At 45.6% G+C, this 144,179-nt stretch overlaps 5 protein-coding genes across 11 annotated transcripts in view; 4 read left to right on the top strand and 1 right to left on the bottom strand.

Annotated features, from left to right (window-relative positions):
* The first annotated feature begins 30,963 nt into the window (after positions 1-30,963).
* prrg4 (proline rich Gla (G-carboxyglutamic acid) 4 (transmembrane)) lies at positions 30,964-36,494 on the top strand. 2 transcript variants are annotated; one of them, XM_061222408.1, is made up of 6 exons: positions 30,964-31,297; positions 32,251-32,414; positions 32,600-32,627; positions 33,977-34,118; positions 35,155-35,334; positions 35,517-36,494. In XM_061222408.1, the coding sequence occupies exons 1-6, from the start codon at positions 31,150-31,152 to the stop codon at positions 35,542-35,544; spliced, it is 690 nt and encodes a 229-aa protein (XP_061078392.1). In that variant the 5' UTR covers positions 30,964-31,149; the 3' UTR covers positions 35,545-36,494. The 2 variants fall into 2 exon arrangements, with proteins under 2 accessions (XP_061078392.1, XP_061078393.1); XM_061222409.1 differs by having other exon boundaries at positions 32,251-32,363.
* Positions 36,495-54,855: 18,361 nt separating this feature from the next.
* depdc7a (DEP domain containing 7, paralog a) lies at positions 54,856-64,627 on the top strand. The gene is made up of 9 exons (XM_061222500.1): positions 54,856-55,026; positions 57,416-57,839; positions 58,416-58,546; positions 59,617-59,809; positions 61,421-61,638; positions 62,660-62,802; positions 63,515-63,640; positions 63,999-64,074; positions 64,299-64,627. Exons 1-9 carry the CDS (start codon positions 54,951-54,953, stop codon positions 64,511-64,513), a joined length of 1,602 nt encoding a protein of 533 aa, XP_061078484.1. The 5' UTR covers positions 54,856-54,950; the 3' UTR covers positions 64,514-64,627.
* A 683-nt stretch (positions 64,628-65,310) lies between these two features.
* tcp11l1 (t-complex 11, testis-specific-like 1) lies at positions 65,311-83,840 on the top strand. Of its 4 annotated transcripts, none has more exons than XM_061222811.1 (10): positions 65,311-65,535; positions 67,140-67,365; positions 67,493-67,625; positions 68,046-68,166; positions 69,115-69,335; positions 72,293-72,429; positions 73,323-73,513; positions 75,073-75,254; positions 78,792-78,964; positions 79,593-83,840. In XM_061222811.1, exons 2-10 carry the CDS (start codon positions 67,203-67,205, stop codon positions 79,823-79,825), a joined length of 1,554 nt encoding a protein of 517 aa, XP_061078795.1. In that variant the 5' UTR covers positions 65,311-65,535; positions 67,140-67,202; the 3' UTR covers positions 79,826-83,840. The 4 variants fall into 4 exon arrangements, with proteins under 4 accessions (XP_061078795.1, XP_061078796.1, XP_061078797.1 ...); XM_061222812.1 differs by having other exon boundaries at positions 67,158-67,365; XM_061222813.1 differs by having other exon boundaries at positions 67,189-67,365.
* Positions 83,841-83,842: 2 nt separating this feature from the next.
* On the bottom strand, positions 83,843-115,588 carry LOC133112110 (cleavage stimulation factor subunit 3). Of its 2 annotated transcripts, XM_061222810.1 has the most exons (22): positions 115,395-115,588; positions 113,783-113,884; positions 113,555-113,650; positions 99,334-99,366; positions 95,887-95,984; positions 95,214-95,280; positions 95,076-95,110; positions 94,855-94,981; positions 93,682-93,759; positions 92,502-92,664; positions 92,058-92,167; positions 91,590-91,706; positions 90,447-90,521; positions 89,860-90,003; positions 88,538-88,640; positions 87,913-87,982; positions 87,438-87,633; positions 86,337-86,487; positions 86,161-86,255; positions 85,302-85,362; positions 84,745-84,994; positions 83,843-84,687 (listed from the first exon to the last, which is right to left on the bottom strand). In XM_061222810.1, the coding sequence occupies exons 1-21, from the start codon at positions 115,419-115,421 to the stop codon at positions 84,792-84,794; spliced, it is 2,151 nt and encodes a 716-aa protein (XP_061078794.1). In that variant the 5' UTR covers positions 115,422-115,588; the 3' UTR covers positions 83,843-84,687; positions 84,745-84,791. The 2 variants fall into 2 exon arrangements, with proteins under 2 accessions (XP_061078794.1, XP_061078793.1); XM_061222809.1 differs by having other exon boundaries at positions 83,843-84,994.
* Positions 115,589-127,992: 12,404 nt separating this feature from the next.
* Positions 127,993-144,179, top strand: part of LOC133111188 (homeodomain-interacting protein kinase 3-like) — a 55,274-nt gene continuing 39,087 nt past the window's right edge. Inside the window, exons 1-3 of one of the 2 annotated variants that reach the window (XM_061221353.1) lie at positions 127,993-128,183; positions 128,267-128,374; positions 139,355-140,495. In XM_061221353.1, coding sequence (XP_061077337.1) covers positions 128,299-128,374; positions 139,355-140,495 — 1,217 coding nt within the window. In that variant the 5' untranslated portion in view covers positions 127,993-128,183; positions 128,267-128,298. Of the gene's footprint in view, positions 128,375-139,354; positions 140,496-144,179 lie in introns of both variants that reach the window. The other variant, XM_061221354.1, reaches the window with a different exon arrangement.

Raw genomic sequence — 144,179 nt, forward strand, 5'->3', positions numbered from 1 at the left:
TTTTATTGCAAATGTCAAATTGCGGAGTACACAGGAAAATAAATAAACGACGGGCCTTTGTCCCAAACATTATGGAGGGCTCTGTATATACAGGAGTATAGTCCTATGTGCCCTTTTCGGATTGAAAAGTCACCTGCTTTACTCCTTTGTCTCTCGCACTGTCTAAAGCGGAGGGGAAAAGCATGATCTATCCATCACTGTAATGTGACGGCTCTCTCCCTGCTCCTGTAACCTCTCGCCGAAGCCTGCGGAGCTCCTGCCCTTCTCCCGCCGACGGGAGCATCTGGCCCCAATGAAGCCGGGCGGCAGGGCGTGATGGGGGGGTGATGAGGCCTGCTGGGGGGGTGTAATGGGCTGCTGGGGGGGTGTAATGGGCTGCTGGGGGGGGGTGTAATGGGCTGCTGGGCAGCCGTTTCCACAGGTGATCCATCGTCATGGCGCCTCGGCTTAGACCCCGACCCCAACGGGACGGCCGTGTGGCCCGCGCTGTCAGACTGACCACTTTATTAGGAACACCTGTACCCCTACTCAGTCATGCCATTGCCTAATCGGCCAATTGTGTGGCAGCAGTGCAATGCATACAATCATGCATATACGGGTCAGGAGCTTCAGTTAATGCTCACATCAACCACCAGAATGGGGAAAAAAATGAGATCTCAGGGATTTCAACCATGGAGTGGTTATTGCTTCCAGACAGGGTGGTTTGAGTATTTCTGCAACTGCTGATCTCCTGGGATTTTCACACAGAACAGTCTCCAGAGTTTGCAGAGAATGGTGCGAAAAACATCCAGTGAGCAGCAGTTCTGTGGACGGAAATGCCTGGTTGATGAGAGAAGTCAACAGAGAAGGGCCAGACTGGTCGAAGCTGACAGGAAGGTGACAGTAAAGCAAAAAACCACACATTACAACAGTGGCATGCAGAAGAGCATCTCTGAATACACAATGTGTCAAACCTGTAAGTGGATAGGCTACAGCAGTAGTCTAAAAGTTTAAAAAATAAGTCTGCTTACACTGCACCTTAAATGGAAATGTGGCCGAATTTTGGGGAATGCGTGATGACCTCATGGCCATCCAAGAGATCTCCGATGCTCCCACTGCAAAATAAGTGTCTTAAGCATTTGTGTCTTGTAATGAGATTTAAGATTAAATTTATTTCTATCAAGTAGAAAATATGAGTGAGTTGTAAATTGCTTTTTGCTTAAAAAGTTCAATTATCTTACCCCATTGAAAGGAATAAAACTGTCTCACCTCATCTTTTTCTTATTTAGCAAAAAGAAACAGGACTAAGATTTGAAGTCTAAATATAAGGGGTTTTTTTTGTTGTTGTTTACAGTGCTGTGAATGACATGATCACCATGATGCGCGTTGTCACTCAATTCCTCCGTATTTCGGAGCTGTGCCTGGCGGGTGCCGCGGAGAGGAAGAGTTTAATCTGCGAATTCCGAGGTCTGCAGCGGAAAACAGGAATGCCCGTCCCTTCCACTCCCCGGCCGCTCGGTCGCGTCTCCCTGATTTATACGACGCAGCTTTCTCCCTCTGTTCTTTATCAACCTTTTAATTGTGAAAAATGCTGCCCTTTTCACCTCCCTGAGGGAAATATTTTTTGGAAAAGCGAAGGGGTCTTAATGCAGCCAGATGTATTCGGAGTGACGCGTATCTCTGAAATTAGCTCTGCGGGCCTCAGCCGTGATACTCTTTGAGTCAACTTACAAGCACCGCTGAGGTTTGGCCAAACGTCCGTGCGATCGCATTCCACTCCTCTCCAGGGTCTCTCCTGTGGCGAGGATGGATACTGGAAGCGTTCAACATGTCAGCAGCCATTTTAATTGCGGGGGAATCTGAATGACAAAGGGAAATGGTCGTGAAACGCACTTAAGGCCAGCCAGCACGTAATTCCACAGTTGCCTGTTCTTCAGCTACAGAAAGCCTCCGCTGGCTTTGATCTCCAATATTTATACTGAAGGACAGAAAGGAAAAGTTGCCGTTGCACTCACATAAACCCTATCTGAAGCATCAGTGTTCAGTGCATTAAGCAATAAAACGTAGAGATAAAGCGTTCATTTCGTGGCTTTAGCACACAAGTATTAAAGGTGCCTTTAAAGGGACCTTCCGCAGCAAATAAATACAAAAAAAACGTGAACTCCAAAGTGGGTAATGAGTGGTAAATGTCTCCCACTTGGTTCCTAGTTCAAGGTCATTACTTAAAATGAATGTATTTGCAATTAACTTAATTAATTGGTTTCCAAAATAAAATGTGTGACTGAATGTCACACAGTTAGATATGAGGAAAAGTTCAACTGCCCAACAAAGAGGGAGACTTATGAGCCAGTGCAGCAGCAATCCCACAGTGCATTGCTCAATTGTGTTTAGAAACAAAGGCCTCCGCCCTTTCAAAAGCCTAAAAACGAAGCAATTTTGGAGCAGGGATGAAACAACACATACAGTGCCCCCCAAAATTATTCACTCCCTTCCTAAAGGTTCCATAAGATTCCATTCAGTCTTATTTGAATGATGCTTTTTACAAAGAGAGACTTCACAGGGAAAACAAGAAATTCCCCCCGGGAAGAACACTCAAAATGAGCTTACTCACTCAGTGAGCACTTTATCAGGTATTATCAGTATTATCAGACTTATAAGTACTATCTGCTGCTGTAGCCTATCCGCTCAGAGGTCTGACACACGTGTCAGAGATGCTCTTCTGCATACGATATCGTGTTGTAGTATGATATTTGTGTTGCTGTCAGCTTCCACCTGTCTGGCCCTTCTCCTCTGACCTCTCATTAAAAACACGTTTTTGCCCGCAGAACTGCTGCTCACTGGATGTTGTTTGTTTTTGCACCATTTTCTGCACACTCTAGAGACTGTTGTGCGTGGAAATCCCAGCTGAACAGTTTCTGAGATATTCAGAGCCAACAATCATTCCACGGTCAAAGGCACACAGCTGAAACACAACTGAACCTCTTGATCACATCTACATGTTGTAATGCATTTAGTTGCTGCCACGGATTACATATTTGCATTAACAAGTTGGTGTACAGGTCTACCTAATAAAGAGCTCACTGAGTGTGTATCTCATCATTATCTACCAACACACAGAAAAAGAGCTGCTGGAATAGCCTGGAATGGCCCACCTATATTGTTTATTTTACACTGCATTCTTTGCTCATCTTTATCAAGGTTTTGAATAGTTTTGGAGGGCACTGTAACATTTAATCTAACATGCTCTGCATTCTAGTCCATTGCTTCCACTCAGTACACAGAAGCCTGTGAGAAACACCACACACAGGAATACGGCTTCAGCCTTACATGCAGCTCCTGTTAGAGGTACAATAGGGTAATGGTGAACTTCTAAGGGTCAAGAAGGGAATAAACACCCTCAAACCACAACGCTGTTTATTCCTCCCCCCTCTCTGTGAACGCGCTGAGGTCGAAACTCCCCCACACCATTGGCTGTGGCAATTAGAGCCAATTTTCAACCAATGAGCTTGAATTACTATGTTTTGATACAGAGTGACGGCTGTATCGTCAACTGTATATTTTGAAACCCGAATTTAAAGACTATAAACACAGGCAGAAGGTGAGTCGACGTGAGTCTTTTTCAATGATAGGAAGGGATTTACACTGGTCTTGTAACAATGTTTTAACACAAAAATCTCACGTATTGTACCTTTAAATGGCGTTGATTCCCGAGTCCTTACCTCCGCTGGCCGGTGTGTCTTTCTGCAGCGAGAGGAAGGCCTGGACCCCCGGCCACAGCTGGGGCTTTGTTTTTAAAAAAGAGGGTCTGGCGGGGGTCAAAGATCTGCTGACGTGCCCGATGGTTTGATTCCCGTTCCGCGGGCTGAGGAGGCCCAGGAAGCCACGCGGTGCCACAGCGCCTCTGCCTCTCATCAGCAGCTCCAGATCGAAGGAGGATCTGAATCGCTTGTTTCCCGGGGCGCCCCCCTCACGCCCGCACGGTGTCAGGCCCCCTCTCTCTGGCACCAGGCCCCCGCTCCCCAGGCCCCCACTCCCCAGGCCCCCACTCCCCGTCCCCAGGCCCCCGCTCCCCGTCCCCAGGCCCCCGCTCCCCGGCAGGGCTTCTTCAGCGCCGAGCGGTTCTGCTCCGGCTGTTCTAGGGCTCGCCCCGAGGGACTGCCCCGCGACCACCACGTTCCCTTCACGCCGCTGGAAGCCGCAGCGACCTTCGACCCTTTCCCCCGGCCCGTCTGCGCTCTGAGGGTCTGGCGCGGCCGTGCTGTCTGAACGGGGCGATGAGGCTGGTTCAGCCGCTGAGCCGGCGCTGGGCTGAGCGCTGAGGTGCACGTCGCAGGCCGGGGAACGGGCGAGACCGGGCGCTTCATTATTAACGCACACATCGTCCTCCGCTATGTGCCAACGCTCACGTTCCTCAGGTTCCTTCGCCTCCTTCTGCTCCCTGTCTGAGTCAAAGGTAGACGGAGGATCATCTCGACAGGAATTAGCGAGCCGCAGCTGGGTTAGCTGGGACTCGTCTGTCTCCACAGCGGTCTGCTGGTCCACTGAAGGGACGGGGTTAATGTCGGATTTGTTGGCTCCTGACGTCGGGCCAGTGGGTCTTTGAGGACTGCCGGAGTGAGAAGTCTCCGGAAACCCGCGACGGCCTTGGCTGAAACCCGGCTGGAAGGCCGCTGCGCGCTGGCAGTCTGCGCTGGCCGGGCTCCCGCCACGTTCATCAGCAGCCTGGGCCGCTGTCTCTCGCTGCTTCCTGCCCTCCCGCCCTCCTCCAACGGGGTCACAGCCAGGGCTGTCTGCAGGCGTGCCCTCAGCCTCAGCTGCCTCATTAAAGCCGCCATCTTGCTCTACGTTAGCGCTGGGAGGGGAGACGTTATCAGGCTGGCGGTTAAAGCCGCCATCTTGCTCTACGAGAGAGCTGGGAGGGGAGACGTTATCAGGCTGGCGGTTAAAGCCGCCATCTTGCTCTACGTTAGCGCTGGGAGAGGAGACGTTATCAGGCTGGCGGTTAAAGACGCCATCTTGCTCTACGTTAGCGCTGGGAGGGGAGACGTTATCAGGCTGGCGGTTAAAGCCCCCATCTTGCTCTATGTTAGGGCTGGGAGGGGAGACGTTATCAGGCTGGCGGTTAAAGCCGCCATCTTGCTCTATGTTAGGGCTGGGAGGGGAGACGTTATCAGGCTGGCGGTTAAAGCCGCCATCTTGCTCTACGTTAGCGCTGGGAGGGGAGACGTTATCAGGCTGGCGGTTAAAGCCGCCATCTTGTTCTACGTTAGCGCTGGGAGAGGAGACGTTATCAGGCTGGCGGTTAAAGCCGCCATCTTGCTCTACGTTAGCGCTGGGAGGGGAGACGTTATCAGGCTGGTGGTTAAAGCCGCCATCTTGCTCTACGTTAGCGCTGGGAGGGGAGACGTTAGCAGGCTGGCGGTTAAAGACGCCATCTTGCTCTACGTTAGCGCTGGGAGGGGAGACGTTATCAGGCTGGCGGTTAAAGACGCCATCTTGCTCTATGTGAGCGCTGGGAGGGGAGACGTTATCAGGCTGGTGGTTAAAGCCCCCATCTTGCTCTATGTTAGGGCTGGGAGGGGAGACGTTATCAGGCTGGCGGTTAAAGCCGCCATCTTGCTCTACGTGAGCGCTGGGAGGGGAGCTATTAGCAGGCTCGCTGTCAGCTGGACTCCCGAAGCCGTGGCGGGGCTGAAGCTGGCTCGGGGCACTCTCCTGACACGCGGTCTCACGTCTTCGCAGCTGGAGCACGGCGGTGGGCCGGCGGTCTGCCTGGGGACCCTCGCTGCTCGGCGTCTCCCGACCGCCACCGCCGTCATCTGTGAGGACAAATGTTTAGTTCCATCAGACTCTATTAATGCAACAAATAAAATACCACTCAGTGTCATTTCGAATTCCAGTGCCGGATTACGGTATCACAGGGGCTCACCAACCCACTCCAGTCCTAATGTGCCCCTCCTGATTCCACCAATCAGATCACCAATTAGCAGCTTCATGAGTTCTCTTGCTGTTGAGTGAGGTGCACTGTGTTACAGTTGGAGTGAAAACCTACAGGACAGTAGATCTCCAGGAACAGGGTTGGGCAGCCCTGCTCTAGCTGTTGAATGAGATGTGCTTTGTTAGGGTCGGAGTGAAAACCTACAGGATGGAGCAGGGCTGGTGTCAGGGCTGGTGTCCCCCGTGGTATCATACATGGAGTCCTTGTTGTTCGCGGTTAACCAGTTGTCATTTTCTTACCTTGCGCCGGTCCGTTGACCTCCATCTCCTCACAGGCAGACGGCTCCTGCTTCTGCAGCTCAGCCGGATCGGCGTGGCCGCATCGCGCGTGATCCGCACACGTTTCCGGATTCCCGCTACTCTTCTCCGGCTCCGTTAAGTCTCTCTGCGGAGAGAGAAAATTCCCGACGCAAAACCTACCTTACGACCGCTGGCTTCACTGCTTTGCCGGTAAAACGGTCATGGAAATGTTTATCGCTACCTGACGGCACACATTACCTCTGCAGTTTGTTCTAATCGCGTGTTTACGTAAGTGCATAAATCAGCACTGTCTACACCCCTGACTGCAGGAGAGCAGTTTATCCAGAGAGGCAAGGCCCATGCTACAGGCCCCTTCAAAACCACAGCAACTGTAAGTGTAACTAACCGCTTCATGAACATTGCATGACCTACAGCAGGGATCTCAAAGTACAGTCCTGCAGGGCTGCAGTCTCTTTCAGCCAATTTTCCTCAACGCCAAGTTAGACGTTGGAAACAAGGTGTGAAGGCTCTTCAGCCAATCAACAATCAACAAATGGCTCTTCAGCCAATCAAGTGCTGGAACAGTTAAAAAACCAGCAGACACAGATCGTACACATCGTAAAATCTCACATTTTGTTAAGATTGTAACACCTACCTCTCCTTCCTGTGTGTGTTCCGTTCTGAATGAAAACTGCTTGTGTTTCTGCTGTAGGAAACCATAGGCCTCTTTCATGGATTTCAGTTCTTCCTGGTCTACGTTCAGCTTCTCTTGTAATATTTTCTCCTTATCGATGCAAAAACATGCAATGCTCAAAAAAATTTGTTCAAAACATGCGCTCCAGTTCCATTCCTTCATTAATTACACATCTGATATAGTGTGCTATTTTAATATACCATTCAAACATTACTTTCACTAAAACATATTTATACCTCATGCCTTGTAAATGAATCACAAGTTAATAAACTTTTTTACTTCCTCGGAACAACACAATACCTCATTTTTCCACTCTGCTACGGTTCTGTTGTGGTCCTCCATCAGACTATCAATTCGGCCTTCCTTTTCCCGGATCTTTTCTTGGAACAGTTTGTGTTCTCTTTTAAGGGCCTGCAATAAAATTAATCACCCAAGAAATTTCTAATACAATAATGAATTTTTATGTGTTTATTTCACCTGGACTGAGAATTCTAAAAATGCAGATAAGGTCGTACAAATCAGCGAGGATGTCTCATCTTCACGGTAATTTTAATAAATGAACAAAAGAGCAAATTCCGCCGGGCTGGAGAGAGTGGCTGTAAAGAAGCTGTGAAGGGAGGGATAAGAACAGCTGCTATTGTTGGGTTGCAGTTTGAGGTTTTTTAACGTGTGTGGTGACGTAAAATACGGCACCTCCTGACTGTGTTTATGCACAGGAGTTTCGTCGTTATTTGGGCCTGTGAATAAGTCATGCTTTAATCACTACCTTGCCGTCAGAAATCGGGAGAACAACCAAATTATAGCATGATGGCTACTGAATTAAAACTGGAGTCCTGTACTGGCTGCTCACATGGCATGAATGTTGCTGGGTGCTAGTAATTCTATGTTGTCCTTATCTTAAATTATTGCACCGGTTTCCTTGAGCTCATGATCATAACTCACATGCAGTGAAATAGCAGATTAGTTTTGAGTGTATGCAGAAGGGAAGTGTTTGATTGAGACGTGCGCCTGGACCAGAGGTGGATTCAGAAATGCGTTCCGTATGCAGTTTCCTCCCCTGAGTAACGCTTGTGCAGATAGTTCAAAATGACTCATTTTTTTGGTTTGTTAAAATTTTTTCCCCCAAAAAAAGGACTAAATGAAGATGTCCTGAACTCTCCAAATGTTACTGGCTCAAGACCCTGAAGCGTTGCCCAGGTCATCTGAACGGAAGGAGGTTTGGAAGGACTAAAGAAAGATATCAAAAGTCCCTTACACAGGGTAGGTTGTTCTGCCAATGAGGTCCTAATTTCTTTGCTATCTGGGACAGACACACAGACACACAGACACACAGACAGGCGGATGGGCGGGTGCACAGACAGACAGAAAGCCGGACAGACATATGGACAGACATACAAACAGGCAGACAGACAGACAGATGGGTGCACAGACAGACAGGCAAATGGGTACACAGACAGAAAGACAGACAGGCAGGCAGACAGACAGATGGGTACACAGACAGACAACCGGACAGGCATATGGACAGACAAACAAGCAGGCAGACATGCAGACAGTCAGACGGGTACACAGACAGACAGACGGGTACACAGACAGGCAGACAGACAGACAGATGGGTACACAGACAGACAACCCGACAGACATATGGACAGACAGACAAACAGGCAGGCAGACAGACAGACGGGTACACAGACAGACAGGCAGGCAGACGGGTAGGCAGACAGACAGATGGGCGAGTGGTTAGGGTGCTGACCTGGTTCTCCTCTCGCTGAGTGCTCAGCTCCTGCTCAGCCCGGGCCAGCGCCCCCGTCTGGCCCTGCAGCAGCTGCTGCACCTGCAGGAGGGAGCTCATCGCCTCCTGAGTGCCCAGCGCAGCAGGGTTAATGGTGCCCCCACTATCCACATTTTATCACCCCAACCGCTAACCTCAATCACGGGCGCACTATTACACTCAGGTGCTAACTACTGACTTATCCTATTTAACGCTAAAGACTTGGCGAAGCATTTTTGTCCCCTGTAGGGGACGTGAGTCTCTGGTATTAATCTCAAGAACTATATGCTCTCCTATGCTGAAACCTACACTACAAGGGGTAGTTTGTAAATTTTGTAAAAAATGTTTGTAAATATTTTCACTTGTCATGCAAGAACTTTTAGGATTGTGATTATGTAAAATTTTTATGCCAGGTTGCCTGAGATAGGTTCAAGTGTAGAATGTTTTTATGGCTGTCTAGGTTTACCAGAAGCAAGAGAGACAGCCAAAGGCTGCCGAAGAACTGTGGCAAGTTCTCCAATAAAATACCAGTCGATTTTCTTATAAAGATGTGGGCCAATGTACCTAAGAGAACTGATGCAGTTTTAGAGATGAAGGGTGGTCACAACAAATATTGATTTGACAAATATTATTAATGATTTACTGTGCTTTATGGTAAATCTTTCGATGTTTAGAAAGTTTTAATTGTATTATTTTTGAAAGCATCTTCACTTTACAGGTTTTTTTTACATGTGCCAAAGACTTTGCACGACTTTTGAAATGTTCACCTGTCTGTCAGTCATAATGGCGGTGTTTCTGAAATGCTCACCTGTCAGTCATAATGGCGGTGTTTCTGAAATGTTCACCTGTCTGTCAGTCATAATGGCGGTGTTTCTGAAATGTTCACCTGTCTGTCAGTCATAATGGCGGTGTTTCTGAAACGCTCACCTGTCTGTCAGTCATAAGTGCTCCATTCTCCTTCGTCAGCTGCTTATTCATTTCTGTCTCCTTAAAACAGGGAACACAGGAGTGACGTGACACAAACTATTAATCGGTGAGGGTCTCACATTCACTGCTTTGTTGCCTTCCTAAATAAATAAAGCATAATTAATTCATGATGTAAAGGTTATTAATTAATTAATTAATGCTCTAGATTAACAATTAGAGCATTTCTGAAAGCTTTTTTCTGTGACAGATTCAAAAAAGCAATGTCATTGTGATAAAATTCAGGACACTTACTGACTTCAAAACAACAAGGAAATATACACTCTGACCACTTTATTAGATATTTATTACACTTTTTAAAACTTCTGCTGCTGTCACCTATCCACTTCAAGGTTTGACCCCCATTCTGATGTTTGGTCTAAACAACAACTAAAACTCTTCACCACACCTGCACACTTTTAAGCACTGAGTTGCTGCCACATGATTGGCTGATTAAAAATTAGCTAGTGTTCTACCTAATACAGTGATCACTGAGTGTATTTCACTTCAGAAACTACTGCTTTGTTTTCACAGGAATTGGTTGCCAATATCTACTGGAAATGCACATTGATCCCTTTTACAGAGAGAATGTTTATTCATTCATGATCATTATTTAGCACGTTACCATGTTTAGTCTGTGCTGAAGCTGCTGCATCTGCTGTTCTTTTACAGTGAGATGGGAAATATCCCCTTCAGGTTTACATGCTGAAGAAACTTTGGACTTAATCATTTCATTGTTGGCTTTTTCCACATCCTGAAAGAAAAAAATAATAATTCACCCAAAAATAACATGAGCACAGCATACTGTGTTCTGTTAAGGCATTTAAAAAAGAATACTTAAAAATGAGTAAGTGAGCACAATTTTCACACTAAGGTGATTTAAGAAGAAGAGAAAATAATGTGTTATATAGATATTCCCCGCGCTCAAATATGCTGTAATGAATTGCTACCCTTCCAAATACCTGTGTGAACAGAAAGTTGCAAGGTGTAAATTAAACAAGGCTTTCTTTGATCTCTTAAACAGTTAATTTATGAGGAACCACAGATATAAGCCTCCCCCATTCGAATCCCCCCTCCGTCAGGACACCGACTGCTACTGCTGCTGCTGCTGCAGGCTCACAGGGTGGGAATGCTTCATATGACTAACATCGCTGCATGCATGCTCACAGGCTGGGAATGCTTCATACCGCTAACATCGCTGCTGCATGCTCACAGGGTGGGAATGCTTCATACCACTAACATCGCTGCTGCAGGCTCACAGGGTGGGAATGCTTCATACCGCTAACATCGCTGCTGCATGCTCACAGGGTGGGAATGCTTCATACCACTAACATCGCTGCTGCAGGCTCACAGGGTGGGAATGCTTCATACCGCTAACGTCGCTACATGCTCACAGGGTGGGAATGCTTCATACCACTAACATCGCTGCTGCAGGCTCACAGGGTGGGAATGCTTCATACCGCTAACGTCGCTACATGCTCACAGGGTGGGAATGCTTTATACCGCTAACATCGCTGCATGCTCACAGGGTGGGAATGCTTCATACCGCTAACATCGCTGCAGGCTCACAGGCTGGGAATGCTTCATACCGCTAACATCGCTGCTGCAGGCTCACAGGGTGGGAATGCTTCATACCGCTAACATCACTGCATGCTCACAGGCTGGGAATGCTTCATATCGCTAATGTCACTGCATGCATGCTCACAGGATGGGAATGCTTCATACCGCTAACGTTGCTGCATGCTTACAGGGTGGGAATGCTTCATACCACTAACATCGGTGCAGGCTCACAGGGTGGGAATGCTTCATACCACTAACATCGCTGCAGGCTCACAGGGTGGGAATGCTTCATACCGCTAACATCGCTGCTCCATGCTCACAGGATGGAAATGCTTCATGCCACTAACATCGCTGCTGCAGGCTCACAGGGTGGGAATGCTTCATACCGCTAACATCGCTGCTGCATGCTCACAGGGTGGGAATGCTTCATACCACTAACATCGCTGCTGCAGGCTCACAGGGTGGGAATGCTTCATACCGCTAACATCGCTGCTGCAGGCTCACACGGTGGGAATGCTTCATACCACTAACATCGCTGCTGCAGGCTCACAGGGTGGGAATGCTTCATACCGCTAACGTCGCTACATGCTCACAGGGTGGGAATGCTTCATACCACTAACATCGCTGCTGCAGGCTCACAGGGTGGGAATGCTTCATACCGCTAACGTCGCTACATGCTCACAGGGTGGGAATGCTTCATACCACTAACATCGCTGCTGCAGGCTCACAGGGTGGGAATGCTTCATACCGCTAACGTCGCTACATGCTCACAGGGTGGGAATGCTTTATACCGCTAACATCGCTGCATGCTCACAGGGTGGGAATGCTTCATACCGCTAACATCGCTGCAGGCTCACAGGCTGGGAATGCTTCATACCGCTAACATCGCTGCTGCAGGCTCACAGGGTGGGAATGCTTCATACCGCTAACATCACTGCATGCTCACAGGCTGGGAATGCTTCATATCGCTAATGTCACTGCATGCATGCTCACAGGATGGGAATGCTTCATACCGCTAACGTTGCTGCATGCTTACAGGGTGGGAATGCTTCATACCACTAACATCGGTGCAGGCTCACAGGGTGGGAATGCTTCATACCACTAACATCGCTGCAGGCTCACAGGGTGGGAATGCTTCATACCGCTAACATCGCTGCTCCATGCTCACAGGATGGAAATGCTTCATGCCACTAACATCGCTGCTGCAGGCTCACAGGGTGGGAATGCTTCATACCGCTAACATCGCTGCTGCATGCTCACAGGGTGGGAATGCTTCATACCACTAACATCGCTGCTGCAGGCTCACAGGGTGGGAATGCTTCATACCGCTAACATCGCTGCTGCAGGCTCACACGGTGGGAATGCTTCATACCACTAACATCGCTGCTGCAGGCTCACAGGGTGGGAATGCTTCATACCGCTAACGTCGCTACATGCTCACAGGGTGGGAATGCTTCATACCACTAACATCGCTGCTGCAGGCTCACAGGGTGGGAATGCTTCATACCGCTAACGTCGCTACATGCTCACAGGGTGGGAATGCTTCATACCGCTAACATCGCTGCATGCTCACAGGGTGGGAATGCTTCATACCGCTAACATCGCTGCAGGCTCACGGGCTGGGGATGCTTCATACCGCTAACATCGCTGCTGCAGGCTCACAGGGTGGGAATGCTTCATACCGCTAACATCACTGCATGCTCACAGGCTGGGAATGCTTCATATCGCTAACGTCACTGCATGCATGCTCACAGGATGGGAATGCTTCATACCGCTAACGTTGCTGCATGCTCACAGGGTGGGAATGCTTCATACCACTAACATCGCTGCAGGCTCACAGGGTGGGAATGCTTCATACCACTAACATCGCTGCAGGCTCACAGGGTGGGAATGCTTCATACCGCTAACATCGCTGCTGCATGCTCACAGGGTGGGAATGCTTCATACCACTAACATCGCTGCTGCAGGCTCACAGGGTGGGAATGCTTCATACCGCTAACATCGCTGCTGCATGCTCACAGGGTGGGAATGCTTCATACCGCTAACGTCGCTACATGCTCACAGGGTGGGAATGCTTCATACCGCTAACATCGCTGCATGCTCACAGGGTGGGAATGCTTCATACCGCTAACATCGCTGCAGGCTCACAGGCTGGGAATGCTTCATACCGCTAACATCGCTGCTGCAGGCTCACAGGGTGGGAATGCTTCATACCGCTAACATCGCTGCATGCTCACAGGCTGGGAATGCTTCATATCGCTAACGTCACTGCATGCATGCTCACAGGATGGGAATGCTTCATACCGCTAACGTTGCTGCATGCTTACAGGGTGGGAATGCTTCATACCACTAACATCGCTGCAGGCTCACAGGGTGGGAATGCTTCATACCACTAACATCGCTGCAGGCTCACAGGGTGGGAATGCTTCATACCGCTAACATCGCTGCTCCATGCTCACAGGATGGGAATGCTTCATGCCACTAACATCGCTGCTGCAGGCTCACAGGGTGGGAATGCTTCATACCGCTAACATCGCTGCTGCATGCTCACAGGGTGGGAATGCTTCATGCCACTAACATCGCTGCTGCAGGCTCACAGGGTGGGAATGCTTCATACCGCTAACATCGCTGCTGCATGCTCACAGGGTGGGAATGCTTCATACCACTAACATCGCTGCTGCAGGCTCACAGGGTGGGAATGCTTCATACCGCTAACATTGCTGCTGCATGCTCACAGGGTGGGAATGCTTCATACCACTAACATCGCTGCTGCAGGCTCACAGGGTGGGAATGCTTCATACCACTAACATCGCTGCTGCATGCTCACAGGGTGGGAATGCTTCATACCACTAACATCGCTGCTGCAGGCTCACAGGGTGGGAATGCTTCATACCGCTAACGTCGCTACATGCTCACAGGGTGGGAATGCTTCATACCGCTAACATCGCTGCATGCTCACAGGGTGGGAATGCTTCATACCGCTAACATCGCTGCTGCAGGCTCACAGGGTGGGAATGCTTCATACCGCTAACATCGCTGCTGCAGGCTCACACGGTGGGAATGCTTCATACCACTAACATCGCTGCTGCAGGCTCACAGGGTGGGAATGCTTCATACCGCTAACGTCGCTACATGCTCACAGGGTGGGAATGCTTCATACCACTAACATCGCTGCTGCAGGCTCACAGGGTGGGAATGCTTCATACCGCTAACGTCGCTACATGCTCACAGGGTGGGAATGCTTCATACCGCTAACATCGCTGCATGCTCACAGGGTGGGAATGCTTCATACCGCTAACATCGCTGCAGGCTCACGGGCTGGGAATGCTTCATACCGCTAACATCGCTGCTGCAGGCTCACAGGGTGGGAATGCTTCATACCGCTAACATCACTGCATGCTCACAGGCTGGGAATGCTTCATATCGCTAACGTCACTGCATGCATGCTCACAGGATGGGAATGCTTCATACCGCTAACGTTGCTGCATGCTTACAGGGTGGGAATGCTTCATACCACTAACATCGCTGCAGGCTCACAGGGTGGGAATGCTTCATACCACTAACATCGCTGCAGGCTCACAGGGTGGGAATGCTTCATACCGCTAACATCGCTGCTGCATGCTCACAGGGTGGGAATGCTTCATGCCACTAACATCGCTGCTGCAGGCTCACAGGGTGGGATTGCTTCATACCGCTAACATCGCTGCTGCATGCTCACAGGGTGGGAATGCTTCATACCACTAACATCGCTGCTGCAGGCTCACAGGGTGGGAATGCTTCATACCGCTAACATTGCTGCTGCATGCTCACAGGGTGGGAATGCTTCATACCACTAACATCGCTGCTGCAGGCTCACAGGGTGGGAATGCTTCATACCGCTAATGTCGCTACATGCTCACAGGGTGGGAATGCTTCATACCGCTAACATCGCTGCATGCTCACAGGGTGGGAATGCTTCATACCGCTAACATCGCTGCAGGCTCACAGGCTGGGAATGCTTCATACCGCTAACATCGCTGCTGCAGGCTCACAGGGTGGGAATGCTTCATACCACTAACATCGCTGCATGCTCACAGGCTGGGAATGCTTCATACCGCTAACATCACTGCATGCATGCTCACAGGATGGGAATGCTTCATATTGCTTCATTGCCAGACCAGCTCTTTATTCGCTATATTCATGAAATTATTATTTCCACCATCAACTCAGCCTCACATTCACTAAATTTTTAAGTGGAGGCCGACTGTTTAATTGGGTATGGTTTGCCATTAAACACCATCCAAACCTCATTGAGTAAATTTAAACCACCTCTGCTACAAGTTTAAAAGTAATCCTTAGCTGAAATTTAAATCTAAGTTTAAAGTAGTAGCCAAGTTAAGATAAAAGCAGAATTATAGCATCCTTATGTAAGCAAACTAGCTAGCTAACGTTAGCTAGCTAGCTAAATAACTACAACCAGAAATAGTCTTATAGTCCTTAAAAGGCAGTCTAATTTAAGTGTACTTAAATTGTCAATTGCATTGTCTTGCCTGTAGGCCAGCGGCACAAACAACGTGAATAGGGGGGGCTTATCCTTGCAGCGTACATTAGATGGATTGAGGTACAAAGCTCCTTGATGGAAAATAAGGGATCCTCTCAACCCCGTTCTGTCCTTAATTGTGAATCCATATTGTTATATTAACTGATATCATGAATTTCATCACTTGTAAAATCTGAGTTTCTGACTTGCTGATGTGACATTTAACGTTATCTGTTTTCTAAACATAGCTAGGTCTGTAATCATTGCATTCCTTGTAAAATAAATTAAAATGTAGACTAATGCTAATGGTAAGTCTGAAATGTGCAACATTGCTGTGGTCTGTTTACATTACTCTATCATGGTGGATAATGAACATTAATCACAGGTTAAGATCGCAGATTTGTTAAACAATATTTTAAATTAAGTGGTGCAACAGAATTAAATTACATAATTATCCTTCATAAATTCTAAACTGTGCTTAATTTAATCCTGGTGCCACCCAGCCTAATTTAATTAAATTACATGAAAGAAATCCATTCATTTTCATACTGGTATTTATTTGATCATTCTCATGAACAATCGGCAAACAAAAATATTTTACCTGTTTCAAGCTGTTGATTGTCGTTTCTTGTTGTTTATTCACGGTCATGAGCTTTTTATTGAGTCTCAAGGCCTCTTCAACTGTAGGAAGGCACACACACACACACACGAAAACTTCAACACATAAATATTAACAAACTGTTAAAAGCACAATCTGAGATCTTCTCCACAGTGGCAGCAAGGCTATAGGATTTCAAGGCAAGCTACTGCCTTAATTAACATAGTTAATTAAAAATGGCTAAATGACTAACCTTTACTGTACTTTAAACTTGTTTTTTTACATGTGTAAATAACCGTGCCAGATTTGTCCATGTCTACAGTTCACCAATCAACCTGGATGATGTCAATCACGCTGTTAATATTGAGGAGCAATAATCAAAGTGTTAGCACACCCCTTTCCTCAGCTGCGATAATTTAAACAGGCGGCTTTATATAACACAGAATGTATGGCTAACAACCCAAACCAGTTTAGTCTAAAATGTAGGTTTGAAGCCTTTGGCTATTATGATGAATGGTGTATCAACTACCTTCCTAGATAAAGTTGAGAATTCTGCTTTTGCAGCAAGCGACCTTGCTCTTTGGCATGACGGAGAGAGACTGCTTTAATACATCTGCATTCTTCACAGCACATGGAGCAGTGCAACAGTTTCCAGACCAACCCCACAGGACAGGAAAAATGCCTCCTATCTAGTTTAAATTAGCACCAGTTACCAATGGGGCCAAAACTGTATCTGCTCTTTACATAAATAGTGATACTACAGTTTAGAAGCAACTGATAAATATGTTTATAAAGCCCCACTTTACATAAACACGACATTAACACAACACGTTTTTGGACAGACGCCAGGCAAGAACAGCTACCTGATAATGTAGCGTCTGTAAACGTTATCAAAATTCTTTGCAGCGATTTGTCATGTCTTTTTCTCGGGCTTTTCCCTGGCTTTGTCTTCCCACTGGCATGTTGGTTGAACAAAAAGGCTGATTTGTCGGAGGTGGACAGTCTAGGGGTCAGAAAGTAAAAGTCCCACTATGTGCTTCCTCCACCCAAGAACTCACCTCCAGGCTGAAGAATTGTGCTTATTAGCAAATCCCAGGTGATTAGAACAAAATATCGTGGAGGACTTTAACTTCCTTACCAGCTCTGATCAGGGTACCCCTGCTGGGGGTGTGAGGTGGCCGGGGAGGGTAACATTGTTGGGGAGGACTAGCTGTGGAGGGGGAGGTTGGGGGCGGGGGGCGTACCGTTCTGCACCAGCGTCTCGTGGGCCTGCTTGACGGTGGCGGACTGGCGGGATAGGGCCGCAAAGCGCCTCTCCACCTCTCCCAGCTGGCTCAGATGGCTGTCTTTGGCCTGCGACTGCAGCTGCAGCTTCTGCTCCTGCAGAGCACCAAGCATCCGCTCAGCCCTCCGAATGACCCCTCAGCCCGCTGAACAACCCCTCAGCCCTCTGAACAACCCCTCAGCCCGCTGAACAACCCCTCAGCCCTCTGAACAACCGCTCAGCCCTCTGAACAACCCCTCAGCCCGCTGAACAACCCCTCAGCCCGCTGAACGACCGCTCTGAACGACCCCTCAGCCCGCTGAACAACCGCTCAGCCCGCTGAACGACCCCTCAGCCCGCTGAACAACCGCTCAGCCCGCTGAACAACCCCTCAGCCCGCTGAACGACCGCTCTGAACGACCCCTCAGCCCACTGAAAGACCCCTCAGCCCGCTGAACGACCCCTCAGCCCGCTGAACAACCCCTCAGCCCGCTGAACGACCGCTCTGAACGACCCCTCAGCCCACTGAAAGACCCCTCAGCCCGCTGAACGACCCCTCAGCCCGCTGAACAACCCCTCAGCCCTCTGAACGACCCCTCAGCCCGCTGAACAACCCCTCAGCCCGCTGAACAACCCCTCAGCCCGCTGAACGACCCCTCAGCCCGCTGAACAACCCCTCAGCCCTCTGAACGACCGCTCTGAACGACCCCTCAGCCCGCTGAACGACCCCTCAGCCCTCTGAACGACCGCTCTGAAAGACCCCTCAGCCCGCTGAACGACCCCTCAGCCCGCTGAACAACCCCTCAGCCCTCTGAACGACCCCTCAGCCCGCTGAACAACCCCTCAGCCCGCTGAACAACCCCTCAGCCCGCTGAACGACCCCTCAGCCCGCTGAACAACCCCTCAGCCCTCTGAACGACCGCTCTGAACGACCCCTCAGCCCGCTGAACGACCCCTCAGCCCTCTGAACGACCGCTCAACACACCGCGGCCGGGACTCTCAGCCCTGCGTCTGGGGGATCTGCCCGCTCACAGCTCGCCCCTGCTCTCGGCTAATCAACCTTTGTTTAACATTTCGGCCGACCGATTCTCCTCGATAGATAAGGAGTCGGCGGGGCTTGCTTTCTGTCCCGGGCTTTTATTATTCCTTTCTGTCGTTACTGTTTGATCGTCTGTATCAACTTGCCTTTTCTTTATCGCCGAAAGGTTAAACAGAGCGGGCCCCTAGTTATAAAATATTTTAATAGCGATATTTTCTGGGCTGTGATGGAGGCCCATGTGTCGCACACTCCCTATCCGTTACAGCTGATGAGGCGTTCGCCCTCCTGGCCCTCCTGCTTAATTCCACACACTCCCACACTCCTCTGTCAACAACACACATAATTGGAATCCTTACCAGCTCACTTAATTTCTTCTGCAAACTGTACTTGAACAGCTGTAAAAGAGCAGTAAAAGAGAGGTCCAGTCGCCGCTTAATTCAACCTGCATCCAACTTAACTTTTGCCATTATATTTAGTCTGTGGGGCCTGATGGCATGAGATCCTTTTATTGAAAAGTAAAAATATACAATTATGTACAACAGTATTACATAGCACCAGAAAACTGAAAGGAAATCTGCATATTAATGTAATGTAATTTAATAAAGTATTAAAAATATATTATACACAGCAGAAGTAAAATGAACTAGTACTCTTAACTCTAAATAGAGTACATTTTGTCCCTATCATATACAATCTGATGGGAGTTGATTTATCATTGAACATGCTGTGTATACCCATTATGATTTCTTTACACTACAGTGATACCCTCCCAAACCCAAACATAAGAATGAGTCCCATCGGTCAGAGCGCAGGGCTGGGGAACAGCTGCGCGTAAGCTGGATGCCAGCACTTATTTCCGTCTCGTACCTTTTGAATCACAATCAATCAAACGGCAACTGCAGCTTTCCACCGGCGGCTGGATCGGGGCTAAAAAACACATAAAAGCTGGCAGCGGGTATCGCTCTGCTGATGAGTGTGCCTGAGTGTATCGGATGGATAATAACGGAGAGGCTGCTAAAGCGCTCTCGGGGTGCGTGGAGTTCCCGTCTCGCCCCTGGTGAAGTGCCCCCGCATCTATGGCTGTCTCACCTCTGCGAGCCTCAAAAATGGCTTCCTGCAGGAACTCCATTAGTTAGCTGGGGGGAAGTGCAGGGAGGGGGAGGCTTTATTGCCGGGGTGCCGGGGAGGGGGTCTTGTGTGCGGCGGACCGTGCCGTCCGTCAGGCGCGTCTGAGCGCGCTCAGAAGACCCGCCGAGGCCCGGCGAGAAGCGCCTGTGGCCAACAGAACCTTCCGGATTCACTCTACCTGCAGCAGAACCTTCCAGATGTACTCTACCTGCAGCAGAACCTTCCAGATTTACTCTACCTACAGCAGAACCTTCCAGATTTACTCTACCTGCAGCAGAACCTTCCAGATGTACTCTACCTGCAGCAGAACCTTCCAGATTTACTCTACCTGCAGCAGAACCTTCCGGATTTACTCTACCTGCAGCAGAACCTTTCAGATTTACTCTACCTGCAGCAGAACCTTCCAGATTTACTCTACCTGCAGCAGAACCTTCCAGATTTACTCTACCTGCAGCAGAACCTTCCAGATTTACTCTACCTGCAGCAGAACCTTCCAGATGTACTCTACCTGCAGCAGAACCTTCCAGATTTACTCTACCTGCAGCAGAACCTTCCGGATTTACTCTACCTGCAGCAGAACCTTTCAGATTTACTCTACCTGCAGCAGAACCTTCCAGATTTACTCTACCTGCAGCAGAACCTTCCAGATTTACTCTACCTGCAGCAGAACCTTCCAGATTTACTCTACCTGCAGCAGAACCTTCCAGATTTACTCTACCTGCAGCAGAACCTTCCAGATTTACTCTACCTGCAGCAGAACCCTCCAGATTTACTCTACCTGCAGCAGAACCTTCCAGATTTACTCTACCTGCAGCAGAACCTTCCAGATTTACTCTACCTGCAGCAGAACCTTCCAGATTCACTCTACCTGCAGCAGAACCTTCCAGATTTACTCTACCTGCAGCAGAACCTTCCGGATTCACTCTACCTGCAGCAGAACCTTCCAGATTCACTCTACCTGCAGCAGAACCTTCCAGATTTACTCTACCTGCAGCAGAACCTTCCGGATTCACTCTACCTGCAGCAGAACCTTCCAGATTTACTCTACCTGCAGCAGAACCTTCCAGATTTACTCTACCTGCAGCAGAACCTTCCGGATTCACTCTACCTGCAGCAGAACCTTTCAGATTTACTCTACCTGCAGCAGAACCTTCCAGATTTACTCTACCTGCAGTAGCTTCACCTCTTCCTTCAGCCTGCTGATCTCACTGTCCTTCAGTTCTGCAGAGAGCTGGTGCTTCCCCTGTAAATTACACCGAATCCACATTAACTCAAGGGGGACCCCACTGTCCGATAGCGCAGCGGGGACAGCTTATGATAAATTCAATTCAAATCAATTTTGTATGTCAAGACGCAGTCACATTGAGGCTTAAGAGGACAATAGAACCTTCGGACAAGACAGAGCCTGAACCCCCCCCCCAAAAAAACAGCAACTGCAGTAAAAAAAAAACCTGGTGAGGAAAACTCCTGGTGTTAAGGAATCTCAGGAGGAACCCGGCTACAGAGGCAGAGCGGAGCGCCTGTCAGCAGCTAACATCAGCCTCAATGGCAGCTAAAGTCAGCCTCAATGGCAGCTAAAGTCAGCCTCAATGGCAGCTAAAGTCAGCCTCAATGGCAGCTAAAGTCAGCCTCAATGGCAGCTAAAGATAGCCTCAATGGCAGCTAAAGTCAGCCTCAATAGCAGCTAAAGTCAGCCTCAATGGCAGCTAAAGTCAGCCTCAATAGCAGCTAAAGTCAGCCTCAATGGCAGCTAAAGATAGCCTCAATGGCAGCTAAAGTCAGCCTCAATAGCAGCTAAAGTCAGCCTCAATGGCAGCTAAAGTCAGCCTCAATGGCAGCTAAAGTCAGCCTCAATGGCAGCTAAAGTCAGCCTCAATGGCAGCTAAAGTCAGCCTCAATGGCAGCTAAAGTCAGCCTCAATGGCAGTTAAAGTCAGCCTCAATGGCAGCTAAAGTCAGCCTCAATGGGAGCTAATGTTAGTCTCAATAGCAGCTAAAGTCAGCCTCGATGGCAGCTAAAGTCAGCCTCAATGGCAGCTAAAGTCAGCCTCAATGGCAGCTAAAATCAGCCTTAATGGCAGTTAAAGTCAGCCTCAATGGCAGCTAAAGTCAGACTCAATGGCAGCTAAAGTCAGCCTCAATGGCAGCTAAAGTTAGTCTCAATGGCAGTTAAAGTCAGCCTCAATGGCAGTTAAAGTCAGCCTCAATGGCAGCTAAAGTCAGCCTCAATGGCAGCTAAAGTCAGCCTCAATGGCAGCTAAAGTCAGCCTCAATGGAAGCTAAAGTCAGCCTCAATGGCAGCTAATGTCAGCCTCAATGGCAGCTAAAGTCAGCCTCAATGGCAGCTAACGTCAGCCTCAATGGCAGCTAAAGTCAGCCTCAATGGCAGCTAACGTCAGCCTCACTGGTAATAAGGAGGTGATGGGGAATCTGCCTGACAAATAATCATAGTGTTTGGGAAAATTATTTCCTGTTTTTCAAATTATTATTTTTAACGGATAAGCTGGTAAAAAAACAACAAAAAAACCCCAGCACCTTTAAGATGACAGGATTTAATTTATTTAAAGCAAAGGAAAATTTAACATGCATAAATATGCTACTGTGTATTTCTCGGGAAATATCAGCTTGGTACTTATTGTACACACTAATTTAGTAAATGGGTGTAACAAACGGTCAACGGTACCTTTTCTCCCTCTATCTCTGCGATCCTAGCCTGGAACTGTAATAATGGTGACGCAACATGAAGAATGGTCAGTGCTTTCATTGGAGCTCAGTCCCGTTCATATAGCTGTATGTCATTAACATGCACCGTGTACATATCATTGCATCACCTGTTTCTTTTGAGCAGAAAGAGAATGGTTATGCTGGTGCACTAATGTATCGTTCTGACGCTGAAGAGCCTCCTGTAAAGTAAAAAGGTGGAGCATCAATCATAATAAATAACGATCAAAATCCCTGTGGATACATGTGATATACACTCATCAAGCACTTTATTAGGAACTTTTTTTACTTCATGCGATTATCTAATCAGCCAATTGTGTGGCAGCAGTGCATTGCATAGAATCATGTAGATACAGGTCAGGAGCTTCGGTTAATGTTCACATCAACCATCAGAATGGGGAAAAAATGAGATCTAAGTGACTTTGACCATGGAATGATTGTTGGTGGCAGACAGGGTGGTTTGAGCATCTCAGAAACTGCATAAATGTAACATGCATAAATATGCTAGCGTGTATTTCAGCTTGGTATTTATTGTACACACTCATTTTTAACACACTAATTATTGTAACAATAATTTTGCTCCTTGGATTTTCATGCAAAACAGTCTCTAGAGTTTGCAGAGAATGGTGCGAAAAGCAAAAAACATCCAGTGAGCAGCAGTTCTGCAGGCAGAAACACGTTGTCAATAAGAGAGGTCAGGGGAGAAAGGCCAGACTGTTCGAAGCTGACAGGAAGGTGACAGTAACACAAAAAAACACACAGTACAACAGTGGTATGCAGAAGAGCATATATGAACACACAGCATGTCAAATATCTTAAGTGGATAGGCTACAGCAGCAGAAGACTTAATTTGTCTAAAAAATCAGTCTCAGAAATACCTAATAAAGTGATAATTGAGTGTATACCAGCCTGCCATTGGAAAACCTGGGAAAACTAACTGACATAGCAAAGTTCTGTCTTTCTTCATCATGTTTTCATTTACAAGTAACCATTTGTGAAAAAAAATCTGGAAGAGATTCCCAGAATTCCCTTAAAAAGGCAGTTTTGTCCATGAAACTGTCCGGAGGTCAACTGGCTGAGTTCAGGAGGCTGCTGGGCTCAGGCCTTCAGCCCAATGAGCAGTGGAGAGAGAGACTCCCATCACCACGGCAACTACAACTCGGAGGAGTCGGTGTCATGGCCAGGTCACCGTCTGCTGGAACTGGGTGTGCGTCATCTGAACAGCAACATGGTGGCTACTAACACCATGGTCCTGATTTATTAAGACCTACTAAGACTTTTAGCACATGTAAAACCAAAAACATGATTTGTTTGCACCAACTGTTGCTTGTGTTATTAGTTTGACCTGTGCTAAAAGGTTAGTGAACCTACTACTAGGTTTACTAACCTACTGCCTACTGCTGTTTATATCCAGAAGAAAATTGTTCTGTGAAGTATTTTCAATTTTTGACATAACCCAAGTGTCTTGGAGGACACACATTTTCTCAATTAAAAACAAAAAAAAATATTCTCAACAGGCCGTTGTAGTGTAGATTTCAGCATGGTAGAAATGTTCATGTTCACAGAAGGGGACAAAATTGAATTGGTTCTTAGGTGGATATACCATTTATGTATGAAAATGTATTTAAGTCCATTTTATGTAACAGTATATACGTATATGAGCACATGTATGTTTCCTGATATTTCTTCATGATGTAGAAGCAAAATCCAAAATGTTTGTGTTATTGTGACACATACCTTCTCCCATTCTAATTCCTGCTTTTCCACCACAAACTTGTTTATCTGGTCTTCAAATCGCATCGCGGCATCCTAGGTGCAAAGCATCACAAGAATTGTCACTCAAAATACACCACACAGTCTTCCCGGGCAGGTGCTTATCCTCTGTACAGTGTGAATGACCTCTGTCACTGACTGCCAAAGAGTTAGATATTTCTTGACTGTTATAAACTTTTTCGACGCGTGGCGTAACCTCAAACAGTTAAACGAAAGTGGTAAAGTGGTAAAGTGGTAAGGGAAGAGCACTTTTTATCACAAACAAAAAAGAAGACTGTAATGTGTTTTTGCAGCCCTTTGTTAATCCAGCATCTGTGGGAAGATGTGTGCATTGGTACATTAGAGCTGTAATATTTGCACAAAGCCAGCCATGTCCTCCTTCGCCCTGCCAAGGTAGGTAAAAGTCAATCGCTCCCTTACAATCTATGACTTTTTATATGTATGTGGGAGTGAGCTTGGCCAGTTTATTTATAAGTTCCCATTAAAGTGTGCTACTAGCATGGAGAATTCCGAGAGAGGTGCACACTAGATAAAGCAGTTAACAGTTTGGCGTGAAATAATGAATAGATGGGTTTTTTGCCCTGTAAAGAGGTCATTAAACTTGGTTATCCTTATAAATCTGAGGGGACAGAGGCTGATCTACTGAGCCATAAGCCGACAGCTGCTGACACTTTGAAGATGAGGAAATATGCGTCACCATAATGATGTCTTATTATACACGGGAAGTTATGACACTTAAGAAATGCAGAAAAAAGCGCTGCGGTGTCCTGCTTAAAACATGCAAATGTGAGAATCATCTTATTAAACGGGAATCGGGCAATTTTTAACTGTCTGACGCTTGTTCTTCGTGCTGCTGTGTGAAATTGCTTTCACTTTTAAAATGATTTGTTTGCTCGTTTAAGTGTCCCTGGCGAATACAGAAACGCTAATAGAAAATATGATTCTTCAGGCACGTACATGGAGGCCCACCCGATATACGCACTCGCATCCTCTAACAAGGAAAATGCAAGAGAATGGACCCAGTCAGAAAACAAATGTTAGACAAGAAAACCCCCTTTCAATCCCACACCAATAAAACAAAGAACTACAAAGTGTTACTTTAATTGCATGCCTGAGGAACACATTGATTTAATGTTTTTTCCTTTACAATAACATGATCATAACAATAAAAGCCGAGTGATTCAATATGTTATTTACTTCTTATAACCTTTAAAACATGTCCGGGGCCCTGTTCTAAAGTGCTTGCTTCAGGGGGCAGTTTTACAAGCAAATAGTGAGAATTGGCCAGGTCTTTGCCTCTTGACCCTGTGCTGATGTGCAGTCTGACTGGAGCTGGCTTGTGTCCAGATGGCCAGAAATTGAGACTGGCTTCTAGTAAAAACTCATAACGCTCCTCCTACGAAATTACATTGCCCAGCTCCTCGTGACTTTTCCAAAAAGGGCCTGTAAGGGCTCGAGCGTCTTCTTGGTTAAAGTAGAAAATAGAGATAGCCGGTAATGGCTTTAGCATCTCCTTTCAATGCAATTAGCCTAGTCTCCAATGTGAGGATTTGATTAAAAATAAACTGCCGCTATATTTTTGCTAGCGTGTGCTTCTAATCACCTGCACACCTGATATCGTTACCCCCACCTACATGTGTAGCTTTCTCTGAACAAAAGACGTGCTGAAATTCTCACCCTGCGGATATGCAGCTCCTCAGCTGCTTCAAGGAGGCTCGTTTTGAATTCCAAAACTTGGATGGACAGAATCCCGTCATCTGACGCCTGAGGGGCGTACAGCGACGAAAACTCATAGTCAAAGTTCGGCCCGCCATTCTACAACAAATACAGGAATACATTCCCAATAAATTATACACATAAAGGGCATTATGTTATTACATTATGAAGTTTTGTCATATATATATATATATATTTATATATATATATATATATATATATATATAAAATACGTACTTACTAGGGAATCAGGAAAGTGCTTTCCAAGGTCAGTGCCCACAGCCATCTCAGGGTTCAGGAGAAAATTATGAAAAATCTCTTTGTGTGCCCCAGACATCCTTCACATTTGGATAAAATCACTTTAAAACAGAAATACAAGCAAACTGTACCAAACGCTACCGGACACTGAATAACATGTATCGAGAACATTTGCAAACCCTATTTTTTGCAGATGAGACAATTTAACATTCCATTTTAGAAAATAAATTAATAAATGCATAGCTTCACACTGTTTCAAAATATAAATATATTTCCTAATAAAAAAAATATATTCCTGAAACTAAGTAAAAGCACAACCATTGGTAAACACTGCTGATTATGCTTAAATTATTATCACAATCGTGCGTGTTGTTTTCGGAGCACCCCTTATTACTTGGTAAGTTGCACCTTCAAGCCGCCAAGGTGGGAAGCAGACGGCCCGTGGAATCTAATGGGGTCAGGGTAATAACACTGAATGGACAAATTGCACTGTCATTCGACTTAAATTATATAAGTTATTTAATTTGACCTGTAGATGGTCCCCTGTCTCCTCATCACGGGTGACTTTTAAGTGGGAGGTCTGCGCTGAAAATGATGCTTTAATAGAAGAGAACCTTTCCCCCATTTAACCCGTGCAGTTATCAATCATGTGCAGGAATAAATGATCCCGTTAGAATTTGCTACTATCACAAATGACATTGTGACCCCAGGCCAATGTCTGTATTTGCTTCTCCACTGATTCAGTTCAGTAGATATTAAACAATTTTATAAGCCATGAAAGGCTAAATTAAAAGGACCCCAGCCATAAAACGGAATAATTCCTTTTTAGCAACACGATGTCTGTATATTACCTTGCTTTCATGAGTTATACGACTATATAGTGTTGAGATGTAATGGGAAGGCCCCGGGGTTTATAATAATGTTTATTTAATCACATTTTAACCTACATTCATCATGACAGTTGATTGTAATTGTAGTAGAATGTCGTGTGAACGAATAACGGGGATTGAACGAATACGTAACGCCGCTACAACAAGCTGCCGTGAGAAATGAAAAGGTTTCTAAATAACGTACTAGGCCTACCTTGGTTGTTTAAAATGTATACTATACTCTAGCTGTCTATATAGCCTACTACTAGAATAACTAGCAAACTAATGTAGAGTAGCTAAGCAAGAAGCGATGCTAGCGCTACACTCGCTAGCTTTACACTGACATCGCTTACTGAAGTGACAGCACTGGCATAATTCGTCTAGAATTAGGCTATAGTCAAGCTACGTCAAGATGAATATTTAGCAACTCAGTCTACGTGGTTTCAAAGTCTACCTTTACCTTAAACGATTCTGCTACCGTGTGGTGTTCAGGTGGATTTTTTCACAGCAGGTAAGTCGCTAGTTTTTGGCCATCCTGACAGTACAGTAAAGGCTATACTTCTACTGCTAAATGTTGCCTCCGCGCGAGGATGGAGTTCATTTCGCGGGTTTAACACAGAGCCAAGAACCAGTTCCCGGCGAAGCTCGGGCCTACTTGTTATACAGTACATGAGCATACAGTAAAAAAAAACTATTAGGCCACCTGTGATTTTTTACAGAACATTTAGATAGAGAAGAATTCAGCTAATTTAGGCACATTTATTGAATAATAAGCCATAAGTAGGCTAGAAACGTTTACCCCAATTTCTACCAACAGTGACACAAAAGGATTAGTTTTGAGGACACAAGTTCCCTGCCTGTCTAGAAACCGATGTAAAACAAGGAAGAATTCAGTGCAACTAAGTTATATCTGTTGGTCTAAAAAGATGTGCGTTCTCTAGTTGCATTGAGTTGTTCCTGTAGTGGTGGTGCATTGTGCTTCCTGGTCTTCTGTTAATGTTAGGCTACTGCCCATCAGCTAAACACTGCACCTGGAAATCAAGCTTATGTACAATTTCTCCCCGGGGATGAACCTTGTGTGCCACAATATGTTTACGTGGCCCTAATAAGGCTTACTTACTTCTTCTTTTGCTTTTCCTGCAACCTTAATGCCGATTGTACTTATGCTACCCGTGGTCGGAAAAATACTTTTTCAGTCAATTGGTAAATTGTTGGCATTTATATAGCGCCTTTATCCAAAGTGCTGTACAATTGATGCTTCTCATTCACCCATTCATACACACACACACCAACAGCGATTGGCTGCCATGCAGGGCGCTGACCAGCTCGTCAGGAGCATTTGGGGGTTAGGTCTTGCTCAGGGACACTTCAACACAGCCCGGGCAGGGGATCAAACCGGCAACCCTCCAACTGCCAGACAACTGCTCTTACTGCCTGAGCCATGTCACCCCTTGAGTTGCCAATTCCACCTCCCACCTCTCTACCTCCCTCCCTCCCCTCTACCTCTCCACCCATCCCTCCCACCTCTCCACCTCCCTCCCTCCCCTCTACCTCTCCACCCATCCCTTCCACCTCTACCTCTCCACCTCCCACTTTGCTCAATGATAGGATAGGCTTTAAATAATTTGTTTATTTGTAATTAAAGCCAAATTGGGCTATTTTGAGGAAAGTCCTACCTAAAATTCATATTTTTGTGTGCTTGTAGGTAGAAATGGAAAAAATGAGACTTTTTTTATTCAATAAATATGCATATATTAACAGAATTTTTCTCTACCTAAAGTAAAAAAAAACAAAAAAAACACGGGTGGCCAAATAAATTTGGCCTGTGCTCTATGGATGGATGACACATTCAATGATCAACGTAAAGATTGCAGATGCTCCCATACAGGTGTACTGGATGATGCAGTTAAGTATGTCGTTATCCTATCGTGCTCTGTGGTGAACAGGCCCGGGTGAAAGAGGGCTCATTATTGTGGCACAGACGGCAGGAGATTCAGTCACAAACACTGCTCAACTGGCTAGTGTTTCAACAGGAACACCGACTGCAGTGACATCTGCATTTAGATCTATGAGAAAGGCATCAGCTTCGGAAACTGGTGGAAAGCGCACATTTGATGACTTTGATGCTCTGGGTTGCAGTGCATAAACCCCTCATTACAAAGACAAATGCACGAGTTCACTGCTGCAAAAACCATAGGCACTGGTCTGCATAGATGTGGAAAAAAGTGATAATCAATTACATTTTATTTGTATAGCGCTTTTCACAGCAGACTGTCCTAAAGACACATTGCAGAGTAACAGAAGGGAAGAATTCTTTTTTTTAAATACCAGCCCCCAAATAACACATGAGGTAAACAACTCCCTTTAGTGGGAGGAAGGGTCAAATCATACAGTTATGCTGAGAGGTCACTTTTATCCTGTGATGAAACATTTCTGTCCTGATGAATCATGCTATGGCCTTCCCAGTCACCAAATCTCAACCCGATTCAACACTATGGGAGTATTACTGTTACTATAACTCTCCATCTTCAAAACACCAAATGAGGGAATATACACTCACCAAGCACTTTATTAGGAATGTTTTTACTTTATTACACCTACTAATTATTAATGTGATTATCTAATCAGCCAATTGTGTGGCAGCAGTGCAAAGCATAGAATCATGTAGATACGGGTCAGAAGCTTCAGTTAATGTTCACATCAACCATCAGAATGGGGAAATAATGTGATCTAAGTGATTTTGACCGTGGAATGATTGTTGGTGGCAGACAGGGTGGTTTGAGTATCTCAGAAACTGCTGATCTCCTGGGATGTTCACACATGGTCTGCGTCTAGAGTTTGCAAAGAATGGTGCAAAAAATAAAATCCAGTGACCAGCAGTTCTGCAGACAGAAACGCCTTGTTAAAGAGAGACAATGGTCAGACTGGTGAAAGCTGACAGGAAGGTGACAGTAACGGAAATAACCACACAACTGAACACACAACACATCATAACATAAGTAGACAACAATAGAAGTATAATAAATACCTAATAAAGAGCTCACTGAGTGTGTTTTGCACATTGCCAGTCAGTGAATATATATACAGTATATTTACAGTATTTAAGCTTCCTATCGAGTCCAAACAGGACAGCTGACAACATCGATTTCGTTGCGCAGGGCCAATACCCTCGCTTATACAAGGAAGTGCTGCCATCTGTTGTTGAAAATAAGAATGGGATGTCCATCAGCTCAGCCGTAGCCACGCATAATGAGAATAAATCTAATCGCGCATTAGGCTATAACATCAATACAATATTCGTTTTAATTTTAATAAATAGCCTCACTTTATGGTAATTCATTCATTATTTATTGTGACAGAAATGTATTTATGTAAAATAGAAAAAAAACTTGTAACAATGCTAACTCTGAAAAAGGTTTGTTCAGGAATGGCATGGCCTGTAGGCCCAGAGTGTAAAATTAAACAATTTTGACTTTCGAAAGCGAATTATTTGCACGCTGAGGTGAGAATTATCATTTGAAATATTAAGCGACTTGATTACGTGTCGATCCTTTATCCAGGTGAGCACTTCCATTAGTCAGGTCTGATTTTGTAGCTACGCCCAAACTCGACCGGAGATGAGGTCACACAGATGCTTGGGGCAACCTGAAAGTAGAGTTGTTTCCTTGTTTTACCTTTCCACGGGAATCAAACTATTATTTTATACGTTTGAGATTTTAAATGAATACGTGATTTTTATTTGTGAAGAAGAAAACTCATTACGCAATTAATGAAACTGATTGTGTCGTGGTCAGGGTTCTATTCGAGTTTTTAATTTAGATTCAGTCTGAACAGGTCGGCGTTCACCTGTTTTGGGTGGGAGAGGCTAGCCTACTTTTTTTGTATTATCGTTACTTTTCTCAAAATAAACAAGTTAAAAAAACTTGAATTCGTTGAATAAGGAGGCGCGTGGCGACGACAATTTTGTTATTTTAAGTTTGAGAGAAGTTGTTGGGCGTTTTATTCAGATAGCCTATTTGAAAGCAATCATTGTTTTCCAAATCATTACCTACCAAATGTAGCGAATGTCTATCCAAATTATTTCAGTCAGTCGCTGTTGGAGAGCAATGATTTTATTTTTATTTTTATCTTGCCAAATAATTCAATATGGGATGACTGCGTGTACGAGGAGGATTTTGCGGGTCATGAACGCAGAGGACTCGTCCAATGAAGGTAAATCATTAGACTCACAACGAGCATTTCCAGTTCCAGTCAATCTAGTTATACTCTGAGTAACAAATGAAATTGTTCAGCTATTTGTATCAGATATTTTAGTGACTAATAGACCAGCGGTTCCCAAACTCAGGCCTGGAGTACCCCTGTGTATGCTGGTTTTCTTTCCAGCTTCCAACCACAATCCAATAATTTTTACAAGATCTTAATTTTTATTCATTAGGTGCTTTTCACACTTAGAGGGATTACTTACCCTCTCAAACCGCATTTTGTCGAATAGATGTGCATCCCAGGAAGAATAAAATTCCCATGTTCATATTGTGCTTATTGAGCTATAATGCAACCAACGCATACATTCTGTAGAAGAAACGCATGAAAAGTGGTCAATTATTTTAACTGATAAAAAGACTGGAGTGAATCAATAGGCTCCTAATTTGTGAAAGTGTTGACCCCTGGCCACCAAAACACCATAACGAGCCTATTCGTTAACCTCAGTCTTATTTGTTAACCTCAGTCTTATTCGTTAGGCCTATGTCTTATGTAATTGTTTGCAATATGGTGCAATAGGCATAACATGCACATTTTTTTATTCATGCCATTGCAAAGCTATTTCTGGCATAATGTGGTTTAAGATAAATAATCAATTTTAAGATGAAAAGCACCTAATTAAAAAAAGATTAACTACTTGTTAAAATTATTTGATGGCAATCGGGGTTGGTACTCCAGGACTGAGTTTGGGAACCATTGTAATAGACATTGATTCAGTTTGGTATAATCTGCAGAATGCTATCCATTTGATTTAGTTTGGGCTAAGTTGATTTTGTTTCCAACGATTGGGTCTTTTAAATGGGTGTATGAGAACACGCTATTGTTTAAGGGTATATTAAAAAGCGTGTTTCATAATTTATTGAAACCAACCATGTCTAACTAGATCAAATTTATTTTGTCCTTAGTATTTGTGGAAGAGGAGGGGGCGCACGCATTTTTAGGACGCCATCTGTTGTTTAACAGATTCGACTTCGAGCTATTCACTCCTGGGGATCTTGAAAGGGAGTGTATTGAAGAAGTATGTAACTACGAAGAAGCTCGAGAAATTTTTGAAAGCATTTCAGCAACAGTTGAGTATGCATTTCTTCTGTATTAACATCTGTGTTCATTTTCTGCAACACTATAAAGAAACGCCGAGACGCACCAGAAGTGTGGAAAGTTACATCTATGCACAACACCCCTGACAGTTACACCTGTACCTGAATGTATCTAACAGTGAAAAGCAATAGTCTTTAATTGTGTTTTGTTTTGCAGGACAATTTCTGGAAAACATACCATCATGGTAAGAACTTATTTTATACTAATAATGGTTATGTATTTTTTAAATAAACTAATGGTTAGGGACAATGATTAAACTTATTTAAAGATGACACAACTAGTGTTTTCTATCTCACTTTTAAACTAATTATTATTATAATTATTATTAATGCCATTAATAATAATACATTATTTTTCACATTTATTATGTGTGAAAACGAACATATTGTAGAGCATTTCATGCAGCATATGGCTCGAGTTAGTTTGTCCACACCTTACTTTGCTTGCACTGGAGGTGGAGTTCTTTCAGAGGGGGATTAATTTACTTATCATTTGCCTGCCTGTAGTTTTGAAAATGATATTTAGCTTCAGTATGCAGTTAATGTGATTTGCCACTTCAAAGTAAAGAATAGTAATATAGACTGTGTATTGGCACACTTCACAATCAAAATCTAATTTGAATTCTGATAAAGAATGAAAGAAATCACTTACCAGATTCTTGTCTTGTCGGGGTGACATGGCTCAGGCAGTAAGAGCAGTCGTCTGGCAGTTGGAGGGTTGCCGGTTCGATCCCCCGCCCGGGCTGTGTCGAGGTGTCCCTGAGCAAGACACCTAACCCTCAAATGCTCCTGACGAGCTGGTCGGGGCCTTGCATGGCACCCAATCGCCGTCGGTGTGTGAGTGTGTGTACGAATGGGTGAATGGAGAAGCATCAATTGTACAGCGCTTTGGATAAAGGCGCTATATAAATGCCTGCCATTTACCATTTGTGGTCAATGTGACTAACAAGCCATTTCGCATAAGCAAATTTAATATGAACTTGAGCGAGGGACAGTAGCAGTCATGAGTGGTTCTACCTCCAGACTGAGAGAAGGGAGGGAACTGTTGGGTTTTTTTCCTCATGAACAGAAACACATTTGATTATAAACATTGAGGTGTAGTGTGAAAAAGTAAGTTGTTGCACCACCATTCAGAAACCCAAGCCTTGTCAGAAGCCCAGCTCTGGTGTGGAAGAATGCCGCACTCTACACCAAAGGGATATTTTATTGTACAGGGCTGCTGGGCGGCCCATCCTGTTAAGGCTCAGCCATGCTCCCCATGGTCTGGTGTCAAACTTGGACTGTGCCAATGCCTACTGGCCGTCGGCCCCACAGGCTGACTGGTGATCGCTTCTTGTGTTAACCAGGGAAGAGCGCAGGCTTGTCCGTGTTCCAGCAGATCGGTTGTGATGAGAGCGGCGTGTGTGATTGGGCACTGTGGGGGGGGGGGGGGGGGTGGAGCGGAGCGGAGCGTGAAAAATAGTGTTGGGCTTGCACTGTTAGGAATGACAGTGATCCTGATTGACCAGTGGGCTGTTTGTGATCATGTCACCAGATGATCAGGTCAAGCCTCCCTCCAGGCTGGATGTGACTGCCCTACTGATCGGCCTGATAGCAGCGGGCGTCACCATCATCATCATCGGTCTGCTGCTGTGGTACTGCTGTCACAGGGCCTACATGCTGGGCAGGTCCCCTGGGTAAGGCCCCCAGCATTACCATTTGAAAGTGGCGTGTTGAATTTTAGTAGTCTACACTTCAGCCCACCCTCTGTAGTCCCAATGTACTCCCCCTTTTGTCATCTATTAGCAATAGACAGCATTGTGTGCCGTGCATTTAATCCTTTAAAGAGTGGTTTTTTTGTTGTGATTTTTTCAAAATTCCATGTCGTTGTTGTAGGACTCCATTGCCATGATTGATACATCAGTATTAGATTGTTCTTGTAAAAATCTAAATGTGGGAAATAATGCGTTGAATCTACACAGAGCCTGTGGTGTAGCCTGACGTGCACCTCTCCAGAAATGTAACTACATGTCGTGGCGACGCAGACGGCAACAACTGTTATTGGTCCGCTTGGTAGCATCGCATTACGCATTTCCGGCTGCTCCGCCATTGACTAGTTTCAGTCGCCTGCGGTTGAAACTGAAGTCTGTTGCCTGATTACTAATGTCTTTCAAGGATGACTTCGGAGGTGCCTTCGCAGCACGCGATTGAGACGCACTTTGAAGGCAGAAAGCTGTCAGAGAAAGTAAAGTGATTACGTGAAGCGTAATTACAAGCAATTTAGCTGTCTAGCTCACGGAGGTTTAAAACATTACATTATTTCAGTTATTCCAGTATGTTAAGCAATTAAAATTTTCACGAAAATGTAAAACTAAAACGAAATATCGAGCTCGTTGTGTACTTGCACTTGTGGTCAAGTTATTTTTTCTTTTCGAAGTAAGAATCATACAGTTGAAGGATAATATAGGATTACGGGATATCATGCCCGGCGAAAACTAGAGTTTTGGCGGTGTATATGCAGAGCGACGCGTACAAGTATAAATGATCACAACGGCGTAATTTACGCCGTAGACTGCGTGGTTTCATTGCAGAAGTATAAATCGGGCTTTACGCATGTTATGGTACATTATGGTAAATTATATTATGGTGAGGGTTCTTGTTATGTTATGGAAAGTTTTATGTTAGATTATGGTAAGAGGCAAGGTGTGATCGCTGGGGTTTGTGGGACTGCAGGTCATCCCGGGTCCGTACGGGGCGGAGCAATGCCTCCCTGATCCTGCGGAGGCTGGAAGAGGTGTCCCTGCAGCCCGTGCTCCCGCCCCCAGACGAGCTGTGCCCTCCCGGCCTCCCCTCCTACGAGCAGGCAATCGCCAAATCCGGCCCGCACGACGCCCCACCCCCGCCATACCCAGGGTACGGAACCGTTCCCCACTCTCACGCCGCTCTGCGGTCATACCGTCTTCCATCCTCCCAACCTAATATAGAGCACAGGACATTATGCTTTACGATGTTTATACCACCGAAAGCATACACCCTCCCTCCCTAATATAGAGCAATATGGTTGTTGCATTTACAGTTTTGCATTTTTATTCTAGGTCCCGACCCGGAAGCATTCGACGGTAGCATACCGTGACTGAGGGAAGGATACGCTGTTTCAGATGGTTCATTTTAATCGGTCTACACACTGTCTTCTGGAAGTATTTATAGTTTTTGTCATTTGACTTGTATGCTAATATTACATGAAGCATAAATGCCACATGTACTGTGTATAAACATGCAGGTTGGATTGTACTGGATCATATCATCGGTGCTTTTGCTAAGATATGACACCGATATGGAGAAAGATATAAAAGTAATTTTTATCTTAAGAATTGTATTTCTGTGAAGAAATGTGCAGGAGCAGTGCAGCAATATTTGTCTAACAATTTTCAGAGAAATATTTTTAAATGTAGGTTTTAATGTGGATTAAATGTTTGTATTCCATTTACCATTTTTAATATTGTAAAAAGAAAAAAAAGTCAACTGTTTTGCATGCCTAAAGCAATGGGTTTTCTTTGTACCATAATGACCTAGAATGTAAACTCTTAGTATAGCCTACTCACATGCACAATAGATTGTATCATTTTCATGCAGTATTTGAGCAACATGTATGTACACTGCATATGTGACGTTTCTGTGTCGTTTCAGTAATTATTTTGATGGTGCCAGTGAGGGCTGTGTTCAGTCATTTCCTCACACGAGTGCAACACGACCTGTATCACGTGTTAAGAATGGTCTGTTATGTGGTCTGAATAAGAGATTAATCATAAATTTGAGAAGCCTATGCAGTAGCAAATCACAATTTGCGCTGCTGGCTAATTAAAGTGAGGATAAAGATGAACTTTGAAGATTTAGTTGGGCATTGACCATTTAATCTCAAGTAATTTGTGCGTTTTCACTGTTGGGGTACTCGTCAGTCTTAATGGTTCATGTTGTAGAACTGTATCAATGGGCCAAATACACTCTGAAGGTTTGCTCTGTTGCGGACTGCAGACATGGTTTTATTTTATTTATACAGTTTGAACCATGCAAAGAAAGGAAAAAAAGATTAATAAATTTTATCTGAAAAACATAATGGTTTTATTTTTAGAATTGCATTACATTCATGCTTGTTCAGGTCTGATGTGCTTATTTCTATTTTAAATACATTTATTGGTCACAGGGTCTTGGTCAAAAGGCAAAATGTAAATTAGGAAGCAATGTGTGCTGCCATATTTGTGTTCATACAAATACAATGTTCAGTGGGGTCAAGAAATCTCAGACCACTAGTGAAAATGCTTCTATTTTGCATTATTTTCTAATTTAATACAAACTTTTTAATTACTAATTACATTATCAGCATAACAATTTGAGTGAAAAGTTGAATCGGTGAAAAAACTGATTCCTGTTATCCCAGCATGTGACAATGTTTCAAAGAGCATCTTGTGATGTTACTGAACGCTTGGCTTGGCGTGCCCCCATAAATATTCAGTGGGGGGGGTCAGGTGATTGTCAGTGGGGTTGAGGTCAGGAGATTGTCAGTGGGGTTGAGGTCAGGTGATTGTCAGTGGGGTTGAGGTCAGGTGATTGCCAGTGGGGTTGAGGTCAGGTGATTGCCAGTGGGGTTGAGGTCAGGTGATTGCCAGTGGGGTTGAGGTCTGTTTCACATCAAACTGATGCTAGACAAGCCATTTGTAGAGATTTTCCTAAAACCACCAAATTAGCAAGATGGGAATGGTCTTTTTTCTATGTGACTATTATTTTATCTCAAGAAGACATTAACTGTGGTTTACATTTGGGCTTGTGGAGATTTTGGCTTATGCAAAGTCATAGTATCCTTTGCAGATTGAGTAATTAACCTTGGCTTGGCCGCACAGGCCTCACTTCATCTGACAATCACAATGATGCAAAATTAGTGCTTAGTTCCAAATCACCTTATACTGCATTCAAAACACTTCAGTCTAATACGTCCGGCAAACATCAAAATTTTAAATTTTCCGTTCAGTTTTAGTCATCATCACTAAGTAAATTCCTTGCGAATCTGTTGCTCCCACAATAGCCGTGGAGGAGTGGACAAATCATACATGCATGTGATTGTCCTGTCGTAATGGTACAAATGTGTTTGGGTTGATCTGTGCTTTTATTACATTACTTACAGTCATTTAGCAGACAACATACCTTATCCAGAGCGATGTACAATAAAGTGCAAATCAGAACCAGGGATAAGTACGTTCAGGACCTGAGAGGAAAGCACAGTTCCCAGTCCTAGAGTGATCACATAGATAAAACTTAACTGCCTTGTACGCGTGCATCAATGTTTTAGATTTAATGCGACCCATAACAGGCAGCCAGTGGAGGTCGGTGAGCACGGGGGCGATGTGAATGTCTGGGAACGTTGAATACCAGATGAGCTGTGGCATTCTGGAGCTGGAATTGACGCAGTCCAGGCGGGGCAGGACCATTACTTGAGTGGAGTGGAGTAGGTGGTGAGGAAGGGTCGGATTCTCTGGATGTTGTACAGGAAGAACCTGCATGCCCAGGTCACCATAGCAATGTTCTCGGAGAAGGACAGCCTGTTGTCCATCACCACTCCAAGGTTTCTTGCACTGGGGGATGAGGTCACTGTGATATCCCCTTGTGAGATGGAAAAATCAGAGAAGGGAGAGGTTTGAGCAGGGATGAAGATTACCTCCGTTTTACCTGGGTTGAGCTTTAGAAGGTGGTTGTCCATCCGGCTCTGGATGTCTCTAAGGTAGGCGGTGATACAGGTAGAGACCTGTGTTTCAGATGGGGTGAGAAAGAGTTGGGTGTCATCAGCATAACAGTAGTATGTTATGTAAAAAAACAAAAAAATTCTGATGATCAAATAGGCCCTGGTCCTTATCTTTGTTGTGCTGGTAGCAGATGAAATTGTACTTCCCTCTAGGGTCTTTCCGCACACTTATCCCTGGTTATCGGTATGCACTTTGCACTTTGTTGTACGTTGCTCTGGATAAGAGCGTCTGTCAAATTCCATTAATGTAATGTAGTATGACATGCCATGAGCAGAGATAACGGAGAAGGTTGCACTCGACCTTCCTGTGACCTTCCTGTTCCCCAATAGGCTTGGTTGAACTTTTACGCCCTGACGGGACATTCCTACTTTACCAGGCCTAGGATAGTGCATCCTAAGTGGGCCATCATTGTGATGGGCCAGTTTTGGTATTAGATAGACTAGGGTTGACGCATGGATGTTGCTTAATGCCTGATTGTGTCCATAAAACACTATCTTTATCAAAAATAATTTTAGAAAACATGCAAAACCCCTGTCCATTTCCAAAATATTCCATTCATTTTCATGTATGGCTATGGGACACCATTGAACTTACAATTTCGTGTGGTGGAGTAGTTTTTGTCTAAATGGCTTTAAGTCATCAAGCGTCCAAGGTATCAGATGAGCCTCAAACCATCCTGCTGCTGCCAGATATGCTGTAGATACTACAAAGGACATTTCTCCAGACTAATTTTCCTGTTGAACTCAATGGAAGAATTGTTCAAAAGAAACATCAATTGAAGTATCTACTGTATATCTAGTATCCACTCCACCGGAAGTATGTTGACCAAAGGAATGGAGTTAACAAGTAGAGCAGAGGAGTGAACGGGGGGAAGTGAAGAAAAAGCTCTCCGGCTTCGCCATCATCAAAGTCGACGTCCTGTGTTGAAGAAATAACCTTGTGATAAGTGTTATTTTTTACCGAGCCCACACACATTCCCATAGCCAATTAGAGATCTACACGCGGTCAGCCCATTTAAAGCTCATCTCTTGTTCCAAGGACAGGTTGCATAGTAGGTCACAGTAGCCTGTAAAAACACAAACCCTGCAGTTCACTTCAAGACAGAACTTAATATGTAACCAGCAACATTGGATCAAAGTAAAATCTAACATAACTATTTGCTAAATGCTAACATAACTATTTTATATAATCCCAGAATCCCAATATGTCCGATGTGAATACCGTGTACTGTAACAGTTCATGCTCTTGGCTTTTGTCAGTTGCATATTACATACACTAATTCAGAAACATTTCTGTAGATTATTGAAACATAGCCTAGCCTATATGGTACTCCATATGTGCGTTGTTGTTTTCCAATTTAGAGTGAAAAACAATTACTATAACTATAACAATTATTGGTAATACATTTGTAATTTGGAAACAGTTGGTTGAATAAATTACTATACATGTCATACTGAAATAATGGTAGCTGCCGTGCTTATTTAGAGTAAATTGTATTATTCCTGCATGGACCTGTGTTCAGTGGAATGGGTTTTATTATTCCTGCATGGACCTGTGTTCAGTGGAATGGGTTTTATTATCCCAGTTAAGTAGTTAAGTGGGAGGAGCTGCAACCAAAACCTCTGAGACCCTCCAAAGCGGACAGCCAGTTACCCTTGGTAGGTAAGCAAAATACTATCAAACACAAATTCAGAACTCTGCTTCTAACCCCCTCCTCTCTCCTCAACGCACCGCCTCCTCCTCCTCAGTCCTCCTTCGCTGCTGATGACTTTGCTGATTTCTTCGATGAGAAGGTCACAGTCATCCGCAGATCCTTTACAACCACCGCCCCCCTCACTGTGCCCTTCCCCCCCTCTAGGCCCATCCCTTTCTTTTCCACTTTCTCCCCCCTTACGGACTCTGATGTTTCTCAACTCCTGCTCTGCCACCGCCCTACAACCTGTGCCCTTGACCCTATCCCCTCTTCTCTTCTCCAAACTATCACACCTGACATTCTCCCATTTGTCACCTCCCTTGTCAACTCCTCCCTGTCTTCCGGCTGTTTTCCGGCATCCTCCAAGAGGGCCCACATCACTCCGCTGCTAAAAAAGCCTACCCTGGATCCCTCCATCATCCAGAACTACCGCCCGGTATCTCTTCTTCCTTTCCTTTCTAAAACTATAGAACGAGCCGCTTCTACTCAACTTTCTTCCTTCTTTTCTAACAACAACCTGCTAGACCCCCATCAGTCTGGCTTCAGATCGGGCCACTCGACAGAGACTGCGCTCCTCTCCGTCAGTGAGTCACTTCATGCCGCACGAGCAGCCTCCCTCTCCTCTATCCTCATTCTTCTAGATCTCTCTGCTGCCTTCGACACTGTGGATCACTCCATCCTCCTGTCTGCCCTGTCAGCAACGGGCATCTGTGGCACAGCCCTGGACTGGATTGAGTCCTACCTCTCTGGTCTCTCCTTCCAGGTTGCCTGGGCTGGTTCGGTATCGACACCTCGGCCCCTCGCCACAGGAGTTCCCCAGGGCTCAGTCCTTTTTTCTCTCTACACTCGCTCCCTTGGCCCTGTGATCACTGCACATGGGCTATCCTACCACTGCTATGCGGACGATACCCAACTCTTCGTCTCGTTCCCGCCGTCTGATACGCAGGTTTCAGCCCGTATCTCTGCTTGCCTGAGGGACATCCAGAGCTGGATGGACAACCACCATCTAAAGCTCAACCCAGGTAAAACTGAAATGATATTCATCCCTGCTAATACCTCTCCCCATCTGGATCTCTCCATTTCTCTCGGGGATACCACACTCACGCCGTCACCCAGTGCAAGGAACCTCGGCGTGGTGATGGACAGCAGACTGTCCCTTTCCGAGAACATTGCGGCGGTGACCCGGTCTTGCAGGTTCTTCCTATACAACATACGGAGAATCCGCCCCTTTCTCACCCCCTACTCGACCCAGCTCCTGGTCCAAGCGATGGTTCTGTCCCGCCTGGACTACTGCAATTCCCTCTTGGCTGGCCTCCCAGCGTCCGCCATCAGACCCCTCCAACTCATCCAGAATGCAGCAGCTCGTCTGGTCTTCAACCTTCCCAAATACTCACACGTCACCCCCCTGCTTACTTCCCTCCACTGGCTGCCTGTCATGGCTCGCATCAAATTCAAAACATTGGTGCTAGCCTTCCAAGCAGTTAAAGGGTCTTCCCCAGCTTATCTGCAAAAAATCATCAGACCCTACACCCCTGCCAGACCTCTTCGTTCAGCCTCCACAGGCCGCTTGGCACCTCCCCCTCTCAGAACCTCCACCTCACGCTCACGACTACTGTCTGTTCTGGCTCCACGGTGGTGGAACGAACTCCCCGTTGAGGTCAGAACTATAGAATCTCTCCCCACCTTCAAGCGCAAGCTGAAGACGCACCTCTTCAAGCAGCACCTCTCCCCATCCCTCCCTACCTCCCTGTGAACCTTAATTGTTGTCTCTGTGACTTGCTTTGTGTATCGGTATTTTTAGTTGGCTAGGTAAGCAGTGTTTGGATAGTTAACTTTGGTGACTTTTGCTCTGTTTGTTTGTTTGTTCAAAAAAAAAAAAAGCCCCTTGTCCTTATCTTTGTTGTACAGGTAGCAGTTGAAATTGTACTTACCTCTAGGGTCTTTCAGCGAACCTATCCCTGGTTATGGGTATGCACTTTGTTGTACGTCGCTCTGGATAAGAGCGTCTGCCAAATGCCAATAATGTAATGTAATGTAATGTGTTTTTCAAGTCATTCACTGCAGTATTTGATGTTAAACATGAGGAAATGTGTGACATTAAATGTGTTTGTCTCCTAGATTAATTATTATATTAATTAATTAATTAATTAATACTGTAGAAAAGTAAGAAATCATTCAATTTTGCTGAGTGATTTCTTTCGGCCAATTGGAATTTTTCAACAGGCAAATTCTAATGCCTTCAAAGATTCCCGCTTCTCATTGGCCTCCACTGGCTTCCTATTGCCGCACGCATCCGTTTCAAGGCCCTAGTGTTGGCATTTCAGGCTGCTAAGGGGACTGCCCCACCTTACATACAATCCCTGATCACTCCCTACTCCCCAGCTAGACCACTCCGGTCTGCCGGCTCTGGTCGCCTTACGGTTCCCTCTCTACTTGCACCTGGCGTTCGAGCTGCACGTTCACGCCTGTTTTCCGTTCTGGTTCCTCAGTGGTGGAATGACTTGCCTACCACTGTCAGAACAGCAGAATCCCTCCCCCTATTTCGACGCAGACTCAAAACCCACCTTTTCAAACTCTACCTTAGTCCTCCCTCCTGATTTCCCCTGCCCCTCCTTTCTGATATCCCTATCCTTGTCTAACCCCCCCCCCCAGAAAAAAAAGAAAAAAAAGAAAATGCACTTATGATGACAACTGTTTAGAACAGCATTTTATGTGTATTTTGCTAGTTTCTGGATGTGATGCTTTAACTTATGGTAGAACCTATGCACTTGTAAATCGCTTTGGATTAAAAGCGTCTGCCAAATGACTAAAATGTAAAATGTAAATGTAAATGTTATTGGAGGAAGCTGTATTTGATATTCAATGGCTGGGGACCAAGCCTGAAATTCGTATTTAGTTAGTTTGGCCTCTAGATGGCGCCCCTGACTTAGGAAACATGACTTTGAATCTGTGTCCACTTTCACTGAGACCACAGAACAGGCCTTCCACACGTGATTCAGTGGACATGGCGTATCACAACGAACATCCCACTCCTTCCAATACAGGCCATTTCACTCAGCATGGTTTTTGCATTCAAATTCCCCATCCTGAAGGCAATCTACTTTATAATGAATCCACAGCAGGAAAAGCTAGTTCTCTGAAGTTTTAAATACTAGGCAAATGCCCCTTGGGAAAATGTATTGTTTCTGTTCTGTGTGTGACATGGTGGATTACGACACAGTGGTCCATATTGCATTAAGCATCCAGTACCACACGGTGGGCGACATTGGCTCAGGCAGTAAGAGCAGTCATCTGGCAGTCGGAGGGTCGCCAGTTTGATTCCATCCTGGTTGTGTCGAAGTGTCCCTGAGCAAGACACCTAACCCCCAAATGCTCCTGCCAAGCTGGTTGGCATGGCAGCCAGTCGCCGTTGGTGTGAGTGTGTGCATGAATCGGTGAATGAGCAGCATCAATTGTACAGTGCTTCGGGTGAAGGTGCTGTATAAAGTGTTTACCACACAGTCCTGATCTGCAGAGATGAGGTGAGCCCTTAGTTTTGCTCTCTTAGTCCCATCTGTCTGTTCCATGGCCGCCTCCACCCAACAGTGCAGAACAGCAGTCTGGGGATAACCTCTCCCAGAGGAAGAAATTATCACCTGCCACCAGCCAAATGCCGGCAAAATTGTATTGTGGCTGGTAAGATGTTCACTAGCTAGCTGCCACTTTAGCAGGTAACCAACCACACCTGGGTTCAAATAGTTTTTTTTTTTGGAGTCAAATTCATTTCTGCATTCGACTATGCTTACCTGGTGTATTGGAACAAATTAAATTATCCCAAAAGTGTAAACCCCACCCACCTTCTCCTACATGCAGGCTCAAATGCACCACCCCAACCTCCGGGATATGCATGGATTTGCATTACTGTTCAATATTATTAATCTCCTTTTTGTAGCTAGCCAATAATGCCAAATAGGGTTGTTGTTTTTTTGTTGTGGTAAAAAACACAATGATCACAAGATAAAAATCTTAACTAGATTTTTAGGAATCACTTTCAGTCGGAAAAAAAGAAAGTACCTTGATAAGTATTGTCTTTTACCAGAGACTATGGAAATGGGACTGGCGACCTGTCCAGGGTGTATCCCTGCCTTTCGCCCAATGTATGCTGGGATAGGCTCCAGCCCCCCTGCGACCCTGTTCAGGATAAGCGGGTTAGGATAATGAATGAATGGATGGATGGATTAATGAAAGAATCGATGAATGATTGAATGAATGGATTAAGTAAGTAATGAGTCAATCATTTAACCATCGAGCAACCAACATATTTCATGCACACTAATGACCAACTGGGGCCAGATATGACCCCAATTTCAAACTCATGAAAAAGAAGCCCCAAACAATGTTTTTATTAAAATGTCATTAAACAAATTTCATTTTCATAAGAAACAAGCATATATCTATATTATTACAATTACAGCACATTTAGTAATCATTAATATCATCCACATTGGCTTTAGATAGGAGAATAGGGTGAATAGTAACCGTGTGAGGTCAATACATAATGTTATATAAGTACAGTGCGAGCAATAATTATTTGATCCCTTGCTGATTTTGTAGGTTTGCCCACTTGCAAAGAATGGAACTGTGTAGAATTTTAATCATAGGTACATTTTAACATTGAGAGACAGAATATCACAAAATAATCCACAAGAACAACATCATATAAATTTTATATCATATTTTCACATGAAATAAGTATTTGATCCATAGAACAATAGGACTTAATACTTGGTGGAGAAACCTTTGTTGGCAAGCACAGAGGTCAGACGTTTGTTGTAGTTTTTCACCAGGTTTGCACAGATCTTGGGAGGGATTTTGGTCCACTCCTCTTTGCAGATCCTCTCCAAATCCTTAAGGTTCCGAGGCTGTCGCTTGGCAACTCGAAGCTTCAGCTTCCTCCACAGATTTTCGATGGGATTTAGGTCTGGAGACTGGCTAGCCTTCACAGTGTAGTGTGTTACTGATGGTTCTCTTCGTGACTGTGGTCCCAACTGCCTTCAGGTCATTAACAAGCTCCTCCTGTGTAGTACTGGGCTGATCCCAGACCTTTCTCATGATCATTGATATCCCATGAGGCGAGATCTTGCGTGGAGCCCCAGACCGAGGGAGATTGGCGGTGACTTTGTGTTTCTTCCATTTTCTAATAATTGCTCCAACAGTTGTTAACTTCTCACCAAGCTGCTTGCTTATTTTCTTGTAGCCCACCCCAGCCTTGTGCAGGTCTACAATTTTGTCCCTGATATCCTTAGACAGCTCCTTTGTCTTGGCCATGGTGGAAACGGGAGCCAGAATTATTGCTGATTGGTAGGGGATCAAATACTTATTTCATGCAAAAATAAGATAATAAATTTATAAAATGTATATGATGTTGTTATTGTGGATTATTTTGTGATATCTCAATGTTAAAATGTACCTATGATTAAAATTCTACAGTTCCATTCTTTGCAAGTGGGCAAACCTACAAAATCATCAAATAATTATTGCTCCCACTGTATATATAAGTAATGTTGTGCTACATTGCGTATATCCTTGTTTTGATTCTGATATGACACTGTTATCTGATATTTATTTGTGAACTCATTCAGGGGAGTCAGTGATAATATTAAAAGCTCTGTATTTGCTGCTGCTAGGCTGTCCTACAGCTACTGAGCCACAGACGTCTTCATGCTAGAGCCCAGACTTATACAATTTAAACCTTTTCCCAACACTCTATTGTGCAATGTGCTGTAATACCACATTTCTAAATTTATAGTCAATGTTTATAACTTAAACATGTGAAATATACCATCTGATGTATTAATTATGCACATGTATATTATATTTCTAATTTGGAACAAGCTCGGCCACCCCCATGTGTAAGTGAAAGGGCACTGTGTGTGTGTGTGTGTGTGTGTGTGTGTGTGTGTGTATGACACCCATGTCAACAACGGAGCGCCACATTTATATAGAATATTGTAAATTTTGTACAGTTTTGTACTGTTTTGTCAGTACATTCTTTAAAGAATGAAATTGACATAATATAGATAGTATCAACATTTTCAGCTTCAAGGGATCCTTATATTATTATAACAATGGTTATGAATCTGAATCTGGACTTGTTGCAATTCTAATACTGCTTTTTGAGTATATTTAATTGTTATGAAATGCAATGACTTCAAATAAGTTCTTTCTTTGAGGGGAAAAAAAGGAAACTGCCTTTATTTTTTTATGTACAGTTTATCTCACTAATGGGTGTATTTCTCACAGAAGAAAATATTGCAGTCATAATTGTTCCATGTGTCTTTATAATAGTTTTCATCATTTGAGAAAAATAATCTTTATACATTTATATGTAAATGAAATATTGCATACACTATACACTCAGTGAGCATTTTATTCGGTAGACCTGTACACCAGCTTGTTAATGCAAATATTTAATCAACCAATCATGTGGCAGCAACTAAATGCATGAAATCATAAAATCATGCAGACGTGGTCAAGATGTTCAGCTGTTTTTCAGACCAAATGTCAGAATAGGGCAGAAATGTGATCTAAGTGACTTTGACTGTGGAATGATTGTTGGTGCCAGACAGGGTGGTTTGAGTATTGCTGATCTCCTGGGATTTTCACACACAACAGTCTCTAGGTTTTGCAGAGAAAGGTGTGAAAAACAAAAAACATCCAGTGAGCATCAGTTCTGTGGACAGAAATGCCTTTTTAATGAGAGAGGTCAGAGGAGAAAGGCCAGACTGGTTGAATCTGACAGGAAGGTGACAGTAATGCAAATAACCACACATTACGACAGTGGTATGCAGAAGAGCATCTCTAAACCTTGTGGGTAGGCTACAGGAGCAGAAGATTTATTAAGTCTAGAACATACGTCTAATAGTTCTCACTGAGTGTATATCTTGTTTGAAGTTGATATATCTTTGAAGTTCTTCCGGCTGTTTTCCAGCATCCTCCAAGAGGGCCCACATCACTCCGCTGCTAAAAAAGCCTACTCTGGATCCCTCCATCATCCAGAACTACCGCCCGGTATCTCTTCTTCCTTTCCTTTCTAAAACGATAGAACAAGCCGCTTCTACTCAACTTTCTTGTTTCTTTTCTAACAACAACCTGCTAGACCCCCATCAGTCTGGCTTCAGATCGGGCCACTCAACAGAGACTGCGCTCCTCTCCGTCAGTGAGTCACTCCATGCCGCACGAGCAGCCTCCCTCTCCTCTGTCCTCATTCTTCTAGATCTCTCTGCTGCCTTTGACACTGTGGATCACTCCATCCTCCTGTCTGCCCTGTCAGCAACGGGCATCTGTGGCACAGCCCTGGACTGGATTGAGTCCTACCTCTCTGGTCTCTCCTTCCAGGTTGCCTGGGCTGGTTCGGTATCGACACCTCGCCCCCTCACCACAGGAGTTACCCAGGGCTCAGTCTTAGGCCCGCTTCTTTTTTCTCTTTACACTCGCTCCCTTGGCCCTGTGATCACTGCACATGGGCTATCCTATCACTGCTACGCGGACGATACCCAACTCTTCGTCTCGTTCCCGTTGTCTGATACGCAGGTTTCAACCCATATCTCTGCTTGCCAGAGGGACATCGAGAGCTGGATGGACAACCACCATCTAAAGCTCAACCCAGGCAAGACTGAAATGATATTCATCCCTGCTAATACCTCTCCTCATCTGGATCTCTCCATTTCCCTTGGGGATACCACACTCACGCCGTCACCCAGTGCAAGGAACCTCGGCGTGGTGATGGACAGCAGACTGTCCCTTTCCGAGGATATTGTGGCGGTGACCCAGTCTTGCAGGTTCTTCCTATACAACATACGGAGAATCCGCCCCTTTCTCACCCCCTACTCGACCCAGCTCCTGGTCCAAGCGATGGTTCTGTCCCGCCTGGACTACTGCAATTCCCTCTTGGCTGGCCTCCCAGCATCTGCCATCAGACCCCTCCAACTTATCTAGAATGCAGCAGCTCGCCTGGTCTTCAACCTTCCCAAATACTCACACGTCACCCCCCTGCTTACTACCCTCCACTGGCTGCCTGTCATGGCTCGCATCAAATTCAAAACATTGGTGCTAGCCTTCCAAGCAGTTAAGGGGTCTTCCCGAGCTTATCTACAAAAAATCATCAGACCCTACACCCCTGCCAGACCTCTTCAATCAGCCTCCACAGGCCGCTTGGCACCTCCCCCTCTCCGAACCTCCACCTCACGCTCATGACTACTGTCTGTTCTGGCTCCACGGTGGTGGAACGAACTCCCTGCTGAGGTCAGAACTGTAGAATCTCTCCCCACATTCAAGCGCAAGCTGAAGACACACCTCTTCAAGCAGCACCTCTCCCCATCCCTCCCTACCTCCCTGTGAACCTTAATTGTTGTCTCTGTGACTTGCTTTGTGTATCGGTATTTTTAGTTGGCTAGGTAAGCAGTGTTTGGATAGTTAACTTTGGTCACTTTTGCTCTGTTGTTTCTTTGTTTCTTTGTTAAAAAAAAATAATAATAATAATTTGGCCCTTGTCCTTATCTTTGTTGTACAGGTAGCAGTTGAAATTGTACTTCCCTCTAGGGTCTTTCAGCAAACTTATCCCTGGTTATGCACTTTGTTGTACGTCACTCTGGATAAGAGCGTCTGCCAAATGCCAATAATGTAATGTAATGTAAAAGTTGATCTCAATTTCAACCAGAATATGCAAACAGTATTTGTAAGTGTACCTGTGTTACACACTGCAATTATTTTCTGATATGTGCAAATAGATTTTCAACTAAGCGAAGACTGGTTTTGATTGGTCTCATTTTGTTCATATTTTTTTCTGGACTTTGTTTTCAGATCCAGTGTGCACTTTATTAAGGTGTAAGTACACACAACACCGGACAAATGTTGTGCTGCTCTTGGCATTCTCGTTCTTCTGTGATGTCGTCCGCTCTTGAATCTGTTCATGTGAACACTGCATGCTCAAAACATGACCTTCAGTCTTTTTATACCAATGTCAGACCATGACTGACGCGATCCAGGGGTGGACAGACGCCATGACGATAGATGCTTTCATGCGCCCTCCCATGACATTGGAAGTTGCGTCAGTTCACACTGTAAATGAAAATGTCATGGGAAATGGAATTCATATTTCCATGAAGGAAAAATAAATGTATATCTGACACATCGGTTGAGTAGTCCAGTCAAACCATTTGCTATGCATAACTAAAACGACATTATCAGTCACTTGCTATCAAGTCTTGCACTGTACACTCATTTAACAAACAAGTCTATTTTGTGTGGGAGTTAGACTCGGCTACTTCCTTAATACATTTCCAAACTGCACACACTTATCTTTTTAACACTGCCATTTAGTGTTCTTGACATTGTCTTTGACCTGCCTGGGCTAACAACCATCTGGAGCAAAATATTAAGGGCAGCAACTAGTGGCTTTTGATAATGATTACTTCCTCGGTTTGGCTTGGGGGCTGTTTTCTCAAACAAACGTGTTTCACGTGACTTCTAGCTCAGAGGCAAGCGGTAACCGTCACAACGAAAATATGAGTGAGAGCTCCGCGCTGGTGCGATGTTGACACTAGCATTATACACAGAACGCACGTGCTGCTAGGGTTTATTCCTGTGACTTGCTGTTGGGTGGGTGGCCCTTGAAGCACACCTGAATGTCAGGGTAACCTGAATGTCTAAAACATCTCAGGGCTGGTGTCCTTCACCAGAATCTATGACAGGCTGAAGATGGCTGCAGTTCTGACAGCATGGTGAGGCCCAGGTTAAGCTCTTTATAGTATGTTCACCTTACCTTGTTGGTTTATTGCACAGTGATGCAGTGAGTAGCGCCGTCACCCCACAGCAAGAAGGTGCCAAGTTTGAATCCCACCACAGTGCCTTTCTGTCAGGAGTTTGCATGTTCTTCCCGTGTATGCATACATGAGCATCCTCCAGGTACCCCAGTTTCCGCCCACAATCCAAAGACATGCAGGTTTGGTTAATTTGAGTCTAAAGTAGCATTGGGGTATGAGTGTAAGTGAATGGTCTGTGGGCCCTGTGATGAATTGGCGGTGACCTGTCCAGTGTGTATTCATGTCTCTCACCCAATGCATGCTGGGTTTAGAAAATGGATGGGTGGCCAGCAATGGTCTTGGAGGGCTACAGGGTTGTCTGGGTTTGACGTTTACCTTAAAAAAACACTTAGATCCTGAGTGTGGTGAGTTAGCCGTAAGTTCAACCGTTGTAATTAATCAAATCAGTGCTGACTAACAACAAAAACCAACAGACCCTGCAGCTCTCCAGGACCGGGGTTGGAGTTGTACAATGAGACTGCCACATTGCGTTTTCACTGCTTTACATAGAAGTGAAGGTCTGTGGGTGTCTGCCGTCCAAATGGCAGCGGATTTTCCGAAGAATCAGAAGTACCCATCTCTCCATCTCGGCCTGTCTGGAATCGCCTTTCCACGGTCGTATGGAAAGGGCTTTTTTCTTCTTCTTAAATTGGCACCTTACTTCATTGAGGGCATATTCTCTGCAATCTGTAAGTGTCAGCAGCCTGTTGGATAAAATATGGTTGTGGTGCAGAATGCAGGAAACGTCTCGGGCCGGGCACAAAAGCACTTCTGTCATCTGTGACTGTGGAACAAATGTCCACTGTCTAAAATGGCAGCGTCCATCTGAGATGGGACTTCTGAATTCCAGTCTCTTCTTCAGTGGGAGAAATAGAGGTTTGTTGAACACAAACGTCTGGGCTACAGCTGAACATGCATGAATATTAATGTTGTGCATACTTCTGCATGTAGGCTTGAACTGAGGATCCCTTTGTGGGCCACACATGAATAGCAGCCTGGGTCTAATGGGAGAGGAATTTTGTTTACTTGGGAAGATACTGCCCATTAACTACAATGGAAAAAGAGGGCTTTGCATTGCCTTTGTATGTTTCCATCCAGCTGATGTAAAGGACCCTCTGGTCACATCTCTCAATGCAAGCTGAAGATCTGCAATGAGGTAACCATGAGAGGTAAAACATAATAAAAATAGAAAAGTTACTTAAAGTTCACTGAAAGTATTCCAGTTCTGCAGAATTTGTGTATTAAAAGAGAGTGGGTGGACACGTCTTTGTAGATCAGAATGCATTGATAATGGTACAGAAATACCAAAAATTAAATAATCTTTTGATTCTCCATTGTCTTAAAGAATTGAGAAAATAGGTTTTGAGCCTCTCAAAAGGCTCTCTCACGGTATTTATGAGTTAGCATCCAGACCAAGCCCATACTGTCCACCTGATGATCACGCAGCCAGAAATGACAGGGAGAGCTCATGTACTCAGTGACAGGGAGAGCTCATGTACTCAGTGACAGGGAGAGCTCATGTACACAGTGACAGGGAGAGCTCATGTACTCAGTGACAGGGAGAGCTCATATACACAGTGACAGGGAGAGCTCATGTACTCAGTGACAGGGAGGGCTCATGTACACAGTGACAGGGAGGGCTCATGTACTCAGTGACAGGGAGAGCTCATGTACTCAGTGACAGGGAGAGCTCATGTACTCAGTGACAGGGAGAGCTCATGTACTCAGTGACAGGGAGAGCTCATGTACTCAGTGACAGGGAGAGCTCATATACTCAGTGACAGGGAGAGCTCATGTACTCAGTGACAGGGAGAGCTCATGTACTCAGTGACAGGGAGAGCTCATGTACTCAGTGACAGGGAGAGCTCATGTACTCAGTGACAGGGAGAGCTCATGTACTCAGTGACAGGGAGAGCTCATATACTCAGTGACAGGGAGAGCTCATGTACTCAGTGACAGGGAGAGCTCATGTACACAACTGCACGGCAGTGTGTGCAAGCCGTGTATATTGAGCTGTAAAACCTGTTTAGATGCTGAGTGATGACTTTCAGTGCAACCTGTCTGTTTTCAGGTTCATTGGCCCCCATTCAACCTGATTCATCGAATTAAATATCAGAAGAGTCAGAAACATTCTCCAGGGACAAACCACAGCTTTGTTTTGCCCAATCATTTAAATTAAATTTCATGTTAAATTTAATGTCCAACTTCATGCAGGAGCCCCATTGCTGGCGCGGGAGAGTGTACACATCCACGGGTCTCTGACGAAATATGTGCTGTCTGCTTCTTTTAATGGAACTTTAAAATATGCAGTTGAGGGGCCGGCACTCTGTACTAAAACATCCTATAGCTGTACAATAATTAAATCTCATTGGTTGAAAATTGGTTTTAATTGCCACCACCAATGGCGTTTCAACGTCAGTGCATTCACAGAGAAGGGGGAGAGATAAACAGTGTTGTGGTTTGAGCGTGTTTGTTGCCGCAATTCCTCTCTTGACCGTTAGAAGTCCAAAATTACCTATAGTACCTATAAAAAATTAATTACAGCTCAGTAATGAATCAGCTAACTGGCATTGTTAAATCTAAGTTGCATTAATTTGTATTCAAAATGCCTTGGGGGGAACTGAATGGAATGTAATTTAAAATCGTTCGACAGTATCTGTTTCCTGCAAACTTAGTTCACTGTGAACATTTGCGGTCTTGAACGCACCTCTGGATAAACCTGTTTTCCACCAACAACGGTGTTTTCTTTCACTCTCGACAGCTAATGTGCATTAAGGATCTTCTCTTGTGCCCAGAGCATGTTACAGAAGAATAACCTTGATAAAGATACTTGCTTAGTGTTACGTGTTGATAATGTTGAAAGTGTTAAGATTGTATGATATAACAGAGGTCAGAGGTCAAACAAACAAAGACACATTATGCTGTGGAAATGTCTGCATGATTTCCTGGTTTTTCTTTTATTAATCTGTCTCCCTTAACTAAACACCATGTAATTGAGGTGTGTATGTGTGCTGACTGAGATGGTGGGCTAGACTGAGGTGGTGGGCTACATATTATTTGAAGTTATTGTGAACACAGTCCACATATCCAGTGCTCAAATCCAGTCATAGGCTCTTGCCTTCCCATTAGATAGATAGATAGATAGATAGATAGATAGATACTTTATTCATCCCGAGGGAAATTTTAGAAGTATGCGTATGTAATATTTTACTTTACAATTATTTAAACCTGCATTTCAGAAGCACTTGTTGGTCAGAGAAAATGGTGCTTTTGCTTATAAAAAAATAACTGCTGTTCAACTGCAGTTATAATGATTGTAATTATTGTATTATGCTATATTTTGGACACGCTTGTTGCCAGAGCTGCCCCTCGATGTTTGGGGCTCTTAGATAAAAAAACTAAAACATTTGGCGGTCCCTTCAAAACATTGAGGCATTCTGATACTCCTGCTTGGTAACAAATTCTGCTGTGTGGTAACAAATTGTGCAGGTGCAGGGCCTGATCAGTCAGTGGGAGGGCCGCTGGTGCAGTTTCACTACCTCCTGTGCAGTGCTCCTGAAACAGAGCTCTTTTGTACTGCATGTTAATAGTGATGTAACTACAGTGTCATTTTGCAGTAGCCACAATCATGTTTTTTTACGGGGCAGCCCTGGTGTGAAATCCAGCTGTGACCAGCTTGAAATGACCTGCTGTTTCAAAACATAGCTTGAGCTGGTCAAACCATGTTGAGTATAGAGCTGGTATAACTGGTCAATCAGCTACCATCGTTTTCAAAACATAGCTTGGGTTGTTTTTTTATTTATCCCTAACCATTATGCCAGACTCCCATAATGGTTAGGGATAAATAAAAAAACAACCCAAGCTATGTTTTGAAAATGATGAACTGAGCCGTACCTCCATAGTTGTATGTTGTTGTCTCCTTGAGTACAGTATTGGACCTGAATTTCTCAGGCAAACATATCCAAGAAAATTGATTGTCTTGATGGATTGAAAAAAGTGTAAGCTGTGTTGTTCTGGAGATAGGTGTCTGCTAAATGTCTAAAATATGAAATAAGTTTGTAATTAAATGGTAATGGTAAATGGTTGGCATTTATATAGCGCCTTTATCCAAGGCGCTGTACTATTGATGATTCTCATTCACCCATTCATACACACAATGAATGGCAAAATGATTTTGAGATGGCAAAATGATTTACACTGCAAAAACCAACATAAAGGTCAATATCAACAAGTACTTTTGTCTTACTGCATCTTGAGACTTATTTATTTCACTTTTTTGCTAAATATGACAAAAATATGTGGCGAGACCGGTTTGAAGATTTGCCTTGAACTTGTCAAGCAAACAGTAACTTAGAACAGGGTAATATTTTCTATTTCAGAGAAAACGTCCTTAAGTTTTTTTTTTTTGAACTAGATCGTGTAGATGGATTTCATGCCAAGTTTGTTAGTGTTTCTTTTGTGAAAAGTTTAGTCAGGATCAAAATGGGAGAGACAGAGACCATGTTTGGCATGACATCAGCAGAAAATGCGCGATGTAGTTGGACGTGCATTTAAACATTGACGTCATACAGGTCAGAGGGAGACCCCAGGGTCTCATTTCCCAGGTTGATAAAGTGTTAGTATCCAGAAGCTGGCATTTACGGTGCCCACTTGCTCAAGTCGGTATCCTCTGACTGAAATCCATACAGACCTCTCAAACTCATTGCAGTAACTATGAAACCAGTTTTAGTGTTATCAGACCTCCTTTCCCATTACATTTCCCGGAACCTAAAGTGTTTTTTAAGAGCAATAGCATTGCAAGCTGCTGTAAATGTTCTTGGGAGTGCTCGAGATATTAAAAAAAGAAAATAAAACCCAAAACAGTTTTATATCTTTCGTTAAGGTTTTTTTTTTTTTAAGTTCAGAAAATTCGTCGTTGCTAATAGACTATTCATCCTTTGAAGTCCAGTCGGTGGATAACTTATTCAAATAAAACAACAAGTAGCTACGCAATGTATTTAAACATTCAAGACACCATCGTTGAAAGTGTCGGTCACTAATTATGTTAATTGCCATCAGGATCATTTGATGATGACTCGGTGATTTACCCGAGGGCACATACATAATGCATAAGACGGGGGCGGTTTCGGGATTGTGTTCGCTATTCTACGTCACGTTACTGTGGGAATTGTGCGGTGGAAGACGACCAAGAGAAGCAGACTCATGGCTACAGTGAGAGAGAAAGCCGCGGCTTTGAATCTCTCCGGGAAGTTATTCAGCCCAATGCACCGGCCGCCAGGTAAAACTTAACCTGCATATTTCAAAGGACGCCTATAGGATATCATTTTGTAACAAGTTTTGCGTGTGTGGCCTCCTTTTTGAGATCATCAACTTGTAGGCTATAATGTAACTTGGTTTCTTCCCATGGAAACTACTGGGGGCTACTTGGGGTTCAAATGTAACTATTGTCGAGTATGGTTTAAACCTATTTTACAGAAAATGTCAGTTAAAACGGTGTTCATTGCCACATGCAAGACTAAGACGAGATGGAAAATCAGCAGCTACAAACCGTACATTTTAAGTCGATTGTTGGGTACAGCCTGTTTGTGCTTGTTTTGTCTTGCAGTTAGCCTATATTTACTCTGGATCAGTAGCCTAGACTATGGTGAATTACAGCCAGTCTATTATGTTCAATGTTTGGTGGGAGCGGGTTTCGGAGAGTCTTGTGTGAAACATGTTTGCCACTATTAGAAAGTCGAGTGCAGGCTACTTAAACTGCCGCGTTCGGCTCTTCGCACCGCGCATCGGTGTCCATCCCAAGAGTGCGTGCATGCGTGGTCCACAATGCAGTGTAGCCTACTCTGGCCGGCTCATCTGCGGGTGCGTGACTTCACAGGTGTATTGTATATCCCATGTAGGCTACATGGCTTGAATTAATCATGATATAACATACAATACTGCTACAGGTGGGGGTGGGGATGCACACAGTGGCGCTTCAGTTCTACTCGCAGCGCTCCCTCTGCGGCTATTTGCTCGCTTGTTGTGCAAACACGCTTCTCTGTGTTTCCTTTGCCCGACAGAAACCAAACATCTCCCAGGAGCTCATCATCTAGGGCTTAAAGCCTAGCATATACTGCCGCTGAGAAGTGCTAGGCTATTAAGGCTCTAATGTACTTTGTGGTCTGATTTTTATTATTTTATTTAAATTGGGACTATTCCGAGTATTTGATAATTGTTGCAATTTCTCTGTGCTCAAATGTTGCTCCAGATGGCTGCTCTTTTAGGTTAATCTTGGACTAATTATCATACCTCGTTGACAACACTGGTGAGCGTGAAATGCCTGTGACGGAGAAAGCGTTATGGAAAAGTAATATAGCTTACTGCTGCCTTAAGCCTTTATCGGGAATGTCCAGTACACATAATAGGAGGATGTAGGCACTTGACACCTATCACATTGTGCAATTATCATAATTTTGAATTAAATCCGCAGAACGTAAAATGCAGTGGGTGCATGTCTTCATATTTATTTTTGTTCTCATGACATGCAAGTAGTGAATCGAGAATACAACCTCAACCCAAAAATGAAAGTAATTGCTGTAAGTGGAACAATGTTGATTATGGCAGACACACAAGAAAGGGCCGTTTTGTTTTATTGAGGGGGTTAGGCTAAATATGATGAAGTTGAATGGGGGCCAGAGGTCGTCCCTGACTGCGGGCAGGGCGGTGCGATTGTGTCCGATGCACAGCGAGCGCTTGTGAGGGCCGGTCCTTCGCTCGCTGTGGAGCCGAGCGGACGCCCGGGAGACCGGCTCACAGCTTCCTCATTGTTTAAAGCTGCACGGCCGGGCTGGTGGGCGGAAGACCTTGCGAGCGATGATTAGCCCCTTCAGTGTGATCAGTTGACGTGTGTGGTGTGGGTTTTGGCTCAGGCGCTTGTTGTTACTTTGGAGTGCAATGAGGTGCATTTCCGTCTGTCTGTGGGACCCAGCCTTGGCAAGAGTTTTGTTCTTTATTACTGAAGGCTCCATTGACTCCCAGTGGCTGAGCTGTGGGCGTGATGCTTGAGCATCGTTATGTAAGGGGGACCCCCGGAGAAGCAGGGTTAATGAGGCCACGCCCGTGGTCTTCAGTGGCGTTTAATCCTGTCTGTGTCCCTGTAAGCTGGGGCCGGGAGTCCCACAGGATGATGCCCAGATGCCCGTGAGGCCAGTGTGAGAGGGTTTCTGTTGACCGGATATTCGGTACCTCGCTGGGGATTGTGGGCGGCTCGGCGCGCATACCTGCGTTCTGACGGCACGTGCTGCGTCCCAGCTAACGCAAAACATTCTCACAGTATTGCTGCTTGGCTGTGTTCTAGCATTGACGGAACATTTCAGTGACATTGTAAAGACTGTTTTTGTTGGCTGGGGTGTATCCTTCCAGTGCAATACCTGTGCATTTCAGTGTGGACTCTAGACATTTTGGTAGATGGACATGTTGGTCTGCAGTGCACTCCCAATGAGGTGGGGGCTGCTCCTGTGGTTGGAATGGCTTTTTCTTTCAGCCATTTAAGATTCTGCTGGAACAAAAGTGGGGAAATTGGGGATATGCTTAGTATTCAAGATATTCAAGTGCCTAGCATGCAGCTCCAAAGCTTACTTGCGCTTAGCATGCAGCTCCAAAGCTTGCTTAATCTGTTTCCCCAACAGATCCCCGGATGGCCAACAAGCCATTTCGGGCAACCTACATCTGGAGCAGCATCATCAACAGCCTCCAGTCGCAGGTGGAGGTGAAACGAAGGCGCCATAACCTCAAGTCACACAACGACTGCTTCCTGGGCTCCGAGGCTGTGGACGTCGTCCTGGCCCACGTCATCCAGAACAAGTTCTTTGGGGATGCGGAGATTCCCCGGACGAAGGTGGTGCGTGTGTGTCAGGCCCTCATGGACCGCAAGGTGTTTGAGGCCGTGGGCACCAAGGTGTTCGGCAAGGAGAAGAAACGGGCCACTTTCGAGGACAGCAGCTTCAGCCTGTACAGATTTCTGAACACTCCTCTGAGCAACTCCACAGACAGTCCGGGTGCAAGCGAGTCTCCTGGCTTTGACAAGACGTTTTACAGCACACCTTGCAAAAGGTATAGCATCTGGGTTTGTTTCGTTGGGATGATCCTTTGGACTATCACATTTGCCCTAGTTTGGTTTAATTGCAAGGAACTTGCGTGCAAAGGTGCTGCCAGAAGCACTGAGCATCACTGGGTATTGTTTCAGAAGAGCCTTTTTAACGGAGCTCAGATTTGGAGAGGCAAATGCGGTAACGGTAGTGGTCTTTGCGCATTCCTGTCTCAGTCTATCAAAGCAGTATCAGTTCAGCAGTGAGGGAAGGAAATTTCTCTGTCTATGGTACCACACTGACTCAGGGCTTTCTACAGAGGAGAGGTTTGTCAGACTTTTGCTATGAATCTGTGGTCAACCAAGCAAAGCAAATGCAGTCTCCATTTTAGGATCCAAAGTTGTACATCGATGAGAACTAATCGACCCATGGCCCTGCTTTATTTAATTTGTGCTGTCGGTGAAATAAGTTAACTTTCGATTTTATGTTGGATCCATATGTTTGGATGATGGTTTCATATTAGTCTTTTTGAAAGTACAAATTAAGCAGTTCCTGGTTGATTTTAATGTTTAACATTAATTTGGCTTTTTGTGTTCATCAGGCAAGAGGGAGAATATTTGAATAGTACACCCATCAATGCTGATAAATCTTTGGAGGACCTTCTGGGCAACTTGAACCAAAGTCCAGCCCAGACCCCACAGCTGACAGTGAATTCAGGATTATCACAAACGTGTAAGTAAACCCTTCTCCAGCGGTTGACCTAAGCCTCAAATTTTAGTACATTGAATAGACATCCTCTAGTTTGATGCTGATAATTTAATGTTAAATTATAATGATCCAAAGACAAGTTGTGTGGGGAGGGAGGAGCAGTGTTGCGTGGGGAGGAGGGGAGGAGCAGTGTTGTGGGGGAGGAGCAGTGTTGCGGGGGGAGGAGCAGTGTTGTTTGGGGAGGAGGGGAGGAGCAGTGTTGCGTGGGGGAGGAGCAGTGTTGCGGGAGGAGGAGCAGTGTTGTCTGGGGAGGAGGGGAGGAGCAGTGTTGTGTGGGGAGGAGGGGAGGAGCAGTGTTGCGTGGGGAAGGAGCAGTGTTGCGGGAGGAGGAGCAGTGTTGTGTGGGGAGGAGGGGAGGAGCAGTGTTGCGTGGGGGAGGAGCAGTGTTGTGTGGGGAGGAGGGGAGGAGCAGTGTTGCGTGGGGAGGAGGGGAGGAGCGGTGTTACGTGGGGAGGAGGGGAGGAGCAGTGTTGCGTTGGGGAGGAGCAGTGTTGCGGGAGGAGGAGCAGTGTTGTGTGGGGAGGAGCAGTGTTGTGTCGGGAGGAGGGGAGGAGCAGTGTTGTGTGGGGAGGAGGGGAGGAGCAGTGTTGCTTTGGGGAGGAAGCGCTGCAGCTGCTGTCTTCTCGCAGCCCCACCTTGTTTGTGCGGCCGCTTCGGGCTCGTCAACGACCAATCGCATCTTAGATGGGGCGGGACTTAAAGGCGCCCTGGTGACCCTAAATTTTGCCCGGCTTCGTAACATTGTTTCAGATACAAAGGTAAGAATATGGAGGAGAAGTTTGTTTTAGCAGTGTCAAGAGTTTCCGTACGAGGGCCAGCATCCTTCAGTTTGTTGAACTCATGTCGGAAACGCTAAAATAAATAATGGATATGGAAATGGAAAGAAATGGATAAACAAGCCACAACAACAAGCAATATCTTTTTTCTTTTCCTGGTCTCCGAGTCTAGTTTACACTGATTTTATATGGCAGCCATGCTGGTGTGAAGCTCCGTGGTGCCCCTGGGGGCTGACTCTGTGCCGTGTGCCCCTGCAGTGGTGGAGGCCGTGTGGCAGGAGCAGACAGTGCTGCGTCTGCTGCAGCTGGTGGAGCTCCCCCTGCTGGACGGCCTGCTGGTGGGCGCAGACAGCCCCCTGCCCCCCCTGCGCAGCATGGACAGCGACCCCAACCTGCTCTACACCAGCAACTACCTGGACCGGGAGATCCTCAAGGCCTTCAGCGACTCGCAGTACGTCTTCGCCGGCGTCCCTGTTCGATTTCAGAACTCGAGGTTTAGACTCTTTGACTGGTATCTTGAAATGTTAGCTAACAATGAAAGGGTTGAATTTCCATTCAGCTCTATATGTATGGTCACTACTGTGACCTCTTCTAGCAAGGTCCCAGTGGGCAAAAGACTGCATGTAGGGAGCCATGGAGGAGCGTCAGGCTAAGATGCAGTGGACTTACGGTTGCAGTTTGTTGCAGTTGCACACCAAGGACCAGGGTTCTGCCAAAAGCCAAGTTTTGGCTGGCTCTCGTGGAGCGGCATAATTGGCTCGCTGCTCCAGAGGGAGGGACTTGGCAGGGTTAGAGGATCGCTGCACAATAAAGCACCTCGGGCATCTCGGAATCACGGTTATGAGCATGAGACGATACGGCTTGAAAAAGACGTGTTGTTCTCCTTCGGGCCGCCGAGGGACGGAGTGTGGGCGGTGTATCCCCCCAACCAACACTAATTGGATTAGATAGAAATACATTTATTAAAAATAGAGACCGATCTAGAGGGGTGGAAATATTGGACTGAGGGACGTTTTGACACAACAGACTAATTTAGCTCTAGGTTCACCTGGAAATAGCCTGGGTACATCCTAGTTGGGTGGAAACCGCTCACTTTTCAACCAAATATAGCCGGGTTTTCAGCTGGCGAGATGCACATGTAGGTCTAGAGATGTCTGTCTAGACATTGAGACCAATGAAATATATTGGTGAAAACCTGGCTATATTTGATTTGAAAATGAAAGGTCTCTAGTCGAGTACACATCAAGGTGAAACGAGCGCTAAATTGGGGCTAAACTACCCTGTTCATGTCAAAATGTCTCAGTCCCAGATTTCCACCGCTAGATGTCTAGATTCCGTCTTTTGCTCTCTGAGGCAATGCTAGTTCTGGGAATGAAAGGGTATTTTGCTGTCCAAACGCTTTTTTAGCAGGTTGGGTTCAATTGGGATAAAGTCTGTCACTTGGAGGCGGGGGCGCTCTGTGTCTCTGGGGGGCGCTCTGTGTCTCTGGGGGGCGCTCTGTGACTCTGGGGGCGCTCTGTGACTCTGGGGGGCGCTCTGTGACTCTGGGGGCGCTCTGTGACTCTGTGTCTCTGGGGGGCGCTCTGTGTCTCTGGGGGGCGCTCTGTGTCTCTGGGGGGCGCTCTGTGACTCTGGGGGCGCTCTGTGACTCTGGGGGGCGCTCTGTGACTCTGGGGGCGCTCTGTGACTCTGTGTCTCTGGGGGGCGCTCTGTGTCTCTGTGTCTCTGGGGGGCGCTCTGTGTCTCTGGGGGGCGCTCTGTGTCTCTGGGGGGCGCTCTGTGTCTCTGGGGGGCGCTCTGTGACTCTGGGGGGCGCTCTGTGACTCTGGGGGGCGCTCTGTGTCTCTGGGGGGCGCTCTGTGTCTCTGGGGGGCGCTCTGTGACTCTGGGGGCGCTCTGTGACTCTGGGGGGCGCTCTGTGACTCTGGGGGGCGCTCTGTGACTCTGGGGGGCGCTCTGTGTCTCTGTGTCTCTGCGGGTGGGCTCTGTGACTCTGCGGGGGCGCTCTCTGACTCTGGGGGGCGCTCTCTGACTGTGGCTGGGTGTCCTCTCTCCGCGGCAGGGCGGATGACTGGCTCTCTGCAGCGGTGGACTGCCTGGAGTTCCTGCCCGACCAGCTGGTGGTGGAGGTGAGCAGAGGGCTGCCCGGCTGCCTTGAGTCACAGCAGAGCAAGAGGCTGCTCTTCGACGCCCTGGCCCGGCACTACGGTCAGCCGGCCTGCCCCGCGCTGCTCACAAACCACATGTTCGACATCCACAGCGGCATCACCGACCTGCTGGGTAAGACCAGGGCGCCTGTGCTGGGATCCGTGCCCAGGGTGACCAAAATCCAGTTTTCATGATTCTCCATTAAGGAAGAAAAATACTATGATGCTAAAGCATTTTCGTTGAGTTCTTTTTGTCTTCCTATATTGAAAACAGTCCATGCACTGCTCCCTTCAGGATGACTTGGGATTGGCCATATTGGTTGCATCTTGTGACATGCCAATGTACCTTTTAAGAAATCAGTGGTGTGTCTGTTTAACCCCTTATGGGCGGATATGACCTGCACGTTATATCTGGCCTAACAGAACGATGCAACGTCAGCGTTTTTAGACACATCCGTTAAAATGCACTTTGAGAGGGGAACTTTCATTGAATACAACTTGTCAGACGGAATTTTATTTTTCTTCTGTTCAATTTTTTTCTATTTTTTATTTTGCAAAAAGTATACTGTACATATCTTGTATGCCGTCAATGAACCATTCAATCACAATTTATCTTACAATAGTTCAGGTAATCATTCATGAATTTGTGCTCTGTGTAATGGTGTCTGTAGAAAGCTGTGTAACTGGAGCTCTTGTTGTGCTCTGTGTAACGGGGGCTCTTGTGGTGCTCTGTGTAACGGGGGCTCTTGTGGTGCTCTGTGTAACGGGAGCTCTTGTGGTGCTCTGTGTAACGGGGGCTCTTGTGGTGCTCTGTGTAACTGGTGCTCTGTGTAACGGGAGCTCTTGTGGTGCTCTGTGTAACGGGGGCTCTTGTGGTGCTCTGTGTAACGGGGGCTCTTGTGGTGCTCTGTGTAACGGGAGCTCTTGTGGTGCTCTGTGTAACTGGTGCTCTGTGTAACGGGAGCTCTTGTGGAGCTCTGTGTAACGGGGGCTCTTGTGGTGCTCTGTGTAACGGGGGCTCTGTGTAACGGGAGCTCTTGTGGAGCTCTGTGTAACGGGGGCTCTTGTGGTGCTCTGTGTAACGGGGGCTCTTGTGGTGCTCTGTGTAACGGGAGCTCTTGTGGAGCTCTGTGTAACGGGGGCTCTTGTTGCAGTGAACGGGAAGCTGGCGCAGGCCCTGGAGGCCCTGCAGCTGTGTCTGAAGCAGCTGGATCCGCGCAGCCGCGAGGAGCTGCGCAGGCTGCTGCGCTTCATGGCCCTGGCTGCAGACCCCGCCGCGCTCAAACTCCACACGGAGGTGACGTTTCCTCATTTCTGAATAACTTTTTTTATAATGATATAATTATTCATCAATAATTCATCCAAAGCGGAAAAAAATAAAATTTAATTAAAAAAAAAAAAAAAATGTATATGCATGTTAGAAATATGAATCTGCTTTGTGTTATGGCTCTAGGTTGACATATTTCAATTTGTACTTAGAGCTTTATTGCAATTTGTATTTAGAGCTTTATTGCACTTTCATATAGCCAAGAACTGTAGCATGCTTAGCGAGTAATGAAAACATTCAGAAACTGATGCAAACTTGTGTGGCTATACAGTTTCCGTATTGACACAATTACAAAAACAATTTGGCTACAAGATATTTGCTATATGAATCTGAATTTTATTATGTAAAGTAATTGGGCTGATATTAAGCATAGGTTTGACTTCACATGGTTTAGCCAGTTTAAATCAGTGGCATTCAGTGCAGTGCTGGCAGTATCGGTGGACCAGCCCAGACCAGCTGAAGTCTAGCACGTTTCAGCAACAGTGGCACTGATGTGCAGATGGGATGGTGGTCAGGAATGAATTGCGTTTCCAAATGTTGATGCGATTGCCGTCCACTTCAGAGTATTGATAGAACTGCAATCCGTATTCCAATAAATGTATATTTGTGTTTGCAGTAGTGGAATGGTTTTGGCGCAGTGGCTGTAGGTCTGAGCGATGTTGTGATCTGGTTTCTCATTCAGCTCGAGAACAGAATGGCTGTGAAGAGGGCCTTCTCCCGAGCCATTGTTCACGGCAGGCATCTGGCCAAGGGGAAGCTGGACCTGCTGGTGCTGTTTCTGATGGACAATCACCGAGAAGTCCTCAAGGTTGCTCCCATTAGTTTCTGCCTTTCACCCACTACCTGGAGAATAGCCAATCACAGCGCTGACAGTATTTACTGAGTGTTCTACACTGGGAGTGCACACATCCCAAATCAAACTGCAGAATGGGGAATTCATTAAGGCCATTCCTCATCACCTTTACCTGTAAAACTCTTGCAGCAAAATGTGGGGAACCCAAATGTTTCTGGGCTCTGCTACCTATGGTCCAATCCATTTGAAGAAGTCTGTCCAGGAATACAGCCTAGTTAATGTCATTTTACTGCATCCTTTTCTCATTTTTCAGTTTTTTTTTGTTATGTCTTAAAACTATAGAAGCCTCTTATCAGAAAAACCTCTCTTTCAGATTCCAGGATCTTTGCACAAGCTGGTCAGTGACAAACTAGCTTGCATCGCGCGCGGAAAAGACCCTGATGCAATTGGTACTGCCCACCACAACCCATTTTATTTTTTGTGCGTTATACAAAACATTTTATAATCAGTCCCTTTCTAAAGCACATTTCTTCTGTGACTGGGATCTAAGGGGTAGAATGACCTCTGTGTAATGGTGTCTGTAGAAAGCTGTGTAACTGGAGCTCTTGTTGTGCTGTGTGTGCTATGAGTGACAGCTTTTGATTAACAACATTATCTCCATTCTGTCCTCAAGGCTTGTCCTACTGCAGACGAGTCACGGCCAAGGTATATGTGGAGAGCAGCGAGAAAACCACCAAGGAAGAACTGCTGGTCCTCCTCCGGAGTATTCACGAGAACCCAAAGCTCTCGGCCAAAGAGAAGAAACGCTTACTCGGCCAGTTTTACAAAGGCCATCCTGAGATTTTTGTACAGTATTTTGGGACCAAAATATCCACCATTGAAGTATAATTCAAATAAAATGAACCAATGTATTTGTTGTAAATAATAATTGTGTGTGTATACGTTTTAAATGTGTAAATCTCAATGTAAAAGCTTGAATAAAATGTTTTTTATTTTGCATAATCAGGATAATTCTTGTAGTTTGTCATTTATATTGTGTGATGCCCCTCAAACCATGAAAATTGCTGTTCCATGTAGACCATATTGGGCTTTAATTGCATACCAGCTATTTGTATTTACTACAGTTATTCACTTTGTCATTAAAATGTCTCCAAGTCCATGCCACACAAGATGGAAAGTATGCAATTAGATGCAGAACTTCTGGTAGTTGAAGTCTGTGCCCATGGAAACTAAGGATGAGCTTGTAAATAAAGGCTCTTAGTGTGATGGCCTATTGTATTTTATGTGGAGACAATTTGGTTTCTTGGCTGCTTTATAAAGGTCAGAGCTCCGCATTTCCTGAATTATCCATTTGTCGCTATTTATTACTGCCTGTGAACTTGAACATATTGGTGGGTAACTACAATTCTGTTCGTACAAAATAATTCGGCACAGTACTGTGATGCTGACCGGTGCATTCGAACAGATAAATGAAGAAATTAAAATAACATAATGCTACAACAATGTGGATATAAATGTGACAAAATGGAAAGTCTGGACGTCGGCAGCCGACAAAAGAATCAATTTGCCTACACATGGTACATGTAGTTCTTTTAAACGTTCTTCAAAAAGCTAATCAATTTAAAGCTAACGGAAAACTACAGCTCGCACAACGATGCCGAAAACATCACTTCCGTAAATAGAGATGGCCGCATGTGGTAGGCTGTGCAGGGCGATGCGTTAGTATTTCGTCGGCTTTAGGCATCGCATGTATTTTCAACGTATCATTAACGTACGGTTAAATCCTCATGTTGCTGGTGTCTCTAGTTTGATCTTTAAGTTGTGGATAACGGTCTCTAACGCAGTGCTGGTGAAAAAACTCAACGACAAATAGCAATACGATAAGAAAGCTAGCTGGATTTAGCCTACAGGTAACGGTACATGCATGCGTGGAATTGCTTATATTATCATTATAGTATTATTTTATTCATATAAAATGGAAGTATGGTGTAGCCCAAAACGGCTATTTAAGAGCAACGTGGTATTGTTTTCGTCGGTGTGGATGTGCGTAGTAGGATCAGACCCGATGAAGTCATCCGTGTTAATAATTCAGTTTTGTTTCAGTTGCGTCTTAAATGAAAGGGTTTCCAACCGAACGTCATTCACACACTTTCTGCTTAAATGTTTCTTTTAAGGAATGAAGCCAGAAGAAGAGAATTTATTTATTATTTTTTTGTGACGATGGCCATATTGAATGACAGGTTGTTTCTTTTGTTCCACTTGGGGTAAAATTGTACGAGTGTATGACAGGGTGGCCAGTCGGTTAACACATTAAGTCATGAGCTATATAAGAATCCTGTTATGAATGTCCCCTTTGTGTTTATTCCGGAGTCTTCCGGAATGGGGAATAAACAGCCTACATGATGGCCTTTTTTCACCAGAACATAGCCGGCATTACTATACAACAAATCAGTAGGCTACCAATGATAACACATACAGTGGGAACCACAATTCATTGGACAGTGACACATTTTTAGTTATTTTGGTTCTGTACTCTAGCAGTTAGAGTTTGAAACGATACAGGTTGAAGTGCAGACTGCCAACTTTAATTTGAGAGAATTTTCATCCAAATCGGATGAACCGTTTATTAAATTATTGAACCTACGTCTAGAATCTAGACTTAGCATCAACAGCTCTCTTCTGCATTCATGAACGACATAAATGAATACACCTGCCAAGCGAAACACATCTGTGAAGCCAATTCAACAAATACCTAGTAGCTTAAAATGGAGGGACCATGCACAAACGGTGCTGTCATTTCTAAACGTCCATCTGATATGGATGAAAATACCCTCAAATTAAAGCTGACAGTCTGCACTTCAATCTCATTGTCATGGTGTTCTTTCAAGTCAAAGTGCTAAAGAGTACAGAACCGAAATAATAGTAAAAAAAACATGTCACTGTCCAATGAATTATGGTGCTCACTGACAGCGTCAGAGACAATACAAGGTACAATACAAGGCTTGTTCAGAAATGACCAGAGAAACTAATGTCAAATGGCAGGCATTTATATAGCGCCTTTATCCAAAGCGCTGTACAATTTGATGCTTCTCCATTCACCCATTCATACACACACTCACACATCAACGGCGATTGGCTGCCATGCAAGGCCCCGACCAGCTCGTCTGGAGCATTTGGGGGTTAGGTGTCTTGCTCAGGGGCACTTCGACACAGCCCGGGCGGGGGATCGAACCGGCAACCCTCCGACTGCCAGACGACTGCTCTTACTGCCTGAACCATGTCATCCCCGAAACTAGCTCTCATGCAGAATTCACTTTCTCTGAAAGATGGTTTTGTAGTTTTTTAGTCACATTCAGCTTATGGATTTGGGGTGTGTAGCTTATAAAATGGTCTGCTGCACACAAAACTATCGAAATGGACGAAATGAATGTCGCCTGTAAACATTGCATTCGGTCCATATTTGGAAATTCTTGGTCAATGGCGTAACTTTGAGGGCTGTTGTTGGACTTTGTAGGGTGTGTGTCATTTCCAGTGAGCCGATTGTTCTGACGTGGGGATCGCAGGGCTGCTGAACAGCATGTCGAAGGAAAACCCTGACAAGCCCCCGATCTTCGAAGACGGACGGGGGGACCCCGACAAGGAGGGGGGGGCTGTGGAGAGCCCTGAGCCCCTGGACCAGTCTCTGAAGAAGAGGACCCGCCAGAGAACCGCCAGCCCCCCGCGGGGGAGCACTCCACAGTGTGAGCATGTGTGCATGTGCTAGGACAGCCATACACATCACCTTAGTGGACATACATGTATTTTGGGAGGTTTTCCTGGAAAAAAAATGTAACAAAAGTTTGCACTTGCTTCCCCCAAAACCCACAGCTAGTCCCCCCAAGTTTGTGTCTGTGGAGGAGCTGATGGAGACGGCCAAGGGCGTGACCAACATGGCTCTGGCCCATGAGATTGTGGTGAACGGGGGCTTTCGGGTCACGCCTTCCCAGCCACCTGAAGGCAGGTGAGTGTCCTTCCAGCTCACAATGATGTCACTGCACAGCCCAGCACTTACATCATAAAGAGCTGTTACACAATCAGCTGGCCAATCAGAGCCCTTTTACCAGTGTTTCTCAACTCCAGTCCCCAGGACCCACTCCCCAGAAGGTATTTGTTGCACCTGATTTAATTTTAAAAATCCCTTAGTTAGTTAAATCAGGTGTGTGAGTTCCTGGTTACAACAAAAACCTTCTGGGTCCCCAGTCCAAGCTGTAGAATTGGAGCGTTGAATCTGCTTTGTTTTCATAGTTGATGTAGTTCTGGCTCTCACTTTCTCCACATATCATTTACCACTTCTTATTTGTGGTTATGACATTTCTCTGATTACATTTAAAAAATGTTAAATATTAGTGAACACTTGACTGTATTGTGTTCATGTCCTCAGTTTGGAGAAGAGAGTGAAAGACATTGTGCACAAAGCATTCTGGGACTGCCTGGAGACCCAGCTGGCTGAAGACCCGCCCTCATATGACCACGCCATCAAGCTATTGGCGGAGGTCAAAGAGGTGAGGCTTTGGAAGAGTGCTGGGTGTGACATCACCATGGCAGGGATTTGGCACCCCAGGGGTGAAAGTTCAGAGGTCAGCGAAGATTGTATAGGCTCCCCAGATATTCAGCTCTATACTGATACCATTGACTATCCTGTCTCCCTATCATTTAAGCCAACACTTTACCTTCTGATGTGTTTTATTCATGTCTACGAAGAGACTGGAATGGATGTTTTGTACTGTGATATACACCAGGTAGCCCTGTTACCACCTGGAACCTCCTGTCAATAAAAACTAGGGCCAGGGAGGGGGAACACAGGAACCACAGACATGGTTGCATAGTTACGCTGTGCCGATATGAATAGTTCACCCATTCACTGCGAATACTGCTGAAGGTGACTTTGTGTTTCCTGTAGGAATGCTTCATAGCAGGTGAAATGTAAGAAGTGGGGTCAGGGGTTCATAGCAGGTGAAATGTAAGAAGTGGGGTCAGGGGTTCATAGCAGGTGAAATGTGAGAAGATTACACCTGTCAGGATGTCTAGGTGTGCTGGATCTCAGCTTTTCAAGATTTCACCGTTTCCGATTTGTTGCAGGGTGTTTCACCGACGTGTTCACCAGTGGTGAATCTGAGGACGAGTCGGGCATCGTAAAGCCCGTGGTATATAGTAAAGGTGGCTCATCTCTGTGCAGGCCGTGTGTGGCGCAGCTAAGCGTAATGAGGCTGAAGTGAATGGTTTTGGGCCGCGGGAGATAGCGTCGCGCGGGGGAGTCGGGCTGATGATAGAGTTTGGGCGGGGCGGAAGTCGCGGACTTTGACGAGCTGATAAGGGGCGCTTTGCGTGCATTCTGGGTAAATATTGATATGCGTTTCATCTTACTCCTCTAACGCGGAGGCCAGGCGTCAGAGAGGTTTTGTGTGTCTGCCCCCCCCCCCCTTCTAACCCCCCCCCCCCGCCGTTCCCAGGCTCTGCTCTCCTTCCTGCTGCCGGGACACGGGCGCCTGCGTCTCCGGATCGAGGAGGCCCTGGACGTGCCTCTGATCCAGCAGCAGGCGGAGAACGGGGCGCTGGACATGGGCAAGATGGCCACCTTCGTCATCGACACCATGGGCGCACTCTGCGCCCCCTGCCGCGACCAGGAGATCCACAAGCTCCGCAAGATCACCGGCATCATCCCCCTCTTCAAGTGCGTCACAGAGCCGTCCTGCATGAGTTAATGTATTCATGAATGTATTAATTCATGAATGGATGCATGAATGAATGGATGAATGAATGGATGGATGGATGAATGAGGGCGGCATGGATGGTGCAGTGGGTAGCACTGCCGCCTCACAGCAAGGAGGTCCTGGGTTCGAATCCCCGTCGGCCGGGGCCTCTCTGTGTGGAGTTTGCATGTTCTCCCCGTGTTTGCGTGGGTTTCCTCCAGGTACTCTGGTTTCCTCCCACAGTCCAAAGACATGCAGGTTAGGCTGATTGGAGAATCTAAATTGCCCATAGGTATGAGTGTGTGAGTGAATGGTGTGTGTGCCCTGCGATGGACTGGTGACCTGTCCAGGGTGTATCCCTGCCTTTCGCCCAATGTATGCTGGGATAGGCTCCAGCCCCCCTGCGACCCTGTTCAGGATAAGCGGGTTAGGATAATGAATGAATGGATGGATTAATGCAAGAATCGATGAATGATTGAATGAATGGATTAAGTAAGTAATGAGTCAATCATTTAACCATCAAGCGAGCAACATATTTCATACACACTAATGACCAACTGGGGCCAGATATGACCCCAATTTCAAACTCATGAAAAAGAAGCCCCAAAAAATGTTTTTATTAAAATGTCATTAAACATGTAAAAGAAATTTCATTTTCATAAAAAACAAGCATATATCTATATTATTACAATTACAGCACATTTAGTAATCATTAATATCATCCACATTGGCTCTAGATAGGAGAATAGGGTGAATAGTAAGCCATGTAACCTGTGTGAGGTCAATACATAATGTTATATAGGTATATATAGGTAGCGTTCTGCTACATTGCGTATATCCTTGTTTTGTTTCTGATATGACACTGTTATCTGATATTTATTTGTGAACTCATTCAGGGGAGTCAGTGATACTATTAAAAGCTCTGTATTTGCTGCTGCTAAGCTGTCCTACAGCTACTGAGCCACTGACGTCTTCATGCTAGAGCCCAGACTTATACAATTTAAACCTTTTCCCAACACTCTATTGTGCAATGTGCTGTAATACCACATTTCTAAATTTATAGTCAATGTTTATAACTTAAACATGTGAAATATACCATCTGATGTATTAATTATGCACATGTATATTATATTTTTAATTTGGAACATAATTTTACATGCCAAATAAATCTGTGGGTATGTATTGCTTGATATCTTGACCCCCAGAAATCTGGATTCTTACTGTTGGCGAGGATGAATTAAAATGCGTTTAAAACCACAATTCCTGAATCCAGCGGTTTTAACCATCAACACCCTCCTTTAGATGTCCAGCACTCTGAATACTGAGCACAAGTGTGTCAACAGTTAAAACACCTCACTTAACCAACATGTAAAATATGTTTATTTGATTTAATTTTGTAATTGTTATAAAAAAGATATGCATTATGAATTAAATTGCCAAATGCAGTGATAGGCAGAGCAACCTGTTGGATCAACTTTTATCAAAATGCACAACTTACAACTGGGTTAAAATGTATGAAGTTACAAATATGCATGTTTAATCTAAAGATGTGGTACATCTTCCTTAAAACAATGAAGGTTACAGACACAGACACATAACAGTCACAATGGAAATGGATGAATGAAAATACCAAACCCCAGCTTGTTTCCTCACAAAATGCTCAAGACCCGAAGACAACATTCCAAAAAGACCAGTGATGAAACGTAGAACGGCAGACCAGGGTGCAGGACTTGGATGCTAATTTATAATTCTAACCAAAAAGTAAAAAGCTAGGTTCATTCTAAAGTTTGGGATCTTATAGCACAATGTCAGCATGAGGTCTGCTCGGCCACCCCCATTAAGACAGACATACATGCAGGCACACACACACACAGCTGACCCCCCCAGTTCTGTCTCTCCATTTCTTATCTCTAGACCAGGCCTGGTCTTTTCAAGTTCCCTATGGCCCGAGGGGGGATTAGTTCCCTGACATTATAAAGATTCAATATTGCATTGGTGGAATGTGTTCCTTTTGACTGGGATCATATATGATATATGATCATATATGATCCCACAGGGCCATATTCTGAGTGATGGGTATGATCTGGGTTATCACAGGGCCATATTCTCAGTGATGGAGATGGATATGTTCTGGGTCATCACAGGGTCATATTCTCAGTGATGGACATGGATATGTTCTGGGTTATCACAGGGTCATATTCTCAGTGATGGACATGGATATGATCTGGGTTATCACAGTGCCATATTCTCAGTGATGGAGATGGATATGTTCTGGGTTATCACAGGGCCATATTCTCAGTGATGGAGATGGATATGATCTGGGTTATCACAGGGCCATATTCTCAGTGATGGAGATGGATATGTTCTGGGTTATCACAGGGCTATATTCTCAGTGATGGGTATGTTCTGGGCGGCACAGATGGTGCAGTGGGTAGCACTGCCGCCTCACAGCAAGGAGGTCCTGGGTTCGAATCCCTGTCGGCCGGGGCCTCTCTGTGCGGAGTTTGCATGTTCTCCCTGTGTCTGCGTGGGTTTCCTCCGGGTACTCCGGTTTCCTCCCACAGTCCAAAGACATGCAGGTTAGGCTGATTGGAGAGTCTAAATTGCCCATAGGTATGAGTGTGTGAGTGAATGGTGTGTGTGCCCTGCGATGGACTGGTGACCTGTCCAGGGTGTATTCCTGCCTTTCGCCCAATGTATGCTGGGATAGGCTCCAGCCCCCCTGCGACCCTGTTCAGGATAAGCAGGTTAAGATGATGGATGGATGGATGGATGGGTATGTTCTGGGTTATCACAGGGCCATATTCTCAGTGATGGAGATGGATATGTTCTGGGTTATCACAGGGCTATATTCTCAGTGATGGAGATGGATATGTTCTGGGTTATCACAGGGCTATATTCTCAGTGATGGAGATGGATATGTTCTGGGTTGTCACAGGGCCATATTCTCAGTGATGGACATGATGAAACTCGACATGGCCAATTTCGCCGTCAGCAGCATCCGGCCCCATCTGATGCAGCAGTCGGTCGAATACGAGAGAAAGAAATTCCAGGAGTTCCTTGACAAGCAGCCCAGTGAGTCGATCCATTTTTGTGTTTGCATTTCGGGCTTGACCCCAATTTGTGCTCTTGAGTACATTCCTGTTTCACGAGGATAAACACAGTGTTGCTCAACAAGCAAGTTGCTAAATGCGCCTGAAAGATTTTTACACATGCTCAGCATATCAGTAGTGATGGCAGAGTGCGGTTTCATGAACCCAAATTGAACTTGGCGACTATGATGGCATTCACTGTTTGGCTTGAGCTAATCACTGAGTTTTGCTATTGGTAACAAAACCTTTAATGTGTTCAAAGAAGTTAATAATTGATAGCATATTGTGACTCCATCCAATATTGGGTTCATGACAGACTTGGGTCAAATGTATATTTGTTTTGGATTCAAATACTTTTTTCTGCTCTATTGATCTTGCGTGGTGCAATTGAACCTGCCAAGAGGACCAGAAGGCGGGGTTTGCAGTTCTTGAGAGTATTTCATAGTTTTCCAGTACACCAGACAAGCTCAGTAAAGTGTAGAGCAAGACACCTAACCCCCAATGATCCTGACAAGCTGGTTGGTGCCTTGCATGGTGTGTGTATCATTGTTGGTGTGTGAGTGTGTATGACTGAATGGTTGAATGAGAAGCATCAATTGTACAGTGCTTTGGATAAAGGCGCAATATAAATGCTAATCATTTACCATTTGTCCCTGGTCTGGTTCATGATATGTCCATCACTGCATGTCCGTAATTACCGTAGTTATGCAAGTGTCCAGTGCAGAGTGTTGCAGGTTCGGTACATGGCATTGCAGGGTGTGTAGTAGTGTGATTGGCTGTTGCAGGGTGTGTAGTAGTGTGATTGGCTGTTGCAGGGCGTGTAGTAGTGTGATTGGCTGTTGCAGGGTGTGTAGTAGTGTGATTGGCTGTTCTCAGATGCCATGGACCTCACTCAGAAGTGGCTGCAGGACACAGCCAAAGCTCTCCTCAACGGAGACTGGGAAGGCGGAGCCTCGAGTGCCGGAGCCTCCGCCCCCATCCCGTCCACGCTCCACCCCCTCATTGTGCATAACCACGCCTACCTGCACCTGCTCAAGTGGGACCACGCCTCCTGCCCCTTTCCTGAGGTGCGTAACCTCCAACCCCGGCAGACCTGGGTCAAATACCTAATTGTTCTGGGTTCAGATAGTTTTCTGTGCTCGATTGATCTCACCAGGTGGGAAGTTTAAAGTATGTTGTATTGTGTTTTCTAAGTACAGCTAGTCCTGTGCTTGCTACTCTTTTTTGCAGCTCTATTGCAGTGATGTGTGGGTTCTTCAGACCAGGTCTTGGGCCATACTATCTGAAAGCTTTCTTTGTCTTCCAGACCTTGCCTTGACTTCAACTGTTCCGTTTATCTTAAATTTTCGAATAATGTTTCTGACAGTGAAAGGTTGTTTTTTAAGAGAGGTTTTTTGTAGTCTTCTCATTCTTGATGGAAATGAGCCATCTTCATTCAGGCGTGGACAACTGTTTAGAGGAACCCATGGTTGTTAACGCCAGACAGAACAACCACTGCATTTGGATACTTTAGAAGTCATGGAGTTACTTCCGAATAGAAAGTTCAGCCCTGGAATTATACTCACCTGACTCATTGAAGCCCTAATGAGTAAGTCACCTTCAATCTTGCTATAAAAAATTCAGAAAGGTCTCATGTTTAACTGATTTACCATTTAGAGTTCAGGTTTGATTTGGATCATGTACAGATTCATTATAACAGACATTTAAACCAGGGGTGCCCCACTGTAAACTGTGACTTTGGTTGTTTCAATTTATTAGTGCAATTCGATTTTCTCTTTTATTAAGAAAGATTCCTCTCCTGATGGACCAGCGGTGTGTGTGCTCCCTGTGTTAGACTCTCCTGATGGAGCAGCGGTGTGTGTGCTCCCTGTGTTAGACTCTCCTGATGGAGCAGCGGTGTGTGTGCTCCCTGTGTTAGACTCTCCTGATGGACCAGCGGTGTGTGCTCCCTGTGTTAGACTCTCCTGATGGACCAGCGGTGTGTGTGCTCCCTGTGTTAGACTCTCCTGATGGAGCAGCGGTGTGTGTGCTCCCTGTGTTAGACTCTCCTGATGGAGCAGCGGTGTGTGTGCTCCCTGTGTTAGACTCTCCTGTTGGACCAGCGGTGTGTGCTCCCTGTGTTAGACTCTCCTGATGGACCAGCGGTGTGTGTGCTCCCTGTGTTAGACTCTCCTGATGGAGCAGCGGTGTGTGTGCTCCCTGTGTTAGACTCTCCTGATGGAGCAGCGGTGTGTGTGCTCCCTGTGTTAGACTCTCCTGTTGGACCAGCGGTGTGTGCTCCCTGTGTTAGACTCTCCTGATGGACCAGCGGTGTGTGTGCTCCCTGTGTTAGACTCTCCTGATGGCCCAGCGGTGTGTGTGCTCCCTGTGTTAGACTCTCCTGGTGGCCCAGCGGTGTGTGTGCTCCCTGTGTTAGACTCTCCTGATGGACCAGCGGTGTGTGTGCTCCCTGTGTTAGACTCTCCTGGTGGCCCAGCGGTGTGTGTGCTCCCTGTGTTAGACTCTCCTGATGGACCAGCGGTGTGTATGCTCCCTGTGTTAGACTCTCCTGATGGCCCAGTGGTGTGTGTGCTCCCTGTGTTAGACTCTCCTGATGGCCCAGTGGTGTGTGTGCTCCCTGTGTTAGACTCTCCTGATGGACCAGCGGCGGTTCCAGGAGATGCAGTGGGAGCTGGAGGAGCTGACTGCCGTGGCCGCTGTGCTGCTGATTGTCTACAACAGCGCCGGGGCGGCCATCTCGGGCCTGCCGGGGCTCCTGGAGCAGCTCAAGGGCACCACCAAGCTGCTGCTGGCGGAATTGCACTCTCCGTAAGTGTGAGAGCACACACACACACACACACACACACATACACACACACACAAGCCCACGCGTGCGCACATACGCACACGCTCATACACGCACGCATCCACACACACCAGCACCACTGTCCCTCGTCAGCCAACATGCCTGAACACTTAACACATACACACCGGAACATACCTAAAAACAGTCAGGTCCATAAATATTTGGACATTGACAAAGTTATTGTTACCTGAGTTGTCTACCGCAGGATATTGGAGTTAAATAATGTCGTATATAATGAATATGAGCTATTGTCCTACTGAACCCAATGGAAGAATTATTCAGGAGAAACAACTTTGAAGTGATCCATCCATATCTACTGATAACAGCATGGTGGTTTGAGGCTCATTTGATACCTTGGACCCTTTACGACTTAAAGCCATTTAGCCAACAAATTCTTCAATACTGTATCAGCATAAGTTACATTCCAGTACATTACAAGGCATTTAGCAGACACTCTTATCCAGAGCGACGTACAACAAAGTGCTGATCAAACACAAGTACAAGTGTGAAGAGGACCTGAGAGGACAGTACGGTTCGAGTCCTAGTGTGACCATATAGATACAATCGGAGCCCTTGAAGAGTACATCAACTTCCAAACTAGCATACCACAGTTGGAAGCTAGAATACCCAGAGTACAACAATACAATAGCTCATACAAAACACAACAATATCTATATATAACTATATAAGTGCGATTATAGTCTATGGCATATATAAGGCTAATCATGGTGGTGCGTTAGGGAGGGAAAGGTGTAGCCTGAAGAGATGAGTCTTCAGTCTGGGCTTGAAAGAGGTCAGAGACTCTGCCGTTCTGACATCCACTGGGAGGTCATTCCACCACCGTGGGACCAGGACAGACAGCAGTCGTGAGCGAGAAGTGCAGGTGTGGCGAGGGGGAGGCGCCAGATGGCACAAAGTGGCAGAATGGAGGGGTCTTGCTGGTGTATAGGTCTTGATAAGGGATTGAATATATACAGGGGCTGATCCCTTAACTGCCTGGTATGCGAGCACCAAAGTTTTGAATTTGATGCGAGCCATAACAGGCAGCCAGTGGAGGTTGCTGAGCAGGGGGGTGACATGTGAATGTCTGGGAACATTGAATACCAGACGGGCTGCAGCATTCTGGATCACCAATTTAGAGGTGAATCTAGTCCCACCCCCAAATTCCCGTAGAGATCCATTCAAAGAGTTTTAGTATCTCTTTTAGGACAACCTGAGAATCAAATATCCAGACTCTGATGATTGTTGATAAGTCACGGACATCAGGTCATGACCTGCAAAGTTTATGCAACTAAATATGACAATTTAATCTATGATCTATGAATTTGTTCAGTTATTTTTGAGCCCCTAAAATTGGGCAGACTATGTATAAAAAGGGCTGTAATTCCTACGATGTTCACCTGTTTTAGATGCAAATTAAAGCTGAAAGTCTGCAATTTGGCACAGCTCACATTATTGACTTCCAACTCCAATATCCTGTGGTAGACTGCTAAAATAACAATAACTTTGTCAATGTCCTAATATTTATGGACCTGACTCTATATACAAACACCTACGCATACAAACAAACACATCCATACATGAGTCCAAACACTCTCCAACCAGCACACACCTGAACACTATCGGACGCATGCACACACACAAACACACAAACACGCATGTAGACACACACACACACACACGCACACAAGCACGCACACACACACACACAAATGCACACAGGCACGCACGCACGCACACACACACACACACACACAGACAGACACACACACACTCACACACACACAGACAGACAGACACACACACACACACACAGACAGACACACACACAGACAGACACAGACACATACACACACACAGACACACACACACACACACACACACACACACACACACAGACAGACACACACACTCACACACACACAGACAGACACACACACTCACACACACACACAAATGCACACATACACACAGGCACGCACGCACACACACACACACACACACACACACACAGACACACACACACAGACAGACACACACACACACACACACAGACAGACACACACACACACACAGACAGACACACACACAGACAGACACAGACACATACACACACACAGACACACACACACACACACACACACACAGACAGACACACGCACTCACACACACACAGACAGACACACACACACACACACACACAGAGCGTCCCTAGCAAGCCGCCTGCTTCGTGTGCGTAGAGTCGTGACGGATGCTGGTTGGATTCTGTGGGACCTGTCCTGCGGTAATGAGCTGGTACACAAACCAGACCCTCTCCAAGCTTGGGCTGCAGAGTCTCTTAAGAGACGTGTGACATGTGACACTGCTGTCGTCAGCATCAGCAGTGCAGTTAGCCACAGGCCAGCTCGTCACGAGAGCTATTTATGACCGACAGCATCAAAAGCATTTTGCTTTGATTGCACCTCTTTAGAACAGTGCCCGTTCTGTGTTCTATCACTCAATGCAGTACCATATATTTTCATCCCTCATTGTGTGTTCACACGTGCATGTGCGCGTGTGTGTGTGTGTGCATGTGTCAGATAGTGTTCAGGTGTGTGTGTGTGTTTGTGTATGTGTGTGTCTGTGTGTGTGCATGTGTCCGATAGTGTTCAGGTGTGTGTGTGTGTGTGTGTCCGTGTCTGATAGTGTTCAGTTGTGTGTGTGTGTGTCAGATAGTGTTCAGGTGTGTGTGTGTGTGTGTGTGTGTGTGTGTGCGCGCGTGTGTATTCATGTGTCAGATAGTATTCAGGTGTGTGTGTGTGTGTGTCAGATAGTGTTCAGGTGTGTGTGTGTGTGTATGTGTGTGGGTGCGTGTGTGTGTGTCAGATAGTGTTCAGGTGTGTGGGTCAGATAGTGTTCAGGTGTGTGTGTGTGTGTCAGATAGTGTTCAGGTGTGTGTGTGTGTGTGTGTGTGTGTGTGTGTGTGTGTGTGTGTGTGTGTGTGTGTGTGTGTGTGTGTGTGGGTGCGTGTGTGTGTCAGATAGTGTTCAGGTGTGTGTGTGGGTGCGTGTGTGTGTGTCAGATAGTGTTCAGGTGTGTGTGTGTGTCAGATAGTATTCAGGTGTGTGTGTGTGTCAGATAGTATTCAGGTGTGTGTGTGCATGTGTCAGACAGTGTTCAGGTGTGTGCGGGTTGGAGAGTATTTGGATGCATGTGTAGGTGTGTGAGTTTGTGTGTGTAGGTGTTTGTATATACAGTCAGGTCCGTACATATTTTGGCAAATGTGGCTCTTTCCAATCACTTGCTTTTCACCTCCTGTCTTTTTGTTCTTTGCCTGACCCCGGAAAACAGTCGAGGTCTGCCATCTTCCAACCTGTTAAATGTTCCTTTCAAGAGCTAGAAGTTAAAGGTTAGGAAACTTTTCTTGAGCAGGGAAACGAGCGCATCCTTTTTCAGAAGTGTCTTTGGGGACTGTGTGACGTATGGGATGCTCACGCTCCACCCTCTCTCGCCTGCGGCAGGGACTTCCGAGCGGAGGAGGCCTTCGCCACCGTGGCCGAGCGGATGTGGGAGGAGGTGAGGCGCAGCCTGGCCCAGCACGGATTCTCCCCCTTCTCCTCCGAGCGCCAGGCCGTCCTCAAGGGCCAGATCGCTGCGGTCAGGCTGCCGGACAACTCCATACGCAGGCTCATCGGTAACCGCCCGGCACGGCCACCGCCTTTTATTTTTGCTGGTTAGCTTTAGCCTTTGCCAATTTAACCAATTCTTTTTTCATTTCTTGTGCAAAATGTATTTTACTGTAATTCTGTAAGCGGATACGAGACTATCCTGCTTACTATCAGGACTGACATCACTACTGATGATTTGATCAATATCGTTACGTAATATTTTATTTAGCAGACGCTTTTAAAGCAAAGCGACGTACGAAACCGTGCATATCAAGGTCATACAACAAACAACCGAATACGGCAGATAAGGTACCATGTCTTTAATTGATGGACCGAGAAACAATAGGTTTAATAAAGAGGTATCGACGGACACAGCTTTCAATTCAAAGTGCAAGGAGCTGGAAAATTATAAAAATTTCAGATACATTGATTTTAAACATATGCTTACATGCATGCACTTCTATGTATTCTATGCCCGCCTCATTGATTTCTATGGTTCTCCGTGCTAAAGAACCTATGACTCCGCTGTTTATGATAGTCGGTTTATACAAGTTCATTTGGGTATTATCACCATCACATGTTGACGGTTCACAGGGTTTTGGTAGTTGTTTTCTCCCCCATCGCTCATCCCCCACTGGCCTTTCCCCGTCCCAGACTCACGGGTCCAGACGTACCTGCTGGGGTTTCTGGAGTCCAGCCAGAGGGGGTGCCCCACGACCCTTCCCGGGGGCCTGGCGCCCATCCAGAAAGAGCTGGAGGAAGTGGCCATCAAGTTCAGCCGACTGGTCAACTACAACAAGCTGGTGTTCGCCCCGCACTACCAGAGGATCCTGCAGGACGTCCTGCGGGGGGAGGGCCCCGCCCCCATCAGAGAAGGGGACTCCTAGAACCACCATTTTGTCTCTGCAGGCTGGCCTCGGTATTAGAAGTTCCGGCAATTACTATATTTACTGCCCCCCTAGCGGTAGTGACTGGCAGGAAGCGTTGGCGAGCCGCAGAATACTGCGTTTATCTTCGTACCTCACATGAGTTCTCAGCGCTTGCAGCTTTAAAACCAGGAATATCATTTTTTTTGCAAACTCATTATACAAGCATGAGGCTTTTTATTGTGTAGCACCAACTTGGGTGATGGCGGTTTTTGTTTTTTTGAGCGTGCTCACGCTGGCTCTATGAAGGTGTTCGTTTGGAGAATGTTCCATTTGACCTGGCTGCTTCGGCAGCTGCCATTGGTCAGTTTTCTCTCTACGGTTTCCATGTTGCTTGAGTTGGGCATGGCCAAGGAAGCGGATTAACTGGCCGAGAGCCTCTCTTGTTGTCTTGGGCGTGTGTTGGGGCCTAGCCTTGAGACAGGGTAGGGACCAAACGATTCAGACATGTTGGATACCTCCATAAACTAACACATGTGGAAAGGTGGCATACTCAAAATGGCCCAATCTCGATTTAAAAACAGTAGCGTTATAGGGCGTTTAGGCCAACACATTTGCAAGTAACTGGAAATGTGAAGCAAAGACAGATAAACTACATTTGTCTGAGAGCATTCCGTAGACTTCAGGTCAATTCAGGTTTAAACCAATTCTGGCCTCCAGAATTATTGGCACCCCTAATAAATATTCACAAAAAGTGCTATGAACTTTATACATTTATACAATTAATACAGTAATACAGCAATTGCCATGAGCTTTATTTTCCAATGTGCGTAAAGTAGTGTGCTAATGATTCAATGGAATCAACCAACGTCTTACATATTTTGTGGCTTGGTGACTCTGAGATGTAACCAATCTCTGCAATTCTGAAACTGTGATCCTTAGGTTACGTATAGCCTTCCTCACCATCTTCCTTACAGAGATATGGGGAATAATATGTACTCGTGTCCTCTTCTTGGCAAGTTTGCAACCATTCCAAATGTTTTCCACCATTTTATTATTGCCCTTACATTACATTACATTATTGGCATTTGGTAGATGCTCTTATCCAGAGCGACATACAGTTGATTAGACTAAGCAGGAGACAATCCTCCCCTGGAGCAATGCAGGGTTAAGGGCCTTGCTCAAGGGCCCAATGGCTGTGCGGATCTTACTGTGGCTACACCGGGAACCACCAGAACCACCAACCTTGCATGTCCCAGTCATTTACCTTAACCACTACGCTACAGGCCACCCCTTACTGTGCTAAGTGGTATGTTTAACAATTTATGTATTTAACTGGTCTGTGTCTTCTAAATTGAGTTCTTTAGCTTTTCCCATGCTGATGGTTGACAAAAGGATTTTACCTCATTATTATCCTCCAGTGAAACAGAAAGTGACACAATATAGTTTCTTTAGACTAAAATTAACTATATGAAGTGTACAGAATACAGTATTGCCAATTCAACTTTTAAAAAATTTATTTAGAATAATTGTTAGGGGTGCCAATCATTTTATACCTGTGGTTTTCAGAAAGAGACAGATTACTAAATAAAAAACATTGAAACATGAGTAAATGTATGTACTGAAATAAATGTACACTACTGTTCAAAAGTTGCATATCTTTTGCATGCATTTTCATTGGCTTTCTTCCTGATGTCTGTGGCCTATCAACATCATCAGTCTGGATATCTTAATTTCAGGTTGTCCTGCAAGGAATACTAAATATCTTTGCATTTGAATTGATCTTAGTGGGAATTGGGGGGCTGGGACTAGATTCAACTGTAAATTATGCTGATTTACTACATGGTGAAACCAAAATGTAGAAGAATACCCTCTAATAAAAGCTCAGAATCAGATGTGCAAAATCAGAAAAACTAGGCGATTTCAAACTTTTGAACAGTCGTGTATGTAATTTTCCCACGTTTGAACATAACATTAATTCTGGAGCCCACTGTATGCTTGCTCCACCAGCCTCCACGTTGATGGTGGTTCCACCAGCCTCCACATTGATGGTGGTTCCACAGATTCTCGTGCTGGTGGAGGGTCCTTACCAAGGGGCCAGCTTTCAAGCAATCACTTTCGGAATCAAGTCAAAATCAAGTTGTCCCCTATATTTTCACTCAAAAAGCCTATGTATATTACATTTTAAACATTTCTGCTCATATATTGATGTTCAATCAATGCTACAAAAAAAAAAAAAAAATCCTGAGGTTTTTTTCCCTCTAGCACACTGGCAAAGATAGTAATTTTTCTCGTTTTTAAATTGCGCCAGCGTTTTTCATTGGCTCTTCCCTGAGTTTTCCGAGGACACAACTTTGCATGTGTGGTGAGCTAAACTATTACACCTGGTGTCCTGCATGGCATAATCTTTCCCCCATAGGTTTATATTGCCGTCACTGTCTCTATACATCATATATTCTAAGGCCATATTTGCTCCGGACATTGCCAAAATCAGTCTGAAACTATTGGAATTATGAAGTTAACCACCGTAGAGTTCTCCGGGCAGTACCATACGGAGGCTGCCAGACCAGGCATGAATCGAGGCTAACTGAACGATTCGGTGTAAAAGCAGGGGTGTCCGCATGGGTGATTAATCCAAGGTAGTGATTGGCTAGAATCCACACACAGGTTATAACTGGCTGCGGATTGAAAGGAAACCGTGAAAAGTCCCTCCAGGACTGGAGTTTGACAAGCCTGGAGTAAAATGTGCATTAAGTGTGATCAACTTAATATAAGGTTCTATTTAAAGGGGATGTACTGAGTTTGTATAACACTGTAATATTCTGCATTATGCCATATTAGAATGCTGTGCCGAGCTTGGTCATTTGTACAACATTAACACTTATGACCCCAGCCGTTCTGCATTAACATTAACCTTATTGAAATAGTCAAGCTCATTTGTAGATCCATGATTTTCTTCATGAGTTTGGCAGAATGATGAAACGAATGTAAACTGGAAGACAGTTGGAGTATTGATGAAATTGTGCAATGAATACCATTTGGTACCGACGATGTTGAAGACTCACCATTTTATTTTTTGCATTACATGTTCCACTTGCTTTTGAGAGCTTTTGTCAAATGATACTTTATTGAGCCGGCTCCTTGAAATATGATTCCCTATACCAGTGGTTCCCACACCGTTCCGTGGGTACAGGTATTTGATGTTCCACCTTAAGCACACTTGATTAGCCCTTGAGCAGGTATGCTGGGGATGGAACACATTAAGTACCTGAATCTGGCTATGGGTAGCTGAGGAGAGCCCCACTGCTCTATATCTCTACTCCAGTCCTCAGGACCCACTTGCCTGAAGATTGTCGTTGTAACCAGGAACTCACACCTGATTTATCTAATCAAGGGCATTTTTAGTGGTTTGATTGAATCGTGCGAGAGTTCATGTTTCCAACAAAAACCTTCAGGCCTGTAGGACACGAAGACTGGAGTTGAGAAACACTGCTCTGTACGACTTGACTCATCTCACTCTGAAGAGCTGTTGAAAGCAGGAAGGCACGGTCTTCAAAAGTTTAAGCAACTGCTTATTTTACGCCTGAATTGTTGAGATTTAGAACGTCTTAATATGAAGAATTCAGTGTTTTAAGTGGCCCACTTTTTGCGGTTTCTTTTGCAGAACATTCACAACGTCGGTCAAAACCACTTAATATTTATTTCTAGAAGGTTCATCTACAGTGTAGGTGAAGGTGTGCTGTTGGCACAATACCTGGGTCTCATACATAATTGTGTTGGATTCAAATACTTTTCTGTGCTCGATTGATCTTGCCAACCACGAGAACCAGAAGGCGAGTTTGCACTTTTTGAGAGTATACACCAGACAAGCTCAATAAAGCATAGAAAAGTATTTAAATCTGAAAGAATTACGTATTTGACCCAGGTCTGGCTGTTGGACTGTCACTTAAGGAAGAGTTATGTTTTTGCTTATGCGATAACGTGTGTAGCGTCAAACTAACTGAGCAACAGACAAATAAATGAGTTTCCCATCCTCCATTGTTTTTGAGTTTCCTTTTTTTTATTGGGAGGAAAAGTTTACTCCATTTGATTGTGAAACAGGATGAATCTGTCTCACCATCTACACTGGCACTACGTGAGGGGAAAACAAAAAACCACTAATGTGTTCAATCAAGGGTTGTCATTAAAAACTTTGTACAGTATAACCGTCCAGTTTTAAAAATAAAACTGTTAAAAAACAACGAAAAAAGTAAAGAAAGACAAAGACTTTGACATGCGGAGGCCGTGCCTGAGGCGACAGACCGGGACGTCCGTCCGAGCGGTCAGGCTGCTGTCCCTGGGGAGGGGAGGTTCGGCAAAGAGCTCACGCTCCAGTCCGGCAAAAAGTTCCTTAGGCGGCGGAGAACGGCGTCCTTTGAACACACGGTGACAAGGGATGAGAAAACGTGTGGTCCAATCGTTCTCGGCAAGGTGGTGTTGGGGCTCATCAGATCCCCTTCTGCTGACAGGCCCTGTAGATGTTGTGTTGTGGTGTTGGGGCTCTTCTGCTGACGGGCCCTGTAGATGTTGTGCTGTGGTGTTGGGGCTCTTCTCCTGATGGGCCCTGTAGATGTTGTGTGGTGGTGTTTGGGCTCTTCCGCTGACGGGCCCTGTAGATGTTGTGTTGTGGTGTTGGGGCTCTTCTCCTGATGGGCCCTGTAGATGTTGTGTGGTGGTGTTTGGGCTCATCGGATCCTCTTCTGCTGACGGGCCCTGTAGATGTTGTGTTGTGGTGTTGGGGCTCTTCTCCTGATGGGCCCTGTAGATGTTGTGTGGTGGTGTTTGGGCTCATCGGATCCTCTTCTGCTGACAGGCCCTGTAGATGTTGTGTGGTGGTGTTGGGGCTCTTCTCCTGATGGGCCCTGTAGATGTTGTGTGGTGGTGTTTGGGCTCATCGGATCCTCTTCTGCTGACGGGCCCTGTAGATGTTGTGTGGTGGTGTTTGGGCTCATCGGATCCTCTTCTGCTGACGGGCCCTGTAGATGTCGTGCACAGGGGGTGCCACCGCACCCTTCTCCTCCTCCTCGTCCGAGTCGGCGTTGGGGCGCTTCAGAGACTTACTGACGATGGCCCCGTGCTCCAGGGGCCCGTTCCCCTCGCTGCCCAGCTCCGGCTGCCGGCCTGTGATCAGCTCCACTGCCAGGTCCACACCTGCACACAGTCACACACAAACACCCAATGCGCACAGGCATGATTTGAAAGGAGGTTTTTTTTTCTCCTGAAAGAAATTAAGCATCGTATACTGCCACCTACAGGAGTAATTGGTACCGATCCTTAAAGGATGTTCTTAAGCAAGTCACACGGAATGAACATTTCAACCAATCGGGGGGGGGGGGGGTTGGGGGGTTGAGACTTAGTAGGCTCCTGTCAGAAGTGACCATTTAAAAGAAAAATGATCAAACTAATGCCAGGCAGGCAGTTTGGTCCTAGAGGGGTCATGAAGGGTGAGGGAACTCACTTTCGGGAAGTGTGCACCGTCTGAACGACTCCATCAGTTCCTCCACCTGGACAAAGGGCCCCTGGAGAAGAAAAGCAGCACATTTATCAGCCAATCACAGCAGCACAGTCACTGGTGGCAGTTGGAACCTCTTTCCTTTACTCCCAGCTTGTTACAGAGTTACTGAGTGTTAGTGGGCATTAGTAGGCATAGTGTTACAGAGGGGCATTAGTGGGCATGGTGTGACAGAGGGGCATTAGTGGGCATGGTGTTACAGAGGGGTATTAGTGGGCATGGTGTTACAGAGGGGCATTAGTTTAGTGGGCATGGTGTTACAGAGGGGCATTAGTAGGCATGGTGTGACAGAGGGGCATTAGTGGGCATGGTGTTACAGAGGGGCATTAGTGGGCATGGTGTTACAGAGGGGTATTAGTGGGCATGGTGTTACAGAGGGGCATTAGTGGGCATGGTGTTACAGAGGGGCATTAGTGGGCATGGTGTTACAGAGGGGCATTAGTGGGCATGGTGTTACAGAGGGGTATTAGTGGGCATGGTGTTACAGAGGGGCATTAGTTTAGTGGGCATGGTGTTACAGAGGGGCATTAGTGGGCATGGTGTTACAGAGGGGCATTAGTAGGCATGGTGTTACAGAGGGGCATTAGTTTAGTGGGCATGGTGTTACAGAGGGGCATTAGTGGGCATGGTGTTACAGAGGGGCATTAGTGGGCGTGGTGTTACAGAGGGGCATTAGTGGGCATGGTGTTACAGAGGGGCATTAGTAGGCATGGTGTTACAGAGGGGCATTAGTGGGCATGGTGTTACAGAGGGGCATTAGTGGGCATGGTGTTACAGAGGGGCATTAGTGGGCATGGTTACGGACCGTAAAACAGGTGGGCGGGGGCAGCAGCTTCATGAGGACGACGGCAGCGGGCGGCACTGGGAACACCCCTCCTGGCACAGGGTGCAATCCTGGAGCTGTGGTGGGCAAAAAGAGTCAAGTCTGGACTGATCAACTCCCACTTTTAAAACACTTTCAGCCGTTACACTGCGACTCACGCGCCAGGTGGCGGGGCTGGAAGGGGATCATCTGGTTGGTGTCGGGTTTGGGGTACTCTGGTTTCCGGTCCGCCTCGTCCTTCAGTGTGGGCACGGAGGGGGTCACCACCGCCTCGGGGATGAGGGCTGTCAGTTTGGCACGGGACACGTCCTGTGGAGGACACCCACCTGCATCAGACATGTCCAATCTCACCCCAAAACCAGGTTTTCGTTTTAGCCTAGCATTAAGATTCGACTATTAAGTAATCATGGTCTTCAATCTAGACCTTGATAAGCAGAACCAGTGGTCTCAGTGCCGGGCTAAACCAAAACCCTCCATCCATACCGGCCCTTTTCCGGAAAACTTGGGTATGAAAATTTCCTGAATGTATAAAGAACAGGCAATGGGGCACATAGCATTTATATCACTGCAGTTGTCCTAGCGGTTGGGCAGCGCAACATTAGCTTGAGGCTAAATGCATTTTCTCTCAGCATTAATTGGTTAAAGCGACTCACTACGCAATTATCACCCGCACCTGCTTTCCTGGGTTTTAATTGGTCACTAATTTTAAAGGTGAAAACTAAAGCAGTGGTCCCTGTGGCTCTCCAGGACTAGGGGCTGCAGACTGTGACCCTTGATCTAGACCAGGGATCTGTAATTCCATTCCTGGATGGCCGCTTTGTCTGCAGGTTTTTGAGGTCATGATGAATCTGCACACCTTGTTTCCCAGGCCTAAACCAGCGCTACTCAACTGCAGTGTCTGCAGGTATTCGCACTACACCACCTGATTTCACCCATTATTTTACCTGCTTGGTTCAGATAATAAGCGAATTACTGATAATAAGCACACGGTCGGTGCGAATACCTGCAGACACTGTGGCCCGCAGGACCAGGAGTTCAGTAGCACTGGCCTAAACGGTCTGCTGACTGAAAGGAAATCACAGGAACCCAGCAGAGACGGCGGCCCTCCAGGACTGGAGTTTGAGACCCCTGACTTTGATAAGCATACCTGGAGAAGTCTCAATTAAAAAAAAAACTAGCGAGACGAAACCATACCATTTACTCTAAAGTCGAGCTAAGTAGACCGCCAAATAAGATCCAAACTTGAGTCCATGCCCTACCTTGTAGCCCAGGGCTTTGAGCTCACTCGCAGAGCAGGGGTACAGGTCCATGAACTTGTACCGGTCCACCAGCAGGGCGGTCTCCTTGCCCTCGTACTCCTCTCTGAAAGCTGTGAACCTCCGCCGTTCCACCTTCAGGATGCTGGCCAGGTCGCCGATGTTGCTCTCGAAGGCCAGGAAGCGGGCCCAGATCTCTCTGCACCACAACACGACGCAGAGAAGAGACGCCGCTGTCACAAAACACCTCACAAAACACCTCACAAAACACCTCACAAAACATCTCACAAAACACCTCGCAAAACATTGAGCGTTCGGAGTCGACCAACGAGGCCAAACAGCAGCTCTCCACTACGAGACCCAGTGAAAGGAAGGTCCTGAAATATCAGAGACTTTCAGTTTCCTTTGAGTTTTGGGGCCGTTATGCGTTAATATTCATTGTTACCCATTTGCAAGACAATCTTTATGTTTTCCTTACCCTGATTTTTCAGGGGGCAAGCTTCCCGATGTCAACACCCTCTCGAACAGAACCCTGGTGTTATTGTCCTCTGTCGGGGAGAAGAAGACAAAATGACAGATGGTGGGGAAAAATAAACGATCCGGCTCACCTGGCAAAGTGTGTTATTTTTCAGGACTCCCGAGTCCAATAAAAAGCCTGTCTGTATGCGATAGCGGCAGCCTGTTGTTTACCGTTTCTCTGCTACCCACGAGTATGCCAGACTCCTTGTCAGATCGCAGGCGGGCCACATCTGATAAGGGGCTTTTAAAAGCCATCCACAGTCAGTTCAGCAAAGCCAGTCACTAACCTCCGTGAGTCTGCTAAATTAAAAACATCTCGTCTCCCCCGCGCAAAATTCAGCACAGCATCTCCACTCTGAACCGTGCGAAAGCCCAAGAGCTGAGGATATAAACGCCATACGGACACACAGATGTGTCAGTGGCTGACCTTGCTGCAGTAGTACAGACACACAGACGTATCAGAGACAGATCTTGCTGCAGTAGTACAGACACACAGACGTGTCAGGTCTTCAGGCGGTCTGATGTAGAGTGTCGCATCGCTAAATGATAGAAGGTCATAGAATAAAATAAAAAGCAGCCCTTACCATTGAGGTGAGAGAGGTAATCAATGTATGCCAGGATGTACTCTGGTATGTCACCGTATTTCTTCAGGCCGAGTTCAAATATCTTAAAGGCCACCGATTTATCCTGTTAACAGAAACAAGAAAACACGATCATGCTGTGCGAAGCTTAAAGCCCAAGCAGCCTGCTTCTTCAGAAAAAACAAACTTCTGCCATTAGCTGGACATTTTCAGAGGTTGTGAGCATCTCCCCTTCGAAAGGACCATTAAAAATCCATTCTTCTAATGCACCAACGAGGCCCAGCAGTACTGAAGCACTGAACATTAAACAAAAGTATGACTTTAAAGTTCAAGCAGCAGGACAGTGAGTGGGTAAAACTAGCATGTCACTTGGGCCCATCACAGATATGTCAGTGACTGATCTTCCGGCAGTAGTACAGACACAGACGTGTCAGTGACTGACCTTGCTGCAGTAGTACAGACACACAGACGTGTCAGTGGCTGACCTTGCTGCAGTAGTACAGACACACAGACGTGTCAGTGGCTGACCTTGCTACAATAGTACAGACACACAGACGTGTCAGTGGCTGACCTTGCTGCAGTAGTACAGACACACAGACGTGTCAGTGGCTGACCTTGCTGCAGTAGTACAGACAGACATGTCAGTGGCTGACCGTGCTGCAGTAATACAGACACAGACGTGTCAGTGACTGACCTTGCTGCAGTAGTACAGACACAGACGTGTCAGTGGTTGACCTTGCTGCAGTAGTACAGACACACAGACGTGTCAGTGGCTGACCTTGCTGCAGTAGTACAGACACACAGACGTGTCAGTGGCTGACCTTGCTGCAGTAGTACAGACAGACATGTCAGTGGCTGACCTTGCTGCAGTAGTACAGACACACAGATGTGTCAGTGGCTGACCTTGCTGCAGTAGTACAGACACACAGACGTGTCAGTGGCTGACCTTGCTGCAGTAGTACAGACACACAGACGTGTCAGTGGCTGACCTTGCTGCAGTAGTACAGACACAGACGTGCCAGTGGCTGACCTTGCTGCAGTAGTACAGACACACAGACGTGTCAGTGGCTGACCTTGCTGCAGTAGTACAGACACAGACGTGTCAGTGGCTAACCTTGCTGCAGTAGTACAGACACAGACGTGTCAGTGGCTGACCTTGCTGCAGTAGTACAGACACAGACGTGCCAGTGGCTGACCTTGCTGCAGTAGTACAGACACACAGACGTGTCAGTGGCTGACCTTGCTGCAGTAGTACAGACACACAGATGTGTCAGTGGCTGACCTTGCTGCAGTAGTACAGACACACAGACGTGTCAGTGGCTGACCTTGCTGCAGTAGTACTCCATCAGGGCTGCTGAAACGTAGACGTGGTGTCTCGTCCGCATGTCCTCACGGGCCTTCTTGAAGATGGTCCGGCCCGATTTGATCCCCTCTGCTCTCCTCGCAAATTTCATGTACTGGATGTAAACCTACCGTCGGAAGAAAAGGGTTGTTCTAGGTCATGAATGTACTGTGCAAAAGTAATATACACCCTAATCTTATTCATATAAATTTGGTCTTAGTTGGGTGGTGAAATACAAACAAATTAGCATTACTTTTTTGGGGGGAAAATGAACACTTGGAAATAACAAATGTGCTCTTCTACACACTAATGCAGAAAAAAATTAACATCTAAAACCAATTTTATATTAAAGAAAATAGGGTGCCTAAGACTTTTGCACAGTACTGTACAAGACTGTAAAGACCATGCCAGTCAGAAGGGAACCCTGGGGTTTGTTTCAATACATTTCCTGGCATGAGTCTCAATGTTCCAGGGGAAAATAAGTCACATTAAACCGGAGAAACAAAGAGGAAACCAACACAGAAACATTTCAAGCAGAAGCTGAGTAAGAACGGATTAACTGGGCCTTACCAACGTTGGGTCTATGTCCTCCATCGCCAGGAGCCGGTTGTATATACTGTGCACCTTCTCGTGTTTCATTCGACTCTAGAGGACAAGACAGACAATTTTGCAGTTCATTTATTTTTATTTGATTTGTTTATGGACATCACAGAGCCTCTTGGCTGTCCCAGAACTCCTATCGGGTTAAACTTAACCCGTTGCTTCTGAGCAAGTAAACACAATTGTATACACTGAGGTTAAAACACATATCACCATTATTACCGAGGAAGGGGTTAGAAGAACACGGTACTCTAACATGGCTATTTCATAGTTTACTGATCTCCTTTCAGACATTTCAGATTAATTACTAGGAAAATTAATGAAACACTGCTTTCAATAGATAAGAACTACAAGATTTCATCAATACTATTTTTGAATTCACAGTCCATTATGAACTTTGTTAGACCCTGTGTAGGAAAAAGGTACATTTTCATTACATAACACAGAGAAGGTAGGCTAATATAACTGAGAAAAGGACCATAATTGGATGCAATCGCTCAATGCCCAAGCCTGATTGTGAAAAGCTATTGACGATGGTAATCGTGCATCGTAAAATAATCTTCCTGGAGTCCATATTTTCAGACTGGCTAAAGGCCAAGCAGCATTTATGGCTTTACGTCTCATAGACTGAAGTTCCCAGGACAGTTGAAATGAAAATGGGAAGAACTGACATGGACATTGTTGGATCCCACTGCTCAAACTGAGCGAGCACTGACCCAATAGCAGGGGTGAAAGCCTGTTCCTGGACATCTACCGTCCTGTAGGTTTTCACTCCAACCCTAACAAAGCACACCTCATTCAACAGCTAGAGCAGGGCTGCCCAACCCTGTTCCTGGAGATCTACCATCCAGAAGGGTTTTCACTCCAACCCAAATTTGGCACACCGGACTCTACCAATTAGCAGCGGGATCTCTGAGGTGTGCTTTGCTGAGGTTGGTGACCCCTGCTCCACAGGCTCTGCTGCTGCGTCTCTATAGTACCCTACCTCTTGAATCTTAAACCCAGCCATCTACCGATACTACTGCAGCTACACTCCTCTTCAACACCCAATCTCCGTCCCCCCCCATCACCAGATCTGCAGCAAGCTCTCCTCTCCCGGCACGGGGGACTGACCTCCTCGTAGTCGGCGAAGGAGAAGTAGAGGAGCATGTTCTTCTTCAGCAGGGTGCCGATGGCGCGCTCGTAGATGTTGGCCGCCTCGTCGCTGAACAGCTTGGCGTTGTTCATGTCCTGGAGGAGAGGGAGGCGCAGGGTCACTGCCTCTCCCCAAAACCCTACTGATCTATGAGCACCCCACCCCAAAACCCTGCTGTCATAGTGCTATAACCCCACCCCAAAACCCTGCTGTGTAATAGTGCTATAACCCCACCCCAAAACCCTGTTGTGTCAGTGCTATAACCCCATGCCAAAACCCTACTGATCTATGAGCACCCCACCCCAAAACCCTGCTGTGTCATAGTGCTGTAACCCCACCCCAAAACCCTGCTGTGTCATAGTGCTATAACCCCACCCCAAACCCCTGCTGTGTCATAGTGCTGTGAGTTCCCCCAGCATTACAGATGCAGTGTGGGTGTTGCCTACCCCCTTTTCTGCCAGGAGCTTGCTGGACTGCTCCAGATACTGTGCTGCCTCGTACCAGATATCCGGATGGTGTCCCAACACCAGAAGGCACTGCTCATAGGCAAACATGACTGCAACACAGTACTGAGAGAGTTAGCCTTTAGCGCATTCACCACCAACATGCGCTTTACTGCAACAGAGTACTGAGAGAGTTAGCCTTTAGCGCATTCACCACCAACATGCGCTTTACTGCAACAGAGTACTGAGAGAGTTAGCCTTTAGCGCATTCACCACCAACATGCGCTTTACTGCAACAGAGTACTGAGAGAGTTAGCCTTTAGGACATTCACCAGTGAAAGGGAGGTAGAGGCTAATCCTGGATCAGTGAAAGGGAGGTAGAGGCTGATCCTGGGTCAGTGAAAGGGAGGTAGAGGCTGATCCTGGATCAGTGAAAGGGGAACTCACCCCTCTTGGTGATGAGGGTCTGGTCCTCCGTGCGCAGTGGGTTGCTCTTCTCCCACTGGATGTACTTCTTCCACATCTCCACCTGCTGGGCCTCCTGAGGGGAGTTTTGGGGGGGCACCGACGGGGCGTTCCTGTCCAGCCCCTTCATCACCGTCTCATACTCCTGAGGACCCACAATACACCCCCCCGTCACCCTCTCACCCTGCACACTTTCACTTCTTACTCCGGTGCTTTCACCACTTCCCTTTGACATCTTGTGCGTCAGTGTCAGGAAAACAACCTGTCCATTTAGCTTTGATAAAAGTTCTTATCTAGTTCCAAGTACTGTCAGTCTTGTAACGCAAAAACGAATACATTTTGATCAAAACCCACATTAATTACCATAATGCCATGCTGGTGAATTCTTTTTTGTTTTGTCATCTGATGTCAACTTATTTTCTAAGGAGGGAGGACTGCACCTTTATTCTACCTGTACAAAACTTTGTATTCAACGTCAGTGCAGGGGTATTCAACGTCAGACCAGGGGAAACCCATGTGTATGCAGGTTTTCCTTCCAACCACAATCGTAATCCCAGAAAGCTGTTCATTTTTCATAGGCTAATTGTTTTTCCTTAAACTGAACATGCAGGTTTGGCTCGTAATCATTAGCTCTGTCTTTTGAATTCTTAATTATGTACCAAATGGTTAGTTTTAGTGCCCATGTATCTACACCTTCACCAATTAGGAGTGTAGTGATTCACCTCAGGTTGTTAAAATTCTGGGATTGTGATTGTGCAAACCAGTGCACACAGGGTTCCCCCAGGACCGACGTTGAATACCGCTGCACAAGACACAAATTCAAGACCTGGACCGCAACCCCCAAAAATACAGTCACACAGAGCACCTTCTCACACCCCGCCCCTACATGATGTCCCACCTACCGAATGGAGGAAATTATTAAGACACAAAAGACTGTGGATGGGTGCGGTCCGTTAAAACACTACCCAAAAGGGCGGTCCGTTAAAACACTACCCAAACGGGCGGTCCGTTAAAAAACACTACCCAAACGGGCGGTCCGTTAAAAAACACTACCCAAACGGGCGGTCCGTTAAAACACTACCCAAACGGGCGGTCCGTTAAAACACTACCCAAACGGGCCGTGGGTGTGTGCCGAGAGTCTCGGGCTGAAAGGGATACTTGCCTTCGCCACCCTCCGGGCGTTCATGTAGTCTCTGCTGCGGTCCTCGATCATCTTCTTGGCCAGGTGCACGTTGATGCCCTAGCGAAAAACACACCGTCGTCACTGTGACCATTACAAACGCCCGCCCTGCCCCAGGACCGCTGCGGCTACCTGCAGACAGGCAGTTCTACGCTTCTCATAGAGAGGTGAGAGTTTGTACAGGCTTTGTTGTCCCCTGGGAAGATGTACATTAGAACTATTAATGTTCACTTCACTGGGAGATATCTCTCCCCCTCCAATCTCCTCTCATCCGTGTCACCCTGTTCATCCCTCCTTTCCATTGAATGATTTCAATCATAAAAACAGTAATATTAAATATTTATGCTCAACATGTTTATGTTATCACAAATAAAGCATGAAAATAAATTACTTTAATAAATAAAAACTAAATGAGAAACTAAATGAAAATATAATCAATCAATCAAGGCCGACTACATGCATGGTATTTAAGGTTATGTACTCAGAGCTGGCTCCTGGAACCTTCTATGCGGTTCTTTATGGCCACAAGAACAGATGGACGTCATTCAGCTTTTAAATGTTGCATGTCTTTGAAATGCTGCATTTCAATGGTGCAGCATTCAGTGGGTGCAAAGAGCTTTTTTGATGCTATAGCTCTTGCTGGTTCCCCGGTTCTTGATCGTCCCTCACCGCTGGATCTTGATTGATCCATTTCTGTCCAAATCCAAACCTTGGAGGAATAGCTGGCTTTTTATTTTTTAAATTTTATTTAATTTAAAAAAAAAAATTTTTTTTTTTGACCCAGGTCCAAAATACTCTCTTTTCGCTGTAATTTTGATTACACAACATGTACAGGTATTTACACAAGCAAATAAGAATATGTCGTGTGTTTTCGTTTGCTTTCTTAAAAGTGTCTTTCGTCAATAACGTTCAGGTGGTGATTCTCAGCCCCCATTAAATCCAACCTCATTTGGCTAGCAAAGCTAATGGCTAACACAGTGAGCGCTACACATGTAACTCAATGTAGGGGAGCTTTTAATCAAAATTCTCAAGATGATTCACGGTGAGAATCTCAGTGAACTTGGGCCTAAAAATGTGAACCAGCCCTTTAAACGCAGCGAAGCGAGCGGAAACAGCCCGTGGGTCAGCCCGGGGAGTGGTGGAGTCTGGGCTCACCTCCTCGTACTTGCTGTAGTCCCTCCAGAGCTGCTCGATGTTGATCATGGGGTTGACGCAGCCCCTCTGGTAGACCCGACGCACGGCCGTGATTCGCTGGTTCTCCGCGTACGAGCCCACCGCCTCGCTACGGAAAGAGGGCGGGTCACAAACCGGGCCGGCCAGAGCATCCCCGACGTGGGGAGACGTTTCCGAAACAGTAAAAGAACAGGCGCACTTACACTCCTTTGAGAAAGTTGATGTAGTCCACCCATATCTGAAAGAGGGCAGAGGAAGGGCCATTTTAGAAGGAGCGTTAGTCCGAATGGCGTAGCTAGGGGAGCGTGCGAGTGGGGCGTTCGAGCGGGGCGGGCCCCTACCTGATAGGACATGATCTCCATTCCGATTTTATCCAAGGCAAAGTCATAGGCCTGCGCCATCTTCTCTCTGAAAAAGCCATGTGTGCAGTTTTGGCATATGACAGGCAGACATACACTTACAAGAACTGTACCGTCTCACTGGTTTCCCGGTATACACTCAGGGAGCACTTTATTAGGAATTTATTAAGACTTTCTGGTCTTCTGTTGTTGTAGCCTATTCACTTAAGAGGTTTTGTTGTGTGGTTTTTTCCGTTGTAATGTGTGGTTATTTCCGTTGTCACCATCTTGTCAGCTTTGACCAGTCTGGCCATTCTCCTCAGACCTCTCTCTCATTAACAAGGCATTTCTGCCCACAGAACTACTGCTCACTGGATGGTTTTTCACACCACTCTCTGCAAACTCTAGAAAAATCCCAGGAGATCAGTAGTCTCTGAGATACCCAAACCACCCTGTCTGCGACCAACAATCATTCCACGGTCAAAATCATTGAGATCACATTTTCCCAATACTGATGGTTGATCTGAATATTAACTGAAGCTCCTGACCCGTATCTGCATGATTTTATTAACTGCACTGCTGCCACAGGACTGGCTGATTAGGTAATCGCATGAATAAGCAGGTGTATAGGTGTTCCTAATAAAGCTCTGGGGGCGGTTCTGACGCGTGGGCTTACTTGTAGCTGGGCAGCTTGCCTTTGGTCTCGCGCACGTAGGACAGGTAGCACTTCCACAGGTCGATGTGTAGTACCTTCATGAGGCACCGCTGAAACAGCTGGGAAGACAAAGCGGGGTGAGCAAGACAAACCCCGACGCCAGCCCAGAGCCATCGCCCAGCTACCTGCGTGAGACAGCCATCATACAGCTACCTGCCTGAGACAGCCATCGTACAGCTACCTGCGTGAGACAGCCATCATACAGCTACCTGCGTGAGACAGCCATCATACAGCTACCTGCCTGAGACAGCCATCATACAGCTACCTGCGTGAGACAGCCATCGTACAGCTACCTGCGTGAGACAGCCATCGTACAGCTACCTGCCTGAGACAGCCATCGTACAGCTACCTGCGTGAGACAGCCATTGTACAGCTACCTGCCTGAGACAGCCATCATACAGCTACCTGCGTGAGACCACCATCGTACAGCTACCTGCGTGAGACCACCATCGTACAGCTACCTGCCTGAGACAGCCATCATACAGCTACCTGTGTGAGACAGCCATCATACAGCTACCTGCCTGAGACAGCCATCATACAGCTACCTGCCTGAGACAGCCATCATACAGCTACCTGCCTGAGACAGCCATCATACAGCTACCTGCCTGAGACAACCATCGTACAGCTACCTGCCTGAGACAGCCATCGTACAGCTACCTGCCTGAGACAGCCATCGTACAGCTACCTGCCTGAGACAGCCATCGTACAGCTACCTGCCTGAGACAGCCATCGTACAGCTACCTGCCTGAGACAGCCATCGTACAGCTACCTGCCTGAGACAGCCATCGTACAGCTACCTGCCTGAGACATCCATCATACAGTTACCTGCCTGAGACAGCCATCATACAGCTACCTGCCTGAGACAGCCATCATACAGCTACCTGCCTAAGACAGCCATCATACAGCTACCTGCCTGAGACAGCCATCATACAGCTACCTGCCTGAGACAGCCATCATACAGCTACCTGCCTGAGACAGCCATCATACAGCTACCTGCCTGAGACAGCCATCATACAGCTACCTGCCTGAGACAGCCATCATACAGCTACCTGCGTGAGACAGCCATCATACAGCTACCTGCCTGAGACAGCCATCATACAGCTACCTGCCTGAGACAGCCATCATACAGCTACCTGCCTGAGACAGCCATCATACAGCTACCTGCCTGAGACAGCCATCATACAGCTACCTGCCTGAGACAGCCATCGTACAGCGGGTTGTCTTCTTAGTTGTATGGCGGTTGACCGTACTGCATTACCGCCACCTACTGAACGTACTACTTTCTTAGTTCTTAGTTCACTTCTTTATGCGAAATAATAATAATAAAATAAACCCTCCCATTCCTAAACCCACTGTCTTTATTAACCATTTCCCCATTCCATTTCCATCTCCCTGGTGTCTGACTCCCTCTACACCATTTCGACAAAATCCACTGAATTTCATCCCCCTTCACATCACACCTAAACTTCCCTCGCTGAATCCACCACCATCCTGATCCTCCCTCATTTACTCTCGATTTCGCTCGCACAATGTATTACCACGGCAGGAAAGCTGGAAACTGGCCAGGTATTCACTCCTTCCAGTACAAGCAGAGCTGGGTCAAATGCATAAATACTTTTCTATGTTTTATGGAGCTTGTCTGGTGTATTGGAATCTGCTAAGTGTAAGATGAATCGCTCTTGTTTCAATCGCACCAGGCAAGCTCAATCGAGCACAGAAAAGTATCTGAATGCAAAACAATTACGAATCTCATCCAGTCCTGATTGCAACACAGCCCGTCTCTATGCACTTGCACTGGTGGGATTCGATCTTAAATCCCCAAATTCAGGAGGAACGCCTCCAGCCTGGAGTTTTTACTGAGGTCGCTCTACAGGGGGAGCAGTGGCTGGGGCTGGAGTCGAGGGGGCTGGAAACGCAGTTAAAGCTGTGGATCAGGGTAGTCAGCAGATGGCAGGACAGCACTTTTGGGACAATCGTGTGGGAAGAGAGGGCAGGATAAGAAATAAAATACAATGGTGACGTTTACTCGGTAATTGTCCTATGCAGACACTTTCCAACAAATTCAGTTGAATACAACAGTAAAAGCTTCAACGGCCACCAGGCATCCTAATCCACTGTAATGACATCTGGTTTGCAGTCTACCGTCACACAAGTGAACGCAGAGGCCGGCCGAGTGGCAGGATCACTCCGCATGGTGGCGGCGGTGAGCTAGAAAGAACTTTTCAGAAACCCCCCCCTGCCCCCTCTACACCGACCGTGAGTCACAAATCTGCATCAGGTGAAAGGTGGAAAAGCACATCGCACACCCGTTTAAGAATCGACATGCACACCCAACCTTCCCTGGTGTCCTGTACCTGCACTGACGCTGTGAAGCTTGCCCAGGTAAGTGGTCTCTCTCAGTGTCTGTACTCTTGTGTAAGAGATGGTCTCTCTCAGGGAAAACCTGCATGTTGTCTGGCTCAGTGACTGTACTCTTGTGTAAGAGATGGTCTCTCTCAGGGAAAACCTGCATGTTGTCTGGCTCAGTGACTGTACACTTGTGTAAGAGATGGTCTCTCTCAGTGTCTGTACTCTTGTGTAAGAGATGGTCTCTCTCAGGGAAAACCTGCATGTTGTCTGGCTCGGGAGTGTACTCCTGTATAAGAGATGGTCTCTCTCAGGGAAACCCTGCATGTTGTCTGGCTCAGTGACTGTACTCTTGTGTAAGAGATGGTCTCTCTCAGGGAAAACCGGTATGTTGTCTGGCTCAGTGACTGTACTCTTGTGTAAGGGGTGGTCTCTCTCAGGGAAAACCTGCATGTTGTCTGGCTCAGTGACTGTACTCTTGTGTAAGAGATGGTCTCTCTCAGTGTCTGTACTCTTGTGTAAGAGATGGTCTCTCTCAGGGAAAACCGGTATGTTGTCTGGCTCAGTGACTGTACTCTTGTGTAAGGGGTGGTCTCTCTCAGGGAAAACCTGCATGTTGTCTGGCTCAGTGACTGTACTCTTGTGTAAGAGATGGTTTCTCTCAGGGAAAACCTGCATGTTGTCTGGCTCAGTGACTGTACACTTGTGTAAGAGATGGTCTCTCTCAGTGTCTGTACTCTTGTGTAAGAGATGGTCTCTCTCAGGGAAAACCTGCATGTTGTCTGGCTCAGTGACTGTACTCTTGTGTAAGGGATGGTCTCAGGGAAAACCTGCATGTTGTCTGGCTCGGGAGTGTACTCCTGTGTAAGAGATGGTCTCTCTCAGGGAAAACCTGCATGTCTGGCTCAGTGACTATTCTCGTGTAAGGGATGGTCTCTCTCAGGGGAAAACCCGCATGTTGTCTGGCTCAGTGACTGTACTCTTGTGTAAGGGGTGGTCTCTCAGGGAAAACCCGCATGTTGTCTGCAGTCCTGTACATCAGTGTGGTTTCACGTCACTCACCTTCTCAACTTTGTCATAATTTTTTGCCTTGATCTGTGAACAGATTGCAAATTAGGTGTTAATTCAGTGGGGAAATATGTGCAGTTGTAAATTCGGCATGATGACCAATACAGACATACATGCATGCACACACACACAGACATACACACTCACTCAGATCAACAAAATGAAGTTCACACCACACTAACGTTGGCAACACCTTCAGAGCAATAAACGGAAAGAATATTTCAAAAAATGTTTTTTTTTTTTTTTTTTTTTACAATTTGGATAGGATCACATTTAGTGTGAATATAGATGCAAAGTATGTGCCATGACCAATAAATAATATTGTAGTTTAGTTTTGTCATCATTTGTGTAAAAGGGAGAAGAGGTACAAACGATCCCGACAGCCCACTTTGCTTAATAAATTGTCTAATCTGATGGTTAATCTGCTAGTTAACAGATGAGGAAATGAGGACACTAACTCTCAAAGTAAAGAAAGGGAGTAGTACAGTAGCGCAGGGGCTAGTACAACTGGTGTAGTAGCTGCTTCTACCAGGTAATTTATAAGCCATTCCCTGTTCGGTAATTTGCACTAGCGGGAACCAGAAACAAAATGAAAGCCTTCATGTAAGATTTTCATAAGGAGACTCCTGCCGGCGCTGTGCTGCTCGCGCTGACTGTGATCAGCACAGCTGGCTCTGGTGTCGCCAGGGAGGGAGGGTTTCAGTCCGCCAGGACGACAGGGGCTCATCGAGCACCAACGAGAGTTTGCCTCCACTCCTGCACAAGACTGACTGGTGAACTGGGTCAGCCGCCCTCCTTAATCCACAGCAGAGCTTACGTCCAAAACTGGATCCTTTTGATCTTGGAGCACTGTGGCCGTTATTGATACACAGGGCTCTGACATCACAAAGGCCCCGCAGAGCTCCACGTCCTCTGGGATCGGGCAGGAAGCGAGATGCTAATGACATCATCGGTTGGCAGCAATGATGTCATTAAAGACTCTTTCTGGGTAGAACACTGCACCCAGACATACACACTGGAGTATAACAGATTTTCTAATTATTATTCGGATTATTTTTAAATAGTATTTTACACATTAAGTAAAATTTAATTTAAAAAAAGGGATAAATAAAATTTTAAAAATTAGTGCACATAAAAAGAATACAAAAGTTCTCAGAGAAGGTAAGAAAAATAAAGAATAATTAAATATCCAGATATAATCAAAACATCCTCATGTCACTCCATTTCCACACAACTACCCGAAGATAGATATTAAAGAATAGCTTTTAAGAATCACCAGAGTCCGATATTTAAAAACATTTTTGGATTAAATTATCGTACAAAATTGGGTATTTCAAAACTAGAAGCTGTAATCCTGATCCTAAAAATTGAGAGAATGATTTTGTAATCCAATCCCACCTTTTCGGGCATTTTTAAATGAAGGTGGAGATTGAGTTTTTCATGATCTTGATCCCACTGAAAGGGGGATTCAGGGTTGAGGTCTTTAATCCATCATTTACTGCAACAATTGCACATTAATAGGAATGCAAAAATGCCTCCAAAACAATATCTATTCAAAATGGAGCAAAAAAATATTTAAGAACCACCCCACAAAACTAAAAGTGATCAAAAGAAAACTGAAAGCCTAAGAAATGTGTAAATGTGCTTTTGGATGTTACTTGAAAATAACAAACTAAAAACTATGTCAAAAACAACTGCCTAAGGGTAGCGTGCAAAAACAAGAATTTCAGTTCTTCCTCAAAGAATTATATGCCAGCATCCAGATGGTCCAGTAGGAAGGACCATTGAGGCACTGAAATTAGGGTCTTTTCACCATTAAAGACAGCGTGCTGACAAATCTGCATATTTTTATTTGTGTTTTAAATTAGTGTTTGGAATTCGTATTATCCAGTGAGACATTGTGTCATGTACTAACGCAGATTAACAGGACTACTATGCAAACGTATTACTTTTGTCGGTTTGTCTTAATGTTGCATTATTTTGAGTAACGGATAAAAACCACAAAACTAGGTTCTGTAACCCTGATCCTGTGGCATCTGGATTAGATTTCAAAATCTGGCTAATTCTAGATTAAAAGCATTGAAATACTGGGCTCAGTTCTCCACACCGTGGACCAGGAAGCCACATTCCGAGCCATTCCACCGGATTCCTACCTCAGTGACGAAGCTACAAGCTTACATACTCAGTCAGCACAGGAGCAGCCTTTGTGCACTTGAGCACCGGTTCTGTATCGAGTTACTCTGATGCGTTTATCAGCACAACCTTTAAAACCGTGGCCCAAACATGCAGGTCGCGTGTGCGGACATCAGAGGGCTTCAGCGGAAAGGACAGCTTCACGAGGGTTTTGGCCAAATAAACGAGGAAATGAAATAAATAAATAAATAAATAAAAATACAGGCTCCAGTTTCACATGCAGATTAACAGCCGGAATTAGGAGTGGAGCTCAGTAAATCTGTGAGTGCACGTGAGAAACTGTCCCTTTCCAACTTCAGGCAAGATAGATTATCTAAATGCAAATTAGGCAGAGATAATTGGGAAAGGAACTAGGCAGGGATAATTAGGCAAATGCTAACATTGTTTTCTGCGCTTTGTACAAACCCAGCTCCATAACTGATGAGTTTTACAGCTACTACATACTTGAACATTGTAGGCCTGGCCCTATGCTTTCCTTGGCTGGAGCCGTGTGGGGCCATTGGAACTGTAATCTTTGTGTTCAGATACCATGTAGAAAATGGTGTCTACATTGCCCTTTACTTGCAGCAATCCCGATATTAACCCATCTCTGATGTCAGCGGAGACGGAAGAAAAGACAGGACAGTCAAAAAGGAACACTCGTAGCGTGTGAAGGGAGGAGGTTTTATTTACATACTTGAAAGACAGGAGATGAATCAAGTCCGACAGACAATGCACACATACAGGGGTAACGGAGGTGCGACTGGATCCTGTCGGGTACTGGTTAGAGACAGACACCTCCATCAGGGGCAGATGGTGCTACAGCATGGTTACTGCCAGAAATAACAGCAATTTATGAGCAGGTGTTATGCAAACAAAGTTAAATAGCATTGCCTCGTTGAGGGTTAGGGGAAGGGTACACAAAATACAACCCTTCAAAAATATGAGGAATGATAAATGGGTCACTAAAGAATGGAAATGTTGGACAGGTTAAAGCAGGAACAGAATAGTTTCAGGCAAATCCTCATGGTGTTGGATGACAAGCTTGAGAAACGGTAGTTAATTTAACAATGGGAGGCAAATCTAGAACCTTGCAGAATGACCATGATAAACCACAGCTGAGACAGAGATACAGCAGGCTAAAGTCGCCAAGCTGTATATACAACCACTGGCCTCTCACTTTTCATACAATTGAGAAAAAAAATCATCTATGCCAAACACCCTGGCCCCACCAGCCTGGCTGGTATCCAAGAGCCTGTTTCACGCTGGGTTCAACTAATGACTGTTCATGTGTGTCCACGGCTGAATGACATCCAACAGTCAGGAAGTGCTGCCGATGTTTGCAACAAGTCTTGTTGGACCTCGTTTGTAAAACACACTACGTTGACCAGTCCAATGAATCTGTATCTGGAAATGTAAGGACCGGGGGGTGAGCCTCAGTGGACACTACATTTCCCACAGGACAAAGCAGGGCTTAATCATTTCATTTAACAAAAAATATAGTCAAGTACTGAGATCACAAAAATGTTGAGTATGGCATCCAATTGTCCTATAAGACTATTTTGAGGGCTTCAGCACCCATGAGTGCTTTTCCCCAAATATAGTGAAGTGACATGTTTATTTGGGAAAGCTGGTAACCAGTGTTCCTTCAGTTTACTACCTTAGTCAGCATTTTTTCGATTTAGTCAACAACAGTCAAGTGTTCCTTCAGATCGGACAAAGTTAGTCAGTGTTCATTCAGTATTGCCTGTTTTTCAGAGTTGCCCCAGTCTCGTCAACGATAGAGTCGGTGTTTCTTCGGTTTACAAAATTTGTCAGTGTTCTTTTGATTGTGTCAACATTACTCAGTGTTCCTTCAGTTGCCTACATTAGTCAGTGTTCCTTCAGTTGTTTAGGGTTCCTTCAGTTTTCGCAACATTAATGTGTCCTTTCAATTGTCAAAATTAGTGTCATTGTTCCTTCAGTATACCTATATTAGGAGCCAGTGTACCTTTCAGGTCTGTTAATGTTAGTCAGTGTTCCTTCAGTTTTGCCTGCATTAGAGGCAGTGTTCCTTCAGGTCTGGCAATGCTAGACAATGTTCCCTCAGTTTTACCTACACCAGCATTCCTGCAGGTCTGTCAAATTCAGTTCATAAAAATCCTGTTTTTCAAACTCTGATCCGGGGTTACACAGGAAAAGGAGTATAACATGGATGGAATCAATTGTACATGTAGCCAATCACCCATCTCTGTGAAAAAAGTGAATGATAACCAGTGAGCTTAGCCATATCCAGCATAACTCTAACGTTACATTATATATTCATGTATCCAGCACTTGCATAGCTAATCAGGCAAGTTGTATTGTCCATCAGTCAACTGGAATAATGATGCGTGTGTATTATATAATGAGTAAGCCAGCAAATGGCCTATTGTTCTAAAAACGAGATGGCTATCTAGCCAACCAGCCACAGTGAGCATATTAAATCACTGGCTAACGACTAGTTCCGCGGTGCTAGTTTTAAGCATTCTAGCTAGAGAGATTGCCAATTCATTTAACATGTAATAAAGTAAATAGGATTCCTTGAATACTATTATGTCCAGGGAGCTGGCAGGTACAGAAGACAGTAGCTTGGAGGCCTTTAACGAGCACGCCGAATGCTAGCTAATTTTTATGTTACCACTAGATGGCACTTTATAGTATGGTTGTGCATGCGTTCGAGTGATCGCAAAAACATGCATCTACTTGCGTTTGAGATATTTGGTCCTAAAAAAAGCACTTTAACACTGGGGATACATTTTTAGGGGGTAATATCTCTAATTTGTAAATGAGTCATCTGAGAGCGCACATATAGTGCAAAGATAAAACATTACTAATAACATTAGCAGAGATATGACATGGAGAATTCAATTAGACCTGCCTGGAAAGCAATTTCAGAAATTTCACCCAACCCTCTACCTAGAATATGTTGAAATTACATCTGTCAAAGTTTTTTGGGTTTTGTGGGTAACACTCCCAACTATCCTAACTTTACATACCTACATACATATAAACCCCCATTATCTAAAATGGAAGAGTCCGATTGCAGTTAGCAGTATACTCACAGTGGAGAATATCCGTTTTTAAAATGGGGTGAAATTTATTGTTCTTGATGAACTTAAACAAAATCTGTTCATTGGTTCTTATCGTTTAAGCATCACTCCAAATACTACATTACAAATATTACAAACGCAATTATTCTATAGGTTGTGAAATTCAATTAACTTTTTTAAATGTATGATTAGGACATTAGGATATGAAAGGACATTTGTTCACAGTTAATGAAATGCACCACCACTGTATACATTCAATATTTGTATACATTCAATATTGTCGTAACTGTATAATAGATATTATATAAGAATGTAATGAATAATTGTATTGTGCTTGTTCATTCTAATGCCTTCTTGCACACACATTTCTTTTAAAAGATTTAATGCTTCTGTACACATTTGTTATTTTCTGCACTGTGTTGCACCACGGTATACGAAAGGTTCTATATAAAATGGATGGTTGACGCATTTAAACTTGAAACACATAAATGGTTTGAGTCATTTCTTGATGCTAATTTGAAATGAGGCCCTGAACAATTTAATTTTCATGTAGCATGTGGGGTGATAGCAAAATAATAAACCCAATAAAAAGATACTTTTATTAAGTTGATCAAGCATGTTTTAAGCCCTGTTTAAAAAATGCAATAGTCCACAGTGGCATGTGGTGTTAATAGCAATAAGACTTTGAGGCGATACAGATATGCAACAATGCCTGAATTTAGGAAAGTTGAAAGTGCTGTATTAACAAAACCCACTGAGTACCAAAGATAACTTTCTAGGAAAGTTGACCAAGAATGGAATTTCAACATATCTCAGCTAATGTTACTGGTAACATGTTTATCGTCATACAATTAGAAAGTGCTCTCCGATGAATCGATTACAAATAAAATGACACTGTTTGCTTTGAGACAAATTTGGTTTCCCCCCAAAATTGCTCACTGGTGAAAGTGCATTTTAACGCAACACATCTCCAAAACAAAAGTAGATGCATGCTTTAAGAGGGGGAATAGGAATTCTACAAATATATCCCTTCATACAAATTTACAAAGATTCAGGGCATCTTTAGAAATGAAGGGAGCTCTAGAAATCACATTTTGTTGCCACGACACATTTTTCCATCGCGACAACTGTACTGGGAAAATGAAATGAGTATGAAGCACATAATGGTCTACCAAAACACATCATTCAAGAGGTGCTGGAGTTGGCATGGAATTGTCATATAATTGAGAAACGCAAAATGCCAACATGTAAAAAATACTTTATTAAAGGTATACACCAACATTTTGGAAAAAATATATTTCCCCCCCCCCCCCCCCCCACTTATTTTAATTTCTGTGCATTCACTGGCTCGCTTTCCATGTTAGCATTAGCTTAGCATAAAGACTTGAAGCCTCTAGCAGTCTACCACCTTCAAAATTAAGAAAGACACCTTACAGCAACTCCGAAGCAGTCTTACTCACACAAGGTATCATGTGTATCTGAAATGCACGTGCTGGAAAACAAATAAAAACATGAAGTTTTCAGAGAAGTTAGACGGTTGGAACTATAACCGCTGACCACATGCATCCTTCCGTCTTCCTTTAGTTGAGTGCAGTGATTCACACACCTGTAAGGTCCATTTCTTCACTTTGAAGGAGGTAGGCTACTGACTCATATATGCTAACATGGAAACCGAGCCAGTGAATGCACAAAAATGAAATCAAACATCCCGTCTGGGGAGGTCGGAAAAAAGGTATATATCCCAAAATGTCGGTGAATTTCTTTAATGCTTCAATAGAACCAATCAAAATCCAAGATTAAAATCAAAGTTCCATCATCAGCAGCAGCCCTTGTTTAGTTCTTGGTGCACCTGCCCAACAGCAGTCTTTCAGCAGGTTAAGGAACATATTTGGAGGGATTTGGGACTGTTCTTTTAAGCAGACCCTTCACATTCTTGGGTTTGTGCTCATCAACTGCCCTCTTCAGTCGAGCCTACAGTCGAGCCTACAGGTTTGATTGGATTGAGGTCCGGCCCCTGAGATGGCCATTGCAGAACATAGTTGTTGTCACAGAACAAATTCTTTGAGGTATGCTTTGGGTTGGCCAAACATGCAGATACTGTATCTGACAAAACCTTAAGGCCATTTTAATTAATTCAATAAATAAATAAATTAAATATGCGGGTGCGGTGGTCAGAAGACATTGGTCAGACACAGCACGAGCTTGTTTGGCCAACCCAAAGCATACCTCAAAGAAATTGTTGTGTGCCTGGTTAAGATGGTATCATAGATGCCACCAACTGTCAAGCAATTTTGGTTGCCATTCTGGTAGCCTCTACCATAAGGCTGAGGTGGACTTCCCAGCAACACAGAATTTCTAAAATTTCCCTCGAGATGAATAAAATATCTATCTATCTATCTATCTATCTACAATGATCCAAAGCAAACCTCTAACATCTCAACTCAGAGGGCAGTGGATAAGCACAAACCCAAAATCTCTCCAAATGTGTTCCTTAACCTTGTCAAGCATTACAGGAAGAGTCCATGCCAATATCCTTACCAGAGGTGGGTGCACCAAGTACTAAAACTAGGGGTGCCAATAATTATGAAATTTTGATTTTGGAGAAATCTATTTTTTTTAATTAATGTTTGAATGTGGGTGGTTCCATTGAAACATTAATAAAAGACATTAATTTATCTTACTTCATTAATTCACACATTAGCATTTTGAATCTGTCAATAATTAAGTATTTTTTGTGCATTACCAGCCAGGGGTGCCAGTAATTCCGGAGCCCACTGTACATCAGCCAGTGTTCCTTCAGGTTTGCATACATTAGAGTCAATGTTCCGTCAGTGTTCACCCACAAGCTACTGTCAGAGAAGCACTTCCCCTCCAGATAGCTCTCCGGTAGTACTGTGTGGCCTGTGGTGCAAAAATGGCCTTGTGGGTGAGTGCATCAAGGCAGTGCAGTGCCCTGGGCATGTGACCATGAGAACAGTCGGCTATTCCAATTCAAGAAAAACAGAAAATAAAAACATGAAGATTTGACAACAAAATAAGAAACCTTCCAACTTTGTGAAAACAGGCGTCCGAATGAACTAGAATCACTCCAAATCAAAGATAGTGTAACGCACACATTCAAGAGAATAATCCTGAGAGATGGTCAGATCAACACTAGCGTTAAATCAAATAAAAGCAAGCACACTATGACAGCTACGGTAACTGACAATAGAACAGATAAAATTAAAGGGGCAGCCAAAAATTTAATTAAGGATTAAGGTAAGTTTCCACTTACCTGGAGTAGCATCTGTCCAGACAGGTAGTTTTGCTGAAATGTGTTGCCTTTACTAAATACCTGCAGGAGTCTGCCATGGTAAGGCATCGGGATCCGTCTTCCTGTAGCTTTAGAAGCACCAAAAATGTACATTCAACAGTAACGTCTTTTTCCAAATACAAGTTATATTGCAGGTACATTGACAGAATTTATTTTCTGCAAGGTTCCATCAAACTAGTTTGCTTCCACCCAAGTACACAAACCGTGACAGACTAGTGTGGAACTCAAGTGGTGCGGCTGATAGTGAAAGTACAGAGCCTGGCATTCCACCATGACTGGTTTGCCACTTAATTAGTCCAAATTCATGGGTGATAGTTTAACAGGTATAATTTCTCCGACAAACTATATTGCGTTAATATCTCAATCCAACAATTTTAAAGTTCACGTTTAAGTAAACCAGTTCAATGGAACCTTGCATCAAATACATTCTGTGGATGTGCTCAACTGCAGGACAATATTTGGAAATTTAGATTTTTTGAATGTGAATTCTTGGCGCTTTGAAAGCCACAGGACGAAAGGACCAATCAACACACTTCAGGGAAACCATCAGACTGAACAGATGTTACTCTGGCTAAGTGGAAATGTACCTTAATTTCATTTTGGTTGAACTGCCCCTTAAACAGATCATTTACTCAGTGTGAGCCACTGCGATGCACGCTCACGGAAGTCCGTTACCAAATGCCAAGGTTTCAGTGTACCACGCTCGCAGCCAAGAACAGGCAGCACACGACCCCTCAACAGTGGTGGCGTCTGTCGTTCAAGAGGCCATTTGGGGATGAACTGAAGGACGTTTCATCCATCTTCAAATCCAAATCTCCCTTAAAAAGATCTGAAATCGTACGGTGCACGGGCCAACACTTGAAAATCTCGTCACACGAGAGAGAGTGCGACAGAGTGTGACAGGGCAGCCTTACAGTGGGAGGCTTAGGGGGGACGGAGACTGCCGAGGCAGACCTGGGCCTTTGTCCAGTGAAGGGGACAGTGCTGAGGCAGACCTGGGCCTTTGTCCAGTGAAGGGGACAGTGCTGAGGCAGACCTGGGCCTTTGGCCAGTGAAGGGGACAGTGCTGAGGCAGACCTGGGCCTTTGGCCAGTGAAGGGGACAGTGCTGACAAACACACACCCCAGTGAGCTGCAAACCGCTACTCTGCAGCGGGATCCAAGCACCACGAAGAAAAAAGGCAAGATGCAAGAAATGCAAAGTACAGCACTGGTCAAGAAATGTTTTATTGTGTGAAGTCATAACTGTGTGGGATTCTCTGGCGGGAGCAGAGTACAATCACAAAAAATAAAACTGATGAAAAAGGTAGAAACAAGGAACACTTCCCAGGACCAAGAGCACGCAGAGAATTTCATGCTTAAAATGTTTCTGTGGGTCCTGTGCAACTCCTTACCGATGGACGAAACAGAGAAGTGGATGACTGAATCCCTGTGATCTGAACCTAGCGTCTCCATGCCTGGTGACAGCGTAGGAGGAGGGACATGAACAATGTAGGAAAGAAATGGGGTGTTGCCAGCAAGTGCACGTGCATAGGGGTGTCGGGGTGTCTGAAACACTGAGTGGCCAAAGTATGGGCTCAATGCTCCCCTGACGCTGAAGAATCACTGCAAGGACAACACACAGCTGCTTAAACCACCTTTCACCGCCAATTCAATAAGGACCATTAAAAACTGCCGCATGTTTCAGCAACATTAAATAAAGTCCTACTACTGTAACGTGCTAAGAACCGGACTGCACAAGTCTTTGAAAGAGTTTTCCAGACACTAAGTACCGCTACATACATTCCAAAGAAAGAATTCCACCCTAATCATGTGATCAGAACTGGAGTCATTGGGGTTTGATATAGTACATGCCAGGACATGTTCACAAACCAAGTTAGTCAATAGCTTATAGCTGCAAGATATTTTACACTCAAACGAACATTAAACATCCCAAACTCCAGTCGGAAACAAGGTCAAAGCTTCACAAAGGGACGCGTTTGGGGAGTGATTCCCCCAGCTGGATGCTCAACAGTGCCCCCTTTGTTCAGTCAGGGGCCTGCATTCTCCTGTCAGGCCAGGAAGCTCACGGCGTTAAAGCAGTGCGATTGGCTGCACATAAATCAAGGACATGTGCACAACTCTGTGCCCGCTAAACCTGAAGGGGGATATCGGCCATTCGAAAACACTACAAAAAAGCCAAGTCACTCAAATAAAAAAAACAAATCGCAGAGTAAAGTCAATGTTAAGGAATGAAAGGACCCATCTGCCTTCTCTAGAACTCTCAGGCTCAACAATGTCCCACTTTAGCTGAAAGCTGCATAGGGAGCATGCTTACATCAGACGAGCATTTAGCACTCTTCTATCCATGAAGCATTTTCATCACAGCTGGACGTACACTGAAGCAATGCAGGTTAAGTACCTGCCCAAAGGTATGACCGTAATAGCGTCAGTGGGAATCAAACCAGTAACCTTTCAGTTACAAGTATATTTTACAGTATTGAAAATATTGTCTTATTGCAACATGAGGAAAAGCTTATTTTTCCCCCCCCATACACAGCACACTGGTGTAAAGCCGTGCGAGAGACCACTGGGCCAATCAAAAGGCATGAAGGCAGGCTGCACAAAGAACACGGCAAAAATCCAACCAGGATGTGCCCATCAAACCAGCTCGGAGGTTTTCTCCAAAGGAAATACTTACCAACCTTTTCCAGACAAATTCAACTGGACAAAAATTACATTTAAAATATTCATTAGAATCTATTCATGAACCTCAATAAATGAGTAAAAACACATGGCAATGTGAGCAAAATGGAATTTTAACCATTTAAATTGAGAAGTGAAGGAATTCTACAGTTCTGAAGGTGCTAATGGACACGAGGCTGAACTCCTTGCACTTTGCCAATACATTTTGGATAAAGCAATGTATTTTTAAATTTTTGTACGCAAACGTGAAATGGCAAAATGTGCAATATGCATTAAAATAATTTGTCCTAGTTGTGACCCACATTCCGATGGTGCTTTCAGCAAAAGTGCAAACTGAAATCGTGTGTCACTGAAATGCTTCGGCAGAGAAGTGGGAACATCTAAATAAAAAACCATCGCCAGATTGATGTCTAAGCATTTAAATGGTGAATCCGTTTAATCCATACAAACAGTAATGTCCCCTGCCAACTAGCCACCTGACTGCAATTCTGTGAAATACATCTGATAATACAAACTATTCACAATTGTGCAATTGAGGTATTGCTCTGTAGGATTCGGATCGGAAATGCCCATTCAAATCTGACAATTGTAAAGTAACATCACTCAATCACACCTGAGTCACAACTGGACCTGACAGAAGGACCACATCTTATAATGTACCACTGGACAAGAGTATCACTTAACATGCATTATCTACAGCGGAAATGAGAATATAAAACAGGAAATATGAATTCCAAATACAGGTATAAACAAATCAAGTGGAAGACTTCAAACTCAACATGACAGTGGGTGAAGTGAACGTGAGGATTGGACAGTAAGTTTTTGTATCCACTGGTCATAATGAGTATAATCAACATTTTTTTGCACATCCTAGTCCAGATATTAGAGCATTATAATAAGCGATATTCGTATTGCACCAACATAACACCAACATGACAACTCCAAACCGATGTAATCTCTTTGGCACTTAGCTGACATTGCAGGCAATTTCACATGAAATACAACACTGTGCTAGTGGTAATGTAATTAGTAGCCAGCCAGTAGGCACTAGAAAATGGTGTCATTGCTGAAAATTAGGGAAGCTCGAAAAAATAAAAATAAAATACATTTAGACATTAAGGTAACAAGATTACAGCTCAAAAAATGGTTTCACGACAGCAGGATGCTCGATGGCATCGGTTGAAGAGCTACTCAGCTGCCTGAATGGTTACAAAAACGTAACAAGCCGTTCTTCTAATTACCCCGGCACAAGTACGCACTCATGAGCTTCCAATGATTTTTACAATTAAATATAAATATCATGTTCCATGAGTTTGCATTTATTGAACAAAGAAAAAAAAAAAATGCAAGGGCGGTTACATTCTTGCATACAGAAAATATTAGCACCATTATAAGCAGTCGTTTGAATAGTGGCCATTATACTATTGGCTACTATTTTTATCTGTGCAGCGATCCAACTTCTCTGACCTGTGCAATAATAATACTATGTGGCTGACACTTCTGTTAGTGTTCCCCCCCCCCCCCCATTATCAGTGAACCAGGACAGGGGTTCTGTGGACATGTGGAGCACAAAGATATGAACAGGGAAGGGGAGGTTACAGGGACAGCAACTACCAAAAATTACATTTAAATAAACATTCATTTAATACAACTAAATGACACACAACTAATGTAAAATGGTATGCAGCAGCAAGGGATAGGTAGCTTCAAAAAAAATGAATCAAACCAGTCACCAGTTAAGTAAATTGCGGTTCATGAATGTGTGTACTAGTTTGCAATGTGCAAAACATGCTGCAATATGTGTGTCAAACAAGACATTAGCAATCCTGCTAGTTGATGCGACAGTAACTTTCTTAGCATATTAAGGCAGAGCAATGAGCAACGCAAATGTGAAAGCGTATCCAACCAGACTGCAGTCGGGCGCAGCAGGAGACCGTTAGCCTTCCCCCACCAGGGGCGTGGGCGATTTCACCCAGCCAGGGCCACTCACGTCACCGCGGAATGGATCTTCCTGCTCGCACTCCAGGCCCCCTGCAAACTGCCAGCAGCCCTCAGCGAGTGGTGCCTCCCCTCCGATCGGCACTACCCCCCCTGTTGTGCCGCGGGGCCTGGACCGTGCAGAGCAGAGCAGGGGCCGGGGGCAACAGGCCGCTCACCTGCAGGGCTCCATGAGTGAGTGCTGCGGGAAGCCAGGTAACCCGGAATTTAGTCGCTCAAAATAAGGGGGGGGGGGGAGAAGGGACAGGGGACTGCACATGCTCGCTATTCAAAGAGGAAAAAGAAAGGAGGGGGGCTGTCTGCAAAGCTTGTCTATAGAAAAGGGTTTCAAAGCAAGCGTGTCATTCTCAGCACAATGCTACACAAACAACTAATGTAGTTACATACTTGGCTAGACTCCATTAGAAAACTCCTTATGGGGGGGGAGGGAGGAGACATGGGAGAGTTCAAATTAAGCAAACGAAAGAACGCGTGGTTTAAAAATAAACCTTCAGGGCGTGTATGCTGCAATGTGTTTGCAGGAAGAGCAGACGCAGCAGCTTATCTATAACTGAGGTGTAGCGCCAAAGCTGAAGGCTGTCTCATGAGCAAAAATAGAACAAAAATGTTAAAATAATAAAAAAAGACCTCAAAGAAATGACACAGGAGGCAATAAATTGACACGACAAGTGAATAAAAGGCTAAACCACTCCAATACCATTAAAATAGTTTTAATGCCGTTGCAGACCAACATGCAACAATGTGCACTTTGAACTCTTTAAGATGTGAAAATAAGATGGCCATAAACCCTGGATCATTACCAATTTGCTGCTGGAAAAGAAATGGGTTAAATTTCACTATTGCATCTTTCCCACTGTTTAAAAACCATACTATGCTTTGCCAAGTAGTGTGAAGTTCACATTGTTGATATTGATAGAATACACACACCCATGCACTCGTGTAATTTCTGTAACAACGAGAATACAATACTCATTAACCTCGGCTTCAATGTATAGCTTCCAGAATCTGCCAGAACTTGGGAACTGGGCGACAAGTCGCTCGTAAGTCTTCCTCGCTTTGTCTATAGGTTGGTTCTAGAAAGTAAAAGGTTTTCATGAAATGCACAAGATTCGCAACCAGAGGTTTTGTTTTTTTGTTGGTTTTGTTGTTAAGATACCCGTCCCATTACCCCAGTTAGAAGAAAATGCAATCCTGCATCACTAAACCTGTGCTTCTCGAATCAGAATGCTCCAAGCGTCAAGGTCATAAGGGTTCTCTTCCAACTTCTTCTCTGCTTTCTTCACCTTCTCCGGGATGTACTCTGTGGCCTGAAAGATGCAACAAACATGAGAAAGTGCACTACATATGCATATACATACACACAAGCACAGAGAGCTACAATGGCATCAAATTCTGTATTAAATGAACCTTAAACACAACTAATGAATGAACGAATAAAGTAAATTGCCCGCCTTCTTGATAGGTTATCTAGCCATATGGAACCAGCTAAATAAGGCTATGCCTACTTGTACACTGCCCTTATATTGCAGACACGACACGCCAAAGGGCTAAACTTACCCAGCCATTTTTGTAATCAAGCCAATAGCAGACTACACAAATAGCTAGAGTTGATAATGTAAACAAGTAGGTTGTGTTTCGCCAGTTAGCTAGGAATCCAATTTCAACTCAGGTGGCCAAGTTGAAAGAAAATCATGTTCAGAACTTGCCCGATGTCATGAACTCAGCTAGCTAGATTTACATAACGCAAAGTTACACGTTTTTGTCAGCATGCATGTGGGTTTGTTGATGCTCTGACTGCACTCAACAAGCCACAGCCCACACTGGACAAAGGCGGGAGGAAGCCGGTTTGGGTACCGGAGCGCTACACGGACACGTTAAACATGGAAGATTGGCCACAATCACAATCAGTCTACCTGCCTTCTTAGCTAGACATGCACTATAAACGTGCGGATTTTAAACACGTAATTTAGCTAGCTGGTTTTCTTGGGTAAATGGTCCCAATGTTAGCTAGCCTACATTCGAGTTGGCTAATAGTTTGGCGCAGTGCAGCGGAAACCACATCACAATAGCCTACTAGAGCAAACTTCTCCCCGGCCCAGTACTAGCTCGGTAATTTATCTTAAATAATCCCGCCGCTGTCGTTAGCAAACTAGCCGGCCAGCCAGCAGGCAAGACGTCGCCCCCCAAGACCAGGGAGCTGGTAGCCAGAAGGCGTTAAACGACTAGCTACCAAGCGATAGCTAGCTAAAATAACCATAAACATTAACATCCAAACGAAGTTAGCAACATCAGTCCCGGATAGGCCATGTAGACCAGCTAACGTTAGCATTTAAGGTAATCTAGCGTTCGCCAAATTCGCCATCGAATATTCTGCAAGCCAGCTACATCATCGTTAGCAAGCCGGTTACTAATTTACTAGTTTGGCCATCTAATTCTACTACTAACTAGTTACACAATATTGTGTTGCCTTTAATCAGTCTTAACGTGGCGATTAGCTAACCGTTTACTCTGATTTAAACATAGATTTACGTAAATTATAAATATAGTTAACACCTAGCTAACTTGGTAGGTAAGACTAGAGTTACATTGTTTTTTATGGAAAGCTAGCGAGCCCTAGTTAGAAGATGGATCTTTGTAAGCATGTGTTCAATTAGGCAGCCAGCTAGCTTAGCAGGCTAAAATACGGCAGGTCCAAACGAGCTAACTTGCGCGATAAGCGTGCCCAGAGCTCCGCAAGATTTTGCCAACTTAAATGTTAGCTACTTAAACCGACTTTTCTCCACCTCTCCGAAAAAACAGAAAACACCACATGCTCACCTGATCGGGTGTTACCTCCGCAGACATGGCTGATTTACAACTGTACCCAAAACATAAACTGTTTGAGCATGACCGAGGTACCTGCCGTACCCACACACAAGGCAGCCCCTATTAAAATGGCGGCACGGCTGGACTGGGTAAAATATCTTCTCTGTGGAAGAGGACGCGCCCCTATGGGCAGGATCTCTGCATGTACAGATCCAGAGATCAGGTTGTCTACACAAAAACAAGGCGCCAAACGCACTGTTGTGCCCCAGGATATACTGGATTAGACTAGACTAGACTATGCAACAGAGGTGTTAGGATGTCATTTTTGGGTGGGCATTTGGATTATTTGGGTGGGAAACAACAAAAATGTTTCTTTTTCCAAACTACGTAAACAAGGGCGTAGTTTAAATTTGAGAAAATGTTTACAATTTTAGAAGGGTGTCTGGGGCCATTCCCCGGCTGTAAAATCTTTATTTCGATTGTACGATCTGAATTGGTATGATGAGCTAGAGAGGAAAACTTTTAGTTAGAATAATATAATTATAATTTTTAATTTGTGTATATATATATATATATTTTGACTATTTTCTTTTGTGTGTGTGTGTGTGTGTGTTACATTACATTACATTAATTGCATTTGGCAGACGCTCTTATCCAGAGCGACGTACAACAAAGTGCATACCCATAACCAGGGATAAGTGCGCTGAAAGACCCTAGAGGGAAGTACAATTTCAACTGCTACCTGCACAACAAAGATAAGGACCAGGGCCTATTTTTATTTATTTATTTATTTTTAAACAAAAAACAAACAAATGCAAAAGTATGACCAAACCCCTTAACTAGCCAAACACTGCTTAGCTAGCCAAACTAAAAATACTGATACACAAAAAAGTAAATCACAGAAAGACAAAAATTAAGGTTCACAGGGAGGTAGGGAGGGACGGGGAGAGGTGCTGCTTGAAGAGGTGTGTCTTCAGTTTGCGCTTGAAGGTGGGAAGAGATTGTACAGTTCTGACCTCAACGGGGAGTTCGTTCCACCACCGTGGAGCCAGAACAGACAGTAGTCGTGAGCGTAAGGTGGAAGTTCGGAGAGGGGGAGGTGAGTGTGTGTGTGTGTGTAAAGGAATGTAGAACTCCTAGAATGGGTCTATAGGCCTACATCATTTTGTGCGATGTTGCCTTGGAGGATTTAGGTTGCTACACATTTGAGACTGACTGACCTGTGGAGCTGGATGATCAAATGAAGCCTCAATATATAAAAAAGACAATTTCATAATTAATTCACACATTAACTGTTCAATGAAGTCTACAATCAGTTTATTTCTCTCCCTTCCAATACAATTTAGGATAGATAAGAACAGCATGAGATGCAGAGAACTACAAAATCAGTAGAAATCAAGCTTAATACGCTATAGGCCAACATAAGCGCATACAACTACATCATGTTTCACAATTTAATTCTGAATGATAGCCAACTGAAGCCATAGCGTAGCTAGGATCGTTTCCTTCATGCAAACCCTTATTATTATTTTTTTTTTTATTATTTATTTATTATTATTTTTTTATTTTTTGCTGTCAGCACCTTGCAACGTTTCCACTCAAGCAAGTAGCCTACGTCTCAGTCACTTAAGATGGGTGTGTTCATTTTTTTAGCACTCCGAGTGCTCTCTAGTCTTGGAACTAGGCGGCACAGATGGTGCAGTGGGTAGCACTGCTGCCTTACAGCAAGGAGGTCCTGGGTTCGAATCCCGGTCAGCCTCTCTGTGTGGAGTTTGCATGTTCACCCCGTGTTAGTGTGGGTTTCCTCTGGGTACTCCAGTTTCCTCCCACAGTCCAAAGACATCCAGGTTAGGCTGATTGGAGAGTCTAAACTACCCATGGCGAGTGAATGGTGTGTGTGCCCTGTGATGGACTGGCGACCTGTCCAGGGGTAGGGAACAGAAACACACAAAGATGAACTAGCAATAAGAAACTGAAAAAGACAGGTTCAAATAGACTAGTGATTGACAGACAATGAGACACAGGTGAGAGGAATGGCAGAAATTACAGGAAGTCCATATAAGGAGTGGGGAGGGGAAGAAACAAAATGGGACAACTGAAACAAATGGATGAAGGTGAATGAAGCTGAAAACAGACTATGGTGGTCATAGAGGGAAACAAGAGGCGAAAACGCTGGGGGCTTAGACAGAAATCAGGAAACACGAAACCTGAGAATTTCTGTCTGTTTCATTTGGTCAGTGCCAGATTGTAATCTGCTCCAGCCATTCTCTCGAGCGGTCTCTCTGTCTGATTTACCTGTGTTTCTGTTTGTGTATGACCCGTGTTTCTTTGGATTACCGGTTTGTGCTTTCGTGCTTTCATTTTTGTTTATCTTCCTGGTTGGACTGCCATTGTTATCTAACTTTTGTCTGTGACTGTGACTACATTTTGGATTTCCTTTGTTGTGTCTGTTTGCCCCTTTTTCAAACTCTTTCCCAGATTATTTACTACGAATTGCCTTGCCTGCTTGCATTCCTGTTTGCCAGGTATCTACCTTTGCTGTGCTCCATGTAATCTTTTTGTATATTTCATAGTGTGAAATATATTTGTGTGTTTACTCTCATGTCTGTCTGTCGGTCGGTCGGTCTTTCAGGCACCAAGGACTTTGCACCACCTGAGTTCTTTGCATAAAACCCCATTATTTTCTGTGCAGTCCATGGGCAAACAAGCTTTTTACTGCACCATGTGCAGCACTGACACTGATAATCTCTTTCTGTGGGAATCATGGAGGAACAGAGGGAGTGTAAGGAAGACAGCGGAAAAGAGCATGGGCTTCTCCAACTCTTTCATTCCACAAGTCACAGTGAAGAGTGAGGGGGAGTGTTAGGAAGTTGGAGAGCATAACATCATGCTCAGCCCTTACATCACTGCATAGAGAGGAGAACATCATGCTCAGTCCTCACATCACTGCATAGAGAGGAGAACAGCATGCTCAGCTCACATCACTGCATAGAGAGCATAACATCATGCTCAGCCCTCACATCACTGCATAGAGAGGGGAACAGCATGCTCAGTCCTCACATCACTGCATAGAGAGGAGAACAGCATGCTCAGCCCTCACATCACTGCATAGAGAGCATAACATCATGCTCAGCCCTTACATCACTGCATAGAGAGGAGAACATCATGCTCAGTCCTCACATCACTGCATAGAGAGGAGAACAGCATGCTCAGCTCACATCACTGCATAGAGAGCATAACATCATGCTCAGCCCTCACATCACTGCATAGAGAGGGGAACAGCATGCTCAGTCCTCACATCACTGCATAGAGAGGAGAACATCATGCTCAGTCCTCACATCACTGCATAGAGAGGAGAACAGCATGCTCAGTCCTCACATCACTGCATAGAGAGGAGAACATCATGCTCAGTCCTCACATCACTGCATAGAGAGGAGAACAGCATGCTCAGTCCTCACATCACTGCATAGAGAGGAGAACAGCATGCTCAGTCCTCACATCACTGCATAGAGAGGAGAACAGCATGCTCAGTCCTCACATCACTGCATAGAGAGGAGAACATCATGCTCAGCCCTCACATCACTGCATAGAGAGGAGAACAGCATGCTCAGGTAGAATCCAGGCTTCTCAAAGTGCCTCCAGCAAGGTTTTTAGTCTTGCCACTTCAAAAATGTTTTTCTCTCAAGAAGTAACTTCTTCTTTGGTGTTTGTTGGCAGATTGCAATTTACTGCAAGGTGCATCCACCACTGGCTGTAGTATGGGGCCAGTCATCGAACCTACTTCTCGTTCTCCCAAATAAACACGTCCTCTTATGAAAAAGAAACAAATCCTTAGCCACCACCCCATTCCCTTCCCCCTTATATCCCCCTAATATCCCTCTAATATCCCCCTAATATCCCCCTATAATCCCCCTAATATCCCTCTTATATCCCCCTATAATTCCCCTAATATCCCCCTAATATCCCCCTATAATCCCCCTAATATCCCTCTAATATCCCTCTATAATCCCCCTAATATCCCCTAATGTCCCCCTAATATCCCCTATAATCCCCTAATATTCCCTATAATCCCCCTAATATCCCCCTATAATCCCCCTAATATCCCCTATAATCCCCCTAATATCCCTCTAATATCCCCTAATATCCGTCTAATATCCCCTATAATCCCCATCCCCACCCCCATCCTGCCTCCTTGACCCTCTCAAATAAACTCTCCCTCTCTACATCATAAAATCCACAGTACATTAGCACTACCGCTTCCTCCATTAGACACTCATTACAAAGACCCGTGTCATGTTTCCCTACCAACCTCAATGACGATGTGACCAAATCTTAACCTATTCTATACCACTTCCTCTCTTCTACAATACATATTCCCCACCACTCCCTTAACCAATGTATGTATGTTAAAATGACATTCCCACTATTGTCCTACTGTTTTTGCCAAATATTGATCCCTGTTGACCGGATTACAGACTTTAATTCCCTACGGCCCAAAGCTACCGTTATATCTACCCCCTCTATCTTGCCAGCAGTCACTGCATCTGCAGTCTCATTGCCTTCTACCCCAACAAGAGCAGGAACCCAGCAGAAATACACCTCCCTGGCAGAATATATGTCAAATATTCAATGACTGGCAGATCAGGCAGGCAGGGTCAAAACACAAGAAGGCAGTCCAAACAGGCAATTGTATAGACTGCAATCCAAGAATCAAAATCCAAATGACCAAGTTTGATACCAAATGATCAAAATCAGAACAGAAGGATAATCCAAAGAGCAGGAGTTGGTACATAAAGAGTCAGAACACAGAGCAGGCAGGCATAAAAACGCTGGAAAGTACGGTCAAGACACAAAATAATCTGGCAAAGAAACTAGGCAAACAGATGGGTATGAATACACAGATAAATTAACTGAAATGACGAACAGGTGCCGGTGCAGGGAAACAGGTAATGAGACACAGGTGAAGTAATGACTACAGAAACCAAACTAGGATAAGATACACGCAAAACCAGGCAGGAAACAGAAAACGCTGTGACAGGGGAGCACGGAGTGTGATAGAACCCCTGCCCCCTTCTAAGGGCGACACCCTAGAATCCAGATCAGATCTATAAAACAGTAATGAGTGAGGGGTCCAGGATGTGGCATTCAGGGACCCACGAATCCTCTTCCAGGCCATACCCTTCCCACTCCATTAATGACCCTGACTTCAGGGTCGAACCTTGAGTAGGCGAACGGTGTACATTGGATTGCTGGTGGGGTGGTGGGGGTTCGAGCAGGAGGGCTGAGCCTGGAAATCACATCGGGTTTAATACAGGAGACTTGGAACACTGGATGGATGCAGCGTATGGGAGGTGGGAGGTTCAGCTGTACGTGATTTGGCAACAACCTGCAGCAATCAGCAAACCTCTTCATCTCAGTGACGTGGTGCAGGAGTGTCCAGGTGTGTGCAACGAGCCAGGAGCTGTGCGGCCGGAACTTCCACCTCTTTCCCTTCCTCCGGGAAGAGGAGCGGCCTATAGCTAAGGCAGCAGGCGAATAGAGGAAGGCCCATGGAGGCAACAGGTAGAGAGTTACGGGTGTATTCAACTCAGGCAAGCGAGTTGACCCAGGATGTGCGGGACTTCTCCACCAGGCAGCGCAGACTCTTCTCCAACTCCTGATTCATGCAGTGAAACTTGGCTCCGGTCAGCAATCAGCGAAGAGAATGGCTGTAGAACTGGGGTCCTCTGTCCGAAGTACAGTACTGTGCAGAAGTCTTAGGCACCCTAGACTTTATTTTATATATATATATGTTTATTTTTTTGTGTGTGTTAGTATAAAAGAACACATTTTCCAAAAGATTAAATTTTACAGAGACATTTTTGTATTTAATTTTAAAAAGTAACATAATACTGTAGGCAATTGACTACATTTTACATAAAAACTTGATCAAGGCTGTCTGAGATCAGAAGCAAGGAGCCAAGCAAAGTCTGTGGCAAGTTCTCCAACATGCTTGGAACAACCTCCCTGCTGAGTGTCTTACAGAACTGCAGGACAGCGTTGGCTATCTCAGACAAGTGATGCAGTTTTAACACCAAAGGGTGGTCACAAAAAATATTGATCTGATTCAGTTTTGAACTATTCTGCCAAATTACTAAAAATGTAATGTAAAATGTATAGTACGAATTATTTTTGAAAGAATCTTATCTGTACAGAGTGTTACACAGGTGCCTAAGACTAAGCACTGTAGCCTGCAGCAGAAGACTATGAAGGCAGAAAACGTCCAGGAGTTCTGCAGTCTCTTTGGATGACAGGCAAGGGGAGAAGCGTGCCCCTATGTGAGCACCTGGGGCTGAACAGGATTGAGAGCAGGATTACTTCTTAACGCCTCCTCAACTGTGCTGATGATCTCCAGCTTGGTGGCAGTGACTCAAGTTCCTGGGGGCAGAATGGAGACCGGACCTTCATCGGAATGGGCAGGTGAGTGTCATCGAGATAGTGTGTCTGGCTTCACGTTCTTGGAACCAGGTCGGTAAGTGAGGGTGAAATTGAAGCGATTAAATAACAGGGACTGAGGCAGGAAACGTGACTGCCAGGGCTCCAGCCAGTAATCATTCCTCGGACCTCGTCCATCCGCGGGTTGTGTCGTAGGAGCCAGGGACGGCTCCCAGAACCAACAACAGTAGTGACTTGCTGCTGGGCTCCCTTCCAGGAAACCATGAATGGAGCGGGAGGTGGAGGAGTCCATGGAGGCACCCATCAGAACCTCCTGACTTACTGACAGGTGTGTTCTTTTACTGGACAGGTAGCAACAAAGTGCCTTGGTCATGATCATAATCCAAAACATACAAGCTCATCTGTGAAGCATGATAGAGGGCTTGCATGGCTGCTTCTGGAGTAGACTCACTAATGTTTATTGATGATGTGACTCATAATGGTAGCAGCAGGATGAATTCAGAAGTCTGCTAAAGCATTCTGTCGGCCAACTTACGGAGAAATGTGTCCAAACTGTCCAAACTAATTAGGAGGAACTTCATCATGCAGCAAGACAATGACCCAAAACACACCACCAACACAATAAAGGACTTCAAAAGTGGAAAGTTTTAGACTGGCCAAGTCAATCACCAGACCTTAATCAAATTCAGCATGCATTTCACCTCCTGAAGAGGAGATTGAAGGGGAAACCCCCCCCCCCCCCAAAAAAAAACAAAAACAAACAACAACTGTAATTTACTACATCTCGGTGTAAATACCAGGAACTAAAAGCTGAAATTCTGAACGCTTGTCTCGTGTTCATCTTTTTAATCTCAATCCCAAATGTATTCGGTGTTTTGCAAAAACAAGGAAGTGGCCTCGCTGTTCCACTACTCTTTGAGGGGACTGTGTAACAGAATCACAATTCACACCAGTCATCATTTGTTTCCCGGTGTTGTTGTTATTCTTCTTCTTCTTCTTCTTCTTCTTCTTCTTATTATTATTATTATTATCTGAGAGTTTCTAAAAAATCATTTGAATTGTATTAGCTACTGGAGCATAATGTTAAATCCAGAAACTCTGTTAATAGCCTGCTTTTCCCATCACTGCTCATTTACTCAATTTAAAAAAATAAAAGTAATGAAATGTGCTTTACACACTGTCCTGCACTTCATCAAGAGCGTTGTCACGCAGTACATTTCCTCGACAGCAGAGGGCGCCCAAAAGCTAGTGAGAGCATTTTGGGCCGAAGAAACAGGCTACAATAAACGAGCGCAGAGCCACTCATCCAAACACGTGCTGAAACAGAAAAGTAATTGGCTTGCTGTAATACTGGAGCAATGCTTAGCTCAAGAGATTGATGGCAACAGGTGAAACAGGTTGGTATGCACGTTGGTATGAGGTGTCTGTTGGCATGTCCATCAGGCAGGTGGTGTCATGATAAACCAAACGAGGGTAACACGGACATGTCACATTTAAATATTTTTCAGTGTTTCAGTGGCTCAATGGATGCAAAGGGTTGGCTCTGCTTCAGCACCAGTAAGCAGCGTTATATTAGAATTGTATTTTGTTCGGCCTAGCAGTAGGCCACCTCACTATCAGCCAAAATTGTGTTTAAACATTACATTAAAACATCCCTTGCCATTATTCGTTTCCTTAGAAGGCTCCATCATCTACAGCAACTTGTATAGCTCCCATTTACATGTTAATTTATGTATGCAGCTGGACAGTTACTGAAGCAAGGACCCAACGACTAGCCTAATCTGGGAATTAAACAGTCCAATTGAAGCCAACTGTTTCAGTCTTCGCATGTGGTGTAGTACTGCCGATGCAGGAATCACGTCATAGCAAACTTTCAGCTGGTACTATTGACTCGAACACAATTGCAACTTGATAGCTCTGACGATCGTTTCAAAGCATTGACCTGCATTGGGCAGGCAGCCGCGCTATAAATAAAAAGGATGATCATGATTTGCCAAAGGTTACCGAGACCTTGATATTTTATTTATAGATAACGGCCTTTGGAAATTTGTATCCGGGGCTTTAAAAATGTTAATAACGCGGTCATCGTAACAGAACTACGTAGGCCAATGAGCTTATTAGCGTCGCTGCAACCGAAACACAGATAAGTCCGCAACAGACCTGATCGTAAAGCCTACATGCAGACTTTGGGTTTATGGGGTAGCGATTCAGAACTGGCCTACACCTGTTGTCTTACCAACTGAATCCAGGCTTTGTGTATTCCCAGTTGGGGGCTAACAGTTGCCTGATGGATTAGGTTACCCATGTCCCACAGTTGGCTACCCTGGCAAGTGATAGTTTATGACAGGCCAAAGCTGTTTCTTCTATTAGTTTTGTGCTTCCAGTGTGTCTGCATATGTGTGCGACCATGTCATTTGTAATTGCATTGGTAAACCTAGACTATGGGTACTCCTCAATGCAGCCTACTTAAATATAGCTTTAGAAAAGCATTTTTAGCTTTCTGGCGCCTGGTAGAGCACAACCAGAGAGTCTAATTGCAGCGTATTTTAAGGCAGTTAAACAAAGATCTAGTTCAAGCAAAAAGGTCCAGTAAATTCTTGTGTCTATCCCAGTACACCAGATGCATTTCCGATTACGAGTAGGCTTTTCTTTTCAAGAATTTAAATTAAATTAATTTTCAAACTGAGGGAGGATATTGCACGGATTGGAAGAGCCTGCATTGCAGTGTATATTTCCAAATGTGTGGAGAACAGAAAAAGGAATAGAAAGTGCAATAAATGAATACCCTAAATAAGATCCACAAACTGAAAATCAGTTAAAATAAACCATGCATCTGCTACTTTAAGAGCATAGTAAGCACATCGTCACTACCATACGATGCTTTAGTGCTGAAATAGCCCAATTTGATGATTGTTATTGGCTGCCCGTAGCCTAGCGGTTAAGGTACATGACTGGGACCCGCAGGCTAAATAGCTGTAATGCAATCTAATGTTAGACTTTAAATAAAATACAAAAAAAACCTGCAGCACAATCATGTGCAGCAGCCACAGTTCTCCGCGTCTCTACAGTAACTTTAGATCGCCTCTCGTCCTCGTAACGGGGAGAAAGGGACTGGAGTGCTGCTTATGATTTCCTGTGCAGGGAATAATAAGGTGCTCTTTTTGGGGGAAACCCCCCCCCCCCACCCCTTCCAGTTAGCTGGCTCCAACCCTGATAGGCGGCGTAATACCTGTGCCTGACGCCTTTCTGTGGCTGTGAAGGTCCAGGTCTCTCAGCTGACATTGGGAAAGGGCTGTGTTCCACAGAGAACAGGCAGAGCCCAGGACATGAAAGCCCTTTCCATGTTTTATTCCTCTTGTATTTTCAAAGAACAAAGCATATAGAAATGTCACATACAACCTTCAAACAGCCTCTCTGTACTTGTTTTTATATTGCTTTCAGAAACTCGGGTAATGGCTTTATGGGACACATTTCACATAGAATTTGATGTATTGGACCAATCACTGACGACTGATATCCAACAATACACATCTCTAAAAAACTAATTATTTTACTGATGGCATGCTAATGGTCATTGCCCATGTGTTCAGGTGCAGCTGACTGCCTGAGGCTGTCATCTGACATGCCTGTATTGCGGCTCGCCATTATTTTAATTTTTTAAATGTTAATGAAACATGCTGTATGTGATTAAAATGCCAGTCATCACTTCATCACAATGTCCAAGATGAATGCTGTTTTTTATGACATAAATATGTACTCTGAGAATTGTAGATATCGGTGCTGTTAATGAAATAGCCAAATCACAAGATTTGAGTTTTTGGAAATATGATTTATAGTCGGCTGGCTACAGCCGTGAACAATGACAACCTGGCCTTTAGCCACACTGAAGCTGCTTAAGTCACTGGAGTGGCTGCACGTTGACTGTCTTCCTAAACATCTTTTTAGGAAAACAAGTGGCAACAAGACAGGGCAAGCAGCTGGGTATTCCCCTTCCAAGACCATGTCATTACAAAACGTCACCTCCAGGAAGCCATTTGGCTAGCTATGTTTGACCAGCTGCCTGACACTGGGCTAATCCCCGCTCTGTTGTCTTGTTTGTTAACTTATACCACCATGTTGGTTTCCTGAGTACATATTGAGTTGAATTTAATTCATATTGAAACCTGGTTGATGTTATAATGACTGTGGATCTGGCGAGGCTGAAGGGTGACAGCGGGCTCCGCTCACCGCTGTGCGGAAGACGAGCAGCTAGCCAGCCTCATGAGCAGACTGCTACAATATCCTGTGTCCAAACTCTACAGGCCCAGTGATACAAGAGGACGTTCGCACATGTCAGTGCATGTTGAAAAGCTTGTTGGCCTCTTTTTTTATCTTTCTGTCCCAATTTTGACAAGGTGATTTTTTTGAACTGTCGCTCTCTCAAAAAATGCATTTTGTGCAATGCAGACATTTCACAATTGTGGGAAATGCTGCTACAATGATCAAACTCTCTTGGAGCTTCAACAGTGCAGACATCATTTAAATCATTTTAAGGAACATTTTATTATTGGCAATTAACAGACTTGATAAGAAATATTATGTATCTACCACCCTGTAAACATAAGGCCTTTCAATTTGGGTGATTCATATGAAAATGCCATATGACCCAAGTGTAAATACAAGCATAAAACAAAATGGCCTAATTTGTCATTTCGCCTTCATATCGTATGTAATTGAAGTAATTATTTGTGGTGTGGCTCACTTTGCTGAAGCAAAGTTTGGCCCCTACTGTGGGATGCTGTTACGGCCCCTGCTCTGTCTGCCTGTGCTGCTCTGTGCTGCTCTGTGCGGCTCTGTCTGCCTGTGCTGCTCTGTGCGGCTCTGTCTGCCTGTGCTGCTCCGTGCTGCTCTGTCTGCCTGTGCTGCTCTGTGCTGCTCTGTCTGCCTGTGCTGCTCTGTCTGCCTGTGCTGCTCTGTGCTGCTCTGTGCTGCTCATTGGCATGTCTCTCACAGGTGCCTGGTGGGTGGAGCAGAGGGTGGTTGGAGTACTTGGGAGTGCCCGTGGCCAGTGCTCCCAGAGTGTAAGAAGGGCCTATTTGTACTCTATGTGAATCTACGGATTGTGTAAAGAAGAGTACTTTGAATGTTCTTCTCAGTCACAATTCATGAAGCCTTTTTAAGGTACATAATAGTTCTCATCAGGTACAAGATGTTGCATTTTGCATTTATGTGGAGGGGCTTGAGGAGAAAAAAATGAGGTGCAGCTTCCTTGGGAACATACATTTAATGAATGAATATGAAATGAATACTTTGAAGGAAAAATGTAATTGGAAACATCAAATGAATGGGTTTATTTGTATTTCTGAAACAAGCAATGTGTGTAAATGACACATAACTCGTAATGTTACAGTACTTTGAGCTGCTTTGTTGCATGTTTGAGAAAATATGGGTTTGTTGACTTGCATATGAAGCATTCATAAGAAACATTTACTTTTTATTGAAATTCATATAAAACAATTCATATATTAAACATGGTGCCACCTTAATTTCAGCCACATACATTTAAACTAACATTCAACAGGTTAGTTTAAATGTAATTAATTTGGTGAATACTGAAATAAATGAGATACAAAAGACAGATAATTATGCAATGTATTGTTTCTCAAGGCCATGCAAAAACTAATTGATTGTTGAATTCAATTCTATAGTATAAAATAAATACCGGCATACTTAAATGGCTTGCAAATTGAAAACATATCTTGATTGATTAACTGTATATATTAACGTAGGCAAGATACGCATATGATTCACGAAAGCTTCATCCGGGATTCTACTGCTATTCAAAGACAGCTCGTCATTGAATATTTTTATGATACATATTTTTCAATGGGTCTTCGCATGTAAACAAATATATTTCGCGTGATACCACGCGCTGAAAATGACCGTATTAACGGTAAAGTAACGATGCGCACATTTAAAAACACCGCACTATTATTTGATTGTGCAAAGAGTATTTGTTTAAAAACATCTGGCCTTTTTTTTTCATTAAGCATTGGAAAGATATTAAGTATTATTTGTTCATCCAACGCGCGTTAATTAGGTAATTATGTGCGCTCTGATTGTTCACAGAATATTACTGTGGACTTAGCGATTTCTACGATAGATTAGTTTGGTCTCCCTGCGTGTCGCACAGCGTTCCACTCAGCCCAGGGAGAGACATGTTAGAGACCAGCTAGAACAGAGATCAGCTGGGATACGGGGGCAATGGGTGCCTCTTCTAAATGGGGAAAATGGGCTTCATAGCCCCCACACCCAACAGAAAAGCCATCTTTCCAGAAACGAGAACTCGTTAACAACGTTGCTGGATTGGTATTGTCCCGTTGAAAGGTTGTGTACGTTACTTGTTTGAAGTTTGAAATGTGGGAGATGGTGGTTATGTTGAGAGCGAGTTTTCCCCTCCTGTTGTCCAGGACAAGATGGCAGCACTACATACATACGGAGCATGGTGTGGGTACAATATAACTCCAGAACATGTTCACAGAAGCCCTGGGTTATATCACTTGTGACTATCTGTGAAGGTAAATGCTTTACATTTATATGTGTATTGTCTACTATCCTTCTCTTTCGTTGTTTGCTCGTTAACTGGTAAGTATGAAAAATGGCTGGCTTCGGCGTGCTAATGTCTGCTTTTCAGCAAACCAGCTACCCTACTATCAGTCTTTAAAATGTGTCTAGCTGGTTACAGGCTAATGTAGGTTATGTAATAGACTTTATTTTCAGATATATATAGGCTAGTAGCTCTCGGCTAACTTTCCATTCTAATCAACGCCAGCTAGGAAGCAATATCGATGGCTTGTCATCACGCTTACGCGTTTTTGCAGGCTAGATTGATAACCAGCAAACTAGACTAACTTTTATTGGTTAACTATTAAACTAGCTAATCTCATTTTCTGGGTGTAAAGTTACCACTAGCATGTAGCTTGGTAGCTAAACTTTACGTAAGATCATATAACTGGCCAACACTGCTAATCGCTTTGCTGCTAGAATTGATACGCCCATGACAGCATTTTCATTAACTAACTTAGCTATGTTAGCAGGCTATACGATGATTTGGCGTAAACCCTTAACGTTAGCTATTAGCTCATTATCACGTATGGTATTCTCAAATTTCACAAGAATCTGCTGCAATTTAACGTTCGTGAACTGGCAAGTGCATATTGATTAACGTTAGGTATCGCTACTTGGGCTAACCCAATCCAGGCGGCGCATAAACTGTCAGATCCGTTACATTAGCTAGCTAGTTTCAAATTTCATGTTATCAAAACGCTTTTATATAAGTAGGCCTACATAATATACTTATTTAATCAATATTGAGACAACTGAATTGAATGTTAATCATATCAAGGGTTCCAGTTGACAACTGCATTTAGGTGCAAGTTCTAGTCAGTTAGCTTGGGAACTCTTTATTTCCTAAGGTTGTCCATGCACATTGGTAGGGCTTTGGCTTGCTTGCGAGTTAGGTAACCAACCATGAGACGACAGCATTAGGTTCCATGATGTTAGCGAAGTGCATCCAAAATCCCGTGGTTTTCTTTAGCAAACGTAGTTCTGCTGATGTGCTGCGTGGTCGTTTGAAATTGCACTTTCGTATTCAGCTCACATTTATTTTGAAGCAGCAAAGCACTTAAATGTTTTCGCATTATTAGTGTTTGTTATCCGCCAACTTTCAGAAGTGCAGCTCATTTAAGCGAAGAGAAACTGCTCGAGCTATGTGTTTATAGGAGGGGTCCCCAGCCAGTCTAAAAGGGCCAGAACATCACTGAATGATAATTTGCATTGTGACAAACTGACAATTCGCCACCTTTAGATGCGAGATCGCACAAAAAAAATATTTCAACATCTGCTAGTTTCTGAATGTTCAACCCAAAGAGCTTCTAAACCTCAACAGTGACCAGTGTTTCCTAATTGAGCAGAAATTCACGAGTAGCTTCTGAGCAATATCGTATTTTGAGTTCGCAGCTGGATTCACATTTGATTAGGGCAACAACAGTCTTGAATGGTCTACGATCCAGAGTCATTTTCTTCTAGGACTTCAGTCAAATGGCAACACATTGATTTGCATCGCTTATATTTGAGACATGGAACTTAATGACATGGAATTGGAGTCACATGATCGTGTGCCCACCGTCTGGGAAAGGAACAGAAGGCCTGGCCGCTTTTGTTTGCTCTGCAGTTAGTAGATCTGGAAAACTACTCGGCCGAAATGGATGCGTGCGTGCGTACGTAATTATGTAGCAAATAAGGCTGTGTTATTGACCTTCCTGCCACAGGAAATAGGCTGAATGAAATCTCCTCCTCGCATTCCTTGACATGCGCGGTAAATTTGTGTTCACATGCATTTTCGAACGTGGAGGCTTTCTTGTGCATTTTGTAGCCCCATAGTAATTTATTTTCTAGCATAAAAACCAAATTGTTGAAACCAGTTTTAACTTAGATTTTTTTTTTCTCTCCAAGACTCCTGCTACTCTCTTCAAAAGAGCATAGTATTATGGTTCACCGGCTTTCCTATGCTGTTTTTTTTTGTTGTTGTCATGTTACAGTATTACTCCAAATTGGAGTTTTTATGTGTGTTAGCCAACATTTGTTCATTGAATGGCCTTAAAAGATTGTGTTTGAGCCACTCTTTCTGTGGAGTGTTTATGGGGTCCTTGACATTTTTTTCTCCTGGGGAATACTGTCCCAGCAACGAAAGGAAAGAAAGGAATCCACCAATTAATCATTTAACGTGATTACTGTGGTTAGCAACAGTAAAGGTACAATAGGTAAGATTTTTGTGTTAAAACATTGTTACAATACCATTGTAAACCCCTTCCTATCATTGCAAAAGGCTCAGTGACATGGTGACTCACCCTCTGCCTTTGTTTACAGTCCTTAAATTCGGGCTTCAAAATATACATTTGACGGCCCAACACTCTGTACCAAAACATTGTTTAACTACAATAATTCAAGTTCATTGGTTGAAAATTGGTTTCAATTGCCTCAGCCAATGGCATATCAACGTCAGCACGTTTACACAGAAGGGGGAGGGATAAACAGTGTTGTGATTTCAGGTTTTTGTTGCTGCTGTTCCTCTCTTGGCCGTTAGAAGTCCGAAATTACCTATTAACCATACCTTTGACCATGTTTTTTTTTTTTTAAACCTTGACTCCGTTTATTCCGTGACCGTCTGCAGTGCCATCAGTGTGAATGGCACCGCAGTAGATTTGCGGTGCAGGGGTAGTGCGCGGTGTGCTGTGCGGCCAGCCGCCGTGCCTGTGATCGGAATCGGAGCTCTTGCTCTCCGGTAAACGCGCTGAGCCGGTTGCCCTTTGACATGGATGAAATGCGCTTTTTCCCCACCAACTGCCAAACCCATCGACTTGCCCAGGAGCACCACCTTTTCCTAAAAAGCGACCGTCTCCAGGATGCTCTCCTCTCGAGCTTTCAGCAGTTCGGATCGATAACGTTTGTGTCACTTTGACATTATAATCTCCTGTACTTGGCATTTGTTGGCCTCCCTCAGAACTACTGCATGATGCGCGGTCCTGTATGCTTGCATTTTATTTCAGTGTTTGTCATGGACACGGTTCCTGCATGTTTGAAGGCAGCAGTGAGGGAGGAGTGGAGTCTCTCAGGCTCGCGGGCTGTTGAGTCTGTAGCCTGTTCCTCTGGCGCTGGGTTAGTGACTGTCCACATGCAGCTAGAAACCAGTAATTCCCATGTCTAAAAAAGAAAGAAATGGGACCCAAATGGGCGCCTCCCTGCCTGTGTTTGGCTTTGCCGCTTGGATGGATTGCAGAGGTCCTTCCTGGGGACTGGGTGGTGGGGTCTGGGTAGTGGGGTCTGGGTGGGGGGTGTCTGGGTGGGGTCTGGGTAGTGGGGTCTGGGCTGGTGGTGTCTGGGTAGTGGTGTCTGGGTAGTGGGGTCTGGGTGGGTGGGGTCTGGGTAGTGGGGTCTGGGCGGGTGGTGTCTGGGCGGGTGGGGTCTGGGCGGGTGGGGTCTGGGTAGTGGCATCTGGGCGGGTGGTGTCTGGGTAGTGGGGTCTGGGCGGGTGGGGTCTGGGTAGTGGGGTCTGGGCGGGTGGGGTCTGGGTAGTGGGGTCTGGGTGGGTGGGGTCTGGGTAGTGCGGTCTGGGTGGGTGGGGTCTGGGCTGGCAGAATCGATGCCCGGTGTGGCGTCTGTAGGCTCTCCTCTCCATGGCGTATCTCTCCCTGCAGCAGATGGCTGTCTCCGCTGACATCACATTGCGAGTTGAGCTTGCAGTGGATCAGTTACCCTGGCGTGACTGAGCCTGCCATGGTACGTCTGGGCCCAGGCAGCCTCCATCATGCAGGGCTTCAGTGTAAACTATACCTGCCTCCACAGCTCCAGAAATAGACTTTTTAAGGCCATGTAGGCAGGTAAAATGTTGCTCATACGAGAGGTGTCCAAGCTCAGGTTCAAGTGGAGCTTGTCTATGTGCTATGCTGTGGTGACGTTATTCATGGGCTAATCTGGTGGCAATGTACCTGCTGGATATTATCCCATTTCCTGGCCAGTACTCTGAAGAAAATATCTTTTCAACAGAAGTGCTCTGTCCAGGTAAAACTAAACGCACTGTAGTATTTATCTCCTTCGGTGTGGTTTGTGGTGATTAAACGGACTTGCGATGATGGGAAAGGGTCGAGTTGTACCTGAGGGCGGAGAGCTTAATTGTAAAATGACGACAGAACTTTCCGGTAGATTGAAAGGGGGGTCCTGACGTTGCTGTGCTTTGTCTTGGCGGCATTGTGACTGACTGGAACTGCATGGTGTCTGCTGCCGTTCCCCTGCGACGGCCCTTTCGGTTTTCGCTGGGTTTATTCCTCCTTGGGCTTCTTCCTGACGGAAATCCCATTGTGTGACGGAAATCCCATTGTGTGCCTTCAGGGTTGGCCTGTGCTATTGCAGGAATCCTTTTGCTTTCTGCGGTTGCCCCCCCCCTCCCAACCTCCTTAAATCAAACACGAGAGCACACCTAGATGACTCAAAGCATTCTTCCAGTGTTGCTGCAACATCCTAGCATTGACGGGACATTTCAGTAGTGTTACGAGGACTTTCTGTGTTTTGCTGGGCCCGTAGCTTGCGCGCGTGAGAAAACGGGGCTTCGGGAAATACCTTCAGCTTCCCCCACTTCTTCCTGTGTTTACTGCGAGGAGCGGGTTATTTATTCTGTGGTTCCACCCCTCTCCAATGCCAGGGGGACAGTTTTGGGTGTCCCCTTTGCTTGAAGCCTGATGTGGCAGCTGAACAGTACAGCAGGACAAAAGTGGAGGGATCGCTGATCTACAACTGATCCAGAATGCTGCAGCCCGTCTGGTATTCAATGTTCTCAGACATTCACATGTCACCCCCCTGCTCCGCAACCTCCACTGGCTGCCTGTTATGGCTCGCATCAAATTTAAAACTTTGGTGCTTGCATACCAGTCAGTTAAACAGCCCCTGTATCAAGACCTATACGCCAACAAGACCCCTCCGTTCTGCCACTTCGTGCCCTCTGGCGCCTCCCCCTCGCCACACCTGCACTTCACGCTCATGACTGCTGTCTGTCCTGGTCCCATGGTGGTGGAATGACCTCCCGGTGGATGTTAGAACAGCAGAGTCTCTGACCTCCTTCAAGCGCAGACTGAAGACCCATCTCTTCAGGCTACACCTTTCCCTCCCCAACTCACCACCATGATTAGCCTTAGACTGTAATGGCACTTATGTATAGATATTGTTACTTGTATAGGTGTTGTTTTTTTTATTGGCTGTTGTATTGTTGTATTCTAGCTGCCAACTGTGGTATGCTAGTTTGAAAGTTGACTGTACTCTTCAAGGGTTCTGATTTTCTGTATGTTTACACTAGGACTCGGAACTGTACTGTCCTCTCAGGTCCTCTTTGCACTTGTTCTTGTGTTTGATTTGCACTTTGTTGTACGTCACTCTGGATAAGAGCGTCTGCTGAATGCCATGTAATGTAATGTAATGTAATGTAATGTAATGTAATGTAATGATCCTCAACTTTCTGCTCTCAAACTTGTTGCCACCGAAGGCCAGGCTGCCCCACTCTGCTCCTGGAGAGCTACTATCCTGTAGCTTCTCTCTAACTGTAACAAAGCACACCTTGTTCAACAGCTAGAGTTCTCGTCTGCTATGAGCTGCTAATTAGTAGAATGATATTAGGGTTTGAGTGAAAGCGTACTGGACGGTGGATCTCCAGGGCTGGGCGGCACTGGTTTAAGGGCTTAACAATGCTGTATCTGTGGCGCTGAGCTACCCTCAAACCGGAGGCCTGAAACCCAGCTGAGACCTACCCTGACGTCCTGTAGATCTTACCCCTCCTTGGGCTCTGCGGCCTGACGTTGTGGGAAAGGTTGCTTCCAACCTTCAGCTGGAAAATTGCGCACAGCTTGGAACAAACGTTTCATTAGAGATTAGCCTGGGGGGAAAACCTTTCCTGGAGGCATCCGACCGGTACTCCCAGCTCACTGGGACCTGGCAGGTAAGCCTCCATTGAAGTATAAATATTTCAATGTGAAATAGGCAGTGCTCGTGGCACTTTCTCTGCTTTCAGAGAATCGGTCTTTGCCAGCCCTTTACTTGGGTAATTACTCGGTAAACTTCCTGGTTAATATTTACTCAACTTGGCATACTATTGCAGACCTCCTCTGTATGCTTTTTTTAGGTCCCTCTTTGTACAGCTGTGAGCTGTCCCTTTAAGAGGTGAGACTTCCCGAAGCCGTACACCTTGGACCCCCTCCCTGCTTTGTTTCCCCCCCACTGTCCCTCTGTCCCTCTGTCCCCAGTCCATAGGAGTCAAAGGATGAACTCCCGGTTTGGACACTGCAACTGCCAAAAAAGAAGTACAATTACGTACAAGTATTTTGGTTTTCACTAAATAAAACAGAAATATTCCAAGAGTCAGTTTGATTCATTTTAAGAATTGCCAATGCGATAAGAAAATGTAACTTCTTAAACAAACTAATGTAAAACAAGCCAATATTTTCTGCCTGAAAAAAAAGAAAATAATAGATTTTAAGCCTGATTACAAGACAAAAACACTTTTTATGGCTTTTTATTTTGTCTTTTTTTGTGGTGGACCGGCAGAGTCCCCCGAAAGCATTCCTGCCCTGATGCAGTCAAGCTGCTTTCACTTTGCCCCAGTTGCTCATGTTGTGGTCGAGCTGCAGTGCTCTTCTCATTAAAAATACAGTTGTTTTTGGCTGCCGTGCAAAACCGGCTCACACAGTGGCTGTCTCCAGCTGGCCGGCTGCTTCCTGTAGTAAACTGCACGGATTGTGCATGTGTTTTGGAACTGACCACATTCTTTTTTCAAATTTCAAATTTTTCCCTTTTTCTCCCAATTTGGTAGCCAATTATAATCTAATCCAATTAGTGCTCGCTCGGGATACACCGCCTTACGGCCCCATCCCTGGGCAGCCCAGTAGGATCTAGTGACAGGCCTTCTCCAAGCCGTCTCGTCTCAATTAGACTGTTACTCCGAGCCGTCTAGTCTCAATTAGGTCGTTACTCCCAGCGGCCCGGGGCGCTGTATGCGGCGACTCCACTAACCCTCCCCTGGAGCAGCGAGCCAATTATGCCGCTCCGCGAGAGCCGCCCAAACGTTTGGCGGGACCCGGAATCAAACCCCGGTGCTCGGTGTGCAACTGCAACTGCAACAAACTGCAACCGCAAGTCTGCTGCGTCTTAGCCTGATGCCCCACCGCGGCTCCGACCACCTTTTTTGGGGGGGGGGGGAGGAGGAATGATAAGTGGAATTTTAAAGTGTAGCATCACTTTTCAAAGAGGCCTATTGCACTTTTACTTTTGTTTTATGTCCCTTTTTTTTGCATTGATGCCTATTTATTGTTGCATACACCTCATTATATTATCAGCGTGGCCTCAAACTGACTTTGGGGCTGAGACGTGCCTCAGTGAGGGGGGAGACGGGCCTCAGTGAGGAGGGGAGACGTGCCTCAGTGAGGGGGAGACGGGCCTCCGTGAGGAGGGGAGACGGGCCTCAGTGAGGGGGGGAGACGTGCCTCAGTGAGGGGGGGGGACGGGCCTCAGTGAGGGGGGGAGACGTGCCTCAGTGAGGGGGAGACGGGCCTCCGTGAGGAGGGGAGACGGGCCTCAGTGAGGGGGGGAGACGTGCCTCAGTGAGGGGGGGGGACGGGCCTCAGTGAGGGGGGGAGACGTGCCTCAGTGAGGGGGAGACGGGCCTCAGTGAGGAGGGGAGACGGGCCTCAGTGAGGGGGGGAGACGTGCCTCAGTGAGGGGGGGAGACGTGCCTCAGTGAGGGGGGGAGACGGGCCTCAGTGAGGGGGGGAGACGGGCCTCAGTGAGGGGGGGAGACGGGCCTCAGTGAGGGGGGGAGACGTGCCTCAGTGAGGGGGAGACGTGCCTCAGTGCGGGGGGGAGACGGGCCTCAGTGAGGGGGGGAGACGGGCCTCAGTGAGGGGGGGAGACGGGCCTCAGTGAGGGGGGGAGACGGGCCTCAGTGAGGAGGGGAGACGTGCCTCAGTGAGGGGGAGACGTGCCTCAGTGCGGGGGGGAGACGTGCCTCAGTGCGGGGGGGAGACGGGCCTCAGTGAGGAGGGGAGACGGGCCTCAGTGCGGGGGGGAGACGGGCCTCAGTGAGGGGGGGAGACGTGCCTCAGTGAGGGGGGAGACGTGCCTCAGTGAGGGGGGAGACGGGCCTCAGTGAGGGGGGAGACGGGCCTCAGTGAGGGGGGAGACGGGCCTCAGTGAGGGGGAGACGGGCCTCAGTGAGGGGGGAGACGGGCCTCAGTGAGGGGGAGACGTGCCTCAGTGAGGGGGGAGACGTGCCTCAGTGAGGTGGGAGACGGGCCTCAGTGAGGGGGAGACGTGCCTCAGTGAGGGGGGAGACGGGCCTCAGTGCAGTGCAGGGCCTTGGTGAGCGAAGTGTGCAGTTGCTTTAGTATAGAGTATAGAGTATAGAGTATAGAGTATAGAGTATAGAGTATAGAGTATAGAGTATAGAGTATAGAGTATAGAGTATAGAGGCCCGATGGTGGATGACGGTGAGGGACCTCACCCATTTACTCACTGTGGGCTTGTACTCCACTGCGGAAGGGCCGATCAAAGCGTGTGAGATGCGTGTGATATTGCCCAAAAATTAAGAAGAAGATTAAGAAATCGGCACCTGGGGAGACATTAGACAAAGAAAATACAGCAGTGGTGGGAAATTACTGACTGTGTATTTCAACTGTGGGGTTTCCATTGACTTGCACTGACCCTTTTGGATGAAATGGCTAGACTGGAGCTTACCGCACTGGCCCTAATGGGCAGAGTCTCTCAGCAAGACCTGTGAGTGAGCATCAACTGGCTGCTTGGTTTAACCCTTTTGACGTGTAGATCTTTTGGAATGTTTCATTTATGTTTCATTTTTTTTATTAAATTTTTTTTTTTCCATCCTCCTCCCTCAAAAGCCAGTGTTGCTTAGTTACCAGTATCAGTTGTCACATCAGCACTTGGATGTTGAGTTAAGAACATTCTAATTGTATGTTTGCGATCTTTCACTTTAATGGGGGTAAACAGGCAGGATAAACCATTTAGTCACATGGAAAATCCCAGGGCAGGCCCACTTTCTTTTAGTTTCATTTTGTGTACATTTCTTCTTTCTTTTTTTTTGTAGCTAAATAAACCCATCATGGTGTGCTCATCGCTTTCAGAAATAGAAGCACTGATTTAACTTGTGGGTCAAGTTGTATAACTGCCTTTCTGTGTCACACCTACTTACCAGTCTGAACTCGTGCCTTGGCTTGGGCTGGCTGGGTAAGTTTCTAAAGTGCTGGGAGCTGTGTGAGAGGGCCTGCATCACGGGGGCAGGTCGGTGTCGTGACCGCGGCCTTCCTACCGCTGGCCTGCATTGTCACGCAGAGCCGTCGACTTTAAAATGCAGGCACGCCCTGGCCGCGTTGCGTGATCGCCCGTTAAATAGTTTCTTTCCATTGTTCCCTTAAGAGGTTGGCGTGCACGGGTGGTCTTACTCAAAGCAACGCCAGACCAAAGCTTTTCTAGATCCCGGCTCTCTCTTTCCTGGTGGGGTTGTGCCCTGGTGGAGGAGGTGCAGATCAGGGAGGGGAAAAGAAGTGTGGAAAGGTAGACTGAAGAATAGAAGATGAGAACCTGCAGTGATGGTTTGTACCATCTTTGAAGGTGGGCCTTTAAGAACGATGTTTATTCATTGCCTGTAATAATAGCTTACCACAGCGTATCATATACAAAGGGAAAAAAACTTTTTAATTAGCTGCTGACAGTTCTAGATTTGGAGGCAGTCAGATTAGAGGTGTCACTATTTTTAAGTCTGACTTGATTTCATCTCAGTGCCTGGTTGATTGAAGTTAACGTGACAGCGGGACTTTATTGCTTCGATGTTGCTGGGTTTCCTTCAGCAAAGGAACGAGGGGCGTGTAGGCGCTCCTGGGTCCGGTTTGTGTGCCAGAGGGAGCAGCAGCTGAAAGTGGCATATTGGCACAAAACAAAAAGGGCTGAAGTGGGCGACGTCTGTCAAAACGCTGGATTTCGCCGTGCAGTCGGCTAATTGCTGGGACTGCGCACAGTTGTGCTGTGAAAATCGCCCGAGCTTTCCACAGGCCTGGCAGAGTTAACGCGGTGCGTGAATCCAGCTGCCTGTGACTAGCTACTTTCTCCCAACACTTTCTTCCCTTCACAGAATAACGTTCATTTGAGCCACTGGTTGCCTAGAGACCCAAAATGTGCTTGCTGGGAAACCAGCCGTAAAAGGTCAGATGATCATTCGAGAAGTTAGTCATTTCTTCCCCCGGGAGCTCCAGTGATGCGTGATGCAAGTTCCACAAAAAAAACAAACAAAAAACGGATCTGTGCATCTTGTCAACATATTTGCCATTTGGAACCATTTGTGCAGTATCAGGAAGAAGAGCTGATCATTCATTTGCTTTATGGTTAGTCTGTGGGGAGGTAGTGTTGCAAAAGTTACATTGCTGGCTTATGTGGCCCCACATGCAAAAAATTGCATGTCTAAAAAAGCATTCTCTCCTAATGCAGTATATTGAGAGGTAAACTCTGCTTCAACAGAACCTGAATGAAGATGGGACAGACCTATTATGGCTTGATACAGAGCTGTTTGTTACTATGACAGCAGAAAGTGAATTAAACTAACAAGTAATACTTGAGGCTGACGTCAGTTTTGTGCATTGCTAGTACCTTTGTCAAGTTTGCACTCTTGACCTTGTGTTTAGATTACATTTTGTTATGCAATGTGGTTTTTATTAGTGCTGATTAATTCAATTTTGAATGAATGTTCAGTTTCTTGTGCTTTCACATGGAGAGAACTACGGAATGCATCGAATGATGAATGTAACATCCTACAACACGCGTGGCAAATGCAGGTCACGGCTAGCACTTCCATCGGTGGAATTCAAGCGATGAGCCCAGTCAGCGATTTACTGACGTGTCTTTCGTTTCTTAACATTCCCATTCCTGCTTTTTCTCCCCCCCCACCCCCCCTGCAGGTATGGCCTCACAAGTCCTGGTCTACCCACCACATGTGTATCAAGCCCAGACAAGTGCCTTTTGTAGTGTGAAGAAGCTGAAAGTTGAGCCCGGCGGCTGCGCTTCCCGTGAGAGGGCCTTCCCGCAGGTGTGTTTGAGTGGCGGCCCCCTGGCTGTGGCAGACCCCAGGAGCGTCGCTCGCTCGTTTCCCACGGCGGACGCGGCCGGCGGCAGACCCCTCGGGGGGAGGGACTTTGCGTTGCAGGCGGTGGCACTGAGAGGCGAGCGTCGGCAGCAGCCCGGGACGGTCGAGCAGCCGCAGCCCCAGGAGGGGGGCGTCCCCGGGCGGGGCAGGGGGCAGCAGCCGGGCCTGGGGGGAGGGGGCGGTGGAGGGGACGGAGGGCAGGAGGCGGAGGAGCGGGACGGTGGAGGTTTGAACTCGCCCGACGGCCTCCGGCGATGCGGACTGAAGCGTAAGAGCGAGGAGCTGGAGACCCGCCAGAGCGCCATGCAGGTCCTGGAGGAGCGGCCCGTGCTGCAGACGCATGTGGGGAACGCGGGGGCGGGAGGGGCCCCCTCCAAGCAGGCCGGGGCCGGGGACGGGGACTACCAGCTGGTGCAGCACGAGGTGCTGTGCTCCATGAAGAACACCTACGAGGTGTTGGACTTCCTGGGCCGGGGGACCTTCGGGCAGGTGGTGAAGTGCTGGAAGCGGGGCACCAGCGAGGTGGTGGCCGTCAAGATCCTGAAGAAGCACCCGTCGTACGCGCGGCAGGGCCAGATCGAGGTGGGCATCCTGGCCCGTCTGAGCAGCGAGAACGCCGAGGAGAACAACCTGGTGCGCGCGTTCGAGTGCTTCCAGCACCGCAACCACACCTGCCTGGTGTTCGAGATGCTGGAGCAGAACCTGTACGACTTCCTCAAGCAGAACAAGTTCAGCCCGCTGCCGCTCAAGGTGATCCGGCCCATCCTGCAGCAGGTGGCCACCGCGCTGAAGAAGCTGAAGAGCCTGGGGCTCATCCACGCCGACCTCAAGCCCGAGAACATCATGCTGGTGGACCCCGCCCGCCAGCCCTACAGGGTCAAGGTCATCGACTTTGGCTCAGCCAGCCACGTGTCCAAGGCCGTGTGCTCCACCTACCTGCAGTCACGCTACTACAGGTAGGCCCGTGTCTAATTTTCGGGGTCCTTGGGCGGGAATGGTGTGTTGGAGACGCTTGTGACGGTTGTTATGTCTTGCAGTGCTGTACCCATCTCGCAACCTAGGCTGTTTGTGAATAATGACATTCAAACATTTTTGCATTTGTGCCTTCTGTAAAAGTCCATGGCCAGGAGTTTGATACAATTTACAGGGACTGATTATCTACACGTAAAATGTTTTTAGAGGGAGCCTACACCGAATGCTGATGTGTAAGCTGGCAGATTGTCGAGGTCATACGAGCTTGTCTCACACTCTCTTCCTGTAGCATTTACCTCTGATCAGAACAGAGTCAGATCATTAGAGTCCATTTGTGTGCGACTGTTGATCTTTTCATAAAATTCAGTTTTCTGGGAGAATATGCTTGAATAATAGCTGCCTGGTGTTTTTTGTTGTGCTGATCAGTACTGAGCTGTCCATAGTCAGTTTCTTTTCATAGTGATTCAACTTAGTAAAGTGCAATAACAATCTCTGCCATCTTGGGAAATGGATCTGTTTCTTGTACTTTTTATACCAACGGCAGAGCTTAAAACGGGCTATGTTACGCCTCATTCCGCCTGTCCGTCTGTGTGTTAACGGAGTACCTCCAAAGGTTTTGAATGGATTTGTGTGAACTTATTATTTTTCAGCATTATGTCAGCATTTATTTTTCAGTGAAGATTCACAGCAGTATTGCAGCATGATGCTGTTGTCCCACAAGTTCTTGGCCTTCAGCTTTCTTGGAAAAAAGGGCTTACATCTTTGAATCCCTATGAAGAATTGTATCACATTTCATTGCCATGAACTGATCAGCGATCAGAATAACTAACTGATACACTTTGCCAAAGTTGAAAGCAGCCAAAGGGTGGCTATTGTCTGTGACCGCCGTCAACTTTGCCTTCTGGCACAATCTTGCAGATGACAAGTTGCTTTACTCTGTACCGCTCCAGTCATACGCTGCTCGAGCCTTTGGAAAGGCACGAGTGGAACATCTCCTCTCGTGAGCTGACTCTTCGTTTGGATGATACGCGATGGCCAGAGTGTCTCGTCCCTGGAGCCGTGCTGGAGAGATATCCCACCGGCCACTCAGCCCGACGCTCCTCATTGCTGTAAAAACTCAGTCAAACTCGGTCACCCGTGCTCCACTTATGCTGCACTCACAAACACACTTCTTTAATTTAGTGTTTATTTTACATGGCCTCTGAATGTTTGCTTGCAGAAGCAAAGTCCAATTCAGCGCAAGGTGATGATGATCTTATTACCATAGGGTTATTTTACCTTATGGTTAATTGCTGACCCCTTGACAAACACCTCAGACAGGCAAGCAAAAGTGTGCAGTAGTCTGCAGCTCAGTAAAATCAGGTGGTGTCCTGAACACCAGGAGCTGAACATGGTGTCACTGTTGAAATGAGTGTGAAGAACGTCTCCCACAGTGTCAACCATACACCAGGCATCGCAACATGGGACCTTTCACTGCTTGCAGCTGAATAAGCAGTTGCATGTAAGCAAATATCTGGCGCTGTTGATTTATGCGTTTATATGGTGTAATGCATCGGTCCTCTTCAAATGGCAGTGAAAGTTCAGTGATCTAGGGACGCGGGGAGCGCAGGTTAACTGCGCTGCAGACGTTGAGCTGGCAGTGGCCTGCGTTCGTAACCTGGACCGTTGGGCGGAGAGCAGAAGAGCGTGAAGCCTGCAGTCTGAAAGACTTCACAGCTACACCCAAACCTGCTGTTATGCAACTGGGTCAGCATATCAGATGTGTTTTTGCGAGCAGGAATGCCTTCTACGTCTCGCATATTGTGGGATTCGCAAATGAAAAAAAATTTAATCCAGGGAAGGATAATTCTTGGCTTCTCTTGGTAAATACCTTGTCCACTTACTTGAAATTATTTGAAAGTATCTGAAATAATTATCAGCGTTGCACAATGACCCCAGTTATATTCACTAGGCCAATTTTCTGTCCTGTGTCTGCACTGTGTGGGCCTACTTTCGATGTAGATGACGGTGAGATCATGGCAAGTAAACACATTTTGAGGTGGGAAAGCCTTCTTTTAATAGGCAGTATGTGCGTGAGGCAGGCTGTGCTCACTGAAGCATTGGTGAATGTTTGGAGAGCTGAACCCTTTGGTTTGGGTTCATCTCCAAGCAATGAGTCCCAAAATTCCGGTAGGATTCTGTCATCTCCCTGTCTACACACCCAGGCATGAAATCAACCTTTCCACCCACGGGCCAGGGTGGCTCGCAATCCCACCGGCTTGTCTGTGGCCTTACCGTGCCGCAATCCCACCTGTCTGCCTGCGCCCTTACCGTGCCGCAATCCCACCTGTCTGCCTGCGCCCTTACCGTGCCGCAATCCCACCTGCCTGCGCCCTTACCGTGCCGCAATCCCACCTGCCTGCGCCCTTACCGTGCCGCAATCCCACCTGCCTGCGCCCTTACCGTGCCGCAATCCCACCTGCCTGCCTGCCTGCGCCCTTACCACGCCGCAATCCCACCTGCCTGTCTGTGCCCTTACCGTGCCGCAATCCCACCTGCCTGCCTGCCTGTGCCCTTACCGTGCCGCAATCCCACCTGTCTGCCTGTGCCCTTACTGTGTTGCTCTACCGCAGCTCGTATCTAGTGTTCATTACACAGTGGATCGGCACTCTGTCTGTGTGCCCGAGGTCTGCTCTCCACGCGGTTACCGACCGACCGACCGACCGACCGACCGACCGACCGACCGACCGACCGACCGAAAGAAAGAAATTGGATTACGAGAGTGAGTGCAGCAAGCAGCAGCAGGGCTCAGGCCCAAGAGCACCCACATTGCGCTCTGAATTGAGCTGGAGTTTGGTCGCTTGGCACATACAGAATATGGAGTAGCGTGCAGATGCGTCCGTGGGGTTTTGTTCAACTCCGACTGCACGGAATTGGCAGTGAATGCTCAAAGACCAGACGGTATTCTGACCCCATCTGGAACACGCTCTGTCTGTCTCTGTACAGTCTTTTTATTTGAACATTTACCTGATATGGCTTTAATACCAGCAGTGTTTTTGCATTCTAGCTTTACAGCCGACACTATGAAAGGGTGAGACAGCACATACTTTAGGCACACTGGGAGATTATGCATGCGCTTATGCAACCTTCGTATAATGAGATCCCGGAGCAATAGTCGATCGATCTTTAAAACTGTTTGATGATAATTGAATCAAACATTTAAGATAACTGAATAATAGACATCAGTTTTTTTTTTGTGAAATGGATGTTGGCCAACAGTGGAGTGTAGACTTGTAAGGGGAACTCACACATTGACTTTATATGGTCGGTATAACATGGCATTATGATAGAAACAAGAGTATCTAGCCTGCCGTTTGCATTGTCAGGTAGTGTTCTTTTGCTAGTAAGGTCGACTGCGTTTTAGCTGTCCTCTCTGAGCTAAGCATTCCCTCAGATTTTCACCTTCACATAACCCGACAGCAAGTTTGCTCAAACGCAGCCTTTGGGTCCTGACCTGTTTTCCTTGTGATGGATACGTTCTGCACTGCAACGCATGCATGAATGCATTCAAACGGAGCGAGCCTTTCTGAACAGATTTGCATGCTCATTCAAGAACAGGTTTCGTCTGTAACAGTCTGCATTTATATAGCGCTGTAAAATTGATGCTCCTCATTCAAATACACCCACAC

This window comes from Conger conger, chromosome 15 (genome assembly GCF_963514075.1).
Source record: "Conger conger chromosome 15, fConCon1.1, whole genome shotgun sequence".
NCBI lineage: Eukaryota > Metazoa > Chordata > Actinopteri > Anguilliformes > Congridae > Conger > Conger conger.

What these genes read in the sequence shown, in the direction of transcription:
- prrg4 (XM_061222408.1), top strand. Translation starts at nt 31,150, where the DNA reads ATGTCTATCCAAATTATTTCAGTCAGTCGCTGTTGGAGAGCAATGATT. An exon ending in CTGGAAAACATACCATCATG is followed by an intron (nt 32,628 to 33,976) that starts GTAAGAACTTAT and finishes TCATGTCACCAG; the next exon opens with ATGATCAGGTCAAGCCTCCC. An exon ending in CCACCCCCGCCATACCCAGG is followed by an intron (nt 35,335 to 35,516) that starts GTACGGAACCGT and finishes TTTTTATTCTAG; the next exon opens with GTCCCGACCCGGAAGCATTC.
- depdc7a (XM_061222500.1), top strand. Translation starts at nt 54,951, where the DNA reads ATGGCTACAGTGAGAGAGAAAGCCGCGGCTTTGAATCTCTCCGGGAAG. An exon ending in CCCAATGCACCGGCCGCCAG is followed by an intron (nt 55,027 to 57,415) that starts GTAAAACTTAAC and finishes TTTCCCCAACAG; the next exon opens with ATCCCCGGATGGCCAACAAG. An exon ending in AAGGCCTTCAGCGACTCGCA is followed by an intron (nt 59,810 to 61,420) that starts GTACGTCTTCGC and finishes TCTCCGCGGCAG; the next exon opens with GGCGGATGACTGGCTCTCTG.
- tcp11l1 (XM_061222811.1), top strand. Translation starts at nt 67,203, where the DNA reads ATGTCGAAGGAAAACCCTGACAAGCCCCCGATCTTCGAAGACGGACGG. An exon ending in TATTGGCGGAGGTCAAAGAG is followed by an intron (nt 68,167 to 69,114) that starts GTGAGGCTTTGG and finishes CGCCGTTCCCAG; the next exon opens with GCTCTGCTCTCCTTCCTGCT. An exon ending in CTGGCGGAATTGCACTCTCC is followed by an intron (nt 75,255 to 78,791) that starts GTAAGTGTGAGA and finishes CGCCTGCGGCAG; the next exon opens with GGACTTCCGAGCGGAGGAGG.
- LOC133112110 (XM_061222810.1), bottom strand. Translation starts at nt 115,421, where the DNA reads ATGTCTGCGGAGGTAACACCCGATCAG. An exon ending in AGCTATACATTGAAGCCGAG is followed by an intron (nt 99,367 to 113,554) that starts GTTAATGAGTAT and finishes ATCTGTTCACAG; the next exon opens with ATCAAGGCAAAAAATTATGA. An exon ending in CCAGCCCCGCCACCTGGCGC is followed by an intron (nt 86,256 to 86,336) that starts GTGAGTCGCAGT and finishes TGCCCACCACAG; the next exon opens with CTCCAGGATTGCACCCTGTG.